The sequence below is a fragment of the Physcomitrium patens genome, chromosome 15 (genome assembly GCF_059467195.1).
Source record: "Physcomitrium patens ecotype Gransden chromosome 15, ASM5946719v1, whole genome shotgun sequence".
Classification (NCBI taxonomy): domain Eukaryota; kingdom Viridiplantae; phylum Streptophyta; class Bryopsida; order Funariales; family Funariaceae; genus Physcomitrium; species Physcomitrium patens.
In genome coordinates this window covers 12348625-12476932 of record NC_143424.1, presented here as the reverse complement: position 1 = coordinate 12476932, position 128308 = coordinate 12348625, and the positions used below count along the sequence as shown (strand labels likewise).

The 128308-nt window shown below is 31.2% G+C and overlaps 5 protein-coding genes, 3 long non-coding RNA genes and 1 pseudogene across 10 annotated transcripts; 4 read left to right on the top strand and 5 right to left on the bottom strand.

Moving 5' to 3' along the window:
• Window positions 1-22461: 22461 nt before the first annotated feature.
• LOC112292122 (uncharacterized) lies at window positions 22462-24386 on the bottom strand (annotated as a pseudogene). The gene is made up of 5 exons (XR_016506495.1): window positions 24138-24386; window positions 23746-23919; window positions 23390-23473; window positions 22995-23087; window positions 22462-22744 (listed from the first exon to the last, which is right to left on the bottom strand). The product of XR_016506495.1 is annotated as an uncharacterized LOC112292122 (transcript).
• On the bottom strand, window positions 24380-27827 carry LOC112292365 (uncharacterized). The gene is made up of 2 exons (XM_090256470.1): window positions 25677-27827; window positions 24380-24518 (listed from the first exon to the last, which is right to left on the bottom strand). Exon 1 carries the CDS (start codon window positions 27081-27083, stop codon window positions 25743-25745), a length of 1341 nt encoding a protein of 446 aa, XP_090112596.1. The 5' UTR covers window positions 27084-27827; the 3' UTR covers window positions 24380-24518; window positions 25677-25742.
• A 5902-nt stretch (window positions 27828-33729) lies between these two features.
• LOC141046229 (uncharacterized) lies at window positions 33730-36341 on the top strand. The gene is made up of 3 exons (XR_012218999.2): window positions 33730-34278; window positions 34478-34559; window positions 34904-36341. It is a non-coding gene; the product is annotated as an uncharacterized LOC141046229 (long non-coding RNA).
• An 8090-nt stretch (window positions 36342-44431) lies between these two features.
• LOC112292291 (uncharacterized) lies at window positions 44432-45682 on the bottom strand. Its single transcript, XR_002972675.3, has 2 exons — window positions 45362-45682; window positions 44432-44971 (listed from the first exon to the last, which is right to left on the bottom strand). It is a non-coding gene; the product is annotated as an uncharacterized LOC112292291 (long non-coding RNA).
• A 1659-nt stretch (window positions 45683-47341) lies between these two features.
• Window positions 47342-48553, bottom strand: LOC149987751 (uncharacterized). Its single transcript, XR_016506736.1, has 2 exons — window positions 48067-48553; window positions 47342-47829 (listed from the first exon to the last, which is right to left on the bottom strand). It is a non-coding gene; the product is annotated as an uncharacterized LOC149987751 (long non-coding RNA).
• Window positions 48554-55979: 7426 nt separating this feature from the next.
• On the top strand, window positions 55980-59909 carry LOC112292823 (basic leucine zipper 63). The gene is made up of 5 exons (XM_024541669.3): window positions 55980-57993; window positions 58395-58473; window positions 58652-58826; window positions 58938-59139; window positions 59252-59909. The coding sequence occupies exons 1-5, from the start codon at window positions 57391-57393 to the stop codon at window positions 59600-59602; spliced, it is 1410 nt and encodes a 469-aa protein (XP_024397437.1). The 5' UTR covers window positions 55980-57390; the 3' UTR covers window positions 59603-59909.
• Window positions 59910-60489: 580 nt separating this feature from the next.
• Window positions 60490-64851, bottom strand: LOC112292824 (basic leucine zipper 63). Its single transcript, XM_024541670.3, has 6 exons — window positions 63159-64851; window positions 62784-62850; window positions 62223-62397; window positions 61921-61996; window positions 61588-61713; window positions 60490-61378 (listed from the first exon to the last, which is right to left on the bottom strand). Exons 1-6 carry the CDS (start codon window positions 63771-63773, stop codon window positions 61058-61060), a joined length of 1380 nt encoding a protein of 459 aa, XP_024397438.1. The 5' UTR covers window positions 63774-64851; the 3' UTR covers window positions 60490-61057.
• A 14203-nt stretch (window positions 64852-79054) lies between these two features.
• Window positions 79055-83138, top strand: LOC112292121 (ALA-interacting subunit 5). 2 transcript variants are annotated; one of them, XM_073539058.2, is made up of 2 exons: window positions 79055-79854; window positions 80069-83138. In XM_073539058.2, the coding sequence occupies exon 2, from the start codon at window positions 80300-80302 to the stop codon at window positions 81431-81433; it is 1134 nt and encodes a 377-aa protein (XP_073395159.1). In that variant the 5' UTR covers window positions 79055-79854; window positions 80069-80299; the 3' UTR covers window positions 81434-83138. The 2 variants fall into 2 exon arrangements, with proteins under 2 accessions (XP_073395159.1, XP_073395158.1); XM_073539057.2 differs by having other exon boundaries at window positions 79055-81433; window positions 81555-83138.
• Window positions 83139-118013: 34875 nt separating this feature from the next.
• LOC112291978 (germin-like protein 9-3) lies at window positions 118014-119482 on the top strand. The gene is made up of 2 exons (XM_024540011.2): window positions 118014-118047; window positions 118522-119482. The coding sequence occupies exon 2, from the start codon at window positions 118529-118531 to the stop codon at window positions 119141-119143; it is 615 nt and encodes a 204-aa protein (XP_024395779.1). The 5' UTR covers window positions 118014-118047; window positions 118522-118528; the 3' UTR covers window positions 119144-119482.
• The last annotated feature ends 8826 nt before the right edge of the window (window positions 119483-128308 follow it).

The following is a 128308-nucleotide window of genomic DNA, read 5'->3' as shown; positions in this document are numbered from 1 at the left end:
GAATAAGATGTTTTAACCTATTTTGGTGCCACCTTAAATTTAAGACTTATTCAATCTCATACTCTTAGTTATTATCTATTCTTACAAGAAGAGGACATTTTTTTTTATCTTTCTAGTATATCTATTCTCTTATATGACTTAAGAAGAGACACATAGAACATAGAATGGATCTTCATAGACTTTGATACTTACAATCAATAAGCAATTGGATTGATTTATTGACATATAAGAAATGATCTAAGTCTATAATAATCAAACTTGTGACAAAAAAAAAATAGTCTTGATATTATGACGAAGTAATTATACCTTATTTTCAATATAGAATTAATGTTATTCTTTGTGATAAATATCTACATTGATCTTTTATTATTTTTTAGCTTTTTTTAGTTGTACCTTTATTTTTACATGTAGCTTTGATAAAAGAAATTACCAAATTTTCAACCACATGATTATTAACTTTTAAAAAGTCAAAAGTATCAAGTTATGGATAATAACCATAATTAATTAAAAAAAAATTATTGAATAGAAGAATATACCATGTTGTTATAAGCAAATTCTACCAATAATAAAAGCATTGTTCAATCATCTTATTAATAATTGATAGTAGACTTCAAATATTGCTCCAAAATTTGATTCACTCTTTCAATTCGATATTTAATTTGAAGATGGAAAGCCAAAGATAGTTTTATATCTACCTTCAAAATTTTAAAAAGAATTTTTTAAAATCTTAATACAAATTGCATCCATTTATCCAATATAATATTTTTTGATAATCTATGATAGCCATAGATGTTGTCAAGGAAAATCTTAGATGTTTCTTCACATGTAACAGATTTTTTACATGATACAAAATATGCCATTTAAGTAAATTGATCTATTATGATAAATATAGAATTAAAAAAACTTGAGACTAAAGATGTATAAAAAAAATCCATAGAAACAAAAGACCATGGTTGTTCTAGAATAGGTAATAATTGAAGAAGTCCATAAAGTCAATGATGAGAAATTTTTGATCTTGAAAAAATATCACATGATTGTATAAAGTCTTTAACTATCTTCTATATTTGAGGCTACTAAAAATCTTAAGATATTAGCTCCAAAGTTTTGTTATATCTAAAATATTTGGTTGTTGAAAAATCATGATGAGCTTGAAAAATATGTAATCGTACTTTGCCTTCTAAAATGAATAATATCTTTTTTCAAAATAGAATAGATTATTCTTTAATTCAAACTTAGAAGTATCTTGAGACTTAAAAAAATTATTCTTAATAATATAAATAAGAGGATTAAAAGACATATTTAGTTGATTTTTTTTAAGAAGGTTGAATCAACAATTAAAGTCAATTTCATTATTTAAGGATAAAAATATTCCAACTTCAAAAAAAAAAAAAAAAAAAAAAAAAAAAAGAATAATCAAAAGATGTATGTCTTTTTTTTAATATAAGATAAAAATATCTAAAAAGGTTTTTTTGACAAATTTTGTTATTTTTTGGATCAATAAGTGATCTTAAAATTAAATCTTAATAAAAACAAGCTCCAATGAGCTTGATGTTAACATGATGTACTCGAGGTTCTTGTAATCTGTATATACAATGATTAGACTAAAAAAGCCTCCTAAATAATGATACTATTTTTAAAATAAATTCAAGATTATAAGAAGCTCTTTATCATAGATCTTGTAGTTAATCTTGGCTATTATAATTTTTTTGGAACAAAAAGCTATTTGATATTGCTTATCTATTTCTATTTGTAACAAAATTATATTAATAGCAAAGTTTGATGTATTTATTTTCATAAAGAATATTTTTAAAAAATTGATATAATATAAAATTAGTGCAAAAATAAATAGTCTTTAAGGCTTTAAAAGATGTTTCAACTTCTTTGTTCTACTTGAGTTATATAAAAAGAGCTACAATTTGAAAAAAAAATGATAAAGATTTGATAATAATTAGCAAATCTTAAAAATTATTATACATCTTTTATTGTTTTTGAAATCTTCTAATCCATGATAATCTCAACATTTTTAAGATCCATCATAAAGTTATCATTTGAAATGATGTATTCAAAGAAGTCAATTTGAGTAGTATGAAATACACACTTTTTCATCTTGGTAAATAATCTTTAATTTTTTAGTTTTTATAATATACAATAAATTTAAAGTTCATATTTTTTTACATTTTTAGAATAAATTAAGATATCATTTAAATAATATATAATAAAGATATCAAAAAACTCATGAAAGATATCATTTATTAGATATTAAAAAGCAATTGGTGCATTTATAAGTCTAGAAGACATGACATTATATTCAAAATATCCATATTTAGTTCAAAACATAGTTTTCCATTCATCTCTTTCTTTAATGTATATTAAATTGTATGTTCTAAATAGATTTATTTTGGTAAAGATTTTAGTTAAATTTAGTTGATCAAAAAAATTTGAAATCAAAGATAGATGATACTTATTCTTGATGGTGATCTTGTTGAGTGATTAATAATCTATATACATCCACAAAGATTCATCTTTATTCTTCACAAATATGATAAGAGCCCTTCTAGAGGTTTAAAATAAAGAATGAAGTTTTTAGCCAAGTTTTTGTCAATATATTCCTTCAGTGGAGCCAACTTATTTTGTGATAGGTTCTATATTGGTCCAAATGGTGGTTGAAATCTTTCTTGAAGAGCAATAGAACAATCATAGAGATGATGCTCTAGAAGAATATATGTATTTTTCTTTTCAAAAACGTCTTAATAATCTTGATATTGGCTTAGAATGCCACTTGAAATCTTTTCTCTCTCAAAAATAGTAAATGTTGATTTTTTTTACGTAACATGTATGAAATCTCTTGCACCTATCAATAAGGATTTGAACATATTGTACTTATATATTTCTACTTGACTAGCAAAATCACATATTAAACTATGAGAAAAATCAAGGTTATAAGATATCCAATCTATTTGGAGGTAATATTATTTTGACCACAATAATCCTAAAATAACTAAGTTAGAAAGAGATCTAATTACATTAAATATTACTAAGCTATTATAACTATTAGTTGCTATATTTAAAGAAATATTAAGAGAGACTCTATTTTATTGATTTTACATATTATATTTAAATTTTTTCATTGGATTAATCATTATAAAATTCTAATTTTATTGTTTTTTTCCTTTTCAATTTTGATTTTATATTTTGGCTGAAATAAAAGATTAATAACTTTACTTATTAACTTTAGTGAATTTATGTAAACACGAAAGTTAATAACTCTCAAAAAGTGACGATATATATATATATATATATATATATATATCACAATACGCCTAAACGGGGAAGGAAAGAGATAAGATTGCACCATTTGGAATGCGCACATGTGCGTGGAATTGACTAGTTGGGTACAAATCCCAGCATTGCCTGGCCGCCTTGGACCACGACCTCTCCTCTTCATCAGCATTCTGCGTATCCACACTCTCTAGACCAGGAAGACGGTATCTCACAGAGAAGCAACCAGAGTCTGAGATTCTGGTGTGTATTCCTCCACATGCCTCATTCATTATGTTATCAGCATGCGCTGATTCGGAAAGCGTACGTGGTAGTATGCTGAGTGAGAGGACAATGGAAACGGTATTGAGTATTGTTATCCAGCGGCACAGCCACGAATTAATCAGTAATCTAGGCAAGAAAAATTAGGGTGAAGCCTTGTGACCCTCATGGAGGAGTCCACCGAACATTTGGGCCAGACTCCAGTATACCGTGTACAGCAGAAAAGAAAAGAAAAAGTGTGTTGTTCGAGGTTGTAGCAATTCAAAATGCTAGTTTCTATGTGTTATTGTATTTGGGATATGCAATCAGAGTAGGTTATTGTGATACTTGGAGACTCCGGTCTCCAACTTGACACACTGATTGCTCATTTTTGGATCATGAATCTAGAGTTTGAAGCAACATTTTCTTTTCTTAAACCCCTTCTGTGCAGTATGTTAAAGCCCGCATGAGGAAACGTTGATGATGTTCTGAATATTCGTAGGACAGTCACAAGCGCACTTCTCACATCGTTCAATTGTTTAAGTGAAAAAGGCTGAGAAAGACACACAGCAAGTTGCTGCTTTATGCGTCAATTTCTCGGTGTACGAACATTTCACCGTCCAGGTCACTGTTGACATTCAAGTAGCTGCTTTGTAAGCGATGACTTTTGCATCACTAGTGGTTCTACCCAACCAAGCAAGCGGTTCGAAAAATTCAAACAACTGTTTGTGTGATATAACTAATGACATAGTTTTTATTATCGGTGCTCGGGACTGTGCTTTAGAAACAATCCTGTTGAAATGCTTGAGGTATTTACTGAAGGCTTCCGTAATTCGTCGTCTACTGGGAGACTAGAATTTGGTCTTCCGCACAACCTCGGCACTGCTGCAAGTTTATCCTGGGCCTGAGGTCATGATAGTGAAGTTTTGCGGTGACTTGATTGTGGTAAGTCATGACATGTGTGAGCGAACGGAACGGAGGATAATGACTAAGTGCGTATAATTTAGTTAAACAATGGTGGACGACTCGCTTTCTCAAACGTTGAAATGCACTGTTCGAGGGAAGCTTCTAATTAGTGAATATCCAACGAGGAGGTTCTGAGGTTTGGGTTGAAGTGATTTCGGTAAATATCGTACACGTGATGCTCATATCTAGAAACTATGGTACAATCAACACTTGTATCCAGTAAAAATCGTGTGAATGACACTCATAAGACACGTTCTCAAGAGTGGTTAGAAACAAACACACTCTACCCACTGCAGCCATTAAATCTCATCTTTATCGAGCCTTTTGACGTGTTCTGAGACAGTAACACTTTAGAACGCTCTGGATCTGCGCGTAAAAGTTCAAAGCTCATGGTGCCTATCTTATTCCTGGGAGCGACACAATCGTTTACTTCTAACGACCCATAAAAACATCCGGGTGCCGCTGTAGAGGTCGAACCAGCTCAACCTAAAGGCGGTCATGTCTTGAAGCCCGGCGTGCTCGAACATCGTAGCAACTCCCAAATAAGCAAGAGTGTGTATACACAAGTGTGTTTCAGCGTGCAGACATGTCCACTGCAGGATCAGACTCTGCATCTGAATGATTCTTTTATGTATTGGATGAATGATTCCGTTATGTATTAGATGAATGGTAACTCAATGACAACTTGCATAGGTGAGTAAATAAGATGAAGTTGTTGCTTTTTCTCTTAAGTTATCCATAAGTGCTAGAATTACTCTAAGCCAATGTTAGGCCACAATAGATAAAGATTTCAATTGCTTATAAATGTTTTTTGTACTATGATCTATTCACTATAGTATATACTATACTTTGAGTTCTTCATTTTCATTTGTTTTTTTAATCATGGTATCAGAGCAATGGTCTTGTGGACTTTGAATTATTTTTTGCAAAAAGTTCTTATACTAAATAAGTTGAAATCCATATTACTGAAATAAGTTATTGATTATATTGTTGAAGGAAGTTATTAATTGAGGACAACTAAAGAACTTGAGTTGCTTAGTTGAAGACTAACAAGTGCACTAACTACCAACTATAGTTGAGTGATACATAATTGATTTCTACATTGCTTAAGAATAATAGTTATTTTCTAGGATGGCTTCTGAAAGTTCTTTCTTTATAGCCAATTCCAACAGACTTAAAAGCACGTCCAATTATGGCATATGAAAAATTAAAATGAAGACCATTCTAAGAGAAAAGAAGTTTTAGTACTTTGTATGTCTGCATAAGTTTAAAATTGTTGTAGAATTTGGAACCATTACACCTAAAATAGAACAAGAAAGGAATAATAGGACATTAACAATATTGATTCTTTTGCTAAAAGCTAATATCTTGTATCATGTTATAAAAAAGCAAGGACCTTGTAGCATATTGGAATACACTCAAAAATATTTTTGAAGCCACTAATGGAGTGAAGGCTCTTTACTTAAGCAACAAACTTGGCAATATTAAAATGATCAAAGATATCCAAACAAAAGACTTTATCAAGTTAAGAGAGTTATCTAGTTTTTAAATATTGGAGACATTGTACTTAATACAAGGGCGGTTTAGATCATGCATGGAGCCTTATCCAAAAGTTATGATGAGTTTGTACAAGTTGTACTATGCTAAGACAAGCTACTTAATTTTGAGAAACTCTACAATAAGCTACTACTATAAAAAATAAAGAAAGAAGAAGATGGAACACAAAATAAAGCTATTTAAATAGAAAGAATTAAAAGATATTTTGAAACACATTATAAAGGACTAAGGATTTATCATGTTATCCAAAGATGAGAGAATAGCAAAGGTGGGTCATTATTTTTTAATAGCAATAGGAAACTAGATTCTTGCAAACCTATACAGAGAAGTCATTGTAACAATTGTAAAATTTAAGATCACTTTATAAGGGAGTGTACAAAAACCTATGTACCTTATGAAAGTCATACTTTTCATCAAGCATGATGATCAAATCATTGATCCTAAGTTAATAATATCTAAGAAGAATTAATAATGAATGAATTGACAAAGGCAGCTGAAATGTTTGAAGCAGCAATCATGTCAATGGATATCAATAGTAATATAAATTGATATTTAGACTTTGGTGCTATAAGGCATATAATAGGAGATTCTTCAAGAATTTTTGGATTTATGATGGTTGGAGCTTCTAACATAAAATCAATTGGTGGAACCTCTTATATAGTTATAGCTCAAGGCAATGTATTATTTAAAAGTAACAAATAAATAAAGAAAATCAACAACATTTTATATATTCTAAGTATCACAAAGAATTTATTATTTTTCGATAAAATAACTAATCAAGTCTACATTATTAATTTTAAACCAATTCAATACTAAGTAGTTAGCATATCTAATCCATCTAAAGTTATTCCTTCAAAAACTCAAGATTCCACTAATAGGCTATATAAGTTAGAAATCAATGATGTGGGATCTAACATATATATATTTTAAAATGAACTTAGTTGATATTTGGCATTTGAGATTAGAATATTGTATGAAATGTATGAAATAATAGATATAATGGTAGCATATATAACAAATATATAACAAATTTTGCTTACATTGCATAGAAGGAAAAAAAAAAAAAAAAAAAAAAAAAAAAAACCATCAAATTTACTTAAAAAATTGAAAAAAAGAGCCACATAGAGAAAGGAGATTATTCATAATACAAAATATCAAAGCTTAGTTGAAAGTCTGATATATTTCATGCATACTTAACCAAATATAGCTTATTAAGTTAGTTGTTTTAGTTATTTCATATCAACTTTGCGACAACTAAACCTTGATGTGGATATGCAAGTTCTTTGCTATATAAAAAGAATAAGCAACTACAATTTGATTGTTCTACATGAAACCACTAGAATTATAAGGCTTTGTAGATTTTGGTTGAAGATAAGATTTGAATAAAAAAAGATCAATATTAGGATTACTATGTAAATTAAGAGAAGCACCGTTGTATTAAAGCAATAAGCTGGAGCTTACTATAGCCATATCTAGAATAGATGCAAAATATATGGCTTTTTTCAATTGTTCCAAGAAAAATTAAATGGATTTGGACTTTGATGAAAAAATTAGAAGAAAGACCAATAAGACCAATAAAAAAGTTTTGTGACAATCAAAGCTCAATCAAGTTAGTCAAAAACCTAGTTCTTCATATAAGAACTAAATATATCAAATTATAGCATCATTATATGAAAGAAAGAGTTGAAAAAAAACGACATTGAAGTAATCTACATTCATACTCTCAAATAAGAGGTAGATATACTCATAAAACCTTCTAGAAAAGGTATGTTTTCAATGACTAAAATACAAAATAGATGTCTACAATTTTGAAGACTTCTCAGAATAATACTTCTACCAATTGACATCTTCTTTAAGGGAGCATTTATTCAAATCATTCCTAGAAACTACACTCTGTTTATCCACTTTAAAGTGGCTCCTTTCTTCGAAGCTTGAGACATTTTTTCTCTTTTCAAATTTGCTCAAAACTTCTTCTAACAAACACCTAAACCTATCCAACTCAATTTTATAGCAATGATTCAAAACAAGAAGTCACCTCCTTTTTTATTTACAACATTGCATATAACCTAGATTTTCTACTTTAAAGAAAGAAATAATTTGCTATTTAAAGTACTTCTCAACAAAATATTGTTGTAATACATGAAGTCTCCCTTGAGAATGCACCAGGTACCTCACTGTGGAACATACAATAGAAATTAATGAAAAAAATTCTAACTCTAAAAGAATATCAAATGAATCTTAATTAAAAATTAATGATGCTAAAAAGCTTTAATCAAATTCAAAAGAAACCTTAAAGAAATTAGAAAAGAAACAATAAGAAATCTTAATGGACTTCAAAGAAATCCACAATAAACTTTAAAAGAATCTTTAAGAAATCCTAAAGAAATATTAAAATAATAAAAAAATATATCTTAAATAAATATCAATAAATTCCTAATTTAATCCTAGTTGAAATCCTAATAGACTTCAATCAAATTCTAAGCTAAATCCTATGCCAAATCCTAAATCCTAAACAAATCCTAAATTCTAAATCCTAAATAAATCCTAAATCCTAAAACAAATTCTAAATCCTAAATCCTAAACAAATCTTAAATCCTAAATCAAATCTTAAACCCTAGTCCAATTCTAAATCCTAAGAAAACCCTAAATCCTAAACCTAACCAATTCAACTTAATTCTAGCATAATTTAAAACCTCAATATCTATTGAATGAATTATTGATCTTACTTAAAATTTTAAATACTTCTCAACAACTAAATTGATAATAAGTATATGAAATTTAAAGAAAATCAAACTTACCAAATAAAAGAAAAATATCAAAATCTTCTTGATTGTTGCTCAGCCTCTTTATTCAACCTTGATGTTTGTCTTCTAGCACCAATATCTCCTTTTTATACCATTTAATTTTTTTCAAAATTCACATATGTGTAGAAAATCAAGTCTATTATCCTCACATATAAATTTTTCTCCAATCCAATTAGTAACTTGCTAAAGATCTTAGAAATCTTAACTACCCATCAAAGTCTTTAGGTTGAGACCTCAATCTACTTGAAATTAAATTACCTTCAATTCAACCATTCAATCAAGCTCAAACTTACAGCATACACTTTAAACATCTATTTTCCTAAGTCTTCAAAATTTGAACTATAGATCTACTATAAAACTTACAAAATTTTCCAAAATGTAATATCCTTTTTATTTTATAAATTCCAAAATCACCCAAAACAACTATGACTTTGCAAAAGCTCTCACAAAGTCATTACACACTTAAATCACTCAAAATCAGCGTCCAAAAAAATTCTATCAAGACTGCTTTTAAATCCTATTCTTTGAACTGCAAAAAAATCCTAAAATTGCTATAGGTGCCCAATTTTGTACCTCAAGGTCTGATTTCGACCCAGGTTGATAACTAGTCTTCTTTGGATATCAAATTTTTCCCTTTTGAGTTAATTTTTATTAAGATCAACTCCTTACTTCTTCCTACATATGCTCATATCTTTTATTTTTCTAATCTATCTTGTTTTGCCTTATTTATGGTCTTATAAAGTAAGTAGAAGCCTACTTTGTAAAAAGGTAGCATTTATTCTTTTAGTTTTACTTTCTCTTGGATTAATGTCTATTTTCTAAGATAATTTTCTATAATATTTGAAGATCTTCTATAATATAATAATTTCTTCACCCTTTTCACCTATTAGTTGTATTACATCACGATAATGTCTCTATGCTTATAAAATGCATCAAAGATGAAGGAGAAAAAAATGAATCTTAAGAAACCTTCTACAACAAAGACTCTACCATAATGCAATTCAGAAGACCAATTAATATTGTTTCAACATTCATGGTAGATTTGGAAATGTCAAAAGATAAAGCATTTGTATTAAAAATATATATATATATATAGCTGAAATTGTCAAATTAATGAAGTAGAATTTCACAGCAATGACATGTAAGGTCTAATGCCAATTAAGTCAAAACCACAACCACATGTGTTTTTTAAAGCGCATCACTCAAAATGATGAGAAGTTGTAGAATTAAAATTAAAGACATCATTCAAAAGAAATCCTTGAGAAAATACCCACCAATTTTAGTCACCAAAATTAGAACAAGATGTTTAATATATTTTCTTTCATATCATCATCACCTCATAGATTAGCCATCTTTATAAATAGCATCTTTTTGAATTCACAAAACCATCATATGATGATTTTTGAGCAGATTAGTGAGTAGATTATCAACTACAAGAGGATTGAATTATACTTTGGGATAGAAAAATATATGGGAGCTTACTATTCTCATTTAATTGGTTGCAATAAATGGTCTGATGACTATTTAAAATCAAATGAACTATTAATTTATGAAATAAAATTTATATATATATATATATATATATATATATATATATATATCTTTTTAATAGGTAGTATATATAGAAATAAGTGTAAGGCCAACTTTTATCTATCAATGCTCTTTTTATGTTTCAATCTCAATTCAAGTCTCTTTAGCTTTATGTGTTTGGCAATAGCTATTTTATTTTATTTTATTTTAGTATATTTTTAATCTTATATCTATAAATTTTATATTTTTTTATATTTTTTTAATAATACATGAGTATTTTTTTTTATAGATTTTTTTCTAAATTCATGTCCTTGACAATTTAACAAGATTAAAACTTATAATGACAAAATTTGTCTTTTTAGATTGAAAAAATAGATTATTTACGTCTCATAAAAGCATTAACATATTTTAAAGGTTTCAAATTATCCTCTAAATTGATGTTATTTTTTAAATTTTTTATAAATATAAAAATTTTAAAAAGATGAAGAATACTATAGTAAAAATACAAGAACAAATAAAACATTTGGTACTCATTATACTTTTACTTTGTCTACCACCTCAATCAACATCAAAAGTAGTGAATAATAAAGCCTTAAATTTGATAGGAGTTTTTTCAAAAACTACATTATCTCATGTAATTAATATAAGCGCACTAGCTAAAAAATCAAATTTGTTCTTTCAAAAAAATTAGATGGTATTAGAACTAAGTTCTTAAGATTTATCAATGAAGTAAACTTTTATATTAAACTCAAATCTCTAATTTATCCAACCAAATCATCTTAGGTCAAATTTATTAAAACTTTACATAATATATTTTTTATTTCTTAATCTTTATTATTCTAGAATAACAAGATCTTATATTAGATAATATATTTAAATATTTTATAAAATAAGATTATTATACAAAAAATTATATTTATTACATTTTTAAAATATTTTTATTATTTATAAAATAAATCTTATCTCTTATATTGACTAAACTTATATAATTTATATCATTAAATATATTTTAGGATTCTAAGGTATAAATAATAATCTGAATAGTAGAATATAAAAATAATTTTGGTTATAAATTTATATATAAAGCCATTAAATATGCAATGCTTTTAACAAAATCTCTAAATAATTTTTAAAAATTATAAATAATATTAATTAATTCAATTATTAATATTTTGATTAGTATTTCTTATTAATATGATGTATTTTTTAAAAAAAAATCCTTTTAAAATTAATATTATTTATAAAGAATTTTAAGAGATCAATTAACTATAAAGAAATTTTTTTAGTTCAATATAGAATTATACAATTTTTCTACTATACAATTAAATTCAAATATTAGAATTTATAACATATTTCTATATTTCTAAAAAATCTATATATATATATATATATATATATATATATCAATATTAAATAAATTACTAATTATTATTTAATTTATGTATTTAAAAATAATACTAAACTATGCTAATATATAAACAAATAGCATAATAGTATATAATTTATTCTAGTATATACCTAAATATGTTTAGATATATTATAATTTTTAAAAAATAAATTACTAAATAAAATATAATATTTCTTTGAAAAAATTATGCAATTCAAAATACATAAATATAAATAGTACATAGCATATTGTATCTAAAGCGGACAATGTTGGTGATGTGGTTGCAATATATTCTTCTTTAGTACATAGCATATAACCATCTTTATTAGCTTTATATTTTGATGTAGTACTTAAGATCATTAAAGTTTAATATGAAAAAATTTGTAACTATAATTATGTTTATATGATTACTATGTTATATTAATCAATTAAAAATTTTAAAAATAATATTAAAAAAGATATACATGAATTATAAAATTAGAAATATTTTTAATTAGGTTTAATACTCAAAAAAAATAATTATAAAGGCCATATTTTATTTTATTCAATTTTATATTTATATATATATATATATATATATATATCTTCTTTATTCTATTTATATACCTAAGACCATTGGAATGTACTTGAAAAAAGCATAGGGTTTCTTGTTGTGGTAAGTTGTTTTTGTAATGTAAAAGCTGATTAACTATTTTAAATTGTTTTTAATATTTTTATAAAATTAACATATATAATATATAAATATTTATCTTAAACTACTAATCTCATCATATTGATTTTACTATTATCAAATTATATTATATTTTTGATAAAAAAATTCTAAAATTAAACTAGCTAACTTTTACTTACAATCTACTTTAATTCACTCATATTATCACAAACCTTTAAATTAAAGTTATAAAAAATTGATATTTATTTTTTAATAATTTTTAAAAAAATACTAAATATAATTTTTTGTTATATATATATATATATATATATATATCCAAATTTATATGGTTATTTCTCTCTTATAACAAATGTAATGGACCCCTCTAGCAGTTATGATTTTGTTTGGTTAAAGTTCTGTCTAAATATTTTTTATAATACTATCAAAATTTTTAAATGATTGATATTAAACTCTAGAGTAGAATATAGTTTTATGTACAGATATATATATATATATATATATATATATATATATAATTAACATGTTATTAATTTTTAAATTATTAAAAATTAATACACAGCAACAAAATTAATTTTTTATTTTTCAATCAGTAATATTTTATTTTTTAATCATGGATAATTTTAGTCATAGATAATTTATCTATGATAAAAAAAACAGGCATTAAAATTTTAATTAAGACGCTATTTTATTGATTTTATAGATTAAATTTTTCGTTTTTAAATTGAACTAATCAATATGAAATTTTATCTTTATTTTTTTTATTTTTTTCCTTTTTCAATTTCTTTTCTGACTGAAATAAAATCTTAGAAAATTCACTTATTAAATTTTATATATTTATGTATATATTTATATTTTTTTTAGTTAAATATTAATTTATTCTCTTTAAATTAAGTATTAGACAAGTTTTCTTATTTATTTTTAAAAAAATATATCTTCAAAATTTAGTATATTTTAATTATTTGTAAAAACTAATATAATTTTTTAACTTTTTTACGTCTTAGTTTGCATTTTTATATTTTTTTTTAAATTAAGTCTATTTTTTTCCATTTTTTTGTATAGTTAATTTCTAATCATAAGTAAAGTTTTAATTGAATAACAATATTTTTATTTTTGTATTTTTTTAGTATTATATTTTATAAGTATTACAACTACAATTATTTTGTAAATTGGTAGTTTGTTCTTTTGCTATAGTAAGAAATTGTTGCATAGTTATGAGAATCTTATTGTACTTATAGGAGCAATTTTTAGTAAGAAGACATTGTTAGTTTTTAAGTAATTGTCTTAGTATTTATAATTAATATTAGATTCTTATGGATATCCTTAGCTGTGATGGTGATCTATGAAAAATGCATTAGAAGCCAATAAAATCAACAGAACAAATTTTATATAGAAGAACATCACAGCATAATAGAGCAAATTTACTTCTAATCAAAAATGACAAAAGAACTATGTTAACAATATACAAGTTGCACTAGCAATACAAACACCCTCATTTGACTAAACTTATATTAAGTCTCTTGTACTTGGGTTTTTAAGAAGTTCTGTTAGTCTCTTATTGTAACCAAAACCAAAAGAGGTTTTAATGGATCAAAAAGTAGTGCGCAAAGTAGAGTTCTTGACTTAAAATACCATATTAATATGCTCTATGGATAATAAGTTTGATTCTACTAGACTTATTTAGTGAAAAAAGCAATCAAAAAATTAATAGAAGAGTTTATTATTACAAACTTTATTTAAATTAAATCTTAATTTATTCACGTTTCAAATCTAAAATCTAATTTTTAAACTTAGAACTATATAAAATCTTGAATTTAATAATAGTAATTTTTTTTTTCTTACTAACTTGAATTATTTCAAAATAATGATCAAATGGTTTTTTCAAAGTTTCTTTGCTTACAATTGTTGAATCATTTTTTTTTCTGGATTGCAGGTAATATAATGACAAAACACACAAATCCTAAAAATCTATTTATGTCTACATGAACTACAACAATCTTTTAATTTTTTGTTTAAAAAATAAATAAATAAATAAATAAAATCATATAAAAAATATGAAACAAAAATAAAAATATTTACTCAAAAATAAAGAATTAATATACAGAAAAAATAATAAATATTGGCTCAATTAAGAAAAAATCATCTAAATTATATACTATTATAACTTAATTTAAATACATGTTTGAAAATTGATGTTAGAAAAATCTTAGTATATCAAGTTGCCTTGATTTTTACTTAAAATAAAATAAAAATGACCAAAAGGGATTAATAAGAAAACTTATTAATAAAAATATCTACATTATCAAGCAACAATTTTAACTAAGTCATGATTAGTAGGTTCTTCTTATAGGTTATATTTTTGTTTAAATCATTAAAATTTTAAATAAAATAATATGACTTTATATTGCTTAAATTAACAAAGAGTTATTCCTTCTAATATTCCTTAGTATACATATATCAAGAAATAATATTTTATATATATATATATATATATATATTTATTTATTTATTTATATTTAGAAATATAAATTATATTATTTAAGACTTAAAGAGTTGAAAAATTATGGTTTAATACTAGATTTTTCATTCTTGAAATTACTCTCACATAAATGAAAAATCCTAATGGCTTACAAGTTCTTCAAGAATATACATTTAGTCTTTCCTTCCATTTAATATTTGATAGTCAATATTAAGTTTTTAAAAAGACAACAAGATCTTCTAAATTTCTATCAAAGTTATTTTATATGCCTCACTAGGTTTACTTAATATTATGCTTCTAATAAATTCCAACAACAAGTTGTAGTTTAAATTATTAGATTTTTTTTCGTAATGACTCATTTAAATTAGAAGGTGATTAAAATATAATTAAAATAATAAGTTATAAATATTAAAAATAATAATTTTGGAGTTTATTAAAAATTACAAGTATATCTATAAGATCTAGTAATTCAAAAAAAATTGAAAAAAGCTTAAATTTAACTAAATAATCATGATATTAGATACCAAAATATCAAAGATTTTAAGAACATATGAATTTAAAAACCTTTAACAATAATGATATCAAGAATTTTTTTAAATTGTTAACACAAGAAATAAAAGATTTATAGTTATAAAAGTGTACAACCATCAAAAAGTCAAAGTAAAGGATCTTCACATATCTAAACATTAGATCCAATAGAAATCTTAATTTTTTTATAAAATACTATTTTATACAAGGTTAAAATATTTGTAAACAACATCTTTTTTAACATTAAATTAAGAGACTCTATTGATAAATATTAAATAAAAATTAAAAAAATATAAATTACATAAATTTATTTTTTTAATTAAAATATAATTACTAAAGTCTTAATAAAAATGTTTAATTAAATTCTTATTGATAATTCTTTTTTACAAAGTGTTCTAAAGGGATGTATTATTTTCTCTATAAAAAAGACAATAAGATAATATTACGTAATTAGCATCCAATTATAATATCATATATTTTTTACAAAATCTGTATTAAAATGCTTCAAAGAAGACTATAATTGAATATCATTGAGATGATCTGTTTTCATCAAACGACTCAATCACAACTTTGTTTTATACCAAAGAATGTATAATAAATATATACCAAAGAATGTATAAACTTTAATAAGTATAAATTAAACTAAGACTTCTAAACAATCTTTATTTTTTCTTATCTTCAAATTTAAAAGTAACAATAATAAAATTATGAATTTTTTTTTTTTTTTTATGATATAGTTAAATGAAGATTCTGTATTTTCTTTTGTTACATGGTAAAAATTATTTTTTGAGAACTTTCATGCCTCATTAATTAAAACAAAAAACAAAAAAAAACTATTTCACACAAATCTAAAAAAGTGCATATAATCTCAAAAAATATTGAATTGGATTAAATTTCTTCTATGCAAAAAAAACTAGTATTAGACAGTTAGAATTCTAAGATGCTTTGTTTTTTTTAACGAAGTATTATTTACAATTGTGGTAGCTAATTGGAAGCAAGACTATTGAAAGTATGTGCACTATCAATCACAAATAAGTTCACCGTCTAAATAGAAGATGCAATTCTGGTCAAAATAATAGTAGTTGAGAAATCTTGTTATTCTTCTGTTTATTGAGAGATTGGTTCAAAGGTTCAAGCTTTGTAGTTGCTAGCAAACTACTAGAACAACAATGTCTTCAAAATATAAATGTGAAGTTTTATAATCTAACTTGGTTTAAAGTGAAGTAGAGTCAAGCTTTTCTATAAAAATTTTAGATGGACATCCATCCTTAATATAAGTTGATTAGTGCAAATTGGCTTGACTAGCCTCATGCTATGTATGGAGCTGTGAAGAAGCAAATATTATACTAGATCCTCATTGCATGGTCTTAAAAGCAAAGTTGAGATGAGAATTATTTCCATGCTCAAGTTCCAAATATTGTGCACAAATAGTCATTAGCATTTGGTACTTCTAAAATCTCAAAATGCTATTAATTCTTCAAATGTTACTTTAATGGTGAATGAATACTCTTGAAAGCTTTTGGTGTTTCCAGGCTTTTTTTCAAATTAGAAATGTAAAAAATATTGTGTGACTTAAAAAATCAAAGAAGAATAAGCATCAATTCTTAAACTTCTACATGCCTATTATGTATTATAAGAGCCTTGTTCTGAATAGCACTCAAAAGTCTTTCTATTAATGATGTCATGCTGAAAAGTGGTATAATATATAAAAATAATATAAAATATTATGAAAATTTAGTGTTGAGGTTTAGAAGAGTTTTTCTTTCTTTATAAGCTTTCCAAAAAGCTTTTACTTGCTCCAAGACAAGTTAATATGGATGAGCGGTGCTTTTTTGGAAAATAAAAAATAAAAAATAAATCAACAACTGTTTTGGAGGTTTTTTTAGCATATATTTCGAATTTGGATTTGAGATTTTGAAGAATTGTTCATTTCTTTATAAGCTTTTTATAAAGTTCTCACTTGCTTAAAGAAGAGTTAGTATGAAGTTGTGGTACTTTTTTTTTTGATAAAGAGGAGTCAATTGCTTTGTATTAATATAATCTGTGGCTTTATTTGCTCATAAAGTATGTTATAGAAAATTTTAAGAAGTGAGGTTTTTTGTATATATGTAAGGGCTGAATAGCTCTTCAAAAAGCCATTACATTCTCAAATCTAATGAAATATAGAGTTATGGCATATATTTGAGTGAAGAAGGGATGTTAATTGCTTCATACTATGAAGAGCTACTATGTACATATAAGGTGGTGGAGTTTATTTGAATAAAAGGTAATATTTGACCATATCAAGTTCTAGCCAAAAACCTTTTATTTTCCTAATGCAAACTCTCTCATCCTAAAAATAATAAGATTTTTTTATATATATGTATTAAGCTAGTTACATAATATGGTAATTGAATTTTACCTAATTTTAAGTAAAAGAAGAAATAAAAATATAGCACAATTGATGTGGAATGAATGATAATGACTTAGTAATGATTTTGACATAGAGATTAGAAAGTAACTTAACAGTCATCATGAAGAAAGAAAAAAGAAATTGTATTGAGCATGCAATTATAAATGCATTGCAAATTGCCTTGGTCAATTAATAAAGAATGCAGATTAAAAATTGCCAATACCTCTTCTAAATCTACACCCATAATTTGTTTTTTTGATAATACATTTCTATTATTCTTCAATTGATGTTGTTGACTATCTTAAAGATTTATTAGATAACTTTTTATTAGTAAGATTTTTGCCATTTGATTTTGTTTCTCTTTTTTTTTTTTTTTTTCATTTTTTTCCTATGCAAGCAATTGATATCTTGTTGATTTACTCTATTTAGTTTCAAGTTTTGCTCTTCATAGTTTGACTTTTAGTGTTAATTCTTCACTAAGTCTGTATGCTAATCTTTAATCTATTACTTTCTTGATTGTTGATGTTTGTATCTTGGAGGAGCAATAAGGGAGCTATTGATTCTTCTTTGACTATTAATATTCTTTTCTTGAAGATGCATTCAACTTAATTACTAAAAGATGGGATTTTGTTAAAAAATAATACTTAGAGGTTTTATATCATATATTGTGGTTATAATATAGGATTTTTTGCAAATTGGCCAAAGAATAAGAGAAAAATTAAAAGATAATAAGAAGTAGAATTCAAAAAAATCAAAACTTGTCAAAATACAAAAGTATACATTTGACTTAAAAACTAAGTTGGATTAGTTAGGATTAAGTCTTCTTTTATATATCTATGCTTGTATTACTTATTAATATATACAAAAATACATGATATTGTAGGCGGTTTTTCATAGAACATAGTACTTTGTTTTTGTTGATGAAAGTATAATCAACAATTGAAGCTTTCTCAACCATGCTATAGGTGTTGATCCTAGTTTATATAATATATTTGATATTGATTTATAAAAATTGATATCTCCAACCTAATCAATATCTACAAAAATAGGAATCTTTTTTTGTTGTTGAAGGAATAGAGTCTCAAACAATCTATGGTGCCTTTGAGGTACTAAAATATCTTTTTTTGCTGCAATTAAATAAGTGGATTGAAGATTATTCATGAAATAATAATAATCTACATAGATCAATACTATTACACAGTTTCTACTTCAAATTGTAAAGTACATGTTTGGATCTTTATTGCTTTTTTGGAGGTTTTTGGAAGTCTCATTGATAGTTATTAATTTGACCATATTAGACTTTTAGAATGTAACATAATCCATACAAAGTTCGTTCTAATTTACAAACTTATCTTTTACTTTTTTTTTTAAAATCCAACAAGTAGTATTATATATATTTCTTTATCAAGTTTGTCATTAAGAAATGTTGTCTTTATATCTAAGTATTGTAACTTCGAATTCTCTATAACTGCCAATACAATAATGGTTCTAACTATTGACTAATTAATCATATGTATAAAGATTTTAAAGAAGTCTATTTCTTCTTCTTATTTACATCCATGGACTACAATCATGGCTTTGAGTTTTTCAACATTACTAATTGGTTCCAATTTTTTTTTAAAGATCTACTTAGCCAATATTGATGTCTTACCTTTGGATAAGTTTATTAAGTTCTAAGTTTTATTTTTTTGTATAGATTTTAATTCTTGTATAATTTTAACTTGCCACCTAATATATTAAATTGCTTCTTTATAATTCTTTAGTTCTACCTCTATTTCAATTGTGAGCATATAACTATCTTTGAATTTTATTTTAATTTTTCTATTTTAAATAAGATACTTATGTTAATAACTTTATTTTGTGATTATTTATTGATGAATGCTCTTAGGTATTTTTCTTGAAGTGTTTTCTAATGAGATATTTGTTAACATCAAAATTATACTTATTTCAAGATTTGTGCTCTCTTTTTCTTTATATTTAAAATTTTTAATTAAATTACTTTGATCATTCACATATTAGTTATTGTATTAAATATATTTTCGAGTTATAAATCAATTTTTAAAAATAATTTTACTTCTTGTATTAGGATTGGATTCTTTTATATGTGGTCAAAATTTATTAGGGTCTCATCAAATACTATATCTCCGCTAATGTGGATCTTATAGTGTATAAGGTCAAATACTCTATAAGCTTTTTTTTTATTATCATATTCTAAAAATATATATTTAATTTTTTTCTTTCTAATTTGATCTTTTTTTGAAATGTTATGGTAGGTAACTAATCCAAAGACTTATAAGTGATCTACATGCAGTTTGATTTTACTATAGAGTTGCTCTAGAATTATACCTTAGTTTGTTCTACTAGGACTAATATTCACTAGATAGTTAGCACAATAGATAGCTTCATTCCATAAGTAGGCTGATAGTTGGTATGCAATCAACATCAAGCATGTCCTTTCTACTATGATTTGATTTTTTTTTTTATTAACTTCATTTTATTAAAGAGTGCATGCTATGGTAAGTTGCCTCCTTATTCCATGCAGTATTAAAAAGACATTGAATTCTTGTGATAAATATTCTTTTCTTCTATTTATTTTTAAGCTAGATATTTATTTTCTTCTTTCTCTTTTTACTTAAATTTTGAATTTTCTAAATTTTCTAAATGTCTTATCTTTGTTTTATAGCAAATATATTCAATTCTTCCAAAAGTAATCATTTATGAATACTACAAAATAATTGGAGTCTCCCAAAGATGGTGTTCTCATAAGTCCTATTAAGTCAGAATGTATAAGTTATAGTACCTTTTTTACAAGGTGACGTGAATTTTTTAGAAAACTTTTTCAATGTTGTTGTCTCACAAAGCAGTCCTTGTACGTCTCTTCAAGTGTGTGGAATAGCAACAATCCTTGTACTTGACAAGCTCTTGATAAGTGATATAATCTAGCATAATGTAAGTGCCTAAATCTTTTATGCCATAGTTTAGCATTATCATCTTTTGTCATTAAGTTTACTTCAATGGTTTTTGGTTTTGATATTCTATCATAATCCTTAAAAGAATCCATTCTATTTCTTTCTTATTCTTGTAGATGTCAACTTTCCAATGCATTTTAATACCAAACAATGTTTATTAGTGAACATAATTATATTGCTATGGTTTGTTAATATTTATATTAAAATCAAGTTGCAATCTAAGACTAAGACATATAAAATATTGTGTAGATTTATTGCATTAGATACTAAAGTTACATTAGCAAAACAAGCAACCTTGATCTTATAAGATTTGCCATCAATGGTTTTTACTATCATATTTAGAATTTGTACATCTAATAGTTGGAGGTTTGAGATTTCTTTGATAAAATGATTGCTAGTTCTTGAGTTGATATACTAGTTCATGTTCTAAAAGTCAATAAGTTTGGCTTTGCTTGTGTTATCTCCAAAACTTCCATAAGTACTGCCTTCTACATTATTTATATTGGCACTATTGTATTGGTTTTATAAACAGCTTCAAGCAATGTGATTGGATTTTTTACATGTATAGCAATAAAAAAATCTTATGTTTTTGTATTATCTAAATCCAAATGTAGGAGGTTGTAATCCTACTCCAGCAAAACTTAATGATCTTCTAAGTTTGTCTTAAAGTTGTTGATTATTTATATAAGGTCTTGGTTCTCCAAAGTATTGCAATATTCCTTAAGTTAAGTTACTTTTCCTTTGACAACTTTTTCCATGCATGAAGTAATTATATCCACATCCTCTAAGTTGTACATATTGAAATTGTACAATTATAGCTTCTTTTTATCCCAATTTTTGTTGCCTTGCTATTATGCAATGAGTTTTAATGAGAAGCTTATCTATAACGCCTTCAAATATTGGTTGTATCATATTAGTGATGTCTTAAATCATCATTTCATAGCTTTGTAGTAATCCATTGAAAATTATATTTATAAGTGCCTTATTTGTAATATCTTCATCAAACGCCTTCAATTTGTTCTTCATGTTCATTACCACCATTAGATAAGTATTGATATCACTTCCTTCTTACATTATCATCCCATTGAGTTTGTTAGTCAATAACATAATTTGTTGTTAATCTCCTACATGAAACATTCTTCTAAGGATGTTCCATGAATCTACAAGGTCACTATATTGGAATATTGTACCTATCAAACTATCTACAATTAACATGATAAAGCTAAATTAAGTTCTTTGCATTGCCTCTATTACTTGTGTTTATGAATAAGACTTCTTTAATATAATAACAAGAAATATTGAAACTAACTTCTTTATTTCTACAATGCTCCACAAATTCTCTTTCTTTAGAATTACAAACATCTTCCAAACAAAATAGTTCTGAATTCCAACTAGTTCGTTCAATTCTCCCATGTTGCAAATAAAACTCAAGTGCTTTTCTATTAACAAAAAGATTGTTTTATACATATGTATTAATCTAATGGCATTCTCTGATAATCTAGTTTTCCCTAACCATGAATAAAAGAAGAGACAAGGTAGGATGGCTAATGTGGAACGAGCCATGATAACTCAACAATGCTTTTAATGTGGAGATTGAGAAGTAACTCAACACTTGTCATGGAGAGAGAGGTAAGAGACTACATCAAGCACGCAATAGTGGAGGTAGTGCCAAGTGACTTGATCGATTGACGAGGGATGAAGGTTGGATATCGCCAACAAGCCTCATTCATTAAAGAGTGTACATTTGGGGCTTGAGTCTCAAAGGCGGTTGCAGGCATGATACAACCACACCTGAACCGTCATCTCCAGCATGACGCAATTAGAGTTTGCATCCACGGCCGTCATTTATCACGTCCGGAATTCAGCAACCTGCCCTCTCTCTCCACATTCATAAACTCTCGAGGTGTATCTATTTCCCTGATTAACTGCTTTAAATCCTCATCCACCTGCTTATATCAAAACAAGGAAAACCAAGGTGCATTTCACGTTACGTTAAACTCATCAAGCCAGGTGAACAAACATATAAAACAGATTCTCATCTCTCATATTTTAAGTAATGACAAACAAATAAATCAATCAATAAAGCTCAATTGTTGCAGTGGAACATCCCATGAGCTGAAACGGTTCTTAATTGTGTACTGGTCTTTCGAGAAACCAGTACAAAGGAAGGAACAGCGTGATGCAAGAACAACATACCTTGATAACGATTTTGGGATCATTTAATTAGACAATGTGCTCTTGCGAATCACTGTTCATCAAAACCCAAACTTTCCCACTCGCTTTGAGATCCTAAGTACAGAAAAGGATACTAGAATTTGCACTAACGATCAAAATGATGTGTAAAAGTCGCACTCTGCACAATTGCTTCAAACAAACTCACACTTCAACAAATAAACGCAGATACACAACTTGAATACACCTTTGTTATGTGCTAAAATCATGCAGTCAAGTATGGTTACTTACAAGATAAATTTCTCCTCGAAGCGACTACAATGAGATTCTCATAATTTACATTTGGACGAATTACTAGCGCGGATTGCACACCAGACACGGCACGGTATCCGCGCTGCTTAGAAATCAACCATGCGTACCTGAACATCAGCAGCGATACCAGGATTCGAGTCTTTTAAATCACCCATAGGAACCCCTTCTAGAAGCTTCCTCACAAGTCGTGATTAGACTGCCAAAGCACAAAAACGAAATTCCTAAGCGAACCAAATCAAGTCCACTTCGCACTCAAATAGTCCACACTGAATGCAGATGAAGCGTGGATTCTCTTTGATCATGGCTCGATTATATCGACTCACAATTCAAAGTTTCTCAAAGCTTGCAGCTTAATGAAATGAAGTACTCGAGGACTATCGAATTTCAATCGCGCACAAACGAAGATTGCCCAAGGTCTTCACTCCAGCAGCCAGGAGAACTTGCAATACAATTCACAAAATTACACTTGAGACCATAATGGTATGGGTGATGCATTTAGAGAAACTTTGTACGCGAATCGCTGCCCGTCGAACGAAACCTTCACATTGCTTTTAAAGCTCTCAAATACATCCTTGATACCCTTTACATCGACAAGGCAGAGATCATTGATCTCTTCAGGCAGAAGAACCTGGCGTGTCTGCAAAAATCAAGAAAAACAAAAATGTTGAGATCCGTCCAAGAATTTGTGTGAAAATCATGCCTCCTACAGCACTCCCTCATTTAGGAAGGTGAAGAGAACCGGGTCGAATCATCGAAGCAACCAATGAGTTTCACGTAACAAGGTTCAAAGCGAATGCAATTTGAGGCACAAGAAACAAAATGGAAACCCACTTGGTACGCAGGGAGAGGACGTACTTCGAGCAAGAGTTCGATCACACGCTTAATTTGCGCACCGACGGGCGACTTCTGGATGGTGGCGATCTGTTGCAGCTTCTCCCTGTCATTAGTAAAGAAGAACCGCTGCGCTAGCGGCACAAGGGCCTGCGACCGAGGGGGCAGGGCGGGTGCTTTGCGAGAGGCGGAAGAAGAAGAAGAAGAAGAAGAAGAAGCGGCTTCGGGACGAGTAGGGGGGTGGCGAGAGATGCTTGCAACTTCTCTTGCCGTTTATTAAACTGCGCGAGCTTGTGTTCTAACGCCATGGTTTTGCGATCAGCGAGACTGATGCTCACAGAACTGCTGCAAACAATTTCTGGCGATTCCCGGGTACACAATCCGACACGCGAAGGAGCAGAAACCCTAAAAACACACAACCATCAAATAGAATTAATAGAAAGGACGGGCTTCAATGTCGGGATAAAGTCCACGTCGGACGCAAATCCATTGTTGGAGTATATGCCTCGTAGACTCTGTGCCATGTCAGCTTGTGACACGTTGGATTATGATACAACGTTGGGTGTCAAAGATATCCTCGTTGTCATGTTGGACCACATTGAGTATTAGAATTTTTGCAAATTAGGGTGTGAGTGATTTTATAAGATATTAGTTTGGGAAAATAATATTGATAAAATTGACTAAAAAGGTGGAATGATTTTTTTTTTTGATTTTTTTTTTGATTTTTTTTATAAAACAAATAAGACAATGCAAAAAAATTCTAAACAATCAATTATTTATTACACTATCCTTTTATTTCTTTTTTATGAATATTCTAATTATGTAATGTATTGTTGTATACAAAATGACTATTGGTGTTTATAGCTTTGCTTCAATTATTTCTAAAAACAATTATGTAGAAAACAATAACTAAATGTAATTGGTTATGAATAAATATTAAAATTTCTAAATGTATGATCTATTAAATTTAATAATACTATATCCATTCAAGCCATTTACAATATTTTTTCGAGATTTATTTCCATTTTTTGTAAAATCCTTTACTTCGGCATCATTAGTGGTACTTTAAGTGAAACACTAAAAAAACACTCGTGAAAGCAATCCCATATTTTTTCTCTAGTTTCAATGCGGTACCGTAAATTCAAAACTTCAGTATGTTAGTAGTTGTGATTTTATATCACTTGTACTTCTCTTTCTAGCTTTCCATCAATACCGCTGTCTTTTCCCTTCTTCAAAACTTTTCTAGATAATTTCACTACAGAAATCATTGTACTAGGCCTTGAGCTTTAGTATGGGAAGAGACCACTTGGCTCTGAAAATTGTTGTAAAGTACAGCACGCTGAAGAAACAGCAGCTTGAAAAACAACTAAAGACTAATATGTGGTGAGAGGTTCGGAATTTTAATAGAACCAACGCTCAAGAAAAAAAAAATCCTTGGAGAAGGCAAGACTCATCAGTAAAACTCCACATCCAACACTGTGAAGTGGCCGCAAAAGGAAGAGGGTTCATTGTTCGAAGTGCAGATGTACATGCACAAAGAAAGAGGAGGTTTGTAAAGCTTGCCAAGATATGGTGTGTTCATGGCGAATCCCGGTAATGCTTGAGCCCTGGTCCCACCGACTAGTGAGATTACATCACCGCAACTGGTGATGTGAATTCTTGTATACTTCCAAGGTTGCTTTTCCGCTTGTTGCCGATTAGTCCCGCCTCTCTCAAGACGGATGTCAGCCCGGTTGATGCGCTCCGCGCATTGGAAGCTCTCGGCAAGAGTGCGGGTGGCTGCCAATCGGTGTTGTCGAGATCTTGAATCTCCCTGGGGATGTCGGTTTTAACATCGGACCAAAGATGCTTCAACCTGTTGGCGCCATGGACAAAGCCCTCGGGTTGTGCTGCCTCTGCTTTGTGGACTGATTGGTTCGCGGTCTTAGGTGCCTCTAACGCGCTCTGTGCCTCTCTCGACACAAGAACAGACTCGACCTTTACCTCACGCTCCGTCTCATTCGTGAACTTTTTGTCCCGCTCTGTGCTTCTCTCCGCGACTAAGGAGATATTTGTTAAAATGCCGGAGCAAGCAGAATCCTTAATCTGCTTGCGTCGAGAAGATTCATTTGTAGTCCTTTTGTACGAAGCGAACCACTTTGCTTTTACATACTCAGGTTTTCTCCAAGGCGGGAGAAACATCCCTTTCTTCTTCAAGGACCGCTTGACCGCTTCCGAAATCACATTAAGAATCTGCAGCAGCCGATTCGCTGTTCCAACGAACACAGCAGGAAGCATTTGATACACATTCTTGTATTGAGCAGTGGGTCTTGCAATCTCAAATTGATCTTGAAAGTCAATGTCGACGATCACCCTCGCTGCAGATTCATCTAAGCCAGTGAAGACAACGTCTATATATTCGTAATCACCTCCTGGAAAGATGCCAGCGTGATCCCACCGCGACTTGCAAAGAGCGGCATTGTAGCCACTGCTTCGAAGATACTTGACCACGCTCCGTCTCCTACACACATTGCTAGCGCAGTCCTCTTTCTCACCCTTGCCATCGGTGATGGTGTCTCCTGTCAAAGCGTCCAACATATAAATCACTTCACCTAAAAGTGACCTTTCCTGCTCGTTGTCGCAGGGAACCAAGTTCTGCAATGCTTCGGAGAGTTCGTTTCCGAGACTGGCTTTGGCAATTTCATCTTCAAGGCAAGCGTGGCCATCACCATTGCAACAACCGGATTCGCAATTGCACCTGGCTCTTCCGCACTTCCCTATCTCCTCTTTCTCCATGAACTCATACACCATTGCAGCCAAGCAGTTCGAGCTGGGCCCATGCTCGCTCCCGCTGGAGCTGTAATTCACCTTCCCCATATCCTTGTCACTCCCTACGAGCCGCGCTCTCACATTCTCTGGCCATGGATCCCTGACTTGTTTAGTCCTGAAAACCTGAGGGCTGGTCGGAGTTGCCGGCCTGAGGCTTTGCATGTCGATTGAGTGAAGCTTTGAGGCTTTAATCTTGGTCGCAGTGGATGTGGTTCGTTCTCTATCTCCTTCTCTCCCCAACAGCCTTGATGTGTGTCCGCCTGTTTTTGCAGCTGCTTCCACTGGCCTGGGCTCGGCATCATATCTCTCCACGAAGTTCTAGTACAACGTTACTAGACACACCTAATTTATATTGCATTTTTCGTCTTCATTACTAATTATTTTCAACTGATGCTCATGTATTGCTTGAACAATTCTTCCAGGGAAGAGAGCAAAATAAGAGATACGAAACAGCTATGCTTCACCGGAAAAATGAATGCCATTGACGCGATGCATCTCATTTGCCTACCTGTTATTTCATCTCTCCACGACTCGTTTCCCTCGCAATCAAATCAAGCTACCGAATCCTGAAACCTTACAATCGAATCGCTGTACACACACGCACACACACAAACTCTCTCTCTCTCTCTCTCTCTCTCTCTCTCTCGCCACTAGACTCTGGAAGCAAAATCTGCTGATTTCACAACACCAGCATCATTCTTCACACTATAGATCTCAATCCTCTACAAACCTCGGCGTAAACCTAGATCTCTTAATCACCAAACTCACTCGAAATCACCTCAACTTCAAAAATCCGCCGAATCAATAGTGGAGGCGAAGTTCAAGGGTGATTGAAGGGTTTCGTTGGCAATCCTATAGAGAAGGGGTAGATGTCTCGAAGAGACGAAAGACAACGGGAGAGAGGAGCAGCGAGTGGAACACGACCATTGTGACATCACCAGCGAAGTCATTCATATAGGCAAACGCGGAGGAGATGGAGGAGGAGCAGGGAGGAAGTGGATCGATAACGGGTGACATATCCCTGCCCCCCCACCCCCACAGGCTCAATGGAACACCCCGTCCACCCGTGATGAGGTGGAATCCAGCTCAGCAGAGGGGCCATGCCCTTTCCCGTCTGGCAACCAACGTCTTGTCCTCATTCAAGAAAACTCCCCCACCTGCCCGTTCATCACCAATGAGCATTCCAAGCATCCGTCTTAAGATTGAAAATATTGGAAAAGAGGACTCTACTCTCAAAAAAAACTAAACTAAATAAAATTAAAACTAAACTAAACTAAACTAAAAATACACTAAGAAATTATCCTCCACTACCACCAAATGTTTCACAATTAACATCTAGGCTTGTATCTATTCATCCATTCATGTGTGACTTCATTTGTACATACATCCCAATGGAAAAAAGAGTTTGTTGGGAGTGGAAACCACAAAAAGCTTCAATATATGGTAATCACTCCACATCTCAATTGTATTTGTATTTAATTCCCTTGATAAACTCAAATATTCTTGTGAATGTACATTGTTAATTATGTTATTAAAAATATTATACTTTTAAGATTATTTCATTAATTAAAAAAATCTTCTAAAAATATTTCAATTTTTTTAGAAATCTTTTAGAGTTTCTTTTTTTTCAAATACTAATAATTCTATCTATAAACTTGGATAAGAAGCCTCTAATTTATGAACTTAACTTATAATTAAAAATAAAATTATAATTATTTTTAGGATCATTAATTGCTTTCTTAAATTTTGTTTATCATATGGTTTACAATCATTGTTGTATCTTATCTTAATTATGCATGGTCATTTTTTTATTGAGTTTTTTTAATTGTACACGTTTATTTTTGTTCAAAGTTCTAAATCATGATTTTTAATGTATTTTTCAAATAATCACATTTTCTAATTATATACTTAATATAATTATACAAGTATATTTTATTATATTTTAATTTTTTTGAATTAAATTAATTTAAAAATAATTATATAATTAAAATTAAAATGAATAATAAAATAATTATAAAGTAATGATCCAATTTATGTTTTTGACTTGTTAGATTTTTAATTAAAATTTGGTTAAATATTTTAATATTTTAATATTTATATTTGAAATTCCTTGATAAAAATAAATAAATATTAATTTAATTTAAAATATGTACAAAATCCTTATATCAAACATTTTACTTATATTATGTATTTTATTTATATAACAACAAAGATGACACTAAAAAAACATCTAATTTCATATTTTAAAAATTTACTGTCTTATCAATTAGAAGGTATTTATGCATAAAGACCTCCTAATTGATAAGACTAAATGTTTTGGTCTATGTGAGTAGAACATGAATGGACAAAAACAATAACTTGTTGAACTAAGTTAGAAATGAGGTTAAAGCCTTAAATAGAATAAAAAAAAATTCTAAATTACCAAACCTAAGTCGACTACCTAAAATAGTAATAAGACAATAGACATGAGCCAAATTTGGGAGAGGGTGCATCTATAATTAATATTGGTTAAAGGGTACCAACCTTAAAAAAGCTATAACTCATTCAAATATTATCCAAATTACATATTTAAGATAATATTTTTTTATTTAAATATAAAAAATATTATAACTCAAATATATGATATGAATAATGTTAAGAAAATTATAATATTATAAGAATTGGCACCCCTCCTTGATAACGCCCATATGTTTGCTTCTCTTAGTGGCCTTTTTAATTTAATTTTGAAAAGGTCCCTTGTAATTTCCTTCTCTTCTTTCTTCTATGCACGCTTCTTATTCCCAACATGAATGCTTTACTAATTCTTTCTGATAATCCAACAGTATATCTTGTAGACATGTATAACTATTTCATATTTGAATAATATATAGTGAAAACCTTGATGCCAAATCTTAAAATATATATATATATATATATATATATATAATTTATTGAAATAAGTTAATTAATATATTTGAATAATCATTTTATTTAAAATTAATCTTGTTAAAATTAAAAAATTCACTTCATTCAATGAATTTGAATTCTATGGATGTAGTCAAGGCAAACCCATTGTGAGTTGATGTTTTAAGTTGACAATGGCCACCTGGTACAAAATGTGGTCCAAGATCAGGAAATTTTGAAAAGATTTTTAACTTTAAACATGTCACGTTTTTTATATTTTTTTAATAAGTCAATAATAATAATAATTTTAAATTGGTAAAATATGTCTAGATGTCTAAATGAAGAAAAATGTATAGATTCAATGTATTCTGTCTATACTTTATTTATATTTACTGTTTTCTTAGTGCATGGAGTTGTCAGAATGGAAGTGAATGATTTCCCATCTTGTCTAGTTGCAATGAATCTCCACAACAAATGTGCTCATAAGGCTAAACCACAACCTGACTGGATCTCATATGTATTCAGTCATTCATATATATATATATATATATATATATGTATTGACACACACACACATACATATATGAATGAATGAATGAAAGTATACATTGTTAACAAAAGAATCTAACGCTGATATTGTTTTTAGTTTTATTTCATTTCATTTCATTTCAAGTTTTTATTTTCAGCTGCATTGTCATGGACTTATGGGTGAGGTGGTCCTTGGTGTCCAGTCTAATCTTAGGACACAGAGATCGAGGAGGCTAAACATCTGTCATCACAAAACAAAGCACGACAAAAATAAAATAAGATACCGAGCAAACCAACAACAAGAACGAAGCAAGTCGGTCTCTAATGCAGACAGAGTGTGTTTTTATTTATTATTATTATTATTATTATTATAAGAAGAGAAAGGGGATTAGTCAAGTGCAGATCACATGAGATCGAAAAGCGATAGAGAGAGAGCTGCGGAAAGGATAAGATTTGTACCCACAAAGACAAACTCCGATCATCGCAGCGGCTCGACCGCTCTCTCACATGTCCCTGAATTCGATTCCACACCGAACTGGAAATAGAAGCGTTGTTGCAAGTCTATCCAGAACTTCACTTTACGAATACTGTCTCCAAGTTGTACCACAATCCAGCCTCCAGATGCTGCTGCTGCTGCAACATGTGCACCAGTTGCGGACCCAGTCGAGTCGCCGCATCGAGGGTTTTTTCTTTATTTTTTTCCACTGCAGAGAGCATATGCCCCCTGGAACCTGCGATGACGATGACGTTTCATGAATATGCCGCTAGTATCATGCCAGTGGTGTTGTGCAGCTGGTGTTGTGCTATGCTCAGTAGCGTCCGCTGCGTGACTGCAATGTGCAGTTGGTCAGTCCATCAGTCAGTCAGTCAATCAGTGTGTGTGGGAGTATCTCTCGATCCTCAGCAGCAGCTCTGATGATCCCCTCTGAGCGGACCTAAAGGTATATTTGCCGGAGACTGCTTCAATATGCTTACAGCGGTGACGGATTCAATGTGCCCAAGCTTGCACACCGCACAGAACGCGTGCTATTTTTACTGGCGGTTTAGAGTGGACGGTCGGAGTGGGAAATCCGCCACTGTGCCTTTCTAGAAGAAAAAGTTTTAACTCTCACATCTGCTGTTGATGCTCAAGAGGTGATTCCCAGCTCATGTCGATCCCATGAGTGCTGTGGAATCCCTCTCCTGTTTCTTCAGTTGTATCCGAATCAAAGCTAAAAGGGATTCAAATTCCATGTGTGGGCACAAAATGGAGTTGGCAGATCTGGGGTCCACCGGTCTCGAATACAGGGGGCATGTGCATTCATTCAAAGGCTATTACCGCACGTTCACAACCACTGGCTCTGCTCGCACGAGGTGAAACTTCTTCAAGAAAGACTAACTCTGCGTTAAAAAAATATCAACTCGTTGAATGCGATTCTAGATTCTCGATTACTAGAACATGGATTAATTCGGGAGAGCTGCGAGTTTTCTTTTATCGCTGGAAACCCTTACTTGCGACATCGGCAGTCGCCCGATCTACTCCAAAGCTCACCTGGAAGCTTGTTTTTAGAATGAACTGGGTGAGTATACTGAAACTGAGTCATGATCTGCACAGTAGTTCACGAAGCTTGACTGACCCTGCACATCGTGTGCTGAAAAGGAAGAATAAAAGGCTTCCTTGATCCATCAAAGTCTGGAAACTGTGCCTTCAGATAAGATAGAAAGATCAGAGGCATGTAAGGATATATATATATATATATATATGCATGCATACACTCACATATATGTGTACAAAACCTGATATTATGGGAGCTCGATGCTCTGTGTGTACTTATCTTTGTGGGTTATCGGTTCAAACAATGAAAATATTCCCAGTCAGCTTTTCAAACATGTCTTCAGAATGGAACGACTCCAAACCAAGGCAAGCAGCTTTGTTGAACATAGTTGACTACAGGAGCATGATGTGGAAAAAATATGTGCAAGAGAATACAAAAATCTTCTAACCAAAAAATAATTGGTGTGTTAAAAAGATAGTTATTTAAAACTTGGTTGGTTAAACAAATGTTAAGTATTTGAGTAAGGATTGCAATCCATTGAAACAATAATGTTCCAAATGGTGGTTTGATTATCAATTTTGAAGACGGGACATAGGTAAGTAGGTGGTAAGTCAATTTGCTCCATCTTCTCTACTTCTAAGCTTGCTTTATTATGAGGTATTAGAGAGTGAATTCTAATTCATAAAAAAGCTCAAAATCCCAAAATTTGGTGTGTATATTTGTATGAATAAAACTATATTTACATATAGCATAACATCTAATTATTATTTTTTTGATTTATACTTCTTTTCTTATTGGATATTTATATAATTTTCAAATCATTTGTTTTGCCTTCTTAAAGTTTGTTGATTGTGCATTATTAAAATCAAAAGTACTTGGAGATCTACCATCCTGTTATATATATATATGTATATAAGAGTGTGTTTTTATAGTCAAATACAAAGGGTTGGCATCATTCTGAACACTGTAATGATAAGATTTTTGAAAAAGATGTGTAGTGTAATAACAAATCATCAAACATGAGAACGAAAATGTTCACAATTCCTGTTGGAAATTGATGGACCCAGATTTTGTGAATCCATTCAGCTTGGAAACATCTTCATTAAATTTCTTTCATCATAGAAAATAAAGGACAAAGTGGAAAACACAAATAATCTTCATACAATGTAACTCTTCTTTTGAAGCATTTTCTACTACAATATGATCATATCAAACAACTAAGTGGCTATGGTTAATAAAACAGAGCCATACAAACACATAATTGTTTTCTTCTTCTTCTTCCTATATAAATATATAAATATATATATATATATATAAAGCTAATTTTCTCTACCAAAAACTACAAAAAAATAGTTTTAAATTTTCTGAATATTTTATGTTCAGTTGTTTTCTTTTCTTCAAAAATAGTATTTACATATTAAACTGATTATATTTATAAATAAAGTTTTTTAGGTGTAATATTTAAGATATAAATATATTGTTTTGAAGGTCCGTGTTTGCTACTTTAATGAACTACATCAAAATGGAAGAAAAAGTATGTATGTATGTAACTATATATATATATATATATATGAATTCTTAATTTATTATAAATTTAAATTTAATTTTTTTTATTCTACGCATAGAGAGAGACTATAAAATTTTACACTATAATACAAATTTTGGCTTGTAGGCACAAGGCGCATGTGGGTGGCCCCACGAACGGAGCCTTCAACGGAAAAAAGTATCGCACCGCAACGACCGCCGCCTCCGACGCCATCGTCGCAGTGCGATCTGATCTTCGTTCGTCCAACCTCGTCCAACTTTCGTTGCACTCTGGCGGCCACCTCCCTCCGTCTACTTTACACGTCCAACATGTCAGACCATCCCCCGGATCTTCGCTCCAGAGCCCACGTCCTCATCCAGAATGACCCTTCATCCATATCCGATACCAGTTACTACAAATCTGCTTCTGCCAGATCACTCTGCCAGCTACTCTATATCCCGCAGTCTCCTGCGGGTTCGTCATTGGTCTTCGCTAACGAGACCGCCACAAAATCCGACGTGGATAAAGAGACGTGGATGGAGACGGGGATTAGAGAGCAGCTAGCGACCATGTTGGTAGGCATAGTGTTATTAATAATGATAATTTCCAAATATCATGGAGCCAATGGGATGTAATCAAAAGGAGGTGGGAAATATAATGCAGCCAATCGTGAGCGTGGGATTAAGTGGTCCTCTAATAACCACTTTGAAGGGGTTTAACTCCCTCCCCCCCCCCATACACACTATTTATGACATCCATTTAATTCGCTTCAATGTTGTTCAAGTGAATTCTAGAGGAGATCCGTTGAAACGTTTTGGTGACACAAGGAATTTGATTAGGAACGTTGTGGTCCCCCTCCCCCCCTTCACATCTAATTGCCAAAAAGGTCAAAGTTGTCAGAAAAAGCTAAAGAAGAAAAAGATGTTTTCAAAATTGAAAATAAATAAACAAAGCTAAGTTTTCGAAATAAAAATGAACAAAAAAAAAAGTTTTGGCTCAGATTTTGGTACCGCCACGATAAGATTGCAATTTTTGTGTATTTGTTGCTCATTTTCGTGTAAAATGTCAGGGTTGAATTCACGCAGGAGAGTGAGACTTTTAATACCTCCAGACAAAAAAAAAATTATATATATATATATATATATATTGGTTGCAGAGAAAAATAGTGTAAGTACTCAGATATTAAACTTTTTTTTTTAACAATGATCTTAAGTGTCTTTTTTAGACAACATTCATCCCTCACCGCTTTTTTTTCTTTTTGCTTATTTAATTATTGATTTCTTTACTTATTTTTATTCCAAAACTACGATTTTTTTTGAAAACGATAATGAGATTGATTTATTTTTTATTTTATAGCACTTTGGCTTAGTGGCACTAACATCAAGCAAATCAGTGTAAAATAAACAATTGAATTTGAACTTTTGTAAATAAATATTTATATATATATATATATATACACGTAATGAGAGAATGGTTGGGTGACAATTTGCCTCCCACCCACAAATTGCCAGGTTGGCAAGTGCCAGATGGCAAAACCCCTCAATCAGTTGCCACGTGGAAGAAAATGTCTGACCTGTCACCGTGTGGATACGTAGGGAAGAATTGGCACCATTTTTTTCTTTGCTTTACTAATTGGCGCCATCACTTTGCTTTATTAATTTTGTTTTGAATTATTTGTTTGGATTATTTATTTATTATTTTTAAAATTTGTTTAAAATCTCAACTGCTAAGAACAAATCCTTGTGTTCAACCAGGTGTCATTTTGGCAATTAGCAGATGGAGGCCAAATTATAGTATGGAATAAAACTTCACACGTGCTATTTCCTCATGAGACAAATTATAGAGATTAGGATAGAATAATATAGAAAGTAAGTTTATTTATTTGGCTTTGCAAGCAAAACATTATATTGAACTAAATCCATAATAAATCGAGAGTTCCACCTCACTGAACTTTTGAGAAACATTTGTATATGTATATATTATAAACAAACGCGGTTGAATCATGTAAGCTGGACATTTACATGTTCTTTATGCAATTTAAGCCTGAATTTTGAGTTCCATTAACTCATTTGATACATTCAAATAGAAAACAATTTATAGATTTCTCACATCTATTTTTTTTTGTTATTGATAGTTTTACGGAGTAGTTATTGTTATACACACACATATAATGCGAGTTTGCAGTTTCCCCTGCAATTGCTTGTGTCTTTGGTTGAATTTATGTTATGATTCCATTACAAAACTTGATTAAACATTTTTCTGAATTTTGAATAGTGGGTCATTAGATATCAAAATTGAAGACTTGGGTCCTATATTCAATTATATTTATCAAAAGTAGATATTTGGAATTTACTAAAATCTTGATTATTTAATTATGTATGTATAAATGTATTTTTCTTTAAGTTGGTTTTGCACAGAAATTGATGCTTAATGTTTATATGATTCTAAAACTTTTAAGTAAATATTATAATACAAATTTCATGCATATTGCGATATACATTATTTATTTATTTTTAAAGTTCTGGTTTTGGAAGGTTCCTTATGTTTCATACATCATTCAAAAATCATTATTTCTATTTTTATACAATGAAAATATAGATTGAACTTGTAAAGTTAGTTTATACAAGTTTGAATTATTTTTTTATAAATTTTTATAAATTTTTTTGTTGAATTAGGATACATTTGTTGAATTAGGTTTTATTTTCCAATTGTGACATCAAATGAGAAAGAAATAAAATATACTTATAAGTACTGGTGTTACATTTAATTTTCTAGAAGATCTTTATTCAGGTGGCACATGATTTGATAATCATGTAGCTTTTAGTACAAATACATTACTCATTTTTCTAAATATATATGTATAAATATATATTATTTCCATCAATAATGTCATAGAAAAGCATCAAACTCTTGTAAGCAACACAAAAAAAATAAAAATAAAATAAAAAATGCATCTTGTTAAACAGAATTATTATGTGTTACTTTGGGATTAAAACAAAATCTGCGTCTCATTGAAATTATTCTACATTATATAGATTTTTAACCTCTTCAATATTATATTGTTATAAAATGCCCTATTATAATATGTTTTTTCCTCTAAAAAAATAGTTCAATTTTTATGTAAATGATTATAAATGATCATGCATTTATTTTGGAGATTATACTAGGTTATTTTTAAAAATATACTTGACAATTTTTACAGAAAATTTTTAATCGATTTTATATTTTATATTGAATAATTATTGTTAAAATCATTTTTATAGTTCTTCAACATATTTTAGTAAACAACTATGTTTAGTAGAAACTATAGTGGATTATTGTTCCAATGGGTATTAAATAAAAACTTATTAGAAAATTTTACATTTCTCTATAAATATGTATATATATATATATATATATATATATAGTTATTCTTTTATTTACTTCTTAAACTAATTGATTAGAAATATTACGATTTTTTTTTACCAACATATTACTAAGCCAAATCTTTAAGTTATTGATGATAATTCCTTGGCACAATGCATCAAAGATGTTATTTAAAATGTCTTGGATATAATTAAAAAAATTAAAAAAATAGCTCTAAAAATCAATCTCTGTATTCAATGTGATATTTTCATAAATATTTATATTTAATAAAATTTTAAATACAATGTTAGACTTTCAAATTTTGAATGGATTAGGTTGAGACGGTCATATATAATTTGAACTTTTAATTGTACATAGAGAACCATGTCATATCTTATTATCTATAAATGAAATGCAAACTATCAGTTGATATTAAGCATAACCACACTGACTAGCATCTTGTTAGTTTCAATTTAGTTATTATGGAGTATTGAATAAAAATAAAAATAAAATCATATGTAAATTTATTAAGTTTTAAAATTTTAATATGTTAATAATATTATTATTGATCTTTGTTATGAAAAACTAATATTTTTTAAGGAATGTACCAATAAATTCTTGATATAAAAAACTTCAAATATAGTTCATTTTTGCTTTATGCTATTTTTTTAAAGATTAATCAAGAATATGTTTTAAGACTAGTTAAAAAAAAGATAAATTTAAATATATACATAGATTTTATTAGCATTTTTGTTAATATTGTGCTAAAGACTCTTTAAGAAAAACAATTATTTTGTATTTGTATACATACATATATTTTTATGTATTCAATGTTAATATTTGATTAATGATGGCAAACAATCACTTATTATTATGACCTTAATGGCATATTTGCTATAATAAATTTATTAACCATAAAAGACTGAAGAATAAAACAAGCATGCTATTATTTATATAAATTAAGTTATATTAACACAAATATTTTTTTATAAATAATAATAAGAAGAATCATAATTTTTATAATTAAAAAAAAATTACATTAAATACTATTACGTAAAATATATTTACATTAAAATCTATAAAACATAATAAAATAAAATTATAATCTATTTAAATTATAATTTATCTAAAACTTTATCTTATGTATATGTATAAATTAATTTACCATGATAATATCAATCTCTTTCTTTTTAATTTATAAAAAAAATTAATTATCAATTATAAATTTGTGAAAACTAAGTTTTTAAATTTATTCCTATGGATCAGAATATACTTATTCAATTTATTTCTATTAATTAGAAATTTTAATGTATTGATTTTAAACTAATAAAAAGTAAGATTATTTTTTATGCAAAAGAGTTTACTAAATTTTAAGTAAAACATTTTTGATTCTAAAGAGATTTTAAATATTTTTAGGCTTACTTTTATTTTAAATATTCTTTTCAAATTTAGACTTTTTCTTAACAATGATAAATGGAATAAGAATTTATTTTAGTTAGTTGTTCTACCAAACATGTGCTAGTATAGGTATATGTGTTTGTTATTTTCTGCATGTAGAATTTTACCAGTTATTTTACAAATGTTTTAAAAAACATTATCTTGTACTACTGTATTTGAAATAATAAAACATTGTATATACATTTCTTGCATTCTATCACCTTCCACACATCTTTGGCTACTATAGAACGTCAAGTTGAAATTATAATTATTCTAATATTATAATACATTATCCATTGTGAGAAGTAGTTATGAAAACTACAAGATATAAATCATATCTTTAGAAATAATTTTTGATATTTAATAAATATTATTTATAGAATAGTATATATTTACTTTTTATAGTAAATATAATTGAAAATAATTGTTTTGACTTAATTTTCTTTTTAATTAAATAGTTAAATATGACATTGTTTTTTATACGAAATGTGGTATTTATTTCACAATTTTCATTATGAACTTTGATATTTTATAAAAAATACAAAAAACTTCTTTTTAAATAAAATAGATATATGCTATTAGAAGCCTAATTTTCATGGTTGTGTTAAGCCATATGTAAAATGGTATTGAATTAAATAGCTTGTTTCATGTGAAACCATAAATCTTAATCTTCAAGACTCTTATAAGGTTTTTGGTTTAATGTGCGAGTTGAATGGATCTTAAATCTAGATATTTCATGCATTAAATAAACACTACACATACAATTTCAATAACACTCAATAATCTATTTAAAAAATATTAAAAATTAGATAAACAATCATTGATTCTAAAATACAATTTTTAAAATACTACCATAATATTTTTACCAAGTTACCTATATCTCTTTTTGTGGCATAATTAATAGCTGCAAAGATGCACTCACGTCGTCATTTTTTGATCTTTTTATAAAACATCTACAAAGTTTAAAATGTATTTCTAAAAATCACATATGGGTTAAAGAATAATTTTTTTTGTTTAAGATAGTACTCCCCTACGTATGATTCTTCACGATATACTTGCATTAATAATTAAAATGTACATGAAAAAACCAGTTTACGATTTTGAACAATTTCATCAATTAATTTTCCCTTAAAAAGTAACAATGTTTTGGTTACATTACAGATTAATTATGCAATATTTATTATACACTAACAAAACAAGGATGCAGAGAGTCTCAAACATTTTTCCAGATTCAAAATAAGACTCCAAAATTGGATTATTCCAAGCCATGCTTTAGGCTTTGAAACCCTAAAAAAGAAGTAACCTTTGAACTTTAAAAGCAAGTCTCGAAGATAAAAAGGAACTTTCATCCAATCCACACAGATGAACATATTTTCCACATCCATCCAAGAATTTCATTGGCGCGAAAAATATCTGCGCCATGTGCTGCAGTGGCGTTGGATGATTGTGATAATGAGTTGTTAGAGAGAGAGTGTAGAGAGAAGCTTGGAAGGAAGGTGTGACGTAACCTGCACAGATAAAAAGACGGGTGTACTGACCCGGCCCGGGCTCGTATGTCCAAGCTGGATGGCAATGGGCACCCATCCTCTGCCCACTGACCCCATATTATTAAACTTATTAATATTATTAAGTTTAATGTTCTTTTTTATTACTCTTTGAACTGATTGAGTTGGTGGGGTAGTAATTCTTGAAACTAAATGATATATATATATATATATATACATACATACATACATACATATGGAATTGTTAGATTGATCCAAGCATTTACTAAATTAACCCATCCAAACTAAAAGTAAAATTTGAAATAAATAAGTAAGTCTAATAGAATGAACTGGTGGAAATACTTTATTCAGATTACAATACTTATCAAAGAGGTATACCAATTTAATTGGCAATGTCAAAATCCATCTCAAGTTTTTACACAGATAGTTGATTTAATGTTGGTTTTCTAAAGCAAACAATATCATCCAAATATTTTTTATATTAAAATGTGGCCTTTTGTTTTCAAATCGTTTGAGAAAATTTGTTGAAAAAGTGAATTGGCCCTTATGTTTGCATCTCATAACAAAGTGCCACTTTTTTCTTATGAAATCCGTATAGTTCTCTGTTGTTACAATTATATTTTTGAAAATTTCAATAATTTTTACAACAATATTTTTGCAGATTTTTCAAATTTCTTTTTCATTTGACTAAAACCAATTATACCTAGTAAATTTACAACTTTGTTTATAAACTTTGTAGAATCATTTTTTAAACCTTTGCACTCATATATGATTGGTTTTGACAAAAAGCTCTTGGTACATACTTTATAAAATGTACATCCAAAATAAAAGATCATAATACATTAGAAAATGATTGTACTTTTATCATTTCAAAGCGCATTATTGAGAATAGTCCTTTTTAAAAATGAATGCAGGCTACTTCATTAATATTATATAACAGTTTTGCATCATTTATTTTGGGTATTACATCAAATCAAAATCCTCCCTAACAAGCACCCAATACATTTTTAACATAATATATATATATATATATATATATATTAGATTATAATACCAACGTATTAATGTTCTGTAGTTCTAAGATTTAGACTAACATGTAAAATACTTCAATGCTTTCTTTACAAGTTGTTTAATGTCAAAATACATAAGCAAAACTAAAGTAGTATAGAACACAAATCACTAAAAGAATCCATACGAGTCTATTGTAACTAATGTAATACTAAAATTGATTCATATGCCGTAATTTAATCATAACTGTATCGAAGTAGTACATGTATTAATTCCATAATTGTGAGTTTACAACCTTTGAAATTATATTTTTACTTTTTGGTAGAAGTAATTTAGTTAAAATATTTTCTGTGTTTTTTTTTTCTTTTTTCTTTTTTCTTTTTTTTTTTGCAAAATTTATATTGACATGTTTTATACTTATAATGAAAAATCAATACATAATAAAAAAATGCTATCTTTGCATTTCTTTTATGCCATTCATGCTATCTTCTTCATTATGTATACATTTATGTTATCACTTTTTCTTTTTAGGAATTTAAAAGCTGAAAATGGAAAATATACATTATCATAATGAGAAAAAATATATAAATACATAATTTATCTGATAGAGATTTTTACATTGATTACAATAATAGTGAAGTTATAAGCTAATATTATGAATTTAAATTAATGTTTTTGTAGAATGAAATTCACTTATCACTTTCTGTAAGACATTCTAAATTTTCTCTCTTAATAATGCAATACACTGTTACTTAGTAAGTGTTGTTAATTAAAAATGTTTTAATTTATCCTCATCTAATTTATAAGTATCGTATATTAAAGATGTTATGATCAAAATCACTTAGTTAGAAGGCATTCTGATTTTAACCCAATTTAAATTTCTAAACATGATACTTCTTATGAATATAATATTTATCTTTCAATAGTTTGGATATTTTAACATGTTATATTATAATTTTTAAAAATTTAAAATTTAATTTGTGCGTATATATATATATATATATATGATTTTATGTGTATTCTTGTTTAAATTTTCATTACTCTTTTTAAAATTATATTTTAAGAAACTAATGATAATCACATAATCAGTAATTTTAATATAAATATCAGGTCAAATGAGTGTGTTATATTAATACAATGTTGACTATATTGGTGATAAAAACTAATTACAAAACTGCATATGTTTATATATATATATATATATTTATATATAAGTATTCATGTGAAAATATTCACATAGAAGCAAAACTTCATATTTATATACAGAAATTCCACGTGCAGTGTTCTTGCTTATTACATAGTAGTTAAATTTGTTTAAAAAATAGCTTGAAAGTACTCTATAAATCTAATGGTTTTAATTTTTTTTCAAAAAGAGTGTTTATAATAATTAATCAATATTGGCTGTTGCCCAGTTTAAAGTTACAATAGCTTTCTAACCTACCTCGTTTTTATAATTTAATTTGATTTTCTTTAATATTATTGAAGGTTGTAACAGATTTGATTTTTCATTCTTTTATTGAAGAAATATCCAAAATCTGCTGAGTAAACAAGCTCTGATATTTTGATGCAATGCAAATATTAAATTTTGATCTTGAAGCTGCTCAATCATGGAGACATGAATGAGATCTGCTGAAATTTCTGTGTTGGAAATCACATTATCTCGATATATTTTTATTCAGTAAAAAATCAGTCTTAAAATTTTCACAATAATTTTAGCGAAACGTTGTTCTGTACATTGTAAACTTGTAGAAAGAATATCAAAGAAGTAATTCTTTTGGAATTCTATTTTTGGGGGAGGGGGTGGGGACAATATGCGTAGAGTGTGGGAAGAAAGGATGATTCTTATTAAATCTATGTGTCCTAATAGAATAGCAAGTGGATTCCCCATCCCAATGATGCCTTTGTAATCACCCAATATTTAACAAATACATTAATAAATCAGAAGAAGAAGAAGAAGAAGAAGATGAGAAGGTACTCCCCCAAATTGAATCAGAACCACAACAACACTTTCTTTTTTCGCCTAGAAACCAACTTCCTCCTTGCCTCTCTGCAAGTAACACATTAATATATATATATATATATATATATAATGGTTGAAATTTTATAAGAAGTAGCTCTCGCATACACCCCAATGCATGAAACAAAGCCTGTGCATAATCCTTCTCCTACTCCCTGCAAAAAGGCATGTTTGATGAATAGAGGAGAGCATTTCTTTAGCCTCAATACTAGAACACACATTTTTATTCATTTAACTGGTCGCCATGTGGTCAATGGATAGGAACCGTGATGTTGCTGATAAGGATGGAACAGGTGTGGCTGTCTTGCTGCAGGACCAGAGATCATCCTATCTAGATTATATATATATATATATATATATAAAGATACATATATATAGATATAAAGATATATATAGATATATAAAGAGATATATATAGATATAGATATATATATAAAGATATATATATATATATATGCACGAATAACATCTGTCTGTATATCCACACAGTTGCATTGAATGTCCGACATGCTCACTGGTGCTTTGCTGGATGTTGCATTTTCAACTCCTTTCGGACAAGCTCTGCATGTGAAATAGCTCAAACCACTGCAGCCGAAAGAGTTGAATCTGCAATGCACGTGAAGAATTCAAGAAGGCTCGTGAAGGTTGAAGTTAGCGCAAAGTTATTGCAGAGTTTCTTAACAAGACGGAAAACCATGTTTGATCGTCATGGTGCAAGCGCAACAGCATGAGCCGAAGATGGAAATGTCCCTTCAGGTTCTTCTACTGGTAACCAGAGTCTCGACCCTGATCCGAGCATGTGATACTGCATGCTGAGGTGCATGTCAGATGTTGATGAATTTACAACAAACTGGGTTAGTCGAGGCTTGGAATGCTGGAAACAGTGATTTGCAACACACCCAGTTTCTGCACTTCAACTAGTACTGAGATTTCAGTTTTCGGGTTTGTTGGTTATGAAATGAGCAAAAACGAGGCGTGGTTGAGGTAGCTCTGATCCGTGATGGTCTATCAAATCGTCGATTAGCCAGGAGATGAACTTTGTGCACTATTATGAAGAAATAAAAGCTCCACAGATTGATGGAATTTCCAGCACCAAGGTTTCTGTTTTTACGCCCGAAGCAAAAGAAGAAAAATAATCCATATACAAATTTCACAGAATGATACGAAAGTCGTCTGCTCCTTCCCAGAGTTGATTTTGCAATTAGAAATAGCCGCTATGTTTGTTACAGGAAATAAATACCTTGGACAAACGCTTCTTCAAACGCACAGGAATCTCGGCAAGTAAATTGACACTCGAAAATGTGTCATGCGAAGACATTCTTCCGTCATTGATATTTTTCGTGGTTTTGCAGTTAATTGGCACAAATGATCCCAACCTGGATCACGACGAAGACCAGATATCCTTCAAGCAAGTCGCACACAGTCCACATGGGATAGTTTCGAAGTGCTGATTATTCCTGAGAATTCAAACTGAGAATTATTGAATTCGTTCGAGATGAAACAAGTACGAAGTTTTTCGGAACAGTCCAATGGATCCTACATTAGTTGCTCCATAAAGGTGGAGCTCAAGTGATAAGAGAGACGATACACATTTGCTACATTGATTGGGCAACATTAAGGTATTTCTTCAAATACAGTAATAAGTAGCAGTTGCACATGAGTTGATTAATATAATATTGAATACTTAGATTCTTGCGAATGAGAACATCTGTATCTGAGGATTGTAGTGGTGGGTGATGATGTACCGCTGTTTTTAAACTTTACTTCATATGAAGTACCCAATGGAACAAGTTCTCCCAAAAGAACCGTCGGGGAAAAGTTTTACCAAGAGCAAAATTCTGCTACTTTATGAAAACTCAGATTATTGCTACTTTTTGCGACATGATCAGTAACTTGTGATTGCTGCATTTCGGGCTGTCGAGCATGGATTTCATCAAGTTCATGCATTTTCACATGCACGAATCAGAAACAGCAGATGCAGCTACCATTGCAAGCATTCCAAAAGCCCCGACCACATTATGTTTGCGCCATAGATGTCCGAAATGTTATATTAAAATGAGGAAACAAAAATGAACGGTTCAACGAACACCGCTGCACATGCAACGAGCTCTCTTTCGCCATGCCCTTCCCTATGCCAGGCCGTTGTCGCCCGATGCTTGCGGCCACCTTTCACATGGGTGCGTCGTGCTTCGGCCGTCAAAGCGAGAGAATAATCCTACCTTTGCCTACCAGTGGAAGCTCCATTAGCACTGCATTCTAATCACCGCCTGCCCAAAGACAAATTCCCCACCACCATCCATCAATTACCGCGAGCAACACCCCAGAGACGAGTGATTCAATACCAGAGTGGAGGGGGAAGGGATCTAAATCCGATTCGCGAACCTCAGATCACGACCCTCAGATCGCGAAGGTCAAAGCCCACCCCACGGGTTCCAACCCCGCTAAGCACCACAAAGTCCAGTCAAAATCCCGGTGCGCCGCGATGCATCTACTATATTTAATCACATGATCCTGGAGCACCTCCGAGGTACATAGGAATCCACCAAAAGGAAAAAAACAACAAAATAATCAAAAAGAAAGGACGAATTCCACTAGAATAGCCCTGCACGTCGTGCGTAGGGGCGGAGACCACTACCGCAGGTTCGTGATGCACTCACCCTCAAGGATACCGTTTTCAGGAAAGCCCAGAAAAAGGGCAGAGCTGCGGGGAATATATCCCTCAGGACATTCTCGCGGCAAATCCTGCTCCTATTCAGCAGCAGCTTGCGATGCGATGCGATGTGCACTTTCACCCTCCACCAAGCAGAGGATCTGATTTGGTTCGTTGGGTCTGCTCACACATCACAACACACATACAAACACACCACCCCACCTCCTCCTCCCCGCCCGCCTGTTTGCCTTGCTGCGTCTTGCTTGACTTGTTCACACAATTTTTGCCTGAACGCCTTTGTGCGCAGGTGCGTGTGTGTTTGTGTGTATGAGTGTGAGATTTTGTGCGCTTCGTATTATTTTTATTATTATATATATTTTTTAAAAAATTAATTCGGTGGGGTCGGGATTTCGATAACTAGGATGCGTACGTTGCGTGTCCCGTGCGTGATCGGGACCAGCTGGCATCACCGCCGCTGCCGCGCGTCGCCGGCTACTACTACAGCCTCGCATTGTGTTCTCTGCGTGAAGAATTCGTTGCATTGTTTCGCGTTCACACCTCATGGAAAAGGATAGTGGTCAGGGATCTTTGTCTGCATAGTGTAAATGAATAAACGATAAATGAATAAATAAAATAAGGGGAACCTGTGTCTCTCGGTGTGGACATAGTTCATTTGAACTTTATTTTCCATTTTCAAAAAAATAAAGAAAAAATAAAGAAAAATAAATTGATTATTTTAAAGTTATAGATATTTTTCAGATGATTATACGCATGAAAGGCCTTGTTCCTTGTTTATGTCCTCAATTTTATCTCTCTGTTGTTCGTCTTTGTTTTATTTATTTATTTATTTATTTTATTAGTTATTTTTTATACACAAATCATAAAAATGACAATGAGTGTAGGGAACTGTGGAAGCTTTTTATCATGCATGTGAAACATCAAGACATTCAAGCATGGGATTTCTTTGTGGTTTTTGTGGCAAGAAATTTACAAAAGAAATCCTCATATAGAATGATATACAATTCAGGAAACAAACTAGGAATAGTTGATTAGATATTATATATTTGTCACAAGAACTGGAGTGAAGAAATAGAAAATAAATTAAAATAAAATACCCATGTACTTCCAGAACAAAAAGATCTTTGCGTACTTCCAGACAAATTTGTGTCCTAAGAAACCCAGAAGAAGCAATTTTGAAGACACCACACAACAATGAATGACCTCAAGTTTGAAGGAAAAACTAAATGGATAAAATAAGGGAAAATGTATGAAATGACTCATCAGAAGAAAAGAGCCGTGAGGCTTAAGTTCTGTTCATTGTCCCCCGCCTCCTTTTGATTTAATTGTATTATTTTGGCGAAAGCCTTTCATGGATAGAAGATGCTTTGGGGATGATAATAGCCAAAGCTCTTTTGAGTTTGGTAGAATCCACTCTACTATGCCCTCTTTTCCTGGTCTCTTCTCTTTTTCTAAATTTATTTTGATTTAATTTTTCATTTGACACAACATCTTTTTTTCTTTGTCATTTGTTGAGCATATTTTCAGAGGAAGGATTTCACTTGGGAGGCAATCGATGAAGAGGGGAATTGAGGGCACAAACAAGCCATCTTGTTGGGTTAAACTTTCTTTCCACCCCTACATTCTATCATTTAGAACACTGATTAGAGTTCGTATGGAATGCTTTCAAAAAACTGAAGTTAAAAATAAATTTAGCTAGTCTAGTAAAAAAAGATTCAATAATAAAAGAAATTGAAAAAAAGAAGAAACATTTTTTCTAATAACTGACATAATAAATTTGGCTGCTTTGCTTGTATATTTAGTGTCAACTAAACACAAAGTTATTTCATTCAACTCACACAACCTTCATCGACATATTCCCTAGCATGAGTCACACGCATCCTATATATATATACATATATATATATATATATATGAAGCTCCTATGTAATAATCGCATCATAGAAGTCCACATTAATCAAGGCAAGAGTTAAAAATTTTGAGCCTAATCACCTTAAATCTTGTCATAACTCTACACACTGGTCTTTTCGTCATTTCTCATATCACGTTGAGCTTTCCGTAAAGAGGATTTACATTGTTCATTCACAATATCAATATTAGATCCCCCAGTTGTTTGTAAAAGCTTTGGGAAAAGGAGAAGCTCCTTTTTTCTGCAGCAGCGCGTGCAGGTTGGAGCCATGCTGGTGATGGGCTCGTGGTGGCTGTGGCGCAAGGGCAACGCCACCACGGCCTGACTGCGGCGGCAACGTGACCACCACGCACCACTTTCCGAGAGTCTCTAAATCCATGAATGGCTTACTGCGACAGCCCAGATGGAAGACAAATGGAATCGTCGTCACTTCACGAGAGGACAACAATTCAAAATGGCAGGTGGAATTAGTTTCTGCTGTCCAGCAGATTTCGGCAAGCCTCTGGTCGACAACGCCGCATCAGGTAAAGGTCTCAGGATGGGACTAACTGCACAACAAGGAAGCATGGGTTGGAGAATAACGATGCAGCAGTAAAATTTAACGAGGTCCACGAGTCTCAGCTCCCCGGAGAGGAAGAGAACCCCGACGCAGACCGTTACGTCGCATGCACCAACTGAAGTGGTCAACCATGCGGTCCACTCAAGGGATGGTGTCGCGCCGCCTACAGAAACGCCCATGAGCATGACTTTCATGATCAAAAACGTCATGATATTGTGTCGCGCACCTGGCTTCACGGGTACAATCAGCAGCAGTCGGGGGCTGCTCACGGTCACTCACTTGAGAACTTGATCGACATGGTGGAGTGGCATCGAAAGCTGTATCAGAATCTAGAGCAGCGACAGTACTGGAAGAGGGGTTGTTCTTAGGCGGGGCTCGTTGCGCCGCGGCATTGAGGTTGATGCAAGTTCTCTGACAGGCAACGCCATGTGCTAGAAGTTGTGTAGACAACCTAAACACCATCTGCGCTGCGATTCATACACACGCACACACAGTCGCACCCAGTCAGACAGACGAACAGACGAACAGATTGACAGGCCCCAGTCCCAGAGCTTTCATGTGTTGGGTACTGAGCTCGGAGTTGGTGCAAGTGAATCTTTTGCAGTGTCCTGCTCACATGCAGATTGATTTAAAAAATGGTAATAAAAAAGGAAGAAATTTCAAAAGTGAAACTGATCAGTTGAAATAAATAAAAATAAAAACATAAAACATAACAGGAGGATAAATAACTACATGTAAAATTATAATGTTTTCATTTTTCAATTAAAAAATTATTATATTATGTTATTCTTAATATAATTAAAGAAGAAAAGAGTTTTTTTAATTTAGAGAAAAAGGAAAAAAGATGTCCAATTAATTCACAAAACTGATAATTAATAATCATTTTCTTAATGACTGTCATTATTATTTTCTTATTTATAATCATGGATTCAAAGATGAAATAATGCATAATTTCATTAAACACATAATAGTTTTACTTGGAATTAATATTATAGCAAATCATTAGTGTATCAATGTATGTAATATATCTAATTTTTCATCTTTTTCGGTCAAGTTAATATGTTTTGAAATTCTATTATAAACGAAATCTTTTAAAAATAAAATTTAAGACCACATCACTACATTCTTGCATCAAAAGGTACTTTTTATAAAATCCCTTCTTGAAAGAATCTTAGTAAAACTAATATCAACATATTTATCTATATGGTATGTACTTCGAAATCTTAAACTCTATCACATACATAAAGAAAAAAAGGAAAAAATTAAACCAAAATAAATGAATAAATAAACCATAAAAACTACAAACCAATGAGATGTGCACAATACCAATAAGAAGCTTTAAAGCTCCAATCTCCAGCATGCTACGATGGATGAAACCTCCCAATCTCCAACGGCTCTGAAGCAACGAGACATTCCTCATCCATAATTCATTCATCCATTATTCCAGCTTGTCACGTTGTGTTGTTGCATGACCCACAGTCTGCCACTTGGCATAGAGCCAATTGGAAATGTATACGTGGCACTCAACGATGTGTATGTTTATTTCTTATTCTTTCTTGCGTTTTGGCTTTTGGTAGGTAGACTGTTAAAATGAGACAGACAACGAAGGGAGTTACTGCTACATGTCTCCCTTTTATTTTATTTTATTTTATTTTGTTCATTTATTTTTTGTCTTGTTGCTTCATGTCCCTTGAGTGAATGAATGCATTCCCCATAATATATTTGCCATGCAAAGCTTCATGTTTGAATACAGACAGAACACACACACAAACAAACAATCAATCTCAGTCTCCTTTATAAATTAGCCCCTTTCATCTATAATAGGACACTTTAAATTAGGGTAAACCCTGAAATACCTAATTTAGTTTATTTTAAGTAAACTAGAGATAGATGAAAGTTGTCAACAAAGTTATTGAAAGACATCCATGTCTATTAAATTTGACAGACTTTGTTGAATTGTTTCAAGTGTAGAATATTCTCAAGCAAGAAGTTGGTAAGGCACTACCAATACTGCTAATACTTGTCCTTCTCCCATCCAATCATGGAGAAGTTGAATTTGACAATGATGGTATTAGGAAAAATGGAGTAGCTTGCATGCCATAGAATCTCTAAAGTCATGGAAATAGGCCATTGTGATAAGCCTATCTGACATGAAAATCTATTTGCAAATTGTTGCACTCATCAACAACGTCCTTGTAGTGTCTTGGTGATAGGCACGCACCATGGCTTGATGGTTGTTCTCAATATCCTCAATTCTTTGAGCGTCCTACATAGCCAATTCCAACCACATCTTATCTTGAAAAATAGAAATGTACAATAGAGATGTCCAAAACCCTCATAGATCATAGGGCAAGACTTTGAAAATATTGTCATTGTTGGCATTGTTGTTGTGATTGCTTTAGGCGACAATGGTGGAGATGCTATCAACGAGACTAGCAAACAAGGTCACCACCAAATAAACCATGGCCTTGGCCTTGGCTTTGGGCATTGCAACAAATGTGCCTATCACAAAATTGTTTTGGTCTTGAATGAGGGCCTCCGCATTCATGAGAGCCACACACCAAGATTTATAAATGACTAAGTTTGGGATGTCATCAATCAAGGCCAAAGTCTCAACACTATGTGGACCTTGTACTTCATACAATGAAACAAGTGACTAAATTAAGCCTTTGAGTTAGACTTTTTGCTAATTCAAAAGGATGTTGAATCATTGTAAGCATGTCATGGTGGTGATTAGTTTTGCAACATCATTGAGTACAAGTAGTACTATCTATTAAACATGGAGAAGGATTTATGTAGGCTTCTTTTAGCCAAGAGATTCATAGATTACATTGCATCCTTGTTGTAAAAAGTCAAATAATTTCTTCATGGATGACAACCATGTGTCTACAAATTTTAGGCATGTATAATCCATTCTTTCAATGAAATTGAACTACTAGCAAAGATAAGACATGAGGCTATTTTAAGATGTTGACAAATTATTTGTCATACAACTTGATGTACTTGGCTTGGACCATGAGATTAAGTTTTTACACAATACACCATACTTGAACAACTCCATCAGTAGCCACCTTGATCATCTTTGTTGTGATATTACAAAATTTCCTTGTTATTGTCGACTTTCCATCCATGCTAATACAAACATGTTGTATCCTCTATTTTGGCACAACAACATCTAAAAGTTTCAAATTTGTAGCAAAGATCACTTAGGTTGTCTTACAATTGAAGAAAGGAATGGTGAGAAGGTGGAGGTTGTATAGCTTGGTTTGATGCTTGAATCAAACTCAAAAGCCAAGGTAAGAGGTGCCTTGCTTTGAGCTGACATCAAGAACAAGCAAACATGCCCACTAGATGTAGAAGAACTATGTGATCTTCTACAAGCTCATAATAGAGACCACTTTCACTAATGAAGCCATACAATCTTTACTGCATCCACTAAAGCAATTGATGTGCTATACAATTTTAGTGACATCCACAAGACGTGTAATCATGTGAAACAAACTCCACATGAAACAAAGTCAATCATGAGACAAAACAAACAAAAAGATTTAATCTCCACCTTGTACACTTCTTGATTTAAGTCTTGCTTTCTATCAAGCTCAATTTAGTCAATATTTGCATCTTCAAAGAGCTTAAAAATGGAGAGTGTTCATTCACATGTTGGTGTGGATTCTTCATTCTAGACATTGAACAACATGTCATTAATAATTATGTCCATAATGTCTTGATTGATTGCAAACATGAGTGTATTTTCACCATCAAAATGAGCTACAAGAGAGTTGTTGAAATTCACTTAGTCAAAGAATTGTTTCTTTGAAGCATCAAGAAGGGCATTTCACTTTGTCCATGTCTGAGTATAATGCAACTTCATGTGCACCATGATGTTATCAGTACTGAATGGAATTAAAAAGGTTTTCACATTTACTGTCTCCTTTCAATTACGCCATGTAAGATCAATTTCTTCACAACCAAGCTTCTCACAAAACAAGCAGTGCATTGAGATGACCTGAATTATATTCTCATCTTATGGATTTGGTGCACGGCTAAACTTCACTCTTGCAAAGGATTTCTAAGGAGTCTACAATTCCTTCACCACTGTAAAATCAATGTACATACCCTTCTTTGTGACTGGTGTGACTACACATTGCCTCATGATGCACCTTCCCAACTATGCTTAAGAAGACCATCGAGGCCTTATTTTAAGGTATCTTCTTAACCTTATTCTTGGAAAACTATGGCTTTTTGCCAAAAAAAAAACCCTAATTTAAAGTGGCATGTCCATAACTAACTCTCTGCTTCCTTCTTTTTTGAGGGTGATGACTTAGATTTTTTTTTATAAATAATTTTAATTTTTTTTATTGGTGTATTTATTTCCATTACTAACTCTAATTTTTATTGTTCTCTTTTTCTTTTTCTTTCAAATTTCGTTTATAATTTATTGCATTCAATAGGTTCATATCCTACTTTCCATTTTTGTATAAATATAGGTTCTTGTGATTCTCTCACCCACACTAGTAAAAACATTACAAAGAATATTTGTAAAGGACAATAAGATTATTTGTATGATACACATATTAGGTGAATATAAGGAAATTTGTATAGGAATCAACGAAGAAAAATTAAGAAAAAGAAATGACATAGGAATTGTAAAAAACAGAATATAAATTATTGAAATTTTTTAAAAAATTGCATGATTTTAGTAAGATGTAGAATCATAATAGTGACACATTCATAGAGACATGATTATTCATTAGAGCAAGCAGGGTTTGAAGGGGACAGGGGGCATTCAAACAGCATGGAACAGAATCCAAGATGGAAGCATAGTTTTTGTTTTTCTTTTCGTTATAAAATTTTAAAACCTTGTCTCGTCACGAGGCCCCAAGGTGCCCATTGTCAGGGACTGTCGAAACCACAGGATGTACAGAAAGCGCAAAGTACACGTCAGCGACCGGGTCCTTAGGGTCATGGGCTCCCACACCCTGCCCGGCCTGGCTTCTTCTTCTGCTACTGCTGATGTAGCCAATGTGACCCTATGACCGCCCGCCCCAACACAAATACATCTGGCTCCCATTTCCGGGATATCTTCACAAACAATGATGGATCGCCACGTACGCATTGGACTGAAGTAATATATATATATATATATATATATATATATATAAGAGTTAGGTGAGAATTGCACAATGTGAGAATGGTTCCATTTGCTTGCAGTTCCCTTTGTTTACAACACTTTCATTGAAGTCTCTTATTCATACAAAAATAAATAAATAAATAAATTTCCAAATTGTCAGTTGGTTGCGTTTAACTGTGTATTACTTTTTTCACTGACAAATCCAAGTACTAAATGTAATATGAGAAAAGGAATGAAAGTCACCACAACAAAAGAAATAAAAAGAAGAAAAAAAACCAAACACAAGCTGGAAAGAGTTGCAAAATGACTTCTTTTTGTTTATCCTTTCAGGTTTGCATAATACTTCCTGCTATTCACTTTTCTTAAAAAAGCATCCATGGACATCATTCCTTCATGGATGTATGATTCAATGGTGCATTTCTTATCCACATGTCTTCATTATGCACCAAAACAAGGATTGATGAACTCCTACTAAGAAAAAAGGGTTGTAGCATATATATATATTTATATATATATATATATATATACATACTGAAAGAGAGAGAGAGAGAGAGAGAGAGAGCTTGTGGTACTTTGCTTAAGTCTTATGTTCATGAGTTGAAACATGTTGTATAGCATTGTGTTTCTAGAATAGTGCTGTGATATGGAACATTTTGTTGAAAATTTTACCTCCTTGATTTATTGTACACAAAATAATTCCCCTTATATATACATATGTATATTGAGATAGAATAAAATTACATGGAGGATTAGAATTATTTTCAAAAAAATTGCAACATATGATACATTTACAGTTCAATGATATTTTGTGATTTTTTAAATTTGAATTGATAACAATACTTTTATCTGAGAATCCTTTTACAAAAAAATCAATGGATAAAAATTTCTAAAGTTTATGAACCTTAAGTATCCTGGAGTTCCTTGTTGGAAAGAATCGCAATAATATTTTTCTACTATGATTTTATTTTCGTTTGATTTAATTAATTATTTACTATCATGATGTTTTTGGCATTCTTCACTGCACCATTCAAGGATTTTCAAACTGTGGAATGCAGAATCATTTTTCTATTGTGTTCATAACATTTATGGACTCTTTACCTTTTTTTTACTCAAAATATTAGTTTTATGAGTGGTGGAGCAAAGGTATTAATGCTCCTCGACTTCACTTCAATACACTATCCATTGCCCAAGACATACTTAAATTTTTGTTCTCCTGCTTGTGCTATGGAAATCGGTCCCCCCCCCTAAATCCCAAACTCTGGGCCTTTGTTTGACACACATTTGGTGAAGCTCGGGAGCACAATGGACAGATATGTTAATGGATGAACGGATGAATGAATGAATACCCAAGAAAGCTTGAGTTAGAAGTTTCTAGAACCACCAACCCGTTCCCCTTGCTTGCTCAACTCTGGGCTATTCTTATAATTCACTATTAAGAATGTTCCACCATGGGCAAAAGCATATCTGCTAAATTTGGCCCCACAAGCCTCACCACATGGATCCCCATATTGCAAAGGCTATTGCTAGGGCTGAAGCAGCAAGAAGTGGAGGCTCAAGTGGTCTGAGATCAAGAGAACACTTCAATTATTATTATAAATAATAAAAAACTAATAGTGGTCAGGAAGAAAACCAGGCTGATAAAATGCCACCAAACTGCTTATTTGAACAGAAGCCTAAACAAAATCATAATTATCAACCTGGAACAGCATCTGCCTTGTTTAAACTATGTTTATATTTTCATTTTTTAAGAGTTAAGCCCTTCATCACATTTTAAAAGTGGTTTCGTAAATTTGAAGGAAATTTCCAACTCATCTTTCACATTTAGCACATGTTTAATCCCAAACCCCATTTTGTGTGTGAGACAATAATGACAAAAAACGATTGAGAACATGAAAAAAATAATCCAGGGATTGGTATTCTGTTTCATTTCATTTCATTTTGTTTTGTTTTGTTTTTTTTATGTTTATGTTTTTGTTTTTGTATTTTTTCATTTTTTAGACTTTAATTTGCATTGTGACATTTGGTCTTTATTTTAGAAAGTCCCATAAACCAGAACACACTGACACTAAATCTAACTGGAAAATAAATCTGGGTACAGAGGAGCACAATAATCATTGTAAGCTTTTTCCAGTAGTATCAAAAATTAAGCAAGTGGTATGACACATGTGAACCTGGGTTAGACACAGGAGGAAGCAGGCACTCTCATCCTTAGAAAAGTAATACACACATATATATATATATATATATATATATAAACACACACACATATGAGGCCAGCATATGCTTGGGTGCTTGACATTACCCCCCCCCCCCTCCAACCGAGACCATGAAGCACAACTATGAAGGGCAATATTAGAAGTACTTTCTGGTCAACTCTAATGCAGCTTTACCCACCACCCAGCATCACATCTCATCACATCTCATCCATCCATCCAATAATTCATTCATCCAGACATCCATTCACAAACCCACCCCATGAATGAAATGAGTAAAGTGCACTCCACACAAGCTTGTGCATAGAAAATAGGAAGGCAGGAGACAAGGCTAGGCAAGAAGCACCAGAAGACTCCTCCCACATACTCCCATTTGCAATGCAGCGCGACACCATGATTGTAAAGCGGACGAAACTGATCTCACCATGCAAAGCCACTACCACCCCAGTAGGCCAGTTCCAAGCGCAACCAACCGTCTGACAGATGACGGCTAATTCCAATTGCAGAACAGGCGAGTGGGAGAGAGAGACCATTCTGCGTAGAACACTAGCCCACACGGCCACGTCACGCTGGATAAGACCTCATATCCACTAGACGGTTCCGTTTGACTTGCCGTATCCATAGCTGCCGATCGTAGCCCTCGGACTCGCACCGTGGCCGTTGGATGGAAGGCACGTAGACGCCTGGCCAGGTCGGGAGCGCCGGGGCGTGCGAGCCCCACCTGTTGCGGGTCTCGCCCCGGCGCAGGATGCTCTAATGCATTGGCTTTGCAGGCTGCGGAGCACGTTTCCACGAAGTGAAGCGCCTGATCGATCGCCACGCGCGTCTCCTGCTCTCACTGGCATGAACGTGGGGTCCAAAGGCAAAGGAGAGATTGAGAGAGAGACTGAAATGGGGGTTGTGATTGTTCCGATTCCTCGTCACTGTCGAAAGTAAAGTGGAGCGAGCGATCTCCCTGAGCGGGCTTCGTGTGATCTAGAGTCCAAGTGGAAGCAGACGACGGCTGGAGTGAGTAGTAGTCATCACGAGGAGTGAGCTGCTTTCTTGAGGGAGCCGGCGCGATCTCTCACATTCGGGTCCGGTGTTGACGAGAGTGTCACGGAAAACGACTTGCTGCTTTAGAAAATCCTGCCCCACACCCGCACAGTGCTCGTGAGGGGTTTAGCTCTTGGATCGGTATCAAAACCCCCCTGTGCCTCCACTCGAGACAGTGGGTTGTGGGATTGCTCCGTGAGTTGAGAGCTCCTTTTTTTTTTTTTTTTTTTTTTTTTTTTTTTTTCTGGTTTCTTTCGGAGTACTTGAGCAGTGCAGAGTCAATCTGCCCGTGAGTGTACACTTGTGAAATTTGGAGAAGTTGATGTGGGTTGTTCATCGGGAAAGTTGATCAGCATATTTCCGTTTGGGAAGTGCGCCTTGACTCCAGTATTCTCTCTCGCGGGAAGCTGGTCGTCACATATCTAGGTTGTCCTTGAAATTATCAGTGAGAGTTGTAATTTTCAGTTATTTTGAATCTTCGTGTCTCTGTCTCCTTGCTCGATAGCTGCCGTAATCGGTGACAAGTTTGATTGTAGCAATCCAAGCTTATAGACTTGGTGGTACACCCTGTGATTTTCTCATAACTCAATTATCTTTTCCCATATCTGTCGAAGTTCCACCGATACTCTAGAGCACACTACAAGTTTCAGACCACCAGTGTAACGTAGTTGCTTTTATGTGTACATCAAGATCTCCGTGTGTTTAATCCGTCGGGGCTGGATTCTTCTGATCCGGATTGGAATTAAGCCAAAGCTATTCAATTAGATGCAGCTAGTTTTTGCTTGAAAGAAAAAAATTCCGAAGCCAATCGGACTGGTACTTTTAAGTGGCGCTCGTGGAACTGGCCATCACTCACAAGGTAGTTGTCTGTCGACGACGAAGAAATATTTCAGGCGACCCCTTCAGCTTGTGATCATGATAAAGACCTAGCACGAGCACTAGATTGGTCGAGGTAACCCATCCCAGCAATCCTCGTTGGGGTCTTCATTCAGTTCCATATGTGTTGGTCAATCGGGAGTGTGCAGGCGAAGTGGAGCGGGTACAAATTGGGCTTAGTCTTCCGCACCGTGTCAACTAAGAGAGCCAAGTCTAGGGAGAAATTAGGGGAGCCAGGTCGCTCAGAGGTCAAGCTACGACGCCTCAATCTTCCCCCCAATCTCCCCCCCAAGATATGGAACACTCATCTTCCGTCGACGATCTCGTGGGCACATTCTGGGACGATTCTGCCAATCTTGTAGACAAGGCAGCAGCATCCACGACGATTAACAGGAGTGCATCCGAATGGTCTTTTCAAGAATTTCTTAAAGACAGCCACTCCGCTGCCGCTGGCCCAGGGGCCCTCAAGCTGCGGCCTGCTTGCAAGAGCCGGTTCCTGATGGAGCATGGCGATGTCAAGGTGTGCGAACCCGAGGCACAGAAAGTGAAGGAATCTCTCAGGGCTGAGGAGGAAGATGTAGGTGAGGAGCCTTACATCAGTGCAGCCGAGCTTCGATTATATCCTCACTCCGGAAGCTCAGATTTCTCCGCGCCCATGGGGACAAGTGAGGAACTTCAGGTTGTGGACGACAACGATCCGAGTGTTGTAGTGGAGGGCGCGTTGAACCCTTTGTTCTCAGGTATGCGTGACGACAATGAAGCGATTACTGCCCATGCTCGAATAGCCGGTAACCCTGTCGCGCCTGACACCCTGGATGGGGTTAGATATCCCCAGGAATACGAATACATTTTAAAACACAAGCTGGAGATGGCTTGTGCTGCAGTCGCCATGACTCGGGTACTTGTGCTATCTCCATAAAGCCTGCAATTTTGTGACAGTTATGTGCCTCTATATGCTTCAGATGTGTTTTGGTGATGCATGCTCAGATGGATTAAATTTCACCAAAGATGAACCTCCGTAGCGAGAGAATGTGTATCTCAGGGAAGCGAAATGCTAGTTGAATTTAATTCTGGAAGAATGTTTATGGCCGGAGGAGTTTGATCAGATTATGAGTTGAACACAATACTAGACATCGGCAAGTATTGAGAGAGTGAAAGTGGCAGCCGTCTCCAGGTAAGGTAGTACAGAGAATAATAAGGAGACGGGGATTCGATGGTTGTTTGGCTCATTTGCAAAAGAAAAGTAAAACGTTACTTATGATATGGATGCTGACAATCCAGAAGTTAATTTGGCAACAGGCAAAGGCAAGACAGACAAGAGGATCAGCGGAAGCTAGTGTTGGGCGAGCAGAACCATCACCAAAAATCCAAGCATCTGGTATTATTTGTACCCGGATTTCTTTGAGATTGGGTTTTGTAGTGATGTTTTGTGATTGAAGAGTTTGACACGAGTTCTAATCATCTGAAGCCTGAATTAGTGCTGCATCTTTAGTGCGGGCAGAGGATGAGGCAGGAGAGAAAGTGCGGTTGGACTAATTCTGATTATTAACGTGCAGGAACACTTCCTCCGAAAGGAAAAACATCAGCTTGTAACCTTCCTGCTGCGGAGAAATCCGATGCAGATGTGGGAAAGAGTCGACCAATCACCAGCGGCTCGGAAGTCTCTGAAGATGAAGAACATGACGAGCAGAACGGAAAGACAGCACCTGGTGACATCAAACGCGTCAAGAGGTACGTAGTTTGAGCAGCAAGCATCTACTGTCGCCGTACACAATTACACATCCTTTTTCAACATACTTCGCAACTGCACTGAGCCTCAAATGTATTATTCTGGTGGTCCAGGATGCTGTCTAACCGCGAATCTGCCAGAAGATCTCGTAGAAGAAAACAGGCCCATTTGAGTGAGCTGGAAATGCAGGTAGCTCAATTGAGGGTTGAGAATACAAATCTGTTGCAGAGACTCCAAGATATCAGTCAAAAGTTCCAAGAAGCAGCTATTGACAATCGTGTTCTCACGGCAGATTGCGAAGCCTTACGTGCCAAGGTACGTGTCCGATTGCGTCAGTCCTGTGGAATATCATGCATTTCATCTCTTCAGGTCTTACTTCTTTATGGATGCGTCTTTTTCTTACGGCTTTTCCTACAAATGCAATCAGGTGAATATGGCAGCACGAGATTTGATGGCGAGGCATGGACAAATTCCTGGTGGACAATTTATCTTGGAACCCAGCTTGAGATATGTGTTGCCTTACGAAATGCAGCCCGTCGCCGATGAATCCGCGCAGTATATGCAGCAGGTAAAGGAAAATACTCCTTTAGCACACCAGGATCACCAACAGAGTAGTACTGGTCTGGGTAAGATGGGACGTACCCCGTCGATGCAGCGCGTTGCCAGCTTGGAGCATCTGCAGAAGCGCATCCGGAGCGGCGTGACTTGCAACACTCCCTCCGGGAACAGCTACTGGGAGATGGAGGGCCCAGCCATGGTGGAACAACATGACATCTAAACAATTGATTTCTTAAGAGTTTCGTTTTTACTAAGTTTGTTATTATAATTGTGTTTAAACTATATTGCTGTGACTCACTCCACGACGCCAATGCTAACTGATGACGAACATAGGTGAGTGGAGATACTACGTGAACACTTCAACGGGGAGTAATTGTTCCCCTGGAAAGGAATAGATTGAAATCATTTCGATTCGCTCCCACTCAGAACCATAAGGTTGGACTGTGTTAGGGGCACATGTAGAGACTAAATACTTTTGTACAGAACGAATTTGCAAAATTCTTTGCAGACAAATCCCATTCAACAACTCCCCCCCCTCCCCCCCCCTACACAGAAACAAGTGTATGATGTTGAAAATTTATAAATTCCATCGAATACATGGCGTGACTTACTTGGAGCAACGAGAGCCGCATGTATGGATGCCTGCGTTGTCTAATAGATTGGAATCCCTCCACTTCCAGTGAAAGGATAAACACATAAAATTTACAGCGTCCAAATGAACCCTACTCTTATTTGGGGGCCAACTCACAGTGGGCACCTGAATGCAGTCAGTTTCTTGTGTGAAATTTTAATGTGAGCACTTTCCTGGTGCATCTAGAAGCTATGAACCTCTCTTTAACACGTGGTCAACAATATCAACTTCCCCTACAATTCAATCAAAGCCTTTGAAGTTGATGGTGATTGACGGTTCTCAAGATAAGAATCTTGTTAAACAGTGGAAAGACGCTAGAAAACTTAGAAAGATTGAACTGAAATGAATTGATGAATCTAAACTTAATCATTTGTAATGACATTACAAACACTGAAATACAAGAGTAATGTAGACAAAACATTTGTATGAGTAGTTCACTGATGCCCTAAATCCCATATTGACACCCCTTCCAAGAGTAAGTCAAACAATGTGGTAATCAAGTAATTGAGAGATCACTTGCGTGCTTGGGTCCATGAAAAATCATCTAGTTATCCTAAGTCTACAAGGTCCCAGTATATAATTCTGTACAACGCAAATTCTCCAAACTGCACTCGTATAATCCTAAATAGTGTTTGCAAAATGCTGAACTCAACCAGTTTTGTTCACCTTGCCAGATGTTCAGAGCGATCACTGAAGTTGCAAGGGAACCATAGAGTTCAACCTTCTCGGTTGCTATCATTGCTGCTTGGCCGTGAAATCCGAAGATCACCTTATTCTACCCTGTGTTCAGACAGTTAAAGCGGAACAAACTAAGAGCTAATATAACAGCACCGATCCAGGTACGCATTGCCTGCTTTCAATTTGCCAATCACGATCCATGGTTCTTACGTGATACGTCTGCTCCTTCGAATACTGAGAGAGACTCTCGATCTCCAGTTAATCACATGTCCTTCCAGTCTCCTCCCCCCTTATCTCACTGGGGTCTCGTTACAGGTGGCAAAGTAAAGGAAAAGACCAGATACCCTTAGTAGGCAAGTCAAGCTTTCAGTCCTCATGTTGCTCCAACATGGAGTGCCCGTCCTCAAAGGACCCACCCCACATGGGGTTGTTACACGTTGGGCCTCCACGAATTCGCTTCTGTAAATGTTCGAGACTTGCAACCCGCTGCATTGATGGTGTTCGCCCCATTTTGGTTCCAGCGAATCCTTGCTGCTGTTCTTGCTGCACGACAGGAGCTTGTTGCAAATACTGCGAACCATTACCCCCTGTTGTGTAGGTCATATATCTTGGGGTAGACTGTGGCAAATCCATGGACCCAATTCGTCCATCAGTTGTCCCAGCTACCATGCTTTCTGCTATCTTCAGCTGCAAAAATGGTATTCACACATATTTTAGAACCAAACAGTTCGTGATGCATTGTTCTACATAAGCAAATCTGAGTGACTAAAGTGATTCAATCTGCATGGCAGCATTTAAGTGATTTTTCTCAGGGAGGTCAGAAATGTTGTCCTCTGAAAATTACAAAGCAGTAATTACAAGAGAACTGAGTTTCGGTTCATGCCAAAATCATTCACCTTTGCTTGCAAGGATGCAACATCTGCCTTGAGGACACGATTTTCTAAGGCTGCTTCTTGAAACTTGAGTGAGATTTCAGCTACCCTCTTTAAGATTGAGCTATTCTCAGCACGCAATTGAGCAGCCTGGAGACACACCAAAGCCAAATTCAAAGAGGTGTTTTACAAATTACTGTAGAAAGTATTATGTGTAAATCTTCACAAATCTGCCTGGCGGGAATACCGTCAATTTGAGAACATTCACGTATTTAGACAGATATAGAATCATGCTGATACTAAACCTGTTTCTCGTATATACATATCTGACAATTCCACAAAGTGTAAACATCAGACCTGAGTCTCAAGTTCAGTCAAATGTGCTTGCTTCCTCCTCCGTGATCGTCGTGCTGACTCTCTGTTGGAGAGCATCCTGCAAAGTTTCACAAGAATGGAACGCAATCAGATAGTTGCAACCAACAAACCTATCATGGATGCAACCGCCAATTGGAATCTAAGCACGTGTTCTATTTTTCATTTCCCCTATTAGACACAACATATGTCCCGATTACCTCAGCTTCTTTACCAGTCTTGAGCTAGCCTTAGTCAACCGAGAAAACAAGAACTACTAGAAGAACAATAGTCATACAAGTCGTCACCTCTTCACACGCTTAATGTCACCAGGTGGCGCATTTTGACCCTGCTCCGATTCATCATCTTCAGAAACATCTGAGCCACTCGTAATAGCTCGACTTCTGGCTGGAGGAACTACAGCACCATATTCAGGCTTCGGAGGCAGCGCAGGAATACCAATTGGATCTCCACTAATAATATCTGAAAAGTACCCGTTGACGGTTAAAAAGAATTCCACACAACGATAAAGAAGCCCTATACTATATTTGTAACTCCTGTACCTGAGGAGGCGAAAAAATACCTACACAAAAACTCACGAGGCTATAAGATCAGCGAGGTCCCTTGAACGCAAAAATGGCCGCGAAGGCACGATATTCCATGCGACCAATATAGTTAAGATTGCAGTGAAGTACTTCCTCGAGCTATCTCATCTTACAACACTTTCGGCGATATTGTCAAAAGATAAAGATCCATCAAATTGCAGAGCTTTGGTTGGTGAGAGCTCCACCTTATTAAGGTTAATGATGTTGTTAGCAGAGAAACCTGAAATTTGATGCAGGTGAGAATATTGAGTAAGTACCACGTACCATTTGCTCCTGGAGTAATGCTCGACTGCAGAGTTAGTGGCCCAGCTTTAGCCCCACCGACAGTAGACTGCTTGCAAAAGCATTAGAATCGTCAGACACTATGACAACCGTACTATATGTGTTTCTTCTAAGTTTTGTTCAACCAAAGAAACTATGCAAAGATCGGCATGTGGATGACCTTACTGTGCATATGAAGAAATCAACAGTGAGCATGTAGAAATAGAGTCATAATTCAGCAACTGTTCTTCAGACGATTTAAATTGGCCATAGGAGAAAAACATCCAAGACTAAACATCTAAAATAACAAAAAAAAAGCCCAAATCAATGGAGGAAATGTGTTTGCAGTTCAGCGTGTCGTGGAAGTGAGAATCTTACCCGACTAAGGGCAACAGCAGCACAAGCCATATCGAGTTTATGCTTCAGAAAGTACTCGTATTCTTGAGGACTGTTTGACACGGTGGCAGCACTCTCAACCTCGTGTCGAATACCTGAAAACAAAGGATTCAAGGCATCCTCCACTTGATCAACAATCCCGCCCTTCGTGCGGATCTCTTGTTTCGGTGGTGCAGTGGGTGGCATGCACAGCACTTTGTCAGCCTCGTTGAAATCGTCCGATCCTTGCTTAGATAACTCGGTTCTATTTTCGGAGGTTTCGGGAGATCCAGGGCTCGCAGGACTAGGAGGGTCGGTATCATCCTCATCATCATTATTGTGCCTGATGTCCTCATCGTTGAACCGACTTTTTGGCCGCAAAAACCCTCCGCCAGCTTCACTCACTTTTAGAAACTCCTGAAATGCATACTCAGATGCGCTCCGATTCATGCCCCTGTCCACCTCGATCGTTCTGAGGGACTCCACCACCGGAATATGATTTTCTTCATCATCTTCCACCTCTTCGGGGATTGGTACAACAGTACCTTTAGGGTCCCCATGGGTATCCAACTTCCAGAATGTGCCCAAGATATCATCGACTGAAAAATTTCGCTGCATCTTGTCGGTCTCAGAATGCTTTCCTAGAAACTAACAACCCCCCAAAAAATTCCTAAGATCCCAAACGGCACCTAAACTACGAGCACTGAGCCCGCGCCCTAATTCACAACAATCGGCGAAGAGAACGTTCCTGTCAAATTCGTGCCGACAAAACCAACTGGCGGCACTAGAGATCGAAGAATCAAATCCGTTCTTCCATCACCTCCCCCATATCCCCCTGGCACACATTCCCAACAGTACTCATATACCACCCCCTTTACTGCAACATCAAAACTGCCCTGACCTAAATCTCCCTCCAACTACACATGAAAATATCCTAAACCGCAGAGACGGCTTCCACATTCCCTCCCTCAAAATCACGCCACATTCTTTACTGCTGCTGCACATCACCGCTACCTAATCCCAAAAAAATCCCCAATCTCCGCGCCCAGAATGATCAGCATTGAAAACTCCACAATCAAAAGACAATCCCGATAATACTACTTCTTTCACCAATCATCGCGCACTGACCTACAAAGCAACCCACACCGCCACGAAACACGTCCGAGTCACAATGGCGTTCCCGATCATACACAGAAACCCAGGAGGAGCTTCACACTACGACCCGGCAACACGTTTCTCCTTGAAAACTAAATTAATCACGACTCTAGACTAGACACAATTTGTCTTCCTTTGTTGGTTTTTGGTTTGATTTCCCCTTTCCAGGTCCATCTATTGACGATGCTTTCAGCTGTGCCACAATTCGGAGGGCTCATGGAGGCGCCATGAGCTCCACGGTCACAGAAACGACATCGGAAACTGGGGAAAAATAAAAATACAAAATAACAAAAATAATCAAACAAACAGACAGACAGAACACGGCCCGGTCTCCCTGAGAAGGATCTCAATTCCAAGGATGTCGCAATCCCTCCTACATCGCCCGGCCGTCCGCTCGCCAGTGCAAAGCACCGAAACCCTTGGGTCTGTAGCGGAGCAGAAACCAGGTAACTAACTAACAAACAGGTACCGGTAGTCGTCAATAACCCTCCTCCACCATCACCATCGCTGCATCCATCCTCCCTCCCTTGCCCCCACCACCCTAGTCAGTCCCCCCTGCTCCAACACCCCTCACGCCCAGGCGGACCTAGCAAGCTCCGCTGCGCCCCAACACACACACACACTAACACATGTGCTCACACTCACAGTCACACACTCACTAACTCGCACATACATACAATTACAATAACAATAAGAATAGGGTAGGGCGATGGTAGTAGGGTGTCAGTTCCAGTAAAAAAACAGCTCCCCACCCACAATCACACGCAAATCAATCCAAAATCACGACGACCCCATCTCCATCATCCGTTTCACGGTATAACCCCCCCCCCTCTACTCTATTTTTGTATTTTTTATATTATTTTTAATCTCCATTGGGCCTTTTTCTGGCCTCATATTACATTCATGCCCGGTTTCTAGTGGCCCAGTTGTGGAACTTCGCTATAACGGCATTGCGGACAAAGATTCCTTACGTTGTTTGTTGTTTGTTCCTCTTCTCTATGTGGCGGTAAGCTTTGTGGCTCTCTCGCTTCGGCAGTCTTTGGGATTTGGTTGCTCACCCATTTGTGTTTCCCTGTTAACGACTCCGTTGTTATTGCTTTGTGTTTGTTGTGTTTCTTTAACTTAATTTGTATTTTTTTGTTGTTGTTGTTGTTGTTGTGGGAGATTGAATTTGTGTTGGAGAAAAGGAGTGGAAGGGATGATTGAGGTGCTTTGATAGAACAATTCTTTGGTTTGTGTGTCCTGGATAAATGTTACACACGGATTCTTATCCACCATGTGACAATTTGGCATAATGGTTCTGCCTTTGCCACATTCAAATGTAGAACTCTTTTCTATAAAATTATTTCGAACTTTATAGTCAATTGTAAATATAAAAAAATGACCTTAAGCTTGTCACGATAGTTAAGTATGAGCCCTTGTTTGGATAAGATTCGAAGGTCAAACCTAAGCACAGACAAATAGTCAAGCATGTTTTGACTATTAATTATTTTATGCATTTTATTCTTTTGAATCCTAGTATCTTCACTTGGGTCCATCCTCCTTAGCCTGAAAAGTATGTTGACAAGTTTTGGACTTACTTAAATTTTTCATTTAAATAAAAAAATATTACAAATGTTTATTCTTTATGAGGATAGAAGTTGTTTCTTCTTGATTTGATGGAAGAAGACAAAGAAGAGGTTGAGAGCCCACCAATAGTAAAAGATAAAATTTATGTTAAAAAGAGGCTAAATACAACAAAAGCTGAGCAATTGTTTTACAATTCTTTGCTTGTTTGGATTCATTGTAATAGTGGCCTTTGCTATTAATTAATGTTCATTTTATTTAGGTCTTCTTTTTTTTATACTTGTATTTAATTTGAAACCAAAATGCATTTGATTGGTTAATTTGATCTATTAATATATATCCTTCAAAATTATGTTATTAGTTTTTTATCATTTTAAATTTGATTTTAAATTATATTACTTATCATATCAATTCATTGTTATATATTTTATTTTGAGGGGATTTTCACTAAATTTGAAAGTAATAATCAAAGAAAATAAATTTCCATCAAATTTAGTTTTTTTTTTTTTTTTTTTTTTTTTTTTTTTTTTAAATTAGAAATATTTAAACAATAATAATTATAACATTCTACAAAAGAATGCATCTAATTAGAATTGATGAAAAAGTTTATATTTTTTAAATAAAAAAATAATATCTAAAATTTAATGTATGTATGTATGTATGTATGTATGTATGTATGAATTTAAAAATATACATTACATAATGTTAATAGATAATTTGGAGGTCAGTCACTTTATAAATTTGTATTATAAGATATAGAGTTTATTCTTGTTGAATTAGATTTTAAATATACACAATATTCAAATACAATAATGAATATATATATAATCTTCTTACTTATTTTATAAATAATATTTACTAAATCATAATCCTATAAGATAATTTTGACTTCTATTGAGATTTTTTTTGTTGAATTAATTTATATATAATATATGAAAGTATAACTATAAAAATTCTATTAAGTATATATATATATATATATATTAGTATTTTTATAAATTATTTAAAAATATACGTATCAAAATTTTTATATATTGTTTCAAAATATATATAACAATATTTTCATATATAGTTTCTTTAATTATATTTAATTATCAAAATATTAAAAAAATTATGGTTAATTTTCAAATTATCTATTAACATTATGTGGAATATATATTTTTCTATCTTGACATATAATCCTACATCTCTAAGTTTTTATAATATACAATAAACATGAAATTTATATTCTTTATTTTTAAAGTAGATTAAACTATTGTCTAAATAACAGACAACAAAATCATCAAAAAAATCACAAAAAATAATATTCATGAGATGTTGAAAAGAAGCTAGTGCCTTTGTGAGTCCAAAAGATATAACATTATATTCCAAATTTCTATCCGAATTTGAAAATTAGTCTTTCATTCATCTCTTTTTTTGATGCGGATTAGGTTGTATGCTCCTTGTAGATCTATTTTTATATAGATATTTACTTAATTGAGTTGATTATGAAGTTTGAAATCAAAGGTTGAAGATATTTATACTTAATGGTGAACTTCTTAAATCCTTCATAATCTATACACATCTGCAATGATTTGTGATTATGTTACATGTGTTCTTGCTTGAAAATGCACTGGGCACCTAACTATAGAAGGTAAGTAAAAATAAAACAACAATTCTAATAAGTTTAATAGAGTCTTAAATAAATTTTAAGTAATCTCTAATAAATTCAATCAAAATAAATTTAAAAGAAGTTATAAAAGAAATACAAAGAAGTCATGATTTAATTTTAAAAAAAAATCATAAAAAAATATAAAAATAAATATTTAAAGAAGTAATAATAAATTTAAAAAATAAAAAAGAATCCTATAGGAATATTAAAAATAAAAATCCTAATATAATCCTAATTAAAATCCTGATTAAATCTTAACCAAGCCCTAGGATAAACCTTAGTTGAAATCCTAATAAAATCTGAAATTTCAACAAATCTTAATTAAATTCTAATCAAGTTCTAAACAAAATCCTAACCAAATCCTAATCCTAATCAAATCCTAAACCAAATCTTAAATCCTAATCAAATTTTAGATAAATCCTAAATCAAATCCTAATGAAATCTTAGATCTTAAACAAACTCTTAATAAATCTAGTAGCTGAATAGAACCTCAACAACTAATGATTAAATTATTGATATCAATTAAAAAAATTTATACTTTTCAATATCTTGATTAGAAACAAGCAAAAGAAAGATGAAATTGATTGCACTTATCAATTGAAAGAAATTGAATATAATCCAATTGAGTATTAGATAGCCTCCTATTTCAATTAAAATACTAAACTTCTAATACCAATATCTTTTTTTAAAATTATTGAATTTCTTACAAATTTTATTCCAATGTTAAAAATTAAGTCTAATATCTATAAAAAAATCACTTTAATCCAATTAAAAAATTGCTAAAAATCTTAAAAATACTCACTAATCCTAAAACTCCAATTTTTGAGACTTCAATCCACAAAAATCCCTATATACTTCAATCTAACTTTTTAATTGACTTCAAAATTTGCATACACATTTATAACTAGCACACCAACACATTATCCAAATTTTTCTCATATATGCACCACAAAACTCAAGAAATCCTAAAATTTATAAATATATTTTTATTTTTCAAATCTTAATTCTACTTAGAACATTATTAAGTTTAAAAATCCCTAAAAATCTCAACATTGATTCTAATGACATGAAATCAATGCTTAAAAATCTTTTTTCAATTTTTCTCACAAATTTCACTCTTTGATCTACAAAACAACTCCAAAGTCAATAAAGGTACATGATTTTGTGCTCTAGGATTTGATTTCGACCTAGATTGACAATTGGTCTTCTTTGGGTATCAATTCTTAGCTTCTTGAGATAAATTTTTCTAAAATCTATTCTTAATTTTTTCTTATACATGCCTATTATTATTTAATTTTCTAATCTACTTTATTTTATATTTAATTATGGCCCTATAAAGTAAATAAAAGTTTATTTTATAAAAAATTAGTATTAGTACTTTTTAATTTTATCTTTTCTATTATTATTTATATTTTAAAGTTAATTTGCTACAATGTTTGAAAATAAGATCTTCTATAATATAATGTTTTTTTATCTCTTTTATTTATTAGTTGTGATACATCAAAATATCGTTTTTTTTCTTAACAAATAAGATATGAGCTTTAATTAGAGATTTTGAATAGCACATGAAGTTTTAGCCAAATTTTCATTAATATACTCTTTTAATGTAGCCAACTCATTCTATGATAAGTTGTAGATTGATTCAAATAGAGATTGAGTTCCTTTTTATAGATCAATTGAACAATTATAAGGTCAATACTTTGAAAGAATATCTATTTGTATATATATTTTTTAAAACCATCCTAGAAATCTTAAAACTAACTAAGAATACCACTTGACATCTTTCTACTATTAGTAATAGATGTGGAATATATAACAAAAGATAATCCTTCTTTTGCAATATATATGAAAGGTCTTACATCTATCAATATAAATTTGGATGTAATAGACTTATGTATCTTTATTTGACTAATAAGATTTTGAATTAAACTATCAAAAATAAATATTACAAAAAAATTAATTTATTTAAGGATTATATATTTTTTAAAATAATAATTTTAAAATAACTGTATTGAAGGGAGATCTTATTACATTAAATATTACTATGCTATTATGATCTTTAATGACTATATCTAAAAGAACAATCTTATGGATAACATCTCCAAAAGATAATAAACAACCATCTATGTACATATTTAATTTTCTTGATAAAAGTTATTTCTTATTTTTTGACAAAGTCATTTTCTATAAAATAAGTTGAGGCTCCTTGTAATGGGATATAGATAAGATATTTGTATTATTGATGTACAGAGATAGGTAGTTGAAGCCATATTTAGAAAGTTTTAAAAAAAATTTAGAAGTTTTTAAAATTAGAGCTAGATTGATGGTCTATGTAGGACCTATCATAGAACATTCTAAAAAGAACTTAAGGTAGTTATCTAAGTAGGACCTATCATTAAATATATTCTAAAAAATTCCAAGATGATTGGATAAAATATAAATAGGATTGGCTAGGGCCATTTGGATATCCGTTTAAATATGACTTTGGTTCTTTTTTTTTTTTTTAATAAAGTTTGATTTTGTACTTTTATATTTAATTCTATTATATTTTCTTTTACTCCATTCTACCTTTTATGTTCTATTTTGTTTAATTTTGTTCTAGTCTATACTATCCTATATTGTGACAAGATTTATATTACTATAGTTTGGAAGGATTTTAGATCTTAGAGATAATTCAATTTTATTTTACTCCCAATTCTAATAATGCAAAGACTTTTTAATTTTTAGGTTCTAAATACACATTTATTGTAAAACAAGGTAAAGGATCTAAGGAGAGAATAGGACCCTTATTAGGTAGTGCACATGATTTTAGCCACATAATGCCTATTATAGCTGAAGAAGTTCATTTTTTGATATATTATCTTATCTAGAAATGTTATTTTTTATTTTATAATTTTCTTACTTCTATCATGGACATACTTTCATAGACATACATATTTATTTTAATAATTATTTATATAATTAGGTAGAAATAGATAAAAATAAAAAATAATAGATTAATTTCATAATATCTTTTAGAAAAGCTTTTTAGAAGCTTCATAGATACAATTTTGACTTTACAAGTATTTATAATTAACTTTTAGATAAAAACTTGGTCAAAAAATTAGCCGCATATTACATATGCGGGTAGCTTGTGAAATAAGCTAATTATGTGGCACTCACATAGAAAACTTGTCTTATAAATTAAGACATGTGGCTTGCAAAGTCAACATATATTGGAGGTCCTATAGAATGTTGCCACATAGCTCTTAGGTGGATAGTATATATAGAGGTAAGAGTGAAGCTTTCTTCACTCTTATCAATTCTCTTCTTGTTCTAATCTAGATTTAAGAATCTTTAGTTTTTTTTTTTTTTTTTTTTTTTTTTTTTTTTTTTTTTTGATAATAACCATTCCAATTTTTTTTAATATATATATTTTTTAACTTCTATTTTATCATAATTCTTTGAGAAAAGTTTCACTCAGTTATTTACTTTCATCAGATTTTTTTTCTTGACAAATTAATAAGAATATATTCATAATAATAAAGCTTTGTCTTTTCTTGATTAAGAGTAGATTACTTCTTTTTTTTGATAAAATCTAAGTGTATTAAAATTTGTGGATTACTCTCTTCTAAATTGGTATTGTCTTTAATATTTTTTTTATTCTCAAGTCATCTCTTCTATTTGTCTTGAGCAATATTAGACATCTTTTCTTTTTTAAGTATTATTATAGCAAAGCTTCTTGAAATGAAGAATACAGTAGTACAAATAGAAGAATAATTGAGGTAATTAATGCTTGCAATGTATCAATTCAATTTACTACTACAAAGAGCAACAAGAATGGTAAGAAGCAAAGATATAAAGATGTTGGAGCTGCTTCAACATTTGCATCAAACCATGTCTCTTTTTCTATAATAGGACATCCTCCTATATTAAAAAACTAAGGATTTTACTATCTAAGAAGTTTGATGGCATAAGATTTAAGTTTCAAGGATTTATCAATTAAGTACAACTTATGATTGAACTTCAATTCCAAAGCTATTCAACTCCAAGATTATAAGTTAGATTTATTAATATATTTCTTTTAAATTCAAAATTATCATAATTTTTTATCTTTTTTTGAATGACAAGATCCAATGTTGAATAATTTGGAGGCTTTTTTGACAAAGTTTTGATCTATATATGGAAAATATAATACAATTTGTGTTGCAACCAATAACATTAGTATTTTATGATAATATAATTAATTAATAATATTATATGCTTCACAATTTTGACAACTTATAATTGATATCAAGTCAAATGATGTAGCACTTATTTGCCAATTTCTCTATAAATTATTATATGAGGTAAACAAATTTATGCTCAACTTATTTGATCTTCAAACATTAAGTCAAGCAATTGACTTTGCTGTGAAGTGTGACAATGGACTTTTTAATTTTTGATTTAAAAATTGCACAAATTTGCCTCTATATTACTATAATTTAATGACAATACTAATATTTCTTTGATACACATATTTAAAAATAGAAAATATATAAATTGATATAGTACGTTTCAAATATCTTGTTGAACAAAAAAAGACTTTTTATCATTAGGAAGGATTATGCTTATATTATCAAGAATCTAAGTACAATACTCAAAATTATTTAAAAAAGTGATACAATGAAAAAAAAATAATGCTTTCAAAGAAGATAGTATGTCAAAAAAATAATTTTGTCTAGCTATAATAAAGATCATGTGGCTAGAACCTTATAAATACCTAGTAAAGATCTTATTCTCTCCTTAAAAACCTCTCTTTGTTTTAAAATAAATATTATTTTAAGACCTAAACATCTTAAAGCCTTTATCTTTTTAGATTCAAGATCCTCTATATGTTTTTTAAATAAAGAATTTATTAAAAGATATAACATATCTTTAGTAAAGAAAATCAAACATGTTTATGTAAAAATTATAAATGGTCATCCATTATTTTCAAGAGATGTTATTCATAAAATTCTTCTTATAGAAGTAACAACTAATGGTTATAGTAGCTTTGTAATATTTATAATTATTAGAACTTTCTTTAATTCAATCATTTTAGATTTATCATAGCTAAAAAAATATAATCCTAAAATAGATTGGATTTTTTGTAAACTTAATTTTTTTTGAAAGTATAACTAAGAATATAATTAATCAAATAAAAATCCATAAGTCTAGTGCAATTGAACTTGTATTTGTAGGTACAAGAACTTTCTTGCATACTGCAAAAGAAAAATTACCTTGTGTCATTTATGCCGCACCTGTTTTTAATGGTAGAAAGACTTCAAGTGACATTTCAAGGCAATTTTAAGATTTTTAAGATGTATTTGAAAAGAAAAATGTGAATATTCTTTTGAAACATTGTTCTTATAACAACTCAATTGACATTTAAGAATGAGCTCAATTGTTATTTGAACCAATCTATAATTTATTACAAAATGAGTTGGTTGAACTCAAGGAGTATATTAAAGAGAATATGATCAAGGACTTTATACACTATTTTGAATTTAGAACAAGAATTCTAATTTTATTTGTAAAGAAAAAAGATAGATCATTATGGATGTGTGTTGATTATTAAAGATTCAACAAAATTATCATAAAAAATAAGTATCTTTTATCTTTGATATTTAGACTTTTTGATTAGTTGAATCAAATTAAGATCTATATAAAAATAGATCTACAAGAAGCATATAATTTGGTATATATTAAAAATAAAATAAAATAAAAGACTATATTTTAAATTAAGTATGGATATTTTGAATATAATATTATGTCTTTTGGACTTACAAATATAGTAGCAACTTTCTAACATCTAATGAATGATGTTCTTTGAAAGTTTTTAGATGACTTTATTATTTGTTACCTAGATGATATCTTAATCTATTCTATAAATATAAAAAATATGAACTTTATATTTATCATGTATTATAAAAATTAAAAGATGTAAAACTCTATGCCAAAATAGAAAAATGTACATTTCATACTATTGAAGTCAAATTCTTAGGATACATCATTTCAAACGATGGACTTATGACAGATTCTAAGAAAGTTCAAACTATTATGGAATTAAAGATCCCAAAAATGATAAAAGATGTTCAATGCTTTTTAGGATTTCCTAACTATTATTGGATCTTCATCAAAGACTTCTTTCAAGTTGTAGCTCTACTTATATGTTTGACTTGTAAAGCCAAGTTTCAATGGAATAAAGAAATGGAAGCAATATTTGAAGCTTTAAAAAAAAATTATTTTTATACCATTCTTATACTGTATCAACTTTTTTAAGCCATTTTTTATGGAAATAGATGCATTGGACTTTGTTTTAAGTGTTATATTATCACAAATAAAAATAGATAATAAAATTCATTTAATAGCTTTTTATTTAATTTTTTTAATAGCTATTATCAATTATAAGATTTATAATAAAAAACTTCTTGTAATTATGGATTTATTTTGAGAAAAATGCTATTATTTAAAAAGAATTTTTAATTCAATTATTATTTATATGGACCATAAGAATCTTAAATATTCTATGTCAATACATATTTTGAATCATTGCCAAGTCCATTAGAGCATGTCTTTATAAAGATTTGATTTTAAGATCACATATTGATTCAAAAAAAAAAAAAAAATCAAATGTCTTTTCTAGATGTTATTACCTTATATCAAAAGAATGAAATGCATCTTTTAATTAACAAAGAACGATTTTCTTGAAACTAGAGTATTTTCATCTTCAAGCAATAAAATCAATATTGATTGTTGATTCAACCTTTATCAAATAAATTCAGTCAAATATATTCTCTAATCCTCTTGTTTATAATATCAAAAATTCTTCTTCTAAATCTCATGATGCTTTCAAGTTCAAGTTTAAGAACAACTTACTCTATTTCAAAAGATACCTATATGTTCCAAAAAGAGAAGCATGTTTATATATTCTTTAAGCATATTATGACTTTCCAATGGCCGGATATTTTGAATACAAGAAGACTTTGGAACTTATATCCAAATATTTTTAATGGTTGCAAATATGTAAAGCAATGAAAGACTTTGTTTCGTCACATGATGTTTGTTTAAGATCAAAAACTCCTTGTTATTGATCTTATAGATTTTTCCAATCATTGTTCATATCCAAATAATTATGGTCTTTTTTTTTTTACAATAGATGGTGAAATATAATATATTTGAAGTAATTAAATATTTTATATTTTGATTTAAAATTAATATTTTTTAATAGATTGCTAACAAAATTAAAGAGATTCTAGAAGTTAAAACTATTGAGGTTTTTAAACATTGGATAGTTCATAGATATGAGACTTAATGACTTGCACCACTTAAAGTTCGTTGAATTTTTTAATTGGTGGAACTTCACTTCTCTTTCTAATTCATTCTACTCCATTTTGATTTTTTATACTTTATTCTTCTTTAAAAATACAAGAGTGTTTCTACTTCCAATTGTAGAATGCTTTTCAAATTTGGAGATTTTAAATTTTATTAGTTAATTTAAAATATAATTTATACTAATCTAATTTGGCATAAAAATAATTGGACTTAAGATAGAAAATATTTTGAATTTAATGTTTTTTTATTTAAGTATCTTAGGTATTATAAAAATAAAAAATTATGTTATAAATATAAAGTTATTTTATTAATTATTTTTGTATAGGAATTTAGAAAATCTTAGTAAAAATTATTTTTATAATAATGATATCAATATATAAGTTGATTTATTTATTATTGGAATTATAATTTATGGCTGAAAGAAATATTTTTAAAAAATATATTAGTTTCTACATATTTATAGATTTTACATTTAAAACAATCTTATTTATCATTTATTAATTTTATTAATTTTATATAAATAATAGAATATTATTTTAATTAAATAAATTATTAGAATTTATAATTATTTATAAATATTTAAAATATTCAAGAATATTTAAGATCTAATTCAGATACTATTTTACTGATATATATATATATATATATATATATATATATATACTAAAAGCTATCAAATAAAATTTATTTTTTACCTTCTATCTTTAAAGTATTAAATATAACTTTTAAAGTCTTTTTTACAACATATGTATATAAAATAATATTTTATAATTTTTTTTTTAAAAATTGGCGTATTTGGCTAATTTAAAAAAACATATATTTATGCACATTTTATATATTACAAAATTATAAGTAGAAAGTAAGTATAAAATATTTTTAAAAATTTATAATATTATAAATAATCTATAGCTATATTTTTTTTATTAAGTTCAATATTTCTAATGGAAAAGAAATATATTTTTTAAACTTTAAAAAAATTTATATTATGATATGTAAAGTTTTTTAGAATATTAGATTTTATTATTTTAGCTATATAATGTTAGAATTTGAAAATATTTTCTAAAAAAAATTAAATTATTTTATTTTTATATTTTATATTTATATTTTTAAATATAATTAATTTTTTTTGATTCATGCAAATAGTTATTAAATTAGAAACATCTTCCAAATAATGATGCTATTTTTGAAAAAATCCATAATTACAAGAAGTTCTTTGTTATGGATCTTGTAGTTGAACTTAGCTATTGAAAATTTTCTTGAAAGAAAAGCCACTAAGTGAGATTTGTCATCTGCTTCTATTTATGACTATATCACATCAAAAAAAAGTCTGATAGATTTTTTTCTATAAAAACATCTTCAAAAAAATCAATGCAATATAAGTTTGATGGAAAAATAAAAGTTGTATTCAAAGCTTTAAATGCTCTTTTAGCTTCATTATTCTATTCAAGTTGTCTTTAAATGACAAATGTATAAGTAGAATTCCATCTTGAAAAAAATTCTTGATAAAAATTTAATAGTAATTAGAAAATATCAAAAAAAATATTAGACACCTATTATTAATATTAAAATAATTCAATCTATAATAGTCTAAATTTTTTCAAGATCTAGCGTAAGACCATCATTTGAAATAATGTATCCTAAGATATCAACTTAAGTAGTATAAAATACACACTTTTCTATCTTTGCATATAGTTATGCATCTCATAGTTTTTCTTATAAATGACAAACATGAAATTCTTTTTTTTAATATTTTTAGAATAGATTAAAATATTATTTAGATAATAGACAAAAAAATAATTTAAAAATCTTTAAAAATATCATTCATAAGATTTAAAATACTCATACTTAATTCAAAATGCAATCTTTTATTCATGTCTTTTTTTTAATGTGTATCAAATTATACGCTCCTTGTAGATTTATTTTTATATAAATCTTGGCTTGATTCAATTCATCAAGGACTTTGAATATTAAAAATAGATAATATCTATTTTTGATAGTAATCTTATTGAATCCTTAATAATCCACAAATATTTGTAGTGATCCATTAATTTTCTTCACAAATAAGATAAAAGCTCTTATTAGAGATTTTGAATGGCATACAATCAAGGACATATATATTTATTCTATTAATTATCTATATGATTAAATAAAAGTAAATAAAAGTAGATTATTTTCATAAAATCTTTAAGAATATCTTTATAGAAGCTTTACGGATGTTGTTTTTACTTTATATATTGTTGTAATATGTGTTGTCTTATTTGGGAATGCATCAAGCACATGGCTGTGGAAGGTGAAGTTATATTTTACAAATATTCAAAAAATCCTAATAGGTTTACATATATAGAAGAATATAATTTTAATTTTAATTCAAAAGTGCTTAAAGCCAATATAATATGCTCAAAAATACTCTTCTTATTAACTTCAACCATACAAAAATTCCAATTACCTTATTACTTTTATAATTAGGTAAGTTTGATTTTTCTTTGTAAGCCCTAATCCTAGTTAGTGAGCTTTAGTGAGCTGCTACTCTTAATTTAACCATCCATTTAGTACAAAATTTTGTATAAAATCTACTATGAGTCTTTTATAAACTTAAAAAATTCAGCTCAATTTGATTTACAAATTATAAAAAAAATTCCAAAAAACCATACTAATGTCACTTTGCTGCCAATTTGAAGTTGATGCAAATGTTCCAATAGTAATTTCTCCTTCTCCAATTATTAACTTCAATTTAAAATGAGTTTGCACCTTGATCTTAAAGTCTTCTAATACTATGCTAAATTTCACCTTGATCCAATTAGTAGATCTTTAGATATCATAAAAATACTACTTGACTCTAAACTACCAACTTCTAATATCCTCTTGTATCAAAATCCAAATATCTGTCAATTGAACTATTAGATATAAAATTTTATACACATTTGATACATCTAATCAATTAGTTATTTTGAAATTTTGAATTATAGATGTAACACAAATTATACAAACTAGCCGAGAATGCTAGCCCTATTTGTATTGTATAAATTCCAAGTCACTAATACAAACCTTGATTTTGAATAATAATTGCAAAGTCATTGCAAATCCTAAAAAATCAAGCCTTATACTTCTATAATAAGCTTAAAGCTAGCTTACAAATTCTTATTGCCAATCTTTGAATGCCTTCTTACTTTGTCCTAAGCAAATAACTATATGCAAAATATTAATTTTAAATCAAAATATAAAATATCATAGAATTACTTTATTATCAAATTTCTAAGTTTTTTTTTTTTTTTTTTTTTTTTTTTTTTTAAAGTTATAATTTTTTATAATAATAATAATAAAATTTAAATAAAATTAATTTTATAATAAATTATTTTAATTATTTTATCTATTTTAATCTTTTTAATCCAATATCTATTTTTATTTTTAATAGGTTTTAATATTTTTATTTAAAATGATAAGTCTTACTAAATTAGTATTTATCATAGATATAAATTAGAATAAAATATTAAAAAATTAATATATTCTTGTGAAAAAAAAAACATAGATATAAAATAGAAAAAAATCCAAATGATTATTGCCAATTACAAAGAACCTAGAGAGTCTTCAACTAAGAATGAAATTCAAAAAATGTATTAACAAGATTAATAGCAACTTTATTCTTATTTCTACATACATTAGCTATCAAGAAGGTGTTGAGTGCTTTTTAGAGACCACAAAACTTGTGGTCTAAACATCAAGTTGTAGGTTGTTATTAATAGAACTTTCTAACAGTAAGAAACTTGTAGGACAAGTTCTATTGATCATATAACATATTTGTAGGAGTCTAATTATATAATCCTTGTCTAAAGAACTTCTTCAAAGTCTTTTTTAGCAAAGATAATATCTATCTAAGATAATTCTACCTACTTTTACTTACTTCTATCTATCTAAGTAAGATATTCAACTTTTACACAATCTCATTTTTTGCATCAATAATAGTGAAAAAGTTATATTCTATAATTATCAATTTAATTCCAACATCTCATATCTTTTTTACTCCACTCTAATGAGAGGACAAGGTTTTGCAAAGGAATTGAAGGTAAAAACATGTAGTATAAAAGAAAATAAAAATATAAAACGTATAAAATACTAAGGTAGTAGAAAATGCACAATAACAAAAAAAGAGATGTAATGCAAAGATAACATGGCTAACAATGACAAGTCTAGAAATTATAGAATGAAAATAAAAATAAATAAAAAACCAAATTGCTTTGAAAACTTTTGTCTATTAAACCCAATCCAAGATTTGAAATGCATGTGACCTTTCGATATACTAAGTATTGTGCAAAACCCTTAGTAGTAAATAAATGCCAACCTTCTACTACCAATGGAAGCAATCATTCTAAATCTCTCTTGCAATTTGGTAGTGGCTTCCTATTACAACTTGACCATTTAAATAATAGAATGTTAAGGCTCTACTACTAATTATTTGTCTCTTTGGTTATTCAATAGTTGATACTTCTCTCTTTGTAATTAAATTACTGTGTTTCATTCAAAGCTTAATATTATAAACTAAATACGAAATTCCTTGGAATTACAACATAAATAAGATGGAAGTTGTCACCAACAGTGTATTAAAACAAAAGTCTGCTACCTGTCTCATGCTTTCGAGCAAGGGTGCCGATGGATGATGCATCCGAATCTGCTGCTTTAGCACTGAACAAGTATCACACTTACGCATTTGTCAATCACCATATTTATTTGGGAAACGTCAGCGAGAGTATTTCACTTATTCAGTGCTAAAGAGTATGTGTACCAACGCAGCAAGCCCAGAAAATATATTACAAAGAAATCACACAATATGATATGAAGCAATCTATACTACTAATCCAGGGCAAACTTTCAGGTGTACACAGGCAGGCGAGCCATCTGCAAGAACATACAATGAATATAACTCACTTGCTGCTCCGACTACAAAACCAATGCAATTGATGCATCCAACAACTGGTTGTCAATACTGCTTCATTTTAGGTAGCTTATCCACTCATCTACCTAAAATGAGTTTTACGCGTGGATATGTGTCAATTAAGAAGCCAAACAATGCTGTGACCTATTTTTCGTAAACATTTGAAAAATCAATGCGGAATTAGCATTCATATACCATACAACAGTAGATTATTGATCGTGGTTGAAAAATAAATCGCCTCGCTTCGAAAATGATGCAATTGTTTTCGAAATGCTGCAGATTGTGAAAATAGAAACGCACAAATTAGCACGGTTTTGGATACTGCAAAGAGAAATGGATATTGTAGAAACAGTAAGGAACAGAAACTGATTTCCGCCTTGCTGAAGACAACTTCCTGCTGAGCCCCTTTCAACGGCCGTTCTGGATATAGTCGGGAGAATACAATCTTAAGTTGATTGGATTCAAGTTGGAACACCACACAACGTAATTTGGTACCGGCTCTCAGAAGTAATGGCAACGACTGCAAATGCGGCAACTACCACACCAGGCAGCGCGATCGCGAGAAACGAAGTCAAACCTCAGTCACAGAAGCCGATCTACACCAGGTTCTCACAACAAGAGATGCACGCATGCAAACCTCTAATGACCCCCGCACGCATTGTTGCAGTGTTCATGACCGTCGGCGTCGTCTTCATCCCCATCGGTATCGCCACACTCCTTGCGTCGACAAGCGTCGTGGAATTGGTTGACCACTACGGGCACGCGTGTCTCGACAACTCCGCTGCACAAGTGAACCAAAGCCTTCGCACAAGAGAGGAACGAATTAGCTTCATCAAGAACCCCAGTAACCCTAAAAACTGCACCCGCACAATTAGGATCCTGAAGCTCATGAAGCAGCCCATCTACATGTACTACGAAATCACCAATTTTCATCAAAACCACCATCGCTATGTCAAGAGCAAGTCTGAGCCTCAATTGCAGGGCCAACAAGCCAGCCCCGAGCAACTCAAAATCTGTGCACCAGAGGACTCCGTCGGAGGTCAGCCTGTCATTCCCTGCGGCCTCGTTGCATGGAGCTTCTTCAATGACACCTACAGCCTAGCCCTAAACAACGGCACGTCTGTTCCTGTCAACAAAAAAGGCATTGCCTGGAAATCGGACATGGACAAAGTGAGCAGCACTGTGTATGCCTCCAATTTCCAGAACAATAACCCCTCAGCGTACATCGGCGGAGGGAAATTGCCTGTGGACTCACCGCTGAGAGACAACGAGGACCTCTGGGTGTGGATGCGCCCCGCTGCTTTGTCCAAGTTTCGCAAATTGTGGGGACGGATCGAGCGAGACCTGTACCCTGGCGACGAGCTGCAAGTGAACATCCAGAACGTGTACAACTGCTTCAGCTTCAATGGCCAGAAGAAGCTGGTTCTATCCACTACCAGTTGGATGGGCGGTAAGAATAACTTCGTCGGCACGGCTTACTTGACAATCGGCCTTCTATGTGTGGCGCTAGCAATTGGCTTCTTCTTCATGTATTACTCTCATCCGCGACCTCTCGGCAACACCAAGCAATTCTCGTGGAACAATGAAAAACAGGTCAAGCAGCGCGGCTTCCAATCCACACAACCGAGGACCATCCTTCGATAGGTTAGTTGTTTGATGCTGCTTGTCCCTTGCTGCTTGAATTCTCATGCAGGGACCGAATTCGACTATTTCACACCTCTTCTGGGCATTTATCTTTCAACCTGATGCAGCCAATTTCGGCAAGGTCCTGTGCAGCTCTGATCTATCTCGCAATCTTGGCATTCTTGGTTACGTCCACTCATGAAAGATCACAACAGTGAAGTGTTACAAGATCACCTTGTGGCACCTACGGCAGAGGACAAGCTCATGACTTATGAGGCCCGCAAAGCTAATTCATTGCCAGTCTAAACAATTCCACTTGCTTAGTCTCAAGTCATGCATGATTTGTGAGGCCCCACGCGCTTGAAATGGCTGCGGTTTTGAGGATGATCTGAAGGGCAGTTGTGCACTCTCCGACCTGGAATGGGCTCCAATTTGGTAGAGCCACTTGTTGTGCAGAACAAAGCTGAACTCCACCCCTACAACGAACAACGGACCTGCAACCGTTCCGTGTAGGTGCTCGGCAACAGCATGTGTGTGGATCTAACCACAATTGTGAGAGTGATCTCCAGTAAAACAGACACAAACTCACATGTGCCCACACTGCAGCACATTTACACAAATTTGTTGCAGAAATAGCCTTTTCATGGCCTATGACCTAGAATAGAACCCTTAGTTTGTACATACTTTTCCATTATGTAAAGCCTATCTTTGTGTAAAGACGACTGATCCATGCATTCAAACTCACCATCTCGATTTCCTCAAAAGCCATCAGTCACGTGAGAGATGATGTTCCAGGTAAACTGAGCTCACCTATGTAGCTGAGATCTGTTGCAATGTCAAAGTTGGATCCAGTTTACAGCGCTGTGAAGAATCAAAATCAGACACTAGATGATCTGGTGGCGACCAACGACATGGTCCTCTGTGATGGTGTTAACACCTCTGTTTGTGGGGCGGCAAATTATGAAGATGTCTCGACAGATAGAGTTTAGATAAAGCTAGTATCAATTGATTGGAAGTAGGTGTAAATGTTTAATTGTGAGACAAAATCCATGAGAGCTGGAGGATGGAGAAAAAGAATCTTCCAAGCAAGCAATGGTTGAAAAGGGACGTTAATGTTGGTCTAGTCAAAAACTGTACACAAATGGTTATATGGTAATTTTTCTTCATGATTTCATGTATATATGGATTTTGGGTAATTCTAATAAATTTTTTATACTTGTGATCTTGCACTAAAATTATAACTAATATTAGAACTTGGATCAAAAGGGAGCCTTAGCCAAAGCCAAAGAAAGGCTAGAGCAAAGGATTATGGAGAAGCAATTAGGCAATACAAAAAAAGGCCAAAACATAATATTAGTATAAATAGTCTCCTATGCACATGGCTAGAATTAATCTTAGCATTTGCTTAATGCTGCTACTATCTATTGCCATGGTAATCCACTAGCAATAACACTGGCTCATTTAATTGCTAACTTCAACATGTAACTTCACATTGTTTGTATTAATCTTGGTTCTTTTCTATCTACTACCCACTTGTTGTCGATGGACATCCAATAGGACAAAACTAAGAGTGGTATTAATGAAATCTATATTTGTGAATAAAGTAAAATTTCCAAGGTACTAATGTGATATATTTCTTATCAAACTGGTCAATATTGGAACTCTAATATTTAATGTAGAAGATCTACAACAAAAAATATTGTTAATTTTTTAGTAAAACAATAAATATATTCATTTTTAGCAAAAAAAAAGATAGAGAGGAAAAAGAAAGTTTTTTAGTATATATTTATATAAAATTGTACTATTACTATTAAAACAAAATAGTAATATTTTTTTTCCAATAAAACATGATAATTGTAATATAGATTATTATTTTTTATAATAACTATGTTTTACGAAATTAATTGATTTTAATTTCATATTGAAATTAAGTATTAAAATTATACATAAACTTGATTATTTTGTATTTAAAAAAAATCTAAATAGTTAGGATTTTATATTTTATAAATATAATTTTTAAAAATTAGTATAAGTATTAATTTTTAAAATTGTCATATATATATATATATATATATATATATATATATGTATATGCATATGTAAATGTATAGAATATTACATGTTTAGTATACAAAAAATATGTCAATAAATATTGTAATTTTGATCAATAAAATAAAATGTACATAGTTTATATATAATTTAGAATTTTATAATGCATGTATAATTTATCTTATGCAATAGAAGTGAATTTTAGTACACTTTTATTACATAAAAATTTTATTGTAAAAAATACATAATTATATATGATTTAAAATACAACACAACAAAGAATTAAGAATTTAATAAGTATTGTGAAATAGTATTTTTTTAGTATTTAAATATTAAATTTTAGATTTTTTAATTATATTTTTATGAATACAAAGTGATATTAAATATTTAAAATAATTTAAGATTTTAATACTTATAATATATATATATATATATATATATATATATATATTACAATATAGAATGATTAATATAAAATAAAAATGATCAAAAAGTCTTAATTAAAGATTTTATTTTTTAATAGTTTATATCTAACAATAAGATTATCTAAATTAAAATTAATAATTTTAATACTTATTCTAAAACCTAAATATTTATGCAATATAAGTGAATTTCAAAATCTCAAAATTTTATAAATCACTTGCAATTATAAAATAGTGGTACGAATTGCTATCAAATCTAAAAATTAAAAAATACCAGAATTTTTGTTTTGATTTGCTCTTGATAGGTATGTGCTTTTTGAATTTTTATTTTAATTCTATTATACTTACTATCAATAATATTCTTGGTTTCTATTCATTCATTCATGTTGTACCTATTGGCATTCTATTCATTAATTCTCTCATATCTTCTCTTTGAAAACATTCTTGAATTTTTTTTTCTATTATATTATATTTTATTTTAAGTACATTTATTTCAACTATCATAGGTTTTTTTTTTTTTTTTTTTTTTTTTTTGGATCAATTTTGTTTTCTAAATTTTCTGCCATTGTTTTTTCATCCTACTTCTTATCTATAATATTTTTCTTTGCCAACGCCCTTATTCATTGATATTTTTAGAATCCCTTCTAGTACATTCTTTTTATAATTCTTCTTCAATCAATTATTTTGATACGTACTTATTTTTTTCTTTGCAATGCCTTATATCTTTGCTCACCACCCAATAAATTTTATTATTATTTCTTAATTTTAATTATTAAAAAAAATCTAATTAAAATATTTATTTCAATTTTTGAATTTATACTTTTTATTCATTCTTTTGGTAAAAATTCTTTGATTTATCTTTTGGCATTTATATTACATACTACTTTTGTTTACACTAAATATTTTTTATTTTATCATATTTTGAAGTTTATTTTTATTGCTCTATTTTCATTATCAAATCTTATTTTTTATAAATCTCTTTTTATATATATATATATATATATATATATATTACGAAATATAAAAATAAAAATTCTTATATATTAGAAATTTTTGGACTACCAAATCATATCTATATATATATATATATATATATATATATAAAATAGAATGTATGATTTTTTAAAAATATGTATATAAAATTAAAAACTTAAATAGATTTTGATTAATTATTCAAAGTTTGGCTTTATTATCTTTAAACATAGAACTATAAATGATGATCATTTTTTATATCTATTCAATTTGTGTAATTTATATTGTATCTTATTTTGATCTTATGGATGTGCATATTTTAATATAATCTTTAATTGATGAATCTAAGATTTTAAAAATTAGTTGATAATTTCTATGATATTTTATATTTTTTCTTTTCATAGGTTATCATTTTTTTCTTCAAGTGTTTGATGATTATAATTATTAAGAGTATATATGAATATAATTTAATAGAAATTATTCTTATCTTATAACAAAATTTGCTCTACCAAAAATTATACAAATCTTGTAAATTCTACCATTTTTGTTATGAATTATAATTTTATTTTTACCTTCAAATGTAGTGAAGATATATCATATACCACCAATTATAATTTTGGTTTTTTTTTTTTTATTTATTTAAGTCCATAAAATTCTAACTAAAAGTGAATAAGAAAAAAAAAATATAATATCATCTTTTTATTATTGAAAGTAGGTTTTGCTTCATCTTAGGCACATGAAGGACGTTTTTGAGTCTGATCCTATTGGTTTGTCCATTCACAACCACTTCCACCATAATAGAGCCAATTCCAATGGCTTCACATATACCACTATCTGCCAATACCACGTTTGATGCTGGAATAGCCTCATAAGTGTCAAATGAACACTTATAAGGTGTCATATGCTTGGAACAACCTGAATCCACAATCCATCTTGATATGACAGCCATAGAGGTCCCATTCGTTGCCGTGAATGCATAATCTTGTCCTCCAAACTCATCTTGCACACTATTTGCATTGTCTTTCTTCATCTTTTTGCCTTTGTAGCAATTTCGAGCAAAATGGCCTACTTTGCCACAAATGAAGCAAGATTTGACATTACTTCGTTGATTTGAATAGTTGCCCTTGCCTTGACCTGAGTAGAGTGCTGAATCTTCACTTTGAGGCTCCTTTTCTTTCTTCTTGGTTACTTCATGGACAAGTCTTGCCGTCACATAATTCATTGTAAGCTCTTTTAGCTTGATGGACTCCAATGCCACAATAAGGTAGTTGTAGGATTTGGGAAGGCTCATTAGCAAGGTCATGACAATATCACTTTCTTCTAAAGGCTTGTCAACAATTGCTAGTTGGTTTCTAAGAGCCTTTATCTTATTAACATGAGTCATGAAGTCTTCACCTTCTTCCATCTTGCAAGTGAAGAACTTCCTCCTTGTATAGATGATGATCGATAAGTTTTTGCTCTCATAGATATTGCAAAGAGTCTTCCATACTTCCGCTGGTCCTTTGTAAGAGATAATGTGGGAGAAGTTGGCTTCATCCACATTGGTTGCAATCAATCCAAAAGCCTTCTTTTCATGACATTTGAACTCCTTCTTCTCCTTCATATCAGCATCTTTTCTTGGAGCCTCTTCACTTTCATCTACAATATCCCAAAGATCCAAAGATGCCAACGAAAGCTCCATTTTTATCTTCCAATGGTAGAAATTGTCACTTCTAAACTTCTCAATAATTCTCAATTCTTCACCTTCACTTGAAGCCATGTCTAAAGAAGAGTTGTATCAAAAAAAGATTGAAAGAAGAAGTTCTAATGCTCTCAAAAATCAGCAAGAAGTTTTTTTGCCTTAGAATCCCAGAATCCTTCTTTGTGAATAAACTAGTATTTTTACTCTCAAAAATACTCTCAACTTCACTTCTAAGACTTTTCAAAAGTCTGATGACTTATTTAAGTGTCTCAAATCTGATTTGCCACTCTAATATCTCTTTTATGCTCATAAATCACCTCTATACACCATAAGCGGCCTTTTAAGCACAATCAACAACTTTAGGACATGAAATCATAAAGTTAGATTACCAAGGATCTATCTCAGCAAAAACACAATGCAAACTTTGTCTATAAGTGAAAAACAAGACACTAAGACCAAAATGCTCTTAACCACAAGTAAGAACAAATCATGATGTAGATCTAGATCTGAATCTGAAAGTTAGGTTCTTCCAAAGCCTAACATCAGCAACAACAACTTGATCTACTCTACACTTACAAAACCACTTCAAAGAACTTCAAAAAACACTCAAGCAAATGTGAGTGGGCCCATAACCTTTTGAAAAAGAGAAGTCTAGAAGCTACAAACACTTAGCATCAACAAGGATTGTAGTCTAAGAGAAGTGTGGAGAAAGATAATTCTTACTTCCAACACTCTTTACTTATAGGTGGTGGTTTGTCCACCAACAAGGCAACTTCCATCCATTTGATATTACATCCATTTCTACCTCATCTTACTAAAGCCTCAGTAGTACCACAATAACTTACCTAACTCTTTGTTGCCTTTTTACTATTAGCAACATACTATGCTTAAACTTTATGTGGTTGTAACTAAGCAAGTACTTGCTGTTCTTCAACATTTATTATTATTTGTCCATTTTTTCCCTTTAAATCCTATTTTTTTTATTATAATGGTATATATTTTTATTTTTAATCTATTTCAATTTTACATTAATATTTTAATATTTTATAGGCATATTTTTCTTAAATATTCTCTTTTATATATTTTGGTATTCTTCAAGTCTCTTTTCAACTATAAACATGGAAATTCAAATTAATACAATATTCATGCTAATATTTCTAAGCATAATAATTCAAAGAATTTAGAAAGAGGTTCCAAATTATTCATGCTTTAGTTTATGCTTTTTTTTATCTTATACTCCAAATTTTTAAATTTATTTAATATTAGTGATTGAACTTTAATAAATTTAAATTTATTATTTTGATTTACATTAGATTTATACTTCTATGTACCTACTAATATCCTAAATAGTTATAAAATCCATAAAGATTCTTAGAAGCTTTTGAAATAAATATTTTTTAAATTAGTCTATTTTTATTTATTTTATTAGTTTTATTTTATTTATTCAAGTAAATAAAATAGTAAATATAGATATTTATTAAAATATTTATAAATGGTAGTATATTTATCATATATATGAAATTATTTATTAATTTATTAATAATCTAAATCCTTTGAGTTATATAAAAAAATAATCAAAATTTATTTAATTTTTATTATATTTAATATTTATTTTGATATTTCATTGATCTATATTTACTTTAAAAATCTTTTTTTTATTTTTGATAGTTATATCTTACATAAAAAAATATTATTATCTTTCATATCTTTTTTATGTTATAATGATAAGATTTAAAATTTTGATAAATTATAGTCTTTATCTAAAAATTACATATAAATTTAGTAACTATGTATTAAGAAAAATAAATAAATTATACATGTATCTAAAAATCAATACAAGATAGATATATATATATATATATTAACATGAATGTAATTCAAGTATTATCAAGCTAAATATCAAAGCCATTAAAACACTTAAAGATTGATAAAAAAAAATACCTTAAGTACCAACCAAATCAAACATACAACATAGTTTGGTTTTAAAGTACCATTCTTATTTAGTTCTATTATTTTTTGTTAGCTTAATGAATGATGTTAAACTTATTTTGTTAATTTTACTTAGCTTTTTAATAACTATAATACACATTTATTTGTCTTTAGTATATTGTTTTAATTATTTAATATTTTATACTATATATATATATATTGATTTTTATCTTAATTTTTTTTATTGACTTTAAAATCATACATTGTATCATATGTCATTGACATTTTATATCTTTGAAAATGTAACAAAAGTATTATTTTTATATTTTTTTTAGAATTTATTGGATTATTTTATTTTTTATTATTACATTTTAAAGATTTTAAATTATCTATTTCTAAACTAATATTTCATATTTTTTTAACATTAATTCCTTATAGAGAATCTAGTATTTTTCTTTTTAGAAATTTTCATTTGATATTAGAGGTTGCAAATCATCTTCTTTTAATTTGACTTCTAGATTTGTTAAAATTCATTATTTCAGAGAAAAGTCATGGATGTTATACTTAATAGAAGTGAGAATAGATTTACAAATATTATAAATCTTCATTAACTTGTCAATATTTTTGAGGCAAAAATTTCACGTATTCTCAATGTCAACTATAGAAGCATTATTCCTACTCCTATAGAATAAGTCAATAATTATATCTAATATCTATACTAAAAAAATATGTAATTAAGAGGAGCAAGTAAATCAATCTCATAAGTGAATTCAAAAAGTTTTGCTACTACAAGTATAAGAAAGCAAAGATTAGCATGTCAAAAAAGTTTGATGGAACAAGATCAAATTTTCAAGGATTTTTACAATAAGTTAATTTCTATCTAAAAATACGTCCTTCTAAACATCTTGATAGATTTATTCAATAAAAATACGACCTTCTAAACATCTTGTTAGATTTATCAATATATTTCTATTTAAATTATTTATTTATTTATTTCTGTATTTATTTATAGTTTATATCTTTGATAGTCTAAATTCATTCTTAGAAATATTTATGGCCACATTCAAAGAGAATAAGTGAAAAAAATTAGCAAAAATAAGATTTCTATTTTTGCAATAAGAGTCACAATTAATCACCATTTATGCTATAAAATTTCAAAACCTTGCTAACAACATAGATTGAAATGATAAAATATTTATCATCCAATTTTAATATAGATGAAAAGATAGTATTAAGGGTTTATTATTTTTAATTCTATAAATAAACTCATTAGAGTAATTTATTGCTCAAAGCCTCTACATGCAACAATTGGCTTTTTAAAAGGTGCCAAGAATAGAGATTTGATTGGAGATAAATAAATAAAGTCATAACAATAATTTTTGAGTTTCTTAAAATTCATTAATAAAGGCCAAAAACTATACAAATTGATGGAGTACATTTCAAATATCTCACCAAGCAAGAAAAAATTTGATGTTTTGAAGAAAGATTTTACTTATATTAAAGAGAATCTAAAAATAATATACAACATTATCGAAAGAAGTAAAAAAAATTAAAAAAATGAGGAGCATGGTTGTTAAAAAAGATAATGTATTGGAAAAAAAGTTTATTCAATTACAATAAGGACTATTGTTGTATTATGTGAAAATTAAACTATGAATATAATAAACAATCTTGATATTGAACTTCCAAAAATAATAAATTTTATCAAAATTTTATTATTTAGAATACAACTATTCACAAAAAAATTCTTTAATCCAAAAGATAAATTACTCAAGCTCAAATAATTCCTTATTAATCCTTGAAATCTAAATTCCAAGATTATAATGTATTTAGATTTAAACAATCTTTGATTTAATTCTTAGATTAAGTTTAGTTTTATAAAACAAATCTAAGATAAGTAGATACACAAGTCCAAAAAATTTCACAAGTAAATATGCTAGAATGCTCAAAGAATTCTTAAGATAAAAAATTTCATTTATTTCTAAAAAATCTAAATCACTTAAGAAACCACTTTGAAAATTCAATATTAATTCGAATTATTCAAAATCAATATCCAATTAAATCTCAGATTTTTATTTTTTTTCTAATTTTTCTCTCTAATAAATAATAGAATTCTAAAATTATTATAGAAATATAATTTTATGCCTTAGAAATCTAGTTTTGACTCCAATTTACAATCAATCTTTATTGAGTATCAATTTTTAGATTTTTATGGTACTTTTGGCTAAAATAAATATTATTAATATTCATATAAATGACTATATATATATTATTTTTAATTTAATTTATTTTTTCTTTTTTATTGTCTAATAAAGTAAATAAAGATCCTTTGTAAAAAAATAGAATTAATATTAAATGTATTTATTATCTTTTTATTTTTTATATATATCTTTTTAAACTATATTTCTTATTTTTTATTTAATTTTATTATTGTATTACAATATGTAGAATAGGTAAATAAACTTTGTGGTAAGTTACTAGTTGGTTATTGACAACCTTGAGAATTAGACTGATGGTTAGGCAGTTTAGTTAGTAACAATAGGTTGTTAGTGGAATAAATGGTTAAGAATTCAAAGGGTCATAACCTTTGGAATCCATTGGCCGAAGGATCATCTTTTTGGTAGGATAAATAAGTGAGAGTCATAAGCTCGGATAAGCTTGGTGCTACCTCTTTATTTTCTTTATTATTTGCTTATGACGAATTGTGATTGAAAGAAGTATTGTTGAATTGATAATCATAGAATGGATTATGGGTTGAATTAAGATGGAAGTAGTAAGTCTCGATGTTTTGTAGTTTGATACTTGATTTCAAATAGCCAAAATACAGTCAATTGTAATACTAACAGACTCAATTCATATAACCAATCTTTTCTCGTGTTCGAACCCACATCTATTAATTCAATTACTTTTGTATATTGAAGCTTGAACGCAACGAGAACAACATTTTGGCACCGCTGCTGAGGAAATAATAACAATATGAAATGGTAGAAATTGATTGTATGGAAGATGGAATTATATGTTGAAAGAAAACGTGAGAAGAACTAGTTTTAAGGTTACAAATATGTGAGTTATAATTCAAGGCAGTGTTAATTTTGTAAAGAAGAATGAAAGATTATGAGTGATAATCACTGAGGGAAGGATTATCAAAGAATTAATCAACAAACAAAAGAAAGACAGGAGCAATTACGCATAAGAAATATCCTACAAAAACAACAAAAAAGAATTGCAGGTCCAAGAAAAACCAAACGAAGAAAAATTCAGATTCAAATAGTAAGGAGACCAGTGATAACACCAATAGCCACGAGAGTGCCAGAAGTATCAATTGCAGTATAAATGGGAGCCTTCTTAACCCATTTTAGACCAATTGGATTTGAAGATCAGCTTCGAGAAAGTTTTATGAATAGTAGGTTGTTTGCAGAGAAATCCGTAGAGTTCTATTATGGCCGGATCGCGGATACACTTTGTAAATGGTCAAATAATCAAATGCGAGATGCGTTTATATTTTTGATATTAATTAATGGTTTGCATCCACCAGAATTGAAAATATTTGTAAAAGAGGCTCAATTAGCTATGATAGAGGCATCGTTGGCACAAACAAAGGTGTGGAAAGAATGTCATTATGACCAATTGTTAACAGTGGAGGCCACGATGATTACAAGTTCAGGAAGCAAACAAATACAATCAGGAAATGTGTCGATGGATAATTATCCACAAATGGCTGCCTCTAATGTGAAGAATGTTATGTTGCAACAACCAATTAATGCTACACTACTCCAAGCAATAGCGCCAATAATGATGACACCTTATTTTATATCGCCAACCTATCAACAACCGGAGTTGTTCACAAATGTAACTGTTAAAGATCCAAATGAAGCCTTGTTATTAAATCTAACAAAGAAAATAGAAGAATTGGTCGTGAATTTGGCTAAAGATAAGAAAAAATGACATAAGCCTTCTAATACGAGACCTAATGTATGGTGTAATAATTGTAAGGAATAAGGTAATTTTGATACGGAATGTCCATTACCCACACAAATAAGTGTTCAATGTATATTTTTTGGAGGAAAGAACCCTACCCAAAATTGTTGGCATTTACAAAGGCAACAACAATTCAGTAATTAGACCATGATCCCACCGACTCAGTGGAAAGTCAATCAAGTTCAAATGGAAAATATATATGGATAGAATGGAAATTGATCTAATTGATAAAATCGAACATTCAATAATTTTTAAAGTTCCAATTTTAATCAAGGATCTACATCAAATCCTCAGAACTACAGGAAAGAGCAGTAGAGGTATTAGCAATATGTTCCACCGACGTCATCGAACTAAGTACCTTCCGTACAAACGGGACAACTAAGATCATTTTCTAACCCTACATGGAACAATCCTAATAGATATATATCGGTGGAGACATTCAATATGCCGAATGGGGATACAAGAAGACCACTTTGTTATTTTTGTTATAGACACATTAGTCATTATACTAGTGAATGTCTCAATCCTAGAGCCAGTGACGATTATGCATCAGTATGTGTGAATTGTAAGCAGTCGGGACATACTTATCAGCAATGTAATGCTCCGTTCAATTTCAATAATCGAGATCAACAAATTCAAAACTAAGAAAAAATAGAGGAGGTAAATCACGATCCTCAAGATTTACTAGTTCATTGGGTAGAAGTAGTCCAAGCTGTCCTTACAAAAAGTCAGCAAAAGGAGAAAGGACCAATTCAACATTTGGATGATCTTGAAGCAAAGGACCAATTGGACCCAATTATGGGGCCATCCAATCCAGGTCTTGACATTTGCTCCTTACTCAGGATATGATCAGAATCGATTGTGCACTCCAATGAGGTGCCAATTACGGAGGCTTTGGTTCCATGTTGAGCTGTTCCATTCTCTACACAATTTTGGGAAACGTCCTTTCCGTTGAAAGATCCTCTAAAAGGCATGAATTCCAAGGAACTAATATCAACCCAATTAGGAGAACAATCTTATCCATTGAAAGAACCGATTTTATAAGCTCCGTCAAATTTACCAATTTCCAATATAGAGAAAACTAATTTACCTGCATCAGTATCTAGGACTGGAAAGAAGAAACGGACATTAGGAATTACCACTAATACAGAACCATATGATGTTCTAAAAGATTTGGGCACCATACAGCCCATGATCTCTATGAAGCAACTATTGGCGGTAGCACTTGAGTACCAAACTATCTTGAATTCCTCATTAATTCATCGCAGATCTTGAAATAAAGAAATCTGAGAAGTAAGTTTGAATCCCGATCCGGATGTACCTATGATTGATGTCTCAATTGATGGAATGTTATTATTAGGAGTGCAAGTAGACGGAGGATCTAGTGTAAATCTTATGAATGTCGCTATAATGGAGGAATTGGATTTGGATTACTTATTGCCTACTATAATAGTTTTGAGAATGGCTGACTCCAATCGAGTTAAACCTATAGATATTTTACAAAGTATTGATACAGTAATTAAAGGGATTACCTACAAAATTGATTATATTATTTTTTGATTACAAAGCTCTATATTATCATACTCAATTTTATTAGAGCGACTGTGGTTGTATCAAACTAAAGCTCGAAAAAATTGAAGCCATGGTATATTGACAATTGAGAAAGGTAATGATAAAATTATGCTTCAAATGTACCATGTCCAATATCACGAAGAAACTCAATTTGCCGGTTCAAAATTCATGTCGGATTATGAAGATGAGTCTATAGAAGAAGAAATTGGTACACTTGACTCAATTTATGCTGATACAAGGTAAGTTGTTGAGTACACTAGACTGAACTACCAATACAAGAGATCGAGAGAGTACTTAGTTTCTCTAGATGTTATTGATGATTCTGATCATATGATTACATATTAGATGAATAGACGGGATATTAATCACGTTAGTGCTATAGAACTAGAGTTGAAAAGTTTTAATGTGTCAAATTTTATGAAAGATTTTGAAATTGAGCAGAACATTATTCTAGAGACTCCTAAAATTCCATGATGTCAATCAATTAATTTAGGTACAAGAGAGGCTCTCCAAATCATTCAGATTTATGATGGTATAAAAGGCAAGGAGAAAGAAATTTGGGTGGATTACTTTTTAACACATAAAATTACTTTCGCATGGTCGTATGCAGATTTGAAAGAAATTCCAGCTGAAGTTTGTGAGCATCGAATTATATTGGAAGAGAACGCTATACAAGTACGCCAAAGATAACATCGACTTAATCCAAAATACTCACTTATGGTAAAAAAAGAACTGCATAAACTCTTTGAGGTTGGATTTATCTATCCAGTTCCTTTCAGTGAATGGGTTTCACTAATTATTATGGTACCAAAAAAGAATGGAAAAATTCGCATCTGTCAAGATTTCTGAAAATTAAATGTGGCTACCAAGAAGGATTATTTTCCTTTACCATTCACGGATAGTATATTGGATGTCATTGCTAGACATGAATGTTATTCATTTCTTGATGGATTCTCTGGTTATAATCAAGTTAAGATTGCAAAAGAAGACTAGTTAAAAACTACTTTTATTACGGATTGGGGGACTTTTGCCTATAAAGTTATGCCATTTGGACTTTGTAATGCACCAGCTACATTTCAAAGAGTAATGATGCAAGCGTTCCAGGATTATCTATGAATTTCAATGGAAATATTTCTAGATGATTTCGGTACATTTAGTACAAGAACCAAGCATTTAGAATGTCTAGGTCAATATTTGAATCAATGTGTCAAATATGGAATTTCTTTAAATTCAAAAAAATATCAATTTGGTGTGCCTTCTGGTAAATTATTGAGTCATATAGTTTTGATGGCAGGCATTGCTATAGATCCGGATAAAATAAAGATTATAGTAGAATTAAAGCAACCAGACACTATTACAGGTGTTCGAGCATTTGTCGGCTATGTCAGTTATTATCGGCGATTTATCTATCTATTTGTAGTTATATGCCTTTTCTTGATAAATTTCTTGAAGAAACAACCAATTGATGGAACTAGTTCATTTTCGACAAAGGAATGTACAATTACATTAGAAATATTGAAACAGAAATTGGTTTTAGTACCAATATTGGTGGCACCTTGTTGGACAAAACCATTCCAAGTTTATGTAGATGCATCTAATATCGCGATTGATTCTGTATTAAGCCACAAAGATGACTGTGATTTTGATCACCCTATTTATTATGCAAGTCGTCAATTGGTAGTAATTGAAAGAAATTATACAACAATTGAAAGAGAAGTATTGGAAATGATTTATTTTGTACAAAAGTTTCGACATTATCTTCTTGGTTATAAATTTGTTTTCCATGTCGACCATGATGCTTTAAAATATATGATTAATAAGCCTCAATTGAGTGGTCGTATTGCACGATGGATTCTACTCTTGCAAGAATTTGACTTTATTATTCAAGTAAGACGAAGGAAATCACATTCCAATGTGGACTATTTATCTCAGTTATCCAATATATTGGGTAAAAAATCCATTAACGATGCACTATCCAATGCAAAATTATTTGCGGTAGATGTAATTACTCCGAAGTATAGTGAAATAATTCAATATTTGACATTTCAAACCTTTCTACTCAATTTTACTAAAAAACTTAAATGATGCTTAATATTAAAATGTGTACTTTATATGATGATTGATGAAGCTTTATATAAACAAGGCAAGGATAGAGTTTTGCGACGCTATATTTGTCAGACTGAAATGAGTAATGTATTAGAAGATTGCTACTTGGACAGTTGTGGTGGATATTTTGCGGAGGACAGCATGGCTTGTAAAGCTTTACAGGTTGGTTATTGGTGGCCAATACTATTTATAGATGCCCACCAATTCGTCCGTCATTATGACCCATGTTAGAGAACGGGTCGACCTACTGGAACTTCAACAATGCCATTGGTACTAGTTCTGGCTCAAGCACCTTTTGAAAAATGGAGAATTGATTTTGTGGGACCAATTGCACCAACTTCAAGAAATGGACAAAAACGATATATACTGATAGCAACGGATTACATAACAAAATGGGCTGAAGTCATAGCTACAAAAATCGATAGTGCAAATACAGTAGCAACGTTTTTGTATGAAAATATTATTACATGGTTTGATTGTCTACAATAATTGGTTAGTGATCAATGAACTCATTTTATAAATAGTACAATCAAAGCACTTATGGCTAAATATGAGATAAAACATCGAAAGACTACACCATATCACCCTAAAGCCAATGGACAAATGGAAAAGACTAATGGAATTTTATATAAAATCTTAACAAAAATAGTTTCAGAAGTGAGAACAGATTGGGACACTAAGTTGTTCATAGCTTTATGGGCTTATTGTACTGCGTATAAAGTTACTACCAATGCTACCTCTTTTCAATTGGTTTATGGCCAGGAAGCTATATTACCTATTGAATTGAAAGTCCAAAGTTTACGAATTGCTATAGATACTAGATTGGGAGATCAGGATTCATTACTGCATCATTTAGTAGAATTGGAAAAATTGGATGAAACTAGAGCCAATGCATTAATGATAATGGAAACGACACAAAAACGAAGGAAGACTTATTATGATAGTAAGCTTAGATCAAAGGCTTTTATGCCAAATGATTTGGTACTTCTTTATGATAGTCAATTTAAAAATTTTCTAAGAAAATTTCAAGTTCGTTGACATAGGCCATATCAAGTTATTCAAGGATTTCCAAATGGTTCAGTACAATTGGAAGATTTTATGGATATTAAATTTATGATATGGATCAATGGTAATCGGCTTAAACTTTACTATCCATAAACTCGGGACGAGTTTTCTGTTATAAAAGGGAGAGTCGACCCAATTGATTAGACTATAGTAAGAAGTAGGAAGGGAGGCTCTTGATAAGCATCGTGTTTTCTTTTGTGGTTAAGGAGAAGATGGCGAACATGGTATCTGAGATAGTAAAGATGGAGACCGATTGGAAGGAACAACAAGAATAGCTATAGGTAGAGGTTATGATGTTGCAGACTTAACTAGCCGCATTAGCAAAGGAGGCCAATAATTTAGTGTGGACCAATACACCAGTTTCAGTGACAACAACTTCGGAGATACCTTTGAAACTGACAGAAGAATGGCAGAAGATGTTGGAGGAGTGTGACAACCAAATTACCCATCGTGAGTCTCAGGTATGAGAATTGGGTTTATTGAATGAAGATCTGACAGTGCATTTGGATAGAGAACCCTCGAACACTAAGGCAGATAACAAAGATGTAAAGAGGAGAAGGTCACCAATTCAAAGGGTGATAAGCCAACGTTGTTATGTCTTTATAGGTTGAGGCTAAATAATATTTGCGAGGGCACTACACAATTAGGAGTGGGACTATGTAGAATAGATAAATAAACTTTGTGGTAAGTTACTGGTTGGTTATTGACAACCTGTCACGGCCATAATCATGTAAGCTAATAATTATATATAAAAATAGGTAGAAGTAAATAAAAGTAGATAAAAGTAAGTTAATTCTATAATATTTAATATAAAAGCTTCCTAGAAACTTCCTAGACACTGCTTTGACTTCATAGGTGTCTTTAATTGACTTTTTGGATTAGAAACGTGGTCAACAAGTTGACCATGTACCACACATGTTGTTAACTTGAAGATCAAGCTAACTATGTGGCCCACACGTAGAAAAACTTACCTTGTAAGTCAAGGCATGTGTCTTACAAAGTCAACACATATTAGAGGTCCTATAGAACGTCGCCACGTAGCCCCTAGTTAGATAGTATATATAGAGGCAAGAGTGAAGCTCTCTTCACTCTTGTCAACTCCTTTCTTGCTTCTAAGTCTAGTTTCAAGGGTCTCTAGTTTTCTTGTCTTTTGGCAATAGCCATTCTAGTTTTTCTTTTCAATATACATACTTGTTATTCATATTTTGTTAGTTTTCTTTGAGTGAAGGCTTACTTGTCTAAACTATTTTTTCATCGAGTTCTTGTCCTTGACAGATTGACAAGAGTCTACTTACAATATCAGAGCTTTGTTTTTCTTGAGTAAGAGTGGATTACCCCTTTCTCTTGACAAGGCATAAGCGTATTAGAAGTTTACGGATTACCCACTTCTAAACTGATATTGTTCTTAGTATCTTCTTTGTTATCAAGTCTTTCTTTTCTTTTGTCTTGAGTAGTATCAAACAAATTTTTCTTCTTAGTGTCATTATGGCAGAGCTTGTTGAAATGAAGAGTGCAATGGCACAAATACAAGAGCAAATGAGGGAGTTAATGCTTGCGATGCATCAACTCAATTCACCAACACAGGAAAGAACAAGAATAGCAGAAAGTGGGGATATAGAGATGATCGGAGCTGCTTCAACATCTACAACAAATCACGTTCCTTCTCCAATTATACAACACCCTATAAGTACTAGAGAACCAAGAATTACCTTACTTGAGAAATTTGATGGTACGAGATCAAAGTTTCGAGGGTTCATCAATCAAGTACAATTGGCAATTGAACTTCAACCGCAAAGCTATCCAACTCCAGGATCACAAGTCAGGTTTATTGGCACTCTACTTTCTAGTTCTGCATTATCGTGGTTTTCGTCTTTTCTTGAACAACGAAATCCAATATTGGATAATTTGGAAGCTTTTTTGGCGGAGTTTCGATCTATGTATGGTGAACACGATGCAACTCGTGTTGCAACAAATAAGATCCGAATTCTACGACAAGGAAATTGCTCAGTAACTGTGTATGCTTCATAATTTCGACAACTTGCAATTGACATCAAGTGGGATGATGCTGCACTCATCAGTCAATTTCTTTATGGATTGCAATACGAAGTAAAGAAATTGATGCTCAACTTACCTGATCCTCAAACTTTGAGTCAAGCAATCGATTTTGCGGTAAAATATGATAATCGACTTTTCGAATTTTGATCTGAGAATCATTCATGGGAACCTCAACGTTATTACTCAATGGCAACATCAACATCTTTGTCAAATGTACATTCGGAAGTAGAAGACATGCAAATTGACGCGGTACGTTTTAAACCCCTAACTGAGCAAGAAAAGATTCGTCGTCGTCAACAAGGATTATGTTTATATTGCGGAGAACCTAAGCACACTGCTCAACATTGTCCAAAGAAACGACACAACTATAAAATGAGGGGTACGACGGTCAAAGAAGACAACATGTCGGAAAACGGATTCGTCCAGCTACAATAGGGATCGTGCAGCTGGAATCTTGTACAATTCCTAATGAAGGTCCTATCCTCTCCTCAGAACCCTCTCCTTATTTTATAATAGACTTATATTTAGGACCTAAGAATTACAAAGCCTCTGCTTTATTAGATTCGGGAGCCTCAGCATGTTTTTTAGATGAACAATTTGTTAAAAGTCGTAAAATACCCTTTGTACAGAAACCTAAACCAGTACATGTAGAAGTCATAGATGGTCGTCCCTTGTCTTCTGGAGATGTCACTCATGAAACTCATCCTATAAAAGTAACAATAGACGGTCATGATAGCTACATAGCTTTTAACATAATTAAATCCCCATCCAATCCAGTTATTTTAGGTTTATCATGGCTAGAAAAATATAACCCTCGAATAGATTGGAATTCACGTAAACTTGACTTTTCCCAGAGCGTTATTAATAGTTCTACCAACCAAGTAAAAAATTATAAGTCTAGTATAGTAAAACCCGTACTGATAGGTGCAAAAGCATTTATACACGCAGCAAAAGAAGGATCAACTTTTGCTATTTATGCTGCACCTATTTCTGAAAACGTAAAGACTTCAAGTGGCATTTCAAGTCAATATCAAGAGTATCAAGACGTTTTTGAGAAAAAGAATGCAGATATTCTTCCTGTGTATCGCCCATATGATTGTTCAATCGACCTCAAGGAAGGAACTCAACCACCATTTGGACCAATTTACAATTTATCGCAAGATGAGATGGCTGAACTCAAGACATATATTGACGAGAATTTAGCGAAGAATTTCATACGCCATTCAAAATCTCCAGAAGGAGCTCCAATTCTATTCGTAAAGAAAAAAGATGGATCTTTACGAATGTGTGTTGATTATCGAGGACTCAACAAGATCACAATCAAGAACAGGTATCCATTACCTTTGATATCAGGACTCCTTGACCAGTTGAATCAAGCTAAGATCTATACAAAAATAGATCTAAGAGGAGCATATAATCTAGTACGGATCAAAGAAGGAGATGAATGGAAGACTACATTTCGAACCAGGTATGGACATTTCGAATATAATGTCATGCCCTTTGGACTCATGAATGCACCAGCTGCTTTTTAACATCTCATGAATGATGTATTTCGTGAATTCTTAGACAATTTTGTCGTCTGCTATCTAGACGATATCCTGATCTATTCTAAGAACGTCGAAGAACATGAAATACATGTTCGTCAAGTATTACAAAAACTTAGAGATGCAGGATTGTACGCCAAGATGGAAAAGTGTGTATTTCACACTACTCAAGTTGACTTTTTAGGATACATCATTTCAAATGATGGTCTCATGATGGATTCTAAGAAAGTCCAAACAATCATGGATTGGAAGATTCCAAGGACAGTAAGAGATGTCCAATGTTTCTTGGGATTTGCCAATTACTATCGGATCTTCATCAAAGATTTCTCACGAGTTGCAGCTCCACTTACACACTTGACTAGTAAAGATAATTTTCAATGGAATCAAGAAGCGGAAGCAGCATTTGAAGCCTTGAAGACATCGTTTGTCTCTGCACCAGTCTTATATCGTGTTGACTTTTTCAAGGCATTTTTTATGGAAACAGATGCATCAGATTTTGCCTTGGATGCAGTTTTATCACAAATGGGAACAGATGACAAACTTCATCTGATAGCTTTTCATTCAAGAAAATTCTCAACAGCCGAGATCAATTATGAGATCCACGATAAAGAACTTCTTGCGATCGTGGATTCCTTTCAAGAATGGCGTCATTATCTAGAAGGTGCTTCTAGTCCAGTCACTATATATACAGATCACAAGAACCTCGAGTATTTCATGTCAGCACGTGTGTTGAATCGTCGTCAAGCTTGTTGGAGTATGTCTTTGTCAAGATTCGAGTTCATTATCACTTATCGGCCAGGAAAACAACAAGGTTTGTCTGATGCTCTATCTAGACGTTCTTATTTTGTACCAAAAGAAAGAGATGCAGCTTTTGAGCAACAAAGAACGGTCCTCTTGAAACTGGAGCAATTTCATCTCCGAGTAATGAAATCAACATTGACTGTTGATTCAACTTTTCTCAAGCAAATCCAGTCCAGTATGTCCTTAGATCCTCTTGTTCATGATATCGAGAATAATTCTTCCAAGTCTCATGATCCTTCTAAGTTCAAGTTCAAGAATAATCTATTATATTTTGAAGGACGCCTATATGTTCCAGAAGGAGAGGCACGTTTATGTGTTCTTCAAGCACGTCATGCCTTTTCAGCAGCAGGGCACTTTAGATATAATAAGACTTTGGAACTCATATCAAGAGATTTTTGGTGGCCACAAATGTGGAAGTCAGTCAAAGACTTTGTACAATCATGTGATATTTGTTCAAGATCAAAAATTCCTCGTCATCGACCTTACGGACTTCTTCAGCCATTACCTATACCAGAACAACCATGGTCTTCTGTTTCTATGGATTTCATCACAGATCTTCCAAGCTCAAGATCTTATGATTCTATATTTGTGATAGTAGATCGTTTCACTAAGATGGCACATTTTGTGCCATGTACAAAATCTATCACAGGTGAAGAAATAGCTAAGCTTTTCATTGATAATATCTATCGCTATCATGGATTACCTAAAGATATCATATCAGATAGGGGAACTCAATTTGTGTCAAGATTTTGGAAGACCCTTTTCAAGATTTTAAAAGTGGACATAAAGCTATCTTCGACTTTCCATCCTCAAACTGATGGACAAACACAGCGCGTAAACCAAGTCTTGAAGCAATATTTAAGGTGTACTATCAACTACCAACAAGATGATTGGACAACCCTTCTGCCATTAGTAGAGTTTGCTTATAATAATACGGTACATTCTTCCACGCAACAAACACCTTTCTTTGCCAATTATGGCTATCATCCACGACTTGATACTTTTGATTTTTCAAAAGTTGATAATCCTGCAGCAGAAGATATGGCAAATCGGTTGTCAGAGTTACATGCAATAATGAAGACGCAATTGAAGGAAGCTCAAGAACGACAAAAGATAAATGCAGATCTATATCGTAAGGAGCAACCACAACTCAACGTGGGTGATAAGGTATGGCTACTTCGTCGCAATATCAAGACTACTCGACCTTGTGATAAGTTGGACTATCGTAGGCTTGGCCCCTTTTCTATTTCTGAACAGATCAACCCAGTTGCATATTGGTTACATCTACCGGAGTTAATGAAGATCCATCCTGTATTCCATGTGTCTCTTCTTGAACCATATAAGACAGTGGATATACAAGCAAGAAGACAAATGCCACCGCCTCCTATAGAAGTAGATAATAATGAAGAATTTGAGGTGGAAGAGATATTAGACTCAAGGCGGCGCCGAAATAAGCTGGAATATCTTGTTCATTGGCGCGGATATGATATTAGTGAACGCACATGGGAGCCACCCAGGAATCTAGCAAATGCATCAGCTAAAGTCAAAGTTTTTCATCAACGACATCCATCAAAACCAAGATGAAAATCTCTCTTATAAAAGAGACAAGATTGAGGCAAGATAACATTCAATTTCCTATCCTTGTTTGTAACTTCTTTGCATTTGTGACGCTAATTAGATGGAGAGCCAACAACCAGCGGATTCAACTCAAGAACCTTCGTTTGCTGACCTGCCGGACGAGACATTACGATTGTCACAACCTTCAAGATGACGCAATCGAGATGAAGATCTTCAGGGACGACATCTTCTTCCTCGAATAGATGGTGAGATACAACGCGTTTGGTATCACGATTTGGGAAGGGACTCTCGATGTTTGGTGATTTTACTAGAGGTAGGAACAACTCCTGATGGTGTTCCGAATATTCTATTCAAAGGAAGTTATGAAGGCCTCAACAATGATCAAATAACTGGGTGGTCTTCCCGCCCTGATATGAGACACTACCGATGGTTGAGAGGCCCTATCAATCATCTTCGAAGAGAACAGAGATCAGAATATGTGGCGAATACAATTCGTCGCATCATAGATTTCCTCAACATATGATGACCGCTCCTCGTGGAACTCGTCTCTAGAAGGGGGGGTAATGTCATGGCCATAATCATGTAAGCTAATAATTACATATAGAAATAGGTAGAAGTAAGTAAAAGTAGATAAAAGTAAGTTAATTCTATAATATTTAATATAAAAGCTTCTTAGAAACTTCCTAGACGCTGCTTTGACTTCATAGGTGTCTTTAATTGACTTTTTGGATTAGAAACGTGGTCAACAAGTTGACCATGTACCACACATGTTGTTAACTTGAAGATCAAGCTAACTATGTGGCCCACACGTAGAAAAACTTGCCTTGTAAGTCAAGGCATGTGTCTTACAAAGTCAACACATATTGGAGGTCCTATAGAACGTCGCCACGTAGCCCCTAGTTAGATAGTATATATAGAGGCAAGAGTGAAGGCTTCTTCACTCTTGTCAACTCCTTTCTTGCTTCTAAGTCTAGTTTCAAGGGTCTCTAGTTTTCTTGTCTTTTGGCAATAGCCATTCTAGTTTTTCTTTTCAATATACATACTTATTATTCATATTTTGTTACTTTTCTTTGAGTGAAGGCTTACTTGTCTGAACTTTTTTTTCATCGAGTTCTTGTCCTTGACACAACCTTGAGAATTACACTGATGGTTAGGCACTTTAGTTGGTAATAATAGGTTATTACTGCAATAAATGGTTAAGAATACAAAAGATCATAACCTTTGGAATCTGTTGGCTGACGGATCATCTTTTTGGTAGGATAAAAGATGAGAGTCGTAAGACAAGAGCGAGACTATGATAGTTGTAAGCCGGGGTAAGCTTGGTGCTACCTCTTTGTTTTCTTTATTATTTGCTTATGAAGAATTGTGATTGACAGAAGTATTGTTGAATTGGTAATCGTAGAATGGATTATGGGTTGAATTAAGATGGAAGTAGTAAGTCTCAATATTTTGTAGTTTGATACTTGATTTCAGATAGCCAGAATACAGTCAATTGTGATACTAACAGACCCAATTCATATAATCAGACTTTCCCCGTGTTCGAATCCACTTCTATTAGATCAATTGCTTTGGTATACTAAAGCTTGAACACAAGAAGAACAATACAATACATTACCATTTAACTTAAATCTTTTATAACACCTAGTATAGATCCTATTCTTTCATTAAAACCTTCTCCTTACTATACAATAGATGTTTAATTAGGTATTAAAATTACACAATCTTAACCATATTACATTCAAGAGTCTCAATTTTTTTAATATAAAGAATTTTTTAAAAAATACAAAATATCATTAGTAAAAAAAATTAAGCTTGTGCATATAGAAGTCACAGGTGGTGGTTTTTTTCTCTTTTAGAGATATTTTCTACAAAGCTATTCATGTAAATATAGCAAAAATATGTCATAGTAGCTTAGTAATATTTAATATTATTGAATCTCCTTCTATATCAATTATTTTAGGCTTATTATACCTAAAAATATATAATTCTCAAATAGATTATTTTTTTTGTAATCTCAGTTTTTTATATAGCATCACTAAGACTTTTACTAAGCAAATATAAAGTCATAAGTCTAATACTACCAAATCCTTATTTTTAGGTGTACAAACTTTTGTGCATATTACAAAAGAAGGGTCAGATTTTTTTTATTTATGTCACATCCATTTTTAATGGTAGAAAGACTTCAAGCAACATTCTAATCACCTATAAGCATTATCAAGAATACTTATACTTGAAAAAATTGAAATTATAAAGTTTTTATTTTTTAAAAAATAAATATAAATATTCTTTTATAACATTATCTTTTATGATTACTCTATTGATTTTTTAAAAAGAGCTTAACCACCATTTTGACCAATTTATAGCTTATTATAAAAAGAATTAGTTGTATTTAAGGAATATATTAAAAAAAACTTAGTTAAAAACTTTAAACACTATTTAAAATCTCTAACAAGAGTTCATATCTTGCTTGTAAAGCAAAAAAGATGGATCATTATAGATGTATGTGAATTATTAAATATTCTATAATATGATTATAAAAAATAGATATCTTTAATAAAAAAAAAATTTTGATCAATTAAATCAAGCCAAGATCTATAAAAAAATAAATCTATAAGAAGCATATAATTTGGTATACATTGAAAAGAGAGATGAATAGAATATTATGTTTTCTATTAGATGTAGATATTTTGAATATAGTATCATGCCTTTTTAATTTATAAATTTTCTAGCAACTTTCTAATATCTAATTAATGATGTTTTTTGAGAATTTTTAGATGAATTTTTTGTTTATTATTTAGAAAATAATTTAATTTTTTCTATAAAAAAAATATGAATTTTTTATTTATTACAAGTTATAAAAACTTAAAAATATAAGACTATACATTAAGATGAAGAAGTGTGTATTTTATATAATTTAAGTTGATTTCTTAAAATATTATATTTTAAATAATAACCTTATTTTAAAACTTAACAAAGTTTAAACTATCATGGATTAAAAGATTTTAAAAACTTATAAAAGACATCCAATTTTTTTAAGATTTGAAATTATTATTTATTTTTTATCAAAAATACTTCATAAATTGTAGCTTTACTTACACATTTGACTTATAAAGATAGATTTGAGTAGAATAAAGAAGTTTAAGGAGTATTTGAAGATTTGAAGATAATTTTTTATTTTATAATTAATATTTTATTGTATTTAATTTTTTAAGATATTTTTTTGAAAAAAAATGCACAAGACTTTATCTTTTGTAAGCTGTTGTTACAAATAAAAGTATATGACAAATTTCATTCTATATCTTTTCATTCAATATAAAATTCAATCACCAAAATTAATTCTAAAATCTACATTAAAGAGCCTCTTGCAATTATAGATTCATTTTAAGAATGACATGATTATTTTTGAAGGCGATTTTAATCCATTCACTATTTATATAGATAACAAAGACTTCAAGTATTTTATGCCATCATATATTTTAAATCTTTTAAAGATATTAGAACATATATTTACCAAGATTTGTATTCAGTATTATTTATTGGTCAAAAAAATAATAAGATTTGTGTTCCACTCATATATATTTATTTTAATATTTATGTATCTGATTAAGTAGAAGTATATAAAAGTAGATTTATTTCATAATATTTTCTAGATGAACTTCTTAGAAGCTTCATAGATACAATTTTGAGTTTATATCTGTTTGTAGTTGATTATTAGGTTAAAAATCTGGTCAATAAGTTAATCATGTGTTGATAGCTTGAAAAATAAGCTAACTTTGTGGTGTACATATAGAAAACTTGTCTTACAAGTTAAAATATGTATCTTGTAAAGTCAACACATTTTGGAGGTCACCTGTAGGACATGGCTACATAGCTCCTAGTTAAGAGCATATATAGAGATAAGAATAAAGCCTTCTTCACTCTTGTCAATGCCTTTCTAGTCTTTAGTCTTATTTCAAGTCTTTCTAGTTTTTTTGTCTTCGGCAATAACCATTCTATTTTAATACCATATCATCTTTGAATGACTTATTAGTTCTTTTGAGTAATACAAGAATATATTAAGGATTTCTTTTTTCAAGATTGATGTCCTTGATAATTTGATAATAGTACTATTTAAGTATTTCTATCTTATTTTAGAAGTAAATAGATCACCCCACTTGTATAATTGTATTTTGAAGGTTATAGACTATCCACCTTTAAATAAATAATCTTATTTTTTAACAGTGATTTTTTCTTTAGAGAAAGTAGATTATTATTCTTTGTCAAGATTTTCATTTGATATTAGAGGTTGTAGATTACTTTCTTCTAATTTAATTTTTGAATTTATTGAGTTGTTTATTGAAAGAAAGATTATAGATAATACTCTTAGTAAAAGTGAGAATAAATTTACAATTATTACAAATCTTTATGAGCTTATTAACACTCTAAGAATAAAAATCTCATATATTTTTAGTATGAATTATGGAGGTACTATTCCTATGCCTATAAAAGAAGTTTAGAATTTACATTAAGAAGTTGTGAAGTTAAAGGAAGTAAGTGGATCAATCTGAAAACCAAATCTAAGAAGTTTTGCTTCTACAAATATGACAAGGATAAGGATTAGTATGCTTGAAAAACTTAATGGAACAAAATCAAAATTTTGAGGATTTTTGCAATAAATCAAGGTCTATCTAAGGTTGCATTCCTTCTAATACCTTCATGGATTTACTCAAGTCATATTCATAGGTGCACTTCTATCAGGAAGTACTCTCTCTTAATTTGTACCTTTAATGGTAAAAGATTCACAACTCTTTTATAATTTGAATTCATATCTAAAAGTGCTTACAGCCACATTTGGAAAAAGTGAGTGAAAAAGAGTAGCAAAGACTAAGTTCTTATCTTTATTGCAAAGATCACGGTTAGCCACCATATATGCTACTAAATTCCAAAACCTCACTTGCAACATGGTTTGCAATCACAAAGCTCTTATCAATCAATTTTGATATGAATTAAAGGATAATATAAAATATTTATTATTGACAATGTCCAAGGAAAAAATTTTAGAATAATTTATTACTCAAGCCATTACATGTGACAATTGATCATTTAAAAGATGTCAAGAATAAAGACTTAATTAGAGAGGAACAAATCAAATAATAATGATAGCTTTGAAGTTTTTAGAAACTTATTCATTAAGGCCAGAACTAATACAAATTGATACGGTATATTTTAAATTTCTCACAAAGCAAAAAAAGATTCAACAATATCAAGAAGGCTTATACTTATATTATAGAGAAGCTAAACAAACTACTCAACATTATCCAAAGACACAATGCAACTAGAAAATAAGAAGCATGGTTGCCAAAAAAGATGATGTATTAGAAAATAAGTTTATTCACATACAATAAGAAACGTGCAACTAGAATCTTATAAAATTCTTAGTAAAGGTCCTATTTTCTCTTCAAATTCCTTACCTTATTTTACAATAGAAGTTTATTTAGGACCAAAAAATCACAAAGTCTTAGCTTTATTAGATTTAGGAGCCTTAGCTTGTTTTATAGATGAAGATTTTGTCAAAAAATAAGAGATATCATTAATCAAGAAAACTAAACTTGTATATGCAAAAGCAATAGATAGTCATTTTTTTATCTTCTAGAGATATTATACATGAGAATGTTTCTTAAGATATAGTAATTAAAGATCATAATAGCATAGTAATATTTAATATAATAAGATTTCTATTCAATTCAATTGTTTTAGGATTATTTTGATTTAAAAAGTATAATCCTTAAATAAATTAGATTTTTTATAACCTTAATTTTTTTAGTAGTTTAATCTAAAATTTCATTAGTCAAATAAAAATATATAAGTTTAAGACATCCAAACTCTTACTAGTATGTGTAAGAGCTTACATGCATGCTGCAAAAAAAGGATTATCTTTTGATATATATACCATGTCTATTTTTAATGGTATAAAGATATCAAGTAATATTATTAATTAATATGAAGATTTTCTAGAAATTTTTGAAAAAAAAATACAAATATTCTTTTAAACTATTATTCTTATGATTGTTCCATCAATCTTCAAGAATGAGCTCAAATACCATTTGGACCAATCTATAGCCTATCACAAAATAAGTTGATTGCACTGAAGAAGTACATTAATGAAAATTTGACTAAAACTTTCATATGCCATTCTAAATCTCTAATTGAGGCTCCTATCTTATTTGTGAAAAAAAAAGACAAATCTTTGTAAATATGTATAGACTATTGAGGACTCAACAAGATCACCATTAAAAATAAGTATCATCTATCTTTGATTTCAAGACTTCTTGATTAATTCAATCAAGTAAAGATTTATACAAAAATAGATCTATGAGGAGCATATAATTCGGTACGTATTGAAAAAAGAGATGAATAGAAAACTATGTTTTGAACCAAATATGAATATTTTGATTATAATGTCATGCCTTTTGGACTCAAAAATATACTAGCTATTTTTTGATATATAATGAATGATTTCTTTTATGAATTTCTTGATGATTTTATTGTCTATTATTTGAATAATATCTTAATCTATTCTAAAAATATAAAAGAACATGAAGTTCATGTTTGTCATGTGTTATAAAAATTTAGAGATGCAAGATTATATGCCAAATTAAAAAAGTGTATATTCTATACTATTTAAGTTGACTTTCTAGGATATATCATTTCCAACAAAGGACTAATGATGGATTTGAAAAAAATCAAAACTATCATAGATTGAAAGATTTTAAGAATAATAAGAGATGTGCTATCACAGACATACAACTGAAGAAGGTTGAAGAAGGTCCTAGGAAGTTCTAAAAGATTTTAAGAAAGTTCTTCTAGATCTTAGAAGATTCTAAAAAGTTTTAAAAGGTTCCAATAAATTCTAAGAAAGTTCTAAAAGATCATAGGAGATTTAGGAAGGTTTTAAGAAGCTTTAGATGATTTAGAAAGTTGTCAAAGAAAGATCTTAGGTTCACTTTGTTTCTAAGCTTCATAAAAATTTCTTAAGAAGTTTTTTAGGACCTAATATATATATATAGGAGTCGAGGCTGAAGGGATCTTTAATGTCAACAACTCACTTCTTGTGGTTTAGCTTCTTGACTTATATCTAATTATTGTTCTAATGTTAAGCTATTTCTATTTCTTGGTCTTGAATCCTTGTCTTGTATACGGTGTCGTGTTGTGGTTCGGCTACTATATGAAAATAATGTAATTATGTATTTAATATATAATCTATTAAGTAACATGGTGAGAGCCATGTTAATAGATTTTAGTTGGTTGTAGAATATAATTTGATTATTACTTTGAGAAGAGGGTGTTTAAAAAGATTACTATAGAATTTGTATAACTTTAATTTCTTTTTGATAGTGGCTTTTAAGATTGGTTTTAGTTGGTAGTAACTTCTAAATATTTAGAGTCACCTTTGTTGGACATTGGTGACATTTGAAAATTTATTTTGGTTCTTTTGTTTGGTGTTTAGAGCATACATTATGTAAATCTTATAAGAAAAAGGATTGAAGAAGGATTTTGGTAGCAAAGAGAAGAATTAGGGCACCAATATAGATGAACGGAGATGAAAAATAAAAATCTCCATTCCTATTGGTCAAAAATCATGACCAATGGGCTTTGAGGAGGCTGCCCGAGGCCATATTAGGGATTAGAGTTAGTTTCTCGAGGCGATTCGAACTTTTAAGGCTAAGGTCAGAAGGTTTAGGTTTTTGGTTAAGGTTTTGGTGCAAGTTTTGTGTCATTTGGGGTTTTTAAGAAGAAGTTATAGGCGCTCAAAGTTAAGGTGTTAGTTTTGGACCTACTGTCACTCTTTTGGGCATAACGCACGCATACGGATGGCAATTGAGGATCGACGACCGCGACTGGAGAGAGCACTTTTTCGGCTATACTTTCCATATACTGCTTACTGAATTCCAAGTTGGGATGAAGGAGTTATTGGATTTTGAAGTCTGCACATGCAATCTAAGGGTAGTAAGTAAACCGATTTACTAGTGTTTGTCTCTTGAGCTATATCTTGAGCAATTTTTTGAGGTTTTGGCTCAAAATTCCAAGGAATGTGTAATTTCATGTTAATAAACTTTGTGCATAAGTTTTATGACATTTGGAGTTCGGGTTTTTGAGATATAAGGAAAATAGTTTTCGGGTGCTTGTAAATTAGGATTTGGAGTGTCTGATAGGGTTTCTTAGATTCCAGAATATCGGGAGTGAATTTGCAGTTGGTTTTTTTTGTGGTAAAAGTTAAGGGTAAATTCTACCTATCTTGTAAATTTGAAACAAACTGAACGGTTAGATCAATAGTTATGATTTTCTAAAGTTCCAAGCGAGAAAACCCTTCGCGGGAAAAATATATTTTGAAGGGATTTTTTTATATTTGGAGTTTTATACAAAAATAAATGAGTTTTGGAAGCCAAGAAAAGAATCATATAAAGGTTTAAGGTACACTCTCTACAGCTAGATACCCAGTGTATTCCCAGATAGCAAATCACGCCATACGACAACGGTGTCATACTGTAATTGCTTATAATATGTAAAAATTAGTTAGAACATATAATATGTTCAAAAGTCTTGGTATATGTTAGAATGGTTAATAGATTAATTTAAAGATAGTGGATTTAAGAAACTTCATTTTGATTTTTATTTTTTTTATTATAGCATTTAAATAAATTGTAAGACCTAAATATTTAGTATAAAGCCTTGAGAGGAGATTAGAGCCTAAAGAAGAAAATCTTAACTAATAGAAGGCTTATTGGGAGGGATGAGAGCAAGGCATGGTTGGATGAAGGCAAGGAATGAGAAACTTCATTCCTATTGGTCAAAGGCCATGCCTAATGGACTTCAAGGAGATTGCCTGAGGCCTTATTAAGGATTAGGGTTTCTCTTTCGGAGACATTCGAACTTTGGATGCTAGGATCAGCAAGTTCAGAGTTTTGGGTATAATTTGGGTGAAGAGTTTGGATGATTTCGAGTTTTTATAAAGAAGATATAGGTGTTCAAAGTTAAGGTGTCAAATTTATACCTATTGTCACTCTTTGAAGCATAACATCTGTGTACGGAGAGCAATGAAAGTTCAATGACTAGAATTGGAGAGAAAACTTTCTTGGCTATATTTTACATATATTTTTTGATGAATTCCAAGTCTAGATGAAGGAGTTAGAGGGCATTGAAGACAGCACATGTAATTCAAAGGCAGTAAGTGAGTCATTTTATTGATAGTAATGGTTGGAGTTATATCTTAAGTTTCTGGACGAATTTTTGGCTCAAAATTTTTATAAGTGTGAGTTATCAGGTTTAAAAGAATTAGATCAAAGTTACATGGTATTTAAATACTTATTTTGTAAGATATAAAGAAAATAGCATGCAGGTGTATGTAAGCTAGGGTTTAAAGCTACTGTTAGGGTTTTGGTGATATCTCAAGATCCATAACGAATTTGCAATTGAATTTTTTTGTGGTAGTTTTTGAAAGTATATCAATACTTCAAATAAAATTTTAAATTGTTTGGACAATCCGATCGTGAGATATAAGCTGTTGAAGTTTGTAAAATATTTTTTATAAGAATATATAAGGTTTTAAGATACTTTATCATACATTTGGGTTTTTTTTTTGGTACTTGGGTTTATGTATTGATGTAATTGTCCTAAAAGGAAAAATATTATAAATATAAACTTGGTACTTTTATATCTTAGACTTGATTGAGCATTTAGTGGCAACCAGAAGCCCAGTACTTTCTTGAGGCAAACTCTCTCTACCTCGACAATGGTCTCTAATAGTTTGTCAAGATTGCTATAAAATATATTAGAAGCTTGGTCTTTCTTGATAGAGAGTGGATTACATTTCTTCTAGGAAGTATTATAAATTCTAGAGGTTGCAGATTATCCTCCTCTCAACTAATATTATTTTTTTCTTAATATATATATATATATATATATATATATATCATAAATCAAGTTTTTTTTTTTCTTTGAATATGTATGTTTCTTTGATTTTCTATGGCAAAAAAATTAATATAACAAACTTCAAAGATATCAAATTAGATCTATTATTAATGCTCTTGAAGCATTGAAGATCAAGACATAGACTTTGTGAAAGGAAAATAAAGAATTATATTTGACCATACATAATGGTCAAGGAGCCGAAGTACCTCAACCACTACATCAAATGGCAATAGAGATTCCAAATTTTGAAATGACTATATCTGCTTCAACAAACATATGAGGTACATCCACTGAAGGCAATGATCTAAAAATAATAACAACAAAAGAATCAAAGATCAGCCTTTTAAAAAAGTTTGATCGCATCCGTTCAAAATTTCATGGCTTTGTAAACCAAGTATAACTAATCACCTTACTTCAACCTCAACGATATTCCACTGAAGTATCTCGTGTTGGTTTGGTTAGAACCTTGCTCTCAAGTCAAGCTTTATCTTAGTTTGTTCTATTATTTAAAGAGAATTTTCCTATATTACACAATTTTGAAGCATTTTTGGTAGTATTTACAAAAGCATTTAGTGAACATGATAAGATTTATTCTTCAATAACAAAAATTCAAAGCCTTTGACAAGGAATGCATTTTCCATCAATGTATGTCTTAGATTTTTGACAATTACTATATGATATAAATTGAGGAGAAGATGCATTGATGAGCCAATTTCATTGAGGATTAAGAGACAATATCAAGGACTTATTGTTGTCTATGCCAAATTTTCAAACACTCAATAAAGCCATTAGTTAAGCTGTGAAGTGCGATAATTGTTTATTTCAACAACAACAAATTAAATGTTCTTCAATTATGCCACATGTATACACTAATTATTCTACAACATCTTCACCATCCAATTTTAATGAACATTTGGAAGTAGAAGATATGTAGATTGATGCAATTTGCTTCAAATCTCTTTCTAAGCAAGAAAAAAAATGTCAAAGGGAACTTGGCCTATACTTATATTATAGAAATTTGGCCACAAGGTTGATAATTATTCAGAGAAATTCTAGCATACATATCAAATAAGAAGTGCAATTACATCATCAAAAGCTTTGTAGAAAAATGAGGGCATCCAGCTATAGTAAGGACTGTGCAGCTTGATTCTTCACTATTACAAATCAAAAAATGTCATGTATTCTTTGCTTGCCTTTTTTATTGTTTAACTATATATGTACAATTAGGAGTCACAAAACTAGGATGTCATACATTACTTGACTTGGGAGCCTCTACATATTTTATTAATAAAGAATTTTTTAGATCACACAAAATCTATATGGTCAAAAAATCCAAAGCCGTACATATACGAGTAATAGATAGTTAATCTTTATCTTTTAGAGATGTCACTCATGAGACAATTCTATTAGAAATAATCTTTGACAATCACAACAATTAAGTAGTATTCAATGTTATTAGATCACCATCAAGTCTAATCATTTTAGGACTGTCATGGCTTGAAAAATTTAATCTACAATGTCATACTCTAATTGCTTATAGTATGTAAAAATTAGTTAAAATATTTAATATGTTCATAAGTCTTGATATATGTTAGAATGATTAATAGATTAATGTAAAGAGTGTGGATATAAAAAACTTTATTTTGAGTCTTATTTTTTTTTATTATAGTATTTAATCTCCTCTCAAGACTTCATACTAAATATTTAGGTTCTATAATTTTGTGTGATTTGGAGTTTTTATGAAGGAGTTATTAGTGCTCAAAGTTAAGTTGTCAATTTCATACCTATTGTTACTCTTTGGGACATAACATATGTTTACAAAAAGCAATAAAAGATTTGCAACTAGAATTGGAGAGAAATTTTTTTCAACTATACTTTTCATGTATTTTTTGATGAATTTGAAGTTTAGATGAAGAAGTTATAAAGAGTTAAAGTCAGCATATCCAAATCAAAGGTAGTAAGTAAGTGATTTTGTTCATAGTAATGATTAGAGCCATAGCTTGAGCTTTTGAATGAATTCTTGGCTCAAACCTTTTGAAAAAGATAGATTATTGTGTTAAAAAGCTATACATATAAATTTTGTGGTATTTAAATGTTTAGTTTGTGAGATATGAAGAAAATTGCATGTAGATGTATAAAAACTAGGATTTGAAGCTAATGTTAGGATTTTAGTGATATCTTAAGATCTGCAATGAATTTGCACTTGAAATTTGTTGTGATAGTTTTTAGAAGTATATTAGTACTTCATGTAAAATTTGAAAGTGTATGAACGGTCCGATTGGAAGTTATGAATTTTTGAAGTTCAAAAATAATATTCCAAAAGGATATACAAGGATTTAGAGTTTTTTTTTATCATATTTTGGATGTTTTGGGAACTTAAGACTTATATATTTGGTGTAATTGCTCCTAAAAATGTTATATATATATATATATATATATATATATATATATAAACTTGGTATTTTTTATCTCAAGACTTGATTGAGATAGTGGCAACCATGAGCCTTGTGCTGTCTTGAGGCAAATTCTCTCTATCCTAATAATGGATAAATTGGGTATCTCAAAAGTTAGAATTTCTTCTAGTAGATCATAGAACCCGTAGATCTATGAAAAAGCTTCTAATACCTGATAAGCCAAACTCAATTGTATCTAGATTATAGAGAATTCTTTTCAAAATATTAATAGTAGATATGGAATCATCTTTGGCTTTCTATCTTCAAATTGATGGATAAACAAAATATGTAAAGTAAGTATTTGAATAATATTTGAGATATACCAATAACTAACATTAAGATGATTTAATAATTCTTTTGTTATTGAAAAAAAAGTTCTATAATAATATAATATATTTTTTTATTCAAATAATCACTATTCTATAATAATTATAATTACTATCCATAATTTGATATTTTTAACTTCTTCAAAGTTATAAATCTTTTGGCATAAAATTTGATAAAATATTTATTAGAGCTACATGCAGTAATAAATATACAAATAAAAGAAGCCCAAAATAATATAAGAACAACATAAATATTTATTGCAAAAAACAACCTCAATACCATGATAGTAATAATGTATGATTGCTTTGTTGTAATATTAAGACTATTTGCATTTGTAACAAATTGGATTAATATAAATTTTAATTATTTCTTATTTATAAATAAATCAATCTAGTAGAATATTAATTATACCTATTAAATTCTTAAAAGGTCCATTTTGTATTTTGCATATCTTTTTTTGAGCCATATAAGACAATGGATATATAAGAAAGAAGACAATTATTACTTTTTTTGTACAATAATCAAGAATTTAATATGAAAGAAGTTTGAAGCTTAAAGAAATTCTAAAATATATATTGATATAGATAAGATATTAATGAATGTACATAAAAGTCATTTAAGAATCTTACAAATGTGGCATAGAAGATTAATATTTTTTATCAATAAAAATTATAAAAAAAAATAAATAGTAAGGAAATTCTTTGCTATAAAGCAAAATAAGTCTATTGAAGATTTTATTTTATTTTCTTTATGAGGTTAAAGAGATGAAGAATTAACAACTAGTAGATTTAATTCAAGAACTATCTTTTATTAAGTTGTTAAAGAAGTCAATGAGTTTGTCATAGCTTTCAAGATAATGTAATAGACATGAAGATCCTTAAGAATGGCATTTTTTTTTTCAAATGGATATTGAGATATAACACATTTTGTATCATAATTTTAAAAGAGACTCTTAAAATTTGATTCTTTTGAATAAACTAAATTTAGTAAAAAATTCATCTAAAATAATTTCTATTGTATTTATTTTATTTTAATAAAAATGAAAACCATTGCATACTACTCTTAGATCTAAATTTACCATGAAAAAATACCTTGAATTTTTATTTTATTTTATTTTAATATTTTATTATTTATTTGACCACTTTTATATGTACTTAACTATTACAACTCAAGCTATGTAATTACAATCCTCCAAAGTTCCTTAAATCAAGTTAAAAAAGATATATCTTGGCATAAATTTTAAAGTATTAATCTTGTGTGATTTCCCATCTAGCAAATTCACACTGTTTGTGGTTATTTCCATTTTTAGACTATTTTTCTGTGAACACATTTCCATCTTGCCAATAACTATTCAAGCCTCATATTGCGCAAACTGAACATTATTTCTGCACGTGCCTTATACGAGAGTAGCGGCATGGCCGCCATCCTCACAAGCAGCACCCAAAGCAAACACTTTGGCCTGGGTTAACAATTGCGTTCTCCTAAACCCGATTGAAATCTATTGTGAGTCTATGGCGCATCATTCTGTAATGATCCACATCCTCATTTTCTTTTAATAGAGGTCAATTCTGGAGCATTCTGAAGCGATAAAGTACATCAGATTCAGTACTCCCTGGTTCCCGAACGAAAAGGTGACCACGCGGTCGAGTGCCCAGATCTACGCGTTCTTTGTTTCCAATCCGAGATGGTTGACAAATAAAGAGTTGACTTAAAACTGATTATCAAAGCGTGACAAAAGAGAATCGCCTATTTATGCCCCATCCCGGTTAAACTGCAAGCTAAGTCGTCCGTAACAGCGTTACCGATGCCCAGACCTCGACAGTGGAAATTAGTTTGGCCCGAGTCCTTCGCAATGAGAACAGTCGGATTTACAATACACAGCTGCAGGAAGCAGATGCTTATGCGAAACTTTTCGGCAACAATTTGCAGAGTCCTGAACAGTAGTCGAATCGATCCTAAGCTTACAGCAGACTGCTGGATTTGTAGAAGAGTTTCCGTGTGCCAAGTTTAGATCGAGCTGCTTTCCAAAATACTTTCAAAGCTCCCTGACGATATTTCGACTGTTGAGTCCCATAAATTGGCTCCTTGGGCTACAGTTCAGTTTATCTTGTCTGCGTCACCCCCCCTTCGCCATCTACTTTGAACCCTTCATCAGGTGTGATGATGCTCCACTTTGACAGTTGCTTTGGATTTGCTTCGAACTGTTCTCAAGCTTTAGGGTTCAATAAGAGATGTTTGCATCCGTTAGTTGTTTTCTGCTGAAGTCTGACACTAAAGAAAGCATAAAAATCTCTTTACTGAGAGCAGAGCTGCTAGCAGTTCACTTCATGTTCATTTCTGCAAAAAGATCTGTCTGTCTGAGTTTTTTTACGACCTGACTGGACTTCGTGGTGTGAAACCGCACATGTTTAGTTCGCAAAGCCTGCATAGAGACTCCAATGCCCACATCTTCCAACCTTCACCAACTTACATGTCAGATTTTCTAATGGCTTCAGAAGTTGGAGTCCGTCCATTGTGCTCTAGGTCAAGCGTCGCTACTAACCAACATGACCGCTCTCACAGTTCCGCAATCTTCGTACCCAGTCTTCACAAACTGACGAATGCTCGTTGAACTCGATTTTTCGTGCAGAAGCTTGATGAAAATGGCTCGTGTCATGTTCGCCGCCGTTGTTACCCTGGCCTTACTGGTCGCTGCCCAGGCTTCGGACCCCGAGCTGACTTCCGACTTCTTCGTCGCGCCCGGCGTCGACAAGGCCACCCTCACAGGCGATTACTTCACATCCCAGGTGTTCCGCGACGGAGTCAACGTCGTCGCACCCGCCAAGATTGGAGTGAAGAGGATCACTTCCGACAGCTTTACCGTGCTCACTGGGTTGGGAGTTTCGTCCGCCATGATCAAGTACCTTCCAGGCGGGATCAACCCTCACCACACCCACCCCAGAGGTACCGAAGTGCTCCTTGTTCTGGAGGGTGAGCTCAGCGTGGGACTCGTCGACACCACCAACAAGCTCTTCACCAAGACCCTCTACCAGGGCGACGTGTTCGTTTTCCCGAAGGGTTTGGTGCACTACCAGATCAATATGAGCAGCAGGCCAGCGTGCGTATACGTGGCCTTCAGCAGCTCCAACCCTGGCACTGTGTCCATCCCTGTCACCTTGTTCGGAAGTGGCATCCCTGACAATGTGCACACTGCGGCGTTCAAGGTCAATAACCAAGTGGTGGACAAACTTCAGGCCCCTTTCAACAAGTAAAGGATGTCCAGATTAGAGTTACGTATGCATTCAATCGGTAGTTGTAATTGATGGTCTGGTCTTAGAGGAACCGACTGGTCTTCCAAAAGTAGCTGGAAGAGTTGATTTTAATAATCTGAGGCAGTGAACACGGCTGGGCAGATTGCTGTTCTGGCAATCACGAGTGATGACCAGTCTACTTCACGCTTCACCTGCCATCACTGTGAATTCTGGTTCTGACTAGGAGAAGCAAAGCAAGCTGAACCATATGGTGGACATTTTTGTCCGATTTGTGGGTGAGCATTCATTGTTGGGATGGAAGTTGGGCATACTTGAACCAGGTTTTTGGAATTCAACGAATCGAAGTTGTGGAGAGGGATGTCAATCATATTCAATTAGCTGGAAAAATCACAATTGGTATATGTGTTGTAAACTGGTTTTGATAAGTTGCAAAATAATTTTACTAAAGCACTTGGATAAAAGAAAAGATAGCTAAGTAAAACTCACTTATTTTGAATGGTAGCATCGATTATATATAGTGGAGAAAGAAAAGTACTTAAAAGAAAAAGAAAGTAGAATATAATATCCAAAAAGGCATTGTATCTTTGATTTTGGTTAATGAAGAAGATAAAATTTGATATACAATTCAGGTGAAGTAATCTATGACTATGAATATAAAGGCAAAGCCAACTTGAAATCAGGAGATATTTTATAAGATGTTATTAATTGCACATATATTTACTTATTCATAATTATTGAAGTAAATATGTAAATCCATGATATTATCCTCCCTTCTAGGCATGAGTCTCAGAAGAAGCTATGATGACATACTGATAAAGTCCAAAATATATAGAATTATATTTGCCACATACTTTGATCTATGTTCTATTTGAAGATAGTTGATAGGTCCTTTCAGCCATCAATAATATTTAATTTTAGAAAATAAAACCACCCACTTAATTATTATTGAGGTTTTCATAACTTCCTTTAAACAATATATTTTTATACTATTAAAAATTATTTCTACCTGTAATAAAATTACTAAATATTGGAAGTTTTTGTCATAGACATATGCATGTAAGTCAATAATTACTTATATAAATAGGTAGAAGTAAGTACAAGTTGGTAAAAGCAATTTAATTCTATAATATCTCCTATAAAAGCTTCCTAGAAGCTTTATAGACGCCTTGAATTTATAGGTGTCTTTAATTGACTTTTTGGATTAGAAACGTGGTGAACAAGTTGGCTATGTACCACACATGTTATTAGCTTGAAGACTAAGCTAATTATGTAGCCCACATGTAAAAAAACTTGCCTTATAAGTCAAGGCATGTGTCCTACAAAGTCAATACATGTTGGAGGTCTTATAGAACATCACCACATAGCTCCTAATTAGATAATATATATAGAGACAAGAGTAAAACCTTCGTCACTCTTATCAATTCTTTTCTTACTTTTAGTCTAGTTTCAAGAGTTTTAAGTTTTCTTGTCTTTTTGTAATAAGCCTTTCTAGTTTCTTTTAATATACGTACTTCCTTATTTTTATTTTGTCACTCTTTCTTTGATACGGATTTCATTAGTTTATCCATTATCTTTTAATTCATATCTTTGACACATTGACAAGAGTACACTTATAGTATCAAAGATTTGTCTTGTCTTGATTAAGAGTGGATTATCCCTTTCTCATCATAAGACATAAGCATATTAGAAGTTGCAGATTACCCTCATCTAAACTGATATTGTTCTTAGTATTTTCTTTCTCCTCAAGTCCTTTTTTCTATTTATCTTGAGTGCAATTAGATATTTTTCTGAGTCTTATTGTGGCAGAACTTGTTGAAATGAAGAGTGCAATGGCACAAATACAAGAGAAATTGAAGGAATTGATGCTTACAATGCATCAACTTAGCTTACCACTACAAAGATCAACAAGAATAGTAGGAAGTGAGGATATAGCGATGATTAGAGCTACTTCAACATCTGCACCAAATCATGTCCTTGTACCAATGGTGAAACATCCTTCAAATGTTAGAGAACTAAGAGTTGCTTTATCTGAGAAGTTTGATGGTACAAGATCCAAATTTTGAAGATTTATCAATCAAATACAACTTTTGATTGAACTTCAATCTCAAAGCTATCCAACTTCAAGATCACAAGTTAGATTCATTAATACATTTCTTTCAAGTTCAATACTATTAAGATTTTCATCTTTTCTTGAACAACGAGATTCAATATTGGATAATCTGAAGATATTTTTGGCAGAATTCTTATCCATGTATGGAGAACATAATGCAACTGGTGTTGTAACCAACAAGATCCATATTTTACAATATAGCAATCAATCTATAACATTATATGCTTCACAATTTTGACAACTTACAATTGATATCAAGTACAATGATGTCACATTTATTAGCCAATTTTTCTATGGATTAAAATATGAAGTAAAGAAATTGATGCTCAACTTATCTGATTCTCAAACATTAAGTCAAGCAATTGACTATGTTGTGAAATGCAATAATCGACTTTTTGAATTTTGATCTGAGAATTGTACAAATGAGCCTCAACGTTACTACAATTCAATGGCAATACCAACATCTCCTCAATACATACATTCAAAAGTAGAGGATATGCAAATTGATGTAGTACATTTTAAATGTCTTACTAAGTAAGAAAAGACTCGTTGTCGTCAAGAAGAATTGTGATTATATTGTAGAGAACCTAAATACATTGCTCAAAATTGTCCAAAGAAGCGACAAAATTACAAAATAAAGAGCACATCTGTGAAAGAAGACAATGTGTTGGAAAATAAATTTGTCTAGCTATAATAGGGACCATGTGGCTGGAATCTTGTACAATTTCTAATGAAGGTCTTATCTTTTCCTCAAAACCATCTCGTTGTTTTATAATAGATATGTATTTAGGACATAATAATTATAAAGCTTATGCCTTGATAGATTTAGGAGCCTCAACTTGTTTCTTAGACATAGATATGTTAAAAGTTATAAAATACCGTTAGTATAGAAAACCAAATCTGTTCATGTAGAAGTCATAGATGGTCATCCGTTGTCTTCTGGAGATGTTACTTATGAAACACTTCCTATAGATGTAGAAATAAATGGTCATAGTAGTTGCATAATCTTTAATATAATTAGATCTTCTTCTAATTCAGTCATTTTAGGTTTATCATGATTAGAAAAGTATAATCCTTGCATAGATTCGATTTCTTGTATCCTTGATTTTTCTAAAAGCATAATTAAGAGTGAAATTAATCTAGTAAAAAGTCATAGATCTAGTATAATTAAAGCTATATTTGTAGGTGCAAGAGCTTTTTTGCATGCTAGAAAAGAAGGATCACCTTATGTCATTTATGCCACACCTATTTCTAATAATGTGAAGACTTTAAGTAGCATTTACCATTTAGACCAATCTATAGTTAATCACAAAATGAATTAGCTAAACTCAAGGAATATATTGAAGAAAATCTAGCCAAGAATTTCATATGCCATTCCAAATCACCAGTAGGAACTTCAATCTTATTTGTGAAGAAGAAAGATGGATCATTGCGGATATATGTTGATTATTGAGGATTCAACAAGATTACCATCAAGAATAGGTATCTTCTACTTTTGATATCTAGACTTCTTGATCAACTAAATCAAGCTAAGATCTATACAAAAATAGATCTACGATATCGTAGTAGAGAGAGTTTGCCTTAAGAAAGCGTTGAGCTTCTAGTTGCCACTAAATGCTCAATCAAGTCTAACATATAAAAGTATCAAGTTTATATATATAATATTTTCTCTTTTAGAGAAATTATATCAAAACCTAAGCTCAAGTACCAAAAAAAAACATCAAAAATATATGATAAAATATCTTAAAAACTTATATATCCTTATAAAAAATATTTTTTAAACTTCAACAGTTTATATCTCATGTTTGGACCATTCAGATAATCTAAAATTTTATATGAAGTATTGATATATTTTCAAAAACTTCTACAAAAAGAAATCAACTAAAAATTCATTGTAAAACTTAAGATATCACCAAAACTTTAACAATAGCTTTAAATCCTAGCTTATAATCACCTATGTGCTATTTTCTTCATATCTCACAAAATAAGTACTTAAATACTATGAAACTTTTATCTATAGCTTCTTAACCTAATATCTCACATTTATAAAAATTTTGAGCCAAAAATTCGTCTAGAAACTTAAGATATGGCTCCAACCATTACTATCAATAAAATGATTTACTTACTGCTCTTGAATTAGATGTGCTATCTTCAATGTCCTATAACTCCATTTAAACTTAGAATTTATCAAATAGCATAAATGTAGCCAAGAAAGTGTTCTCTCCAATTCTAGTCGCTGATCTTTTATTTCTCTCCATATGCATATGTTATGCTTCAAAGAGTGAAAATAGGTACAAATTTAACATCTTGACTTTGAACACCTATATCTCCTTCACAAAAACTCGAAATCACACAAATTCTTCACCCAAATTATATCCAAAATCTTGAGCTTACTAATTATAATCTCCAAAGCTTGAATGCCTCCAAAAGTAAAATCTTAATTCCTAATAAGGCCTCAAGTAGCCTCGTTAAAGTCCATTCGGCATGACATTCGACCAATAAGGATGAAGGTCTTCACTCCTTACCTTCATCCAATTATATCTTATTTTCATCCTTCCCAATAAGTCTTTTAATAGTTTAGACTTTCATCTTTAAATTCTAACCTTCTCTTAAGCTTTATACTAAATATCTAAATCTTACATAATATAAACACTATAATAAAAATAGATAAATCTCCAAATAAATTTCCTTATGTCAATTCTCTTTAAATTTATTAACTAACCACTCTAATCTACATCAAGACTTACAAACATATTATATATCTTAATTAATTTTTACATACTATAAGCAATTACAGTATGATATCCACCTCCTCTAAACTTGCACATCCTCTGGTATATGCCACATATCACTCATCCTCATCATCTTAAGATTTCTTTGAATCACTCATAGGTTCTTCTTCTTTATCTTTTTGGTCCAAATATTGAAGTAAGAATTCTTAAAGATCTTCTATTTGAAACTGCCTATCTCTTCTCTTGAAAGTCTTCACCCTCTTTCCTGCTATTGGAATTCTAATGATAGATCCATCTAACTCATGTAAGGTATATGTAGCATTATCATGGACTATAACCACCACATATGGTCCAAACCATTTTTTTACAAATTTCTTTACAATACTATGCTGATGCTCAAGGCTACTATCATAAACTAGAATCCAGTCTCCAATCTCTATAGGCTTAGGCCTCAACCTATGAATCTTATTAAATCTTTTTTTATTTTTCAATCTTACTTCCTTTAACCTCTCAGCTACAATTTGTAGGTCTTTAGATAAGCTACCCAACTATTGGATTCAAAGCTCCAATAATCTTTCTTTATTAATGTAATCTTTTCAAGATAAAAACATCCATGTAGGATAGATTTCTTCAGCTGGCATCATAGGTTTTTGTCTTAACATTAATTCCATGAGCATATAACCAGTAACAGTACTGTGAGTAGTTCTATCAGTCCATAATATAAATGGAAGCAGTTTAAGCCATTGAATTGACTTATCCTTATATGCCTTAACTAATGTATAAATGATAGGAAGATGATCCCTCTCACTCTTTTCATTGGCTTCAGGATTATAAGAAGTAGTCAACTTCAGTTGAACTCCATACCTATTGAAAAATTTTCTTGCTTGAATGACATCCAATTCTCCTCTATCAGCTTTCATCCTTCCAATGCTACTATATCTGCTAAAGATGTCTTTCAATATAAACCTACATACTACTTTTGTAGTCTTGGTTCTCAAAATCCTTCCTTCAATATAATTTGATAGTTCTTCTCTTGCCAAAATCAAATATTTCATATCCCAAAGTTCTAATGGTATAGCTACCAAATCAATTATCTATTGAAAATGTATTGAAGGTAGATAAGTAGGATGTAATCTATCTCTGTACCTAACTTTAGATTGTAGTTGACACTCTATGCATGTGTTCACAAAGTCTTCTACATCTTTGTATAAACCCTTCTACCAATACCTTTCTTTGATCTTGGTATATGTGGTCCAAAATCCTTTGTGTCCTGTCCAAAGTATATCATGATATTCTCTTAAAATCTTAAACTTAGTTTTAAGATCTCTTACTATCCTCAATGGAATTTTATCACCTCTTTTTGGCCTCTTCCATAGGAATCTATTCGTAAGCAAATAACTATAGGATTGATGTCTAATATCTTTGAAGGTTTTATCTATCTACCCTTCTTGTTTTTTCATTGTACTTAAATAATTCCAATATCCTTCAATTTGCCTTCATACAAATCTTTATAGAATTTTTGAACCTTATCACCAAAATCCATTCTACTAGTAGCAAATGAATTCTCATAATTCTTCTCTTTTTGATCTTCACCTCTTTCATGTGCCATCATTTCCTCTTCAAAGGTATATCTAGCTCTAGATAATATATTTACCACCAAGTTTTCTTTGTTAGTAACATGTATTAAAATATGATTCAATATTTTTACGTAGGCTATCAGTTTTAACATGGCAATGTCTGAAATAGTACAGTTAATTATCATTCCAAGTAATGGCAAATAATATATTTTCAAAACCATACTTGTTCCAATCAAATAATTCCTCTCAACCTTTAGAGCAATGAGAGCTCCCCAAAACTCTCTTTTAACTTGGAGATAAGTCCTTTGCTGCTTTGTAAGAACCTTGGCCCCAAACCTTATGACAAATATTCTTTTTTCTACACCATCTTGTCCAATAGTCCATCCAATTGCTATAGGACTTGTATCCACTGTTACAACCACTGATCTTCCACATTGATAATCCACTTGTCTAAGTACAGGTAGTGAATTCAACATCTTTTTCAGATTTTTCATAGCTTCTTCTTATTCTTCTTTCTAAACAAATTTCTTACCTTTCTTCAATAACTTGTATAGTGGCTTAGAAATATGGGAAAAGTGAGGCACCCTAATGTGATAAAAAACACATGCTCCTAAAAATCTTTTGACTTTAGTAACATTTCTACAAGCCTTCATTATAGATATAGCATCAATTTTATAAGGATTTGGTTTCCTACTATACCTATGACACATTTGTTCCACCACTAGAATCTCATCAACTTTAAAGCTTGATTTCTCTAAAGATAACGTGAGATTATCTAACTCCAATCTTTTCAATATTCGAGCCGCATCTTCAATATGCCACTTGACAAACTTTCTACAACCTTCAACCTCCATAGTTTCATCTTTGTCTTCTTCTTTATCTCCTTTAATAGGTATATCATCCAAAAATGGAATGGTTTTCTTAGATACAAATTCTTTCACTATTTGGTTCATAGCATTTTGCATATAAGCCACTAAGTTGGTTGCACCTTAACATAAGGTACACATCCTCATTAAATCCAAAAGAGTCTTTATAGTAGTTAAATTCCTACTCTCTTTAGCCAATTGAAATTGATCATATCGAGAATATAAGTCTCTAATAGAATACATGGCATGACCTGCAAATTGTTTAGCCACTTCATTCACTACAAGACTTGATCTTATGTTTCAAATAGTTATTCTATTTGCAGGTTGCATATCTTGAATAAACCTTAATGCCCATGACTTGTTGTATACTTTGAACCATCTATTAAAATAGGGAGTAATTGAAGGTTCTAAAATACCTTCTTTACCTTCTCCTTGTATGGCATTATTCTTTGATATTTGCTCTTCTATCAATTTTTTCATGCAACCCTTCTCAAAATTAAATTTTAAAGGCTCATCTGATCCTATGAGTCTTATCTTGCCCTCTTTGAAATATACAATACTATCCTTGATTGCACCTTTGTAATTATCACATTTACTACACTTGTGGTTTAGATTGTCATACCACATACATCTTTCTACAAATCCCTTTGAATCTTCAATTTTCTTTAATGAGTTTTCTATCTGGTATTTTTTTAACTCAATTATTTCCACTTTCAAATCCTATATGTCTTTGATCAATTCTTCAAGAGTACCATCTTTGATAGTCTTCATCATCTTTTGAGGTGGTACTTGATTTTGAGACGTAAGCACTAGCTCCAACCTTAATATTAAAGTATAAATCTTAATTCTCTGTTATTAAGCCAAAAGTCCACTATTTCTTTTACTAGCTTCAAATTATTTGTAAAACCACTCTTGGATGTCTTATCTGGTAGATGAAAGAGAAGCTTGTCTTCCAAATATTCATCAGCTGTTTATAAGAATAACTCAGTTTTTCTTGTTTCTAATAGTTGCCTCTCTTGCCGTAGTAATTATCCAAAATTAGTTTCAAATTCCATGATTAATTCATTTAGAGCCATTTGATTCCTTGGCCTATGCTCAATCTTCTTCAAAAAAGTCACCTTGATCATTCTTTCTGAATCTTTTTCAAAAAATTCATCTTTCAAGAGTTTTTCAAATTTCTTCTATAATATAGCCTCTACATGCAACTCTTACGTCATTTTCCTAATTTCTAGTAGCACTGCCAAATCAAAGGTAGAAATCATCTTCATTTTTGGAACTTGATGCACTTCTAATTCACATGTGTAAATCCTTAAGAACTTGGTGATATTCCTCCTATCAAACCTTTCAATTTTATCCACCACTACTTATAAATACATCTAAGTTTGAATTCAAAAACAACCTACTCTATTTCAAAGGTCGATTATATGTTCCAAAGCAGAAACACAATTACATATTCTTCAAGTATGTCACGACTTTCTAGCAATAGAATATTTGAAACTTATATCTAGAGAATTCTAGTGGCCACAAATGTGAAAGGATGTGAAAGACTTTGTTCGGTCATGCAACATTTGTTCAAGATCAAAAACTCCTCATCATTAACTATACAGACTTCTTCAACCATTTCCTATTCCAGAACAATCATAGTCTTCTATTTCTATGGATTTCATCACAGATCTTCTAATCTCAAGTTCTTATAACTCTATATTTGTGATAATAGATCGTTTTACTAAGATGGCACATTTTGTACCATATACAAAATCTATCACAAGTGAAGAAATAGCTAAGCTTCTTCTTGACAATATCTATTGCCATCATGGATTATCCAAGGATATTATATCAAATAGAAGAACTCAGTTTGTATCAAGATTTTGGCGGACTCT

Bases quoted from the DNA above. Each gene is read 5' to 3' on its own strand.
- LOC112292365 (XM_090256470.1), bottom strand. From the start codon at position 27,083: ATGCAAAGCCTCAGGCCGGCAACTCCGACCAGCCCTCAGGTTTTCAGG.
- LOC112292823 (XM_024541669.3), top strand. From the start codon at position 57,391: ATGGAACACTCATCTTCCGTCGACGATCTCGTGGGCACATTCTGGGAC. The intron at 57,994-58,394 runs GTACTTGTGCTA...ATTTGGCAACAG, and splicing joins CTGCAGTCGCCATGACTCGG to GCAAAGGCAAGACAGACAAG. The intron at 58,474-58,651 runs GTATTATTTGTA...ATTAACGTGCAG, and splicing joins ACCAAAAATCCAAGCATCTG to GAACACTTCCTCCGAAAGGA.
- LOC112292824 (XM_024541670.3), bottom strand. From the start codon at position 63,773: ATGCAGCGAAATTTTTCAGTCGATGATATCTTGGGCACATTCTGGAAG. The intron at 61,997-62,222 runs GTGACGACTTGT...GAAACTTTGCAG, and splicing joins GACATTAAGCGTGTGAAGAG to GATGCTCTCCAACAGAGAGT. The intron at 61,714-61,920 runs GTCTGATGTTTA...GTGTGTCTCCAG, and splicing joins TGACTGAACTTGAGACTCAG to GCTGCTCAATTGCGTGCTGA.
- LOC112292121 (XM_073539058.2), top strand. From the start codon at position 80,300: ATGGCAACGACTGCAAATGCGGCAACTACCACACCAGGCAGCGCGATC.
- LOC112291978 (XM_024540011.2), top strand. From the start codon at position 118,529: ATGAAAATGGCTCGTGTCATGTTCGCCGCCGTTGTTACCCTGGCCTTA.